At 35.7% G+C, this 119,421-nt stretch overlaps 1 protein-coding gene, 1 long non-coding RNA gene and 4 pseudogenes across 2 annotated transcripts; 4 read left to right on the plus strand and 2 right to left on the minus strand.

Moving 5' to 3' along the window:
* Positions 1-910: 910 nt before the first annotated feature.
* LOC122144573 lies at positions 911-7,059 on the minus strand (annotated as a pseudogene).
* A 5,928-nt stretch (positions 7,060-12,987) lies between these two features.
* On the plus strand, positions 12,988-27,988 carry LOC109107854 (XK-related protein 6-like). Its single transcript, XM_019121017.2, has 3 exons — positions 12,988-13,584; positions 24,005-24,201; positions 26,814-27,988. The coding sequence occupies exons 1-3, from the start codon at positions 13,001-13,003 to the stop codon at positions 27,779-27,781; spliced, it is 1,749 nt and encodes a 582-aa protein (XP_018976562.2). The 5' UTR covers positions 12,988-13,000; the 3' UTR covers positions 27,782-27,988.
* A 23,594-nt stretch (positions 27,989-51,582) lies between these two features.
* Positions 51,583-52,405, plus strand: LOC122144563 (annotated as a pseudogene).
* A 4,333-nt stretch (positions 52,406-56,738) lies between these two features.
* LOC109071432 lies at positions 56,739-61,094 on the plus strand (annotated as a pseudogene).
* Positions 61,095-74,669: 13,575 nt separating this feature from the next.
* On the minus strand, positions 74,670-108,377 carry LOC109106870 (annotated as a pseudogene).
* Positions 87,787-96,821, plus strand: LOC122144564. Its single transcript, XR_006159762.1, has 4 exons — positions 87,787-87,939; positions 88,184-88,269; positions 94,376-94,495; positions 96,298-96,821. It is a non-coding gene; the product is annotated as an uncharacterized LOC122144564 (long non-coding RNA).
* Positions 108,378-119,421: the final 11,044 nt, after the last annotated feature.

Genomic DNA, 119,421 nt, shown 5'->3' on the forward strand with positions numbered 1-119,421 from the left:
CTCAATGGGAATAAAATTAATGATGGAATCTTCTTTTTGACTCATAATTTCTACTGTAGGAGGAGGAAAAGTTGCTGTGCAGTTCTCTACAGTCACAGGGAGAAATTATAATGGACTCTGTGATGACAAGTCCATCTCACAGAGGATCTGTTGAGCCAGAAGTCTCAACTAGTACAAAGACACCTTACAACTGTAATGTCTTTACCTGGAAAGAAACTGTGTGGCAAACCCCACAAAGCAAAGAAGAGCATTTGAAATACAGTTCTATAAAGTGTTTATTTGAGATATTGCATGGAAATTAAAGATGATGCCTGCTTTATTTATATGTATGTGTTGTGTGTAGAGGCCACATCTATATTAGAGCTAATACGGTTGATTTCTATGAAACCGGTTGACTCATATTGACCAAATGGAGCGATAAATTAGGAGATTCACACACACATCCAAACAAATTCCTAAATATTTGCAGTGGCCACAGAAAAGCAGCAGCAGCTCTGGTTTTATTGACTGCATTTCATTAAGCATATGAACATTTTGGCAGTGATGCTTCACTACTTTTAAAATTGTTTATGTGCAATTTCTTCAGGCCAAAATCAAACCAAGCTTGTTTTATACAACTTTAAAGGGACAGTTTTCCAAAAGTGAGTTCTGAATTTCTAACCTGTATGTTTTTCTTTCTTCTGTGAAACACAAAAAATTATGTATTTTCCTCTATATAATTTTACATTACATTTTTCTTCTACACACACAATCTCATATTCAAAAGTTTGGAGTCTATAGGAGTTCAATGTTTCTGAAAGAAGCCTCTTCTGCTCACCAAGGTTACATTTATTTGATCAGAGATAAAGTAAAATGATGAAATGTTATTACGATTTAAAATGACTGTTTTCTATTGTAATATTTTTTTAAATGTTATTTATTCCTGTGATGCAAAGCTGAATTTTCAGCATCAAAAAGGTTTTCAGTTTTTTTTTTAAGAATAGAAAGTTCAATGGAACAGCATTTATTTGAAAAATGTCTTAACAGTTACTTCTGATCAATTAAAAGCATCTTTGCTGAATAAAACTATTAATTTCTTTCAAGAAAAAAAAAAATCTTTCTGACCCCAAACTTTTGAAAGCTAGTGGAAATTATTCTAGACGAATAAATATAACAATAAAAGAAAAATATAGTTCAGCAAATTCACTGATAAAAATAAAAGCAGATTATTTCACACTGCTTGCTACAGAACAAAGATTCCAGAAAACAAATTTAAGCTTAAATAAAATAAAATATATAATCAGGAAGACTATTAAATTACTAAGCTGATTGCGGAGAATAATTGAACCCTGTAAATCTTTGGTTTACTTTACCAGGAAGAAGTGTGCAAATACGTGCTACAGAAAGTTTGAATTTCAGTATGCTACATAGTATACTGCAGAGCCCAATTACCATCCATTCCATTAGGTCCCAAACATCTCAGCTAAACTCAAACACATGATGGCAGATGGTGCTTAGTTGGCTCGAGCCTTTCTGGAGTCTGAGCCAGTGAAGTTGAGCATTGTTTGAACCAGCTCTGGCAAACCATAGTTGTGTTTCCAGCCCCAGTCACTACAGGCACTGCTGTTATCCAAAACCATTGGCCAGCTGTCAGCTAGAAGAAATAACAGAGAAACTAATTGAAAGTGATAAAGAAAATGGGATAAAATTACATAATTGTGTTTTGTTTTTTTGCATTGCATTGCATGTCCACCAAAGATCATGCAGTGGATGATCAGAATACATTGCAATGCAATGCATTCCATCAATTGTTCAGCAAAGGATCCTCTGCAGTGAATGGGTGCCGTCAGAATGAGAGTCCAAACAGCTGATTAAAACATCACAATAATCCACAAGTAATCCACACCACTCCAGTCCATCAATTAATGTTTAATAAAGTGGAAAGCTGCATGTTTCCAATAAAAAACGAATTCATCATTAAGACATTTTAAAATTTAAAATCGATGTTTCTGGCTAAACTATGAGTCTATAATCCATAATAACGCTTCTACAAGTGAAAATGTCCATCTCCTGTTGTACTCTTATCAAAATCCACTTATATTTTAGCCGTAAACAACGGTTTGAAGTTAATAATGCCTTAATGATGGATTTGTTTCTTAGCTGTTTGGACTCTCATTCTGACGGCACCCATTCACTGCAGAGCATCCCTTGGTGAGTAAGTGATGCAGTGCTACATTTCTCCAAATCTGTTCCCATGAAGAAAGCAAACTCGTCTACATCATGGATGACCTAAGGGCGAATACATTTTCTGCAAAATGTAATTTTTGGGTGAACTATTCCTTAAAGAGATGTGGTGGATTTTGAATTGAGTTTGGATTATTTGTAGGAGATTTTCATCGAATGACAGACTCTCACCAATGGGCTGTCGAACTGGGTCAGTCTCATAGGTGACCTGCAGGTCTGGCAGGTGCCTCCTGATTTCTTGTACCAGCTCCTCTGGAGTGAAGCTCATGGCACTGATGTTGTATGTTTGCGAACCGAGTGTCTCAGCAGGAGCTCCCAGAACCTCCAGTGTGGCTCTCAGAACATTATTAATGAACATCATGGGGAGTCTCATGTCAGGCCTCAGATTGCACTCAAATTTACCCGTTTTCACAGCATCGTGGAAGATCTGAACAGCATAGTCTGATAGAAAAGTCAGAATAAATGGAAGCAAAAGGTTTACACATATGTATTACCACAGATATTTAAGTATCATTTACTATTATTATTAATATTTTGAATTAACTTTTATTTTTGTTTACATTTTTTATTTTAGTTAAAGTCATTTTAGTCATTTTGTTATGTGCTTCAACCTTGTCATTTTCTATTTCTATTTATTTTTATTTCAGTTAGTTGTCAAGGCAGCACTTTATTTTACGTTTTTTTTTTAAGTTTAGGTTTTTCATCTAATATTTGCTATTTATTTATTTCAATAGTTAATATTGTAATTTATTTCAGCTTTGTTTCAATTTTTTTTTAATATTTTTAGTTTACAATAACAACACATGGCAACTTTTCTAATTTTCTTTTACATTTTTTTAGTTTTTCATTGAATATTTCTATTTTATTTCAGCTTTATTTCAATTTGTTATATTTTATGTTTACAATAAAAACACACGACAACATTTCTAATTTTCCTTTAAGTATTTTAAGTTTAAGTTTTGCATCTAATATTTCTGCTTTATTTCAGTTTTATTTTCAATAGTTTTAGTTTACAATAAAAACACACAGCTACATTTCTGTTTTCTTTCAAGTTGTTACATTTTTCATCTAATATTTCTATTTTATTTCAACTTTAATAGCTTTGGGACCATTGTCTACCATTTTTTCTATATTATTTAAGCTTAATTTTATTTTAATTTTGACTGTTTAAATTTGAATTAAATTTGAATAGCTTTAAAGGCAACATTTTTAATTTTCTAATATTTCAATTTGATTTCAGGTTTATTTACATGCATAATAGTTCCAGTTTACAGTAAGAACACATCAACAATCTCTATTTAAGATTATTTATTTATTTAAATTTAAATTATTTTTTCAAGTTTTTTCATCTAATATTTCTTACCTGTAGTTCCTCCACCAGGTTGAGAGTCTGCAGAAGTAATTCCTGGGTATCTGAGACAGCGGAAATCAAGACCATACCTGTGATGGTAATGCTGTAATACACAATATAGTAACGTAACTGTACACAAGTAATGTAAAGAATTTAATAATGCATCACAGAGCTGATACACAGCAATCAATAAAAAACAGCTAGAAACCTCATGAAACAATTTTACATATTTGTTGATGTATTTCCTACTGCCTAAAGGTACATATCAGGCTGATACTCTCATTTGTTTTCATTTAATATAATGCTAAAACTAAAATCCCAGACAAAGTTCAGGATTTGCAGGTGTTCTCTCAGAAGTGTACTGACTTCTCCCATTAGCTCAGCATGAACCTTGGACACTCTGTAAATGGTTTGCAGTCGTTGGATGCACAGATCGGGGATGGGGTCATGAGGGGACGTGGGGCCAAAGGCACCAATAGTGCTGGGGATGAAGAACGGAGCCCATGTTCTGCGGCGATGTCAAGAACATTGTGCAACCCTAAAGATGAGGAAACAAGAAAAGAAACATCAGTGTACCTTACCACTGAAAAGTGAACGAAAATGCCTGACCTTGGTGACTAACCAGTGATGTTGACGTCACGAGCGAGGGACACATTGGCCTCTCCGACTGCACTCAGTAGGACGCTGTAGTGAATCAACCAGGAGATGCGGTTGTTTACAACAATCTCACGCAAGTTCTTGTAGTCCAAAATGTCCGAATATATAAAGGGACCTATGGAGAAGCTTAAATTAGTCCAAATTCAATATAAATTAAATGAATAAATAAATACAATTAAAAATAATAATATTCTTACCAATTATTAACATTAACATTTGTATTGTGTGTGTTTATTTGCATATATTAGTATAAAAATATTCTAAAGTAAAATACATACAAATTTTAAATATAGAACAATATATTCTATAACTATAATATTAAACTCATGTACATAGTTTCATATATACATGTACATACAACATTTTTGGAGAATTGTGACTAAAATGTCACACCACAATTGAATATAATAAATAAACATTTACAATTAAATGACAGAAATGTATTTAAATAATAAAAAAATTCAAATAATAAGTCATATAAATATTTGTACATATTTTAAGCATTTTTATTTATTTTTGTAATTTTATTATATATATATTAAATGTTAAATAGTAATTAACATACACATACGTTAATATGTATTTTAAGAGATTTTAAGAGCCAAAAATCAATACAAATAATTAAAAAAAATTAAAATATAAATCAATAAATTTAAAATACTGAAAGAGGCATATCAATATTTCTATATTATAAACATTCTTAATTTTTTATAATTTATTTTATTATATATTTTATTTCAATATTCACATTTTTAGAGACCTATAATATTCTAAATAGATTTAAATTCTTAATATAGATCAATCTATATTATTTTAATAAACTCTTTGAAACTGAAACATTTTAGTCATATATATAAACTCTACATGTCTACATGAGAAGAAATATGACTAAGTGTTTCAGTTTCAGTGATGCTGCCCACCATAGTGAATATATTGATACGCACCACTTTGTTAAACATGAGCTGCAGTTTCCTGTTCAGATAGAAGTACATATTATTTTCCAACTGCTTCCTGTATGAAAAGTGAAATAATAAATATATATGTTTTTTTAGAATGCTGTGCATAAAATATCCTAATAACCTGACAGATGTTACTTTGACAACCCTAGATTCTGTTTAGATTACACTTTCACATGGTGACATCTGGTTGGCTGAAATGTCACAGGGGGCGGGGTCCTCGTTGTGAAAAACAGACAGAAAATATTATTAATTCTCATCATCAGTGATGTGTTGCCATGGAGACTACATTTCATGCTTCAAGAATGTGGTAACCAGGGAAACGTGTCATCTAAAGTTTTATATAACATCCATTTAGGCCTCAAAGCTTTATCTAAAAGACAATCTTTAAAAATAGGATTACACAATATACGGTGCATCACAAAAACAATCTCTAGCCTCCTGCTCTCATACCATGGTAATGAGAACTCCGGGATGATCAGATTCAGAGAAGGACAGTGAGTGAAAACTGGCGCGGACAGACGGGTGCCAGACCTCTCACAGCTCTCACACAGGACATCTTCTACAACTGCCAACATAAAGAGATGAATAAATAACATCATAATCCACCCATTTTTAACGTAAGAGCGGCGCTGCCAAAAGTTAATTCTTAATCATAATCATAAACACACTGGTTGGTAGCGCAGATAGTTTTGTGGTTAGCTGCGGCGTGATTGTCAGTGGCTGTCAAGCAAGATCCTCACCTTGGAAATTATTTAAATCCCCCGACAGATTCTTCTTCTTTTCTTCACTTCCCAATTATTATTAATTAAATCAAGTGTAGCGTTTCTCCTTACAGCACTAAACTAACGCAGTGTGCAGTAAAAGTGCCTCATCACACTGATTTATTTAGCCATACACACCAGTACCTGCAAACAGCCTTCGCTGTAACACCACGCAGCCAGTGATGATTTCACTTTTGATTGCTAGATATGTATCGCTTCTGATTCTCAGTCTGATACAATGTGTCAGTTCTTGTGTCAGGGAATATCAAAGGCTCCGGATACACGCGCTGTTACAATGAAACACGTTCCTGCAGGATCTCACGTCATTCATGTTCTGTCAAATGATGACAACATAGATAAAATAATACTGATTTACTCACCGCCCAAATGTCTAGGATAAAAGGGGGAAAAAAGAGGTACAGTATGCTCTTACGGTATATTACTTATGCAACTACATAGGAGTTGAAGATGCATCAGTGCTGCATCAGCTACAGGTCTGTCGGAGAGTCGCTGTCTGCTGTGATTGGTCAGTCCACTCGAGACACGCCCACTTTAAATTGAAAACATTGATTACATTAGTAAATTGTCTTCGTTTTATTATTACACGGGCCTCGAAGCGTTTAAAGCCACACTCAAATGTAATTTTAAGATTAAAGAAAGAGATGGACCACATTTAGTTTCTTTGCAGCCTGAAATTAAGACATAGTTTTTGTTTCATTCAGCTGTATTTACTCAGTGCAATTTATAACATCCAAATTAAAAATATAACACCGACATATCAAAAAAAAAAAAAAAAAAAAAAAAAAAAAACTGGAGTTGGAAAAAGGATCCCTCCCTTGTGTCAGGATTTTTTGAACCACCTTTTGCTTTAATTACAGCCTTTAGTCTGTTGGGAGTTGTCTAACTCTGCACATCTACACTTCTTAAGTTCAGTTAAATTTGATGGTGTTTTTTTTTTTTTTTTTTTGGACTGCATCCCCGTTTCCTTCCGTCCTGACAAGTGCTATAAGACATATCATTTGGTGTTGAGGCCAAATAATTACATTTTACTCTCATCTACCTCAGAATCTTTGAGGTGCTTTTTCGCAAAGCTCAGTCGTGACTGCATGTGGCCTTTCTTGAGGCTTTTTTCTTGCAACCCTCCCATACAAGCCACATTTGTGGAGAATTTGTGATATTGTTGACACATGCACAGAATGCCCACTCTTTGTCATAAATTCCTGCAGCTGCTTCAGAGTTGCTGTCGGCCTCTTGGTCGCCTCTATGACCAGTTTCCTCCTGGTCTTTCACCCATTTGACGTCTTAATAATAGACTTCACTGTGCTTCTAGGCATTGATAAAGCCTTTCACTGACTCGCCTGTCCACAACTTTATCCCCGAGATCTTTTGACAGTGCTTTGCCACCTATGTTGATTTTTTATTTTTAAATTTGTTACTTGTTGGTTTTTTATCTTTCACTTGGATGTTATAAATTGTATTTATATAACTTTTATTTTGAGGATTGTAAAGCAAGAAAATATGATTATTTTAAGGGTGGTTATTTTAATTATTTTAACATTATAGCATTATAATGTAAACCAGAGCAATAATGAACGCAAATAATCTTCTTAATGAATGATTGATGATAGTATTTTGCCTCTCATCACACAGAAGACTCAGAGAAGCTGTTGTGCTCAGACCATTTATTTAGTCTACTCTAAAGTGAATCAATGCCATGTCTTTCACAAGGACCCAGTGGGAATTTCCTCTGTTTGTCTTGTAAGTAAACTAGCAGAAGTACTAGAATCTGGACATCTATTCTCATTAAAGGGTTTATTTATATAAAATGTTGAACTCAGTGAACTCATGAACATGGACTGTGTGTCACCGTGACATACTGGAAGAATCGTAGAGCTTGTCTCCAAAGGACTTTTCCCACACCTACATGACATTTAGCATCCAAATGGGCTTGCGGGAATTTTCGTGAGTCATATTCCTCGTTCTTTCCTCTCTCACTTGCAAAAGAGTAACATCCTTAAAACAAAAACCTCACCAAACATGAACCATCTTACACTGATATTAAATAATATATATTTACAATATATTTATATTAAATGAGGCATAAATGAAGAAATTATCATTACAATTTATATATATATATATATATTATATATATATATATATTATATATATATATATATATATATATATATATATATATATATATATATATCTATATATATGTATATACATACATATGGTGTGTGTGTGTGTGTGTGTGTGTGTGTGGTAATGTGTGTGTGTGTGTGTGTTGTGTGTGTGTGTGTGTGTGTATAAATATATATATATATATTTTGTAGCAATAGCCAAAAATGCATTGCATGGGTCAAAAATGCCAAAATCATTAGGATATTAAGTAAAGATCATGTTCCATGAAGATATTTTATAAATTTCCTACTGTAAATATATTAAAACATAATTTTTGATTAGTAATATGCATTGCTAAGAACCTCATCTGCACAACTTTAAAGGTCATTTTCTCAATATTTTATTTTTTTTGCACCCTTAGATTCCAGATTTTCAAATAGTTGTATCTCAGACAAATATTGTCTGATCCTAACAAACCATACATCAATGGAAAGATTATTTATTCAGCTTTCATATTTTTGAAAAACTGACCCTCATTACTGGTTTTGTGGTCCAATTTCTTAATGAATTTTAAAAGTGAATATCTTGCAATTTTCTAAAAAACTAATGGCAGATTTAAAACAGCACACCAAAAACAACAAATTGTTACGTTGATAAAATAATTTGTAATAAAACTGTAAATTATGAAATAATATGTTTAACAAATAATTTAAAATATATTTATATTAAATGAGGAAATAATGCATATGATATATATTTTATATAATAAGACTATGCATTTAATCATAATTTCTCATTCATTTTAAAAGTGAACTTTAAATGTGAATTGTTAGGCTGATAAAATTATTTGTAATAAAATAGTAAATTATTAAACAACATATTTAACAAATATTAATGTTATAAATGTTTTGTCCACCTCTCAAGAATCAGTGATTCCAGTCTTATGTCAGTGGCCATTTGTCTTGCGAATACTGAATCAATGGTGTGTCTTTCACGGCATGAGCATTTGTGTGCAGCAGTCATGCAAGAAATATACATTTATTGTCTGCTTCAATGTAAGCAGCACTTGAAAGCAGCCTTGAAACTCAAGGGATCTGCAGGCAATTATCTGACTTGTAGTATTCACTGCCCCTACAGTCACAACATTAGCTTTCATAAAAATGTCATGCCTTTGTGCTTTTGCATTTAGTAGCTGTTCTGTTTGGTTCAAACACGCTGCAGAGAACAGTCACTCTTCTGAACAGGGAAGCATATGTGCTTTTCAAATCATATTTTGTGTAAATGGGTTTGTTTTTGCGTTCAGGCAGAACGCTGCACTTGTCTGAACTGTTTTGTGTCTCTCATTTTTTTCTCTACCTTTTTCTCAATTTTACATTCATTTATTCCTTTGTGCAAAACATTTGAAATAAAATAGCCTAGTGCATGATGTCCACTAGTGTTACACCCAGACAGCACAGTATATCCTACAATGCAATGCTTTTGACTTGATCTTTCATTTCCAATGTGATGAATGAACTGGAACTAATTACAAATGCAAATCTCTTTTAAATTCATTATTTAATTTAATGCTAGTAAAGAAATTTTAATCAGAATATTTTTAAAGCAATTGTAGGCCTATGTATGTATGTATGTTTTTTTTTTTTTTTTTTAAATCTTGAAATATCAGTTTCAAAATCATTCTAATGGTACACAGACTTCTAATGGAGCGAAAGGCTTCTGCTTCTTTACAAACATCTTTTCTGGATGTTTGTTGAATGGGTACGAAATTCTATGAAAAGGCTGGATCGCTTTGCACAAATGCACAGTCAGAGATGGTTGGTCTGAATCCAGCCTGTCACAAAACTGTGACTTCTCTTATAAAGCAGAATTTGTGTCGGTATAAAAACTCTGAAAACAGATCCAAAAACGAATGCTTAATGGAAAACGATTGCCAAAATGCTGTCAAGTAGTTCATTCGGTGTGGTGAAGCTTCTCCTCCACTGATGACTGTGGTATATTTACGGCAGTGAATTCCACTCACTTAACTGTAGGGGCTCCAAAGTTGCAAAAATAAATACAAAAACTACATACAGTTGCTTTAAAACAATATTGTTTATTGTTTTATATTAAAAAAATTAAATAAAAAAGATGAAAAATACAAAAAAGTATTTTTTTTAACATTCACAGGGGATACACACACACACACACACACACACACACACACACACACACACATAAGTACACACACACACACACACGCATATATATATATATATATATATATATATATATATTAAAAAATCAAAAAACTTTGTGAATCAGATTGATGCAAATCAATAAAATGAATACACAACCAAAATACAAAACACATTTAGTACCTAAATAATAATAATAATAATAATAGTAATAATTACTAACTAATTAAAGAATAATTAGGAGGTTGCCTTTAAATCAAAGTCATTATTTTTTCCACCAGTACGGTTGTTTTAGCAGCTTTCTCATGGCCTAACGGTTAGAGTGTTGGACTTGCAACCCAAGGGTTGCAAGTTCAAGTCTCGGGCCAGCAGGAATTGTAGGTGGGGGGAGTGAATAAACAGCACTCTCTCCACCTTCAATACCACGACTGGGGTGCCCTTGAGCAAGGCACTGAACCTCCAGCTGCTCCCTGGGCGCCGCAGCATAAATGGCTGCCCACTCCTCTGGTTGTGTGTTCACTGCTGTGTGTGTGTGCACTTTGGATGGGTTAAATGCAGAGCACGAATTCCGAGTATGGGTCACCATGCTTGGCTGTATGTCACATCACTTATCACTTTTTTTTTTTACAGTTTTAACACATCATCCAGCTCCTTTGATCCTGATTCCCAAATCAAAAACATTCATTATTTCAAAACTAAAAAGTTTTTTTGTAAGCTGAGAAAACAAGCCAAGATATTTCTTTCCAAAAATCCTTTTGCATGATCACATTCAAAAAATAAGTGTGATATTGTTTCCAAATTAGAATTACAGAATGGGCATTGTGAAGAAACTTCCAACTTAAATTTAGAGAGTAAAGAATTACAAGGATAGTAAATATGAAGAATTTTTTATAATGAAGTTCTTTCATCTTGTTAGGTAACAGAAACTTTTTAATACTGGACCATTTTTAATAGTAGAGAGAAAAGGGTAATTTAATTTTCACTTATAAAATGCTTTAGGACGACAACTAAACTTCTTAGTAAGGGTTTTTCTAATACAAAAACCGTTACATTTAACATTAGAGAGCTCCAGACCTCAAAAAGATGATTTGGGCATTTCAGTTTTTGAAGAACTGTAACAATATGCACTAACCAAATAAAATTAATAACCCATTCATGCACTCTATAGTCTAGGTATCCAGTTCAAAGATAGTTGAATATTCCGAATAGAAGTTACCATCCATTTTTTAAAAATGTAGAGAACTCTGCAGGGCTCTGGCCCTCCAGGAAATTGAGCTTGACACCCCTGCATCAGAGGGTTAAACAGTCATGCTTCAACACGGGCACTTTTGAGCATTTTTTCCCTGTTACTGAAAATGAGGTTTCCACTACTCCTCTGGTTTGATCATGACAGTTTAATTAGCCCAGAGCGGTTAAGTCGCCCAGTATCTCTGTCAGATGTGGCACAGTCTCTGTTTGAAGATTTGGACTCTCTCCACTGGGACGGAACTAAAGACGGGGGCTTTTGTCATATTCCTGTGGCAGAGGGTTTTGCTTGTGCTCTGCTAATCTAGGAAATTCCCCATGTGCTGGAAGCAACTGCAATGGATTTTATGGAGCTCATAGATAGTGTTCAAGGAGGCTTCTTTTTCAGTGTTTTGCTTTTAACATAACTGGTTTAATTATGAATTGAGCAATACAATGCGTTTTAAACAGAATAGTAATAATAATGCACAGGAACTCTAAAATATGGTGACTCAAAATATGTATGCCTGCATCTGTTTTCAAATAAATATATAGAAATTAGATGATTTCTTTGTGTTTCATAAATGTTACTGTTTAAATTTTGCAGAAAACCCAATAACAATTTCAGATTTCCATTGTCATAAAAAGTCAACGTGTTAAACTGTATGTCTTTTCTTTGACAATAATGGTGGAAATTTTAATTATTTATTTAATTGATATTTACAAATATTTTTTAAATAAATATTATTAAACATTTAATCATTGTGAAATGTATTTATTTTGTAGTCAAAAAGGTTTGTGTGCAGAAACTGACTTTCAGAATGAAACCCACCTTCAGTGTATTCAGTGTTCATGAAAGGAAGATTTTTTCCTGGATAATAATGGTGGAAACATTTTATTTATGTATTTATTTGAAACCATGTGTGCAGAAAATTGGCTTTCAAAAAAAAAAACATGAAATATTAAATGTTTATAAATGTGTGGCAAATAAAGTGCATGTTTTTTTCCTGGACAATAATGGTTTATTTGTTTGTCAATTTAATTACTTGTTTGTTGTTTGTTTTGTCAAAAAAAAATATTCATAAAATTCATATTTTTACTTATTCATTTATATTCTCTCTCTCTGTCTCTCTCTCTCTACACACACACACACACACACACACACACACACACACACACACACACACACACACACACACACACACACACACACAAATATACTTTTTAAATAATTTTTAATATACAAAATATACTTCTATAGTATACTTATATTGTACAGTATATTGTACATGTTTGTGTATATTTGTCACTACACGACTATGATATTTCAGACTATTATTGTCTAACGTGAAAACTGTCATAATACAGGATGTGTCAAGACTTTTAACTGGTAAATTATTGACGAGCCCTACAATGAATTTTAAGTAGCATTGACTCACGCCCAAAATATACAGGTATAACGGAAGTGACGTCACGGAACACGGAAGGGGGGGGGGGGGGGGGTGAAGCGTTTCAGAGAGCAAGATGGCAGCAAAATCCGATGGCATGGGGGTCGTTACCGGTTTCGCCCAGCTGCACAACTTGGACGAGGCGGTCGGCGACGAGGATGCGCTGGACAGCGCGGCTATACACATCTGCCACTGCTGCAACTCGTCGTCGTGCTACTGGGGCTGCAGGAGCGCGTGTCTGCAGTCGCTGCTGGGCGACAGGGATGCTGGAGGATGCGAGCGGCCGCAGCATCAGCAGCAGCAGCGGGAGGAGCGCCTGTGGCTGGACTGCCTCTGGATCGTCCTCGCTCTGCTCGTCTTCTTCTGGGACGTCGGCACGGACTTGTGGCTGGCCTTGGACTACTACTCCAAACGGGACTATCTGTGGTTCGGGCTCACGCTGTTCTTCGTGCTGGTGCCGTCGGTGCTGGTCCAGATTCTGAGCTTCAGGTGGTTCGTCCAGGATTACACGGGCGGTGGTCTCGGGGCCGTGGAGGGGCTCAGCCGAAAATCTACGGCGGATCTGAGCTCGCGCATCTACGGCAGGGACAGGTGCTGTGTGATCTACATTTGGATCTGGCAAGCTTGCGTGCACATCCTTCAGATGGGACAAGTGTGGAGGTAAGATGCGGAATGTCACATTAGGATGATGCACATGATGTGCTTCTTTTGAATCCAGATGAATTGCACATTGAACATGCACACATGAACATGCGATTGCATGCAGATGCATCATATAATTTCTTCTCTATCCGTCAAGCCAAGCAGTCTAGCTCAGTTGAAACACTGTGTTTTCTTTCTCTTGCTTTATGGCTTGTTCACTGTCCTGTAACCATCTGTGTAACGATGCCAAACAGTTCATTTCAGCAGAATGACGGGCTCACTTCGGGCTGGAGAGTGTGAAATCGATAGAGCTGGTAATTAATTTACTTGAATGACCTCTGCAAGAGGAAAACAAACCTCAGTCTGGTTGGGTTGGTTTTGCTGCATCCAGCTTGGGCTTGATCTTTTAGGATGTTGCTCTCACTTTCAGTCTTTCTTCAGGATGTTGTCAATATTTAAGCCGTTCAAAGCTCATATTTCATGCTGATTGAAAAGCATGCATGTTCTGGTGAGGAGTAATTGATGTCTCTCAACTGTGAGAGAAACTTATTTTAGTATTACATATTTTTGTTTTGCATTTTGATATTATATATAATCTTTAATTTTTTTTTTACTCCAATATGATAATTTTTCATTACAGTCAATATAAAATAAATAAAATAGAACATGATTAAGTATTCTACAATTTTACTAATATATATATATATATATATATATATATATATATATATATATATATATATATATATATATATATATATATATATATATATATATATTGCTTTAAATTAATGAGAATGAAATTATTGTGGGATTTTGAGGAGGTAAAATGTGCTTAACTGACAGAATGTTGTTAATAATAATAATAAGACTTATTTAATTAGACTTTATTTAATGTTTTAGGAGAATTTATGATTTTACAAGTTTATAAAATGTCTAAAATTGTAAATGTTATAAATTCTTGTTTTTTTCTGCATTAAAATAATGCCAATTAAATTATTGTGGGGATTCTGGGGTTAAATTGTGCTTAATTGTCACTAAATTAATAATAACAACAACAACAATTATACAACACTTTATATATATATATATATGTGTGTGTGTGTGTGTGTGTGTGTGTGTGTGTGTGTGTGTGTGTGTGTGTGTGTGTCATTGTGCTTGTGTGTGTGTGTGTGTGTGTGTGTGTGTGTGTGTGTGTGTGTGTGTGTGTGTGTGTTTGTTTTTCTTCTTAATTTTTTTGAAATGTGGCACAAACATGTTGTTGACTGATTTTGTGTAATTCATCTAATTTCCTTTTGCTTTATTTACTGCCATAGTTTAGTCAGGTGAAAATGGTAAAGAATAACTCATATGAAGTTATATGTCGTATGAAGTGGAACATTCTTTTTAAATAGCATTTTCATAGAAACACTTAGATTAATGAAGGATAGGCTGCATGATTTTTCAGTCAATCCAGTTATCAGATTACAGCATTTCCAAGTAGTAAATCACAATTTTGTGCTCCGTTCTGTTCAGAATGTACAAACGCCTGTGATCAGCTCCATACAGTACCGTAACCTGTTTCCTGAGAGTTTCCAGTGATATGTAAGAATAGCTTGTTGTTGATGTTTGGCTTCATCAGCGGGGCGACAGGAAATGTAGTCAGTGTCTGCAGGCCTGAATAAGACAATTAGTTGACTGTCACGCCAGTTAAGATCATCTGTCGGGCTCAGGGGTGACCAGAAGCTGACAGGCGCAGGCAGAGAATTCGTTCCCCGTCGGCGGCGGCAGCGGCAGCACTCACACTCTCTGTCTGGATGCACATATGCTTCCCTTGGCAGAGATCTAACACTGATGAGGGCTGATTGTGGTGTTCAGAGTGTAAGACCCCAGCTTGACTCTGAGTTCCCACAGCGTGAGAATCCTTTCAGCCCTTCCATGCATTTAGTTTACACATGCAGATCATGTCCAGTTGTTATTCTGTTATGACGTTCTGATCGTTCACACCTTTGGACCCTAAAGTTAACATACGACTAGAATTAATCAACAAAGAAATGAATTAATCATTGCAAGATGGTGGCTTGTTAGTTTGTCAGTGTTTGTCCCTCGTCTGCTATTTAATTTTACTTAATATTCCATCTAATATTGTAATAATAATATTTAATATTCCATGCTTAATTGTATTTGGTTTTGTGTGCATGTTATTTTTGGCTGCATATCTTGGCCTGAATATTGCTGTAAAAGAGAGTTTTAATTTAAAGAGGATTTTTAGTTTTTCCCTGGTTAAACAAAAATAACAACAACAACAACAACAACAACAACAATAATAATAGTTTAAAGAAGTGTAATAGAGTTTTGGTGTTTTCATAGACAATTTAATTTGTGGTGCTTTGCACTGAAACATTTTTGTGAAACAATTTTCACTCAAAAATGCTAGTAAATTTCACAAATAATTACAAAAAAATAAAAATAAAAAAATGCCACATAGCACATTGAATTAAATGTGACATTTTGAAGTAAAAAGACTGAAATGGTATTTTCTTGTAAAACATGCTCCAACAGTTTTTGATTTATTTGTAACTTCGAAAAATCAATATATTTGAAGTTACTGATTTGAACAAACCATCAACCCTAAACTTGCACTGAAAAAAAAAGGTTTTCTAACTTTGTCTTGTTTTCCTGTACAAATATCTAAACAATATTAAATCAAGATACATTTCCTTGACGTAAAATTATTAAGTCTTCTTTTCTGAAAAAAAAGGGCACCAGAAAAAAATAAACTTTCAAAGAGAAAACTAGTTATTAAATTAAACTAGTATTTACCTTATTGGCAGATTTTGTTCTTGTTTTAAGGAAAAACATACTTATTTTTGATAAGTTTTTCAGAAAACAAGACGTAGTATCTTAAGTAATTTTTCCTCTGATATTTAGCTAGATATGGAGATTTTGCTTAAAATAAAAATGGGTGAAATCCCACAGACTTGCATTGAAGGAAAAAGCTGAGCTGTATCTAGACGACAATATCTCAAAGACTTGAGCATTGACTACAGGACCAGTAAGAAACCACCTACTGCAGCAACCTAATGTCATCCACCAATAGCAAGAAACACAAAAACCTAATCTGCATTCTAGGATCTGTTATTAACCCTCTGGACAGTGTCCTATTGAAGTGGGTGAGCTCTGGGTCCTTGTGGTCTTATGCAGGCATGAACTCTGGTCCAGCAGCTGAGATGTGGCTGTAGATGTTGGCACTGACACACTGACCTGAATTCTCCTGTATCTGTTCAGTGCACTTTCACTCACACTTTCAGCCCCAGTGCTCACACCTTTCAGTGTCCCATCACTGGGCTTTTACTGCCTCCACTTAACCACAGCACGAGCGGCTCCTGGGACGAGACAGACGCAGCTGCTCTACACACTTCACTGCTACACGGATCCCTCCACAAGCTGCTGCTTTCATGTTTTCTCGTCCACCCACTCATGCAACCTTTACCTTGTTTGATGTTCAGCACTTGTACATTGTTTATTTATTTAGCTTGAGCTCTTTCTGTCGAATGCCATGAGAAATACAACAGAAGGTCTCCAGTACCAGTTGCTCATAGTGTGAGACTTGCAGTTGATGTGTATATTAGGTTTTTGATGTTAAATTCTTTCTGCCATACAGTTTACAGTCATGCAAATAAGCAACCTGCCACAGTGCCAAACAACATTCGTAGTTCTTATAGTCTACAATGCAGCTTTATTAGAAAGCTAGATTAAGAAACAATGAAGAATGAATATTAATGCTTTTTTTTTTTTTTTCAAAATATGAAGAATTCGTTTAATACTCAGTAATGGTTATTTTAGTGTCACTGATATACTATTGTAGTTTTTTTTAATAACTTCTCAGTTTTATTTTGATGTTTTCCACTTTTATTTTAATTTGAAAGTTTTAGTAATTTTGTTGTGTTTTTTTGTCATTTTTATTATTTTCTATGTCTCTATAGTTTAAGTATTTTTTTTTTTTAGCACTACAAGTTAAACTAAAAAAATATTATTTTTCGGCAACTAACTGAAATAAATTATTTTATATTTTTATTTTTATTTCAGTTTCTATTTCATTTAACATTTATTTCATTTCCCTGGAAAGTTATTAAAATATTGATTTCTATTTGAATCAGCTATTTAATTGAATCTGTTATCTGTTATTATTCAGCAGATAAAGGTATGCATCAGGATTTTTATAGTTAACAAAAACGAAAATTAAAACCATAAAAAAAAAATTTGTTACTTGAAATAAACCTAAACCGAAATAAATATAAAATAAACTTGTTGCCAAGGCAACATTTCTCATTTTAATTTAGTTTAATTTAGTGTACTAAACTAGAATAAAAATGAATATAAAACTATTTAGACTTTTTAAAAGCTATTTAAAAATTATTTAAAAAATAGCAAAAACAATAAAATTATTAAAATGTAAAATAAATTTAAAATGAAATATAAAAAAAAAGAAAATTAGTTTCTATCTATCTATCTATCTATCTATCTATCTATCTATCTATCTATCTATCTATCTATCTATCTATCTATCTATCTATCTATCTATCTATCTATCTGTCTATCTGTCTGTCTGTCTGTCTGTCTGTCTGTCTATCTGTCTGTCTGTCTGTCTGTCTGTCTATCTATCTATTTATAAACACTTATAATAAATCTGGTATGAATGTAGAAATTCAGTTTGAAATGGTCAACATGCACAGGGATATTTCTGACTTAATAATGTGTTTAGCATCTAAACCGGAGTAGCTCTTACATCTACTTAGACATATCCTAATCCTCCATCATCCATCTAACCTTTCAGATAACGGCGAACCTAAACTATTATTTCTTTTTATCGGGGAATTAGATTTATTGGACTTTCAGAGAAGATTGCAGCTATAGTTTTAGCTTTTGCATGTATGAGTGTTCGTAAGGATTATGATTGTTGAATTCATCCTGCGGGTGCGACCAAAAATATCATACAGAATAGAATACAGAAAATAGAAAATGGGATTTGCTGGATAGTGAATAACTCTCAGGGATCCGACATTAGCTAGACTAAAAGTACTTTACTTTTGAGAATCTACTGTCCTTTTGAAGAGGTCATATCATGCATTTTCTTTTATATATCTATATATGATGTTTTTGTGTGCAAACTTTCATGGTGCATCAAGATTTACCTGACCTTTAGATGTTTTTATGATTGAGCCCCTTTAATAAATGCTCAGAAACATGTCTCAACAGCTGAAAAAGAGGTCTAAAAGTCTGTTTCCTCAGATTGTATTGCTAACTGCTCAACAGTTTGTTCAACTGTTAAACTTTTATGAACTAAACCATGACTATTTCCTTATAAAAGATTCTGCTGCGAGAAGATGAGTTGGTTTCGATAAATCATTGTTGTTGTTGTTTTGTTTTATTGTTTGTTGGAGGCATCTTTTGTGTTTTTTTGGTGGTAAAAGCATAAAGCCTGTGAAATGAATCTATCCTCCCTGCGGGAGTTTCAGTAACAGCTCTCCAGAAGAGAAAGAGAGAGAGTTTGCAGTGTCTCAGCAGGTTCTTTCTCTTAGTCATGATGCACTTGCTAGAAATAGCACCTGAATATTCATCTAGGGGTCAAATGAAGGAGCAAACGTGAAATTGTCTTGTTTCACAAAAATCTGGACAATTTACTGTAGACATGTATATCTTAAAGGAATAGTTCACCCAAAAATAAAAATGTTCTGAACATGTATTCACCCTCAGGCTATCCAAGATGTAAAAGAGTTTGTTTTTTCATCAGATTTGGAGAAATGTAGCATCACATCACTTGCTCAACAATGGATGCTCTGCAGTGAATGGGTGCCGTCAGAATGAGAGTCCAAACAGCTGATAAAAACATCACAATAATCCACAAGTAATCCACACCACTCCAGTCCATCAGTGAATGTCTTGAGAAGCAAAAAGCTGCATGTTTGTAAGAAAGAAATCCATCAAGGCGTTCTTTACTTCCAACTGTTGCTTCTCACAAAAAGTCCACTATCCATAATATTGCTTTTTCAAGTGAAAAAGTTTTCTCTGAATGAAGAGAAAAATCTACAAAGTGAAAACAGTAACCCATTCACTGAAGAAACAAACTCATCTACATTTTTTGATTGCCTGAAGGTGAGTTCCTTTTCAGCAAATTTTTCCTTTAAAATAATGCTCTGGAAGGCATCCAGGTTTAATGTTTGTTCAGTGTTAAAATACTTTTCTGTATGTCTCCCAGTTTAATGTGCAGAGACAAACTATAAGTTGCAGTTCTCTAGTTTTGCATTTTCTGGGATGCACTGGCGTTTTGGAAAAAGGCGCATGAAGGTTATTCCCTGACATTTAGAGACACTTGTCTCTGCATGTGGGAAAACTGCCAGCACACAGTACATCACTGAAATTTGATTCAAAACGTATTATTATTATTTTAAGATTTGGACTGCAACGTACTGTTTTAGAACTAAGAGACAAAATAAATTAATACCAAACAACAAAATGATCTTTAATTAACGTATAGCATATCATAACAGAAGAAACTGTCTGCTGGAATACATTTAAAAGCATTTTCGATTCTTGTGTTGAATTATGCAGGTCTCTGCTGAAATCTGTCACCATGCATTTGAATGTATTTGTTGTTTTGCAGTTGTCACAGTGTTTAGAGTGTTTTCTATCTGATATTTTATGCAAAATATGTAGCTAGGGCTAGAAAAGCATTTTTGTGTGTGCATTTTACATAAAGTCTCTGGGGCTGTTTTGTCTCTTTCAGTGGTAGTTTTGCATGATTTCTGACCCTCCTCACAGTGTTTGCTTTAGCTCTTTTTCTTGGCTGTAGTATGATTTTGATATCATTTTCATATTGTGGTGTTGATAAATGTGTGAGGGATAATGTACAGTTATGGTAATACATCTCATATCACCCTATAGGGGGTTGTTATGTGATTAATGACTAACTGTTTGTGTGTGTGTGTGTGTGTGTGTGTGTGTGTGTGTGTGTGTGTGTGTGTGTGTGTGTGTGTGTGTGTGTGAGAGAGTGTGTATAATATTTGTATAACTAGAATAGAGTTTGTTTCGAATTTATGGGTCATTTTACATCTAGCGCTATAGCATTCAGGTTCAGAATTCTCTTCCGTCCCTCTGCTTTACAAGTTTCTCATTTCTGCCTTGTTTGGAGTCATTTCAGCCATTTTCATTTGATGTCTTCTCGATCCCATAATTGTGTTGGAGTTTGGTTCTCGTGTGTTTCCCCTTCACCCCATTCTCATTTCATGACTCCATTATGTTCTGTTTGTTTCGCTTTAGTTTTCCTGATGGGCTGGTGATCTAGACAGAAGCAGTTTGGTTTGGGACAGGGAGGTTTACTCGCTCACAGAGAGGAAAAAAGAAAGAAAGAGGCTTCTGGAACAGAGCGAGATGATTGTAAGTCTACCTCTCTGTCTCTTTATTTTCCTTATTTTCTTTTCTGTTCTATTAAAGCAAAAGCATCTGTCATGTTTCACCACCTCTAACAACTTGTTTTACTTCAAAAATTTACGTGGCGCTCTGCAAAGTGAGACGGAAAGAGAAGAAATTTGGCATATCACATGCATGCATAATGTTCCTGATCATTTTCCCTTTGTCTCTCTCCATATGTTTGTTGGGTGATATGAAACAGTGGAAATCCCTTTTTCATAGTATTCCCCAGGAAGGATTTAGCAGGACAACTCCAGGATTTGACAGGCGTGCGAATCTTTCATCCGAGATGTCACAGTTTTAGATGGAGAGCAAATCTCTGTAATTCTGTTTGTCTGTATTTAGACTTTGGAAAAGTCTATTGTTTTATATGAACCCATGTGCTGGTGTGTTATTTTCATTCATAGTTTTGTTGCGTGCTTCACAGAGACTGAGAGATTTTAGATCAATATAGGTTGCATTAATATGACACATCTATATTCTCTCTTTTCTAGAGCTCTTGCTCTTTCACAGTTTTCCTAGTGTTTCTTTATTATAATGACTTCATCTTAAGTTCTTTATATTCAGTCATTGTTGTTTTTTTTTAAAGAAATTAATGCTTTTATTCAGCAAGAATGCATTAAATTGATCAAAAGTGACAGCAAATACATTTAGAATGTTAGAAAACTTTAAAATATTTCTACTCCATATAAAAACTTTTCAAAAAATCTTCAAAAATGTTACTGTTTTCAACATTGATAATAATAAGAAATTATTTCTGAGCAGCAAATCAGTATATTAGAATGATTTCTGAAGGATCATGCGACACTGAAGACTGGAGTAATGATGCTGAAAATTCAACTTTGATCACAGGAATAAATTACGTTTTACAATATATTCAGATAGAAAACAGTTATTTGAATTTGTAAAATGTTTCACAATGTTACTGTATTTTTTTATCAAATAAATACAGCCTTGTTGTGCATATGCTACTAAAACATTTAACTATATGTCACAGTACATCCTATGAATTTGTGGCTAAATTGATCAGCTTTCAAACAGAGTGATTTTAGTACATGCACTCCATGCTTTTAAGGGGGTATTGACTAACACGGGAAACAGCTTGGATGGTATGAAACCCAACATTACTGTAACCTGCCCCCATTCCCATCCCATCCGGGTCGATATCAGTGGCACAGCTGCGTATGGTGACTCATTCAGCTGGAAACATAAAGCAAATAAAAGCCGCTCACTGAGTGACTTCCTGTGGTACTATTAGAGAGATCTGAGATATAACTCTTTCTGTCTGGTGTTAGACTCATTCCTGAAGCCTGCCGGATCGCAGAGGTTATCCCGGTTCAGGCAGTGCAGTATCTACTGGCTATGTATCAGCACAAAGAGGTTGTCTGTTTGTTTGCATACAGTCACTATTGGGCATTAATCATTTTAGTGCAGAAACGTCCTTCAGTGACTGTAAATAAATGCAGTGTTAATATGGAAACTGTGAAATCGCTGAGATGCATATGTGATGCATATTTGATGCAATCTTTCTTGAAATAAAATATAAAAATGTATAATTATTTCAGGTAGTGGTCAAAGCTATTCAAAATATCACTGCCAAAAAAAAAAAAATCACTGGAGCGGCAATGCCTTCTTGTCACCTGTATATTGTTGCAATTTGAATATTGCCTAAATATTTGTCCTAAAATAGGTGTGTGGTATTCAGGTCCTCCAGGATCAGGATTGAGGAACACTGATGTAATAAGTCCCTTGATGGGAAACTCCTGCTGCCATGTGCTCGAGCTCATTTTATAGACATAAATAATTCACACTCACGTCCAGAGTTGCTGTGTTTCAAGCAGCCTGTGAAAATGATGGCCACCTGCGATCGCTTCAATTTATTGCACATTTAAATAAATAGCTACGTCAATGCTTTATTTATTTATTTATTTCCAAATACCGTATTTTTGAGGACCCTTGATGCTTTGTAACTGTGTCCATCTCTGGTAAAATGCATTGATGGGAAGTCAGATGGTGATGCCAAGTGTGCAGTTGGAGAAACAGATGCTAAATTGCTAGTTCTTGGATGCAACACCACATATACTGTAATGTAGATTTATTGGACCTTAACCTGCATTAAATGCTGACCTGAAAAAGTAAGGTGACCAGATTTCTGAAATAGAAACCAGAGATTTCCTAGTTCAGTGGTCAAAATATAATATTAATATTAATATACAATTATAATTGAAATCTCATGAATTATTCTCTATTAATTAAAAAAAAATCCTTAAAAAAAATCCTTAAGTAGTTAATGTAATTCACTAAAAATCGAACTATAAAAAATAGTTAATAACCATTGCAAATGGCAAACAGTATTATAACATAATTATGACTTTCCACAAATACATTACAAAAATAAAACATAAGATACAAGAGAACATAAGATAAATAAAACTGTATTTAACAAATATTTTCAGTTTTCTAATTGCATGAAATATTTTCATTTTCACATTGTGACTATTTTAATTACAACTTTTAACATTTTATTTTATGTTTGTGCTTTAAGAAATGGATCTCTACTATCTCTAAAATTAGGCTGATTCATTTACCTTTTAGTGTAATTTTGAGCACAAAGTATGTGCTTTCTGCAAGTATAATTGGAAATGTATTTTTATTTGTTTTATTTTTTATTATTATATCAAAGAGTACATTCACCCACGGTCTTATAAATAAGATGTGTGAGGGAATTTCTTTGTTGTGATAGCAGAACATCCGAGAACATTTAAAATTGTGTGCAAATAATGCTATTTATTGATGACAGATCGTTTTGTGCATATGTTGTGTGTTTCTCTGATTTCTGTGTAGCATGGGATCACAAGATTGAACTAAAAAAAGACCACTGCATATTTTTTTCATATGCAAAAAAACTGATTCTGTTTACAAGAACATTACTAATTTTGTCCAGAGATGCATGTGTTTATTAGCTGTGCATCTTTCGATCTCTGAACAGGTATATCCGTACAATGTACCTGGGCATCCAGAGTCGACGGCAGAAGGAACACAGGCGGCGCTTCTACTGGGCGATGATGTACGAGTATGCTGACGTCAACATGCTCCGGCTGCTGGAGACGTTTCTAGAGAGTGCCCCCCAACTGGTGCTACAACTCTGTATAATGATCCAGAAGAACCGGGCCGAGACGCTGCAGTGTAAGTGTGAACCGTACATTAGTGGAGTTAGTTCAGTCAACTACAGTTTTGAGCTTGCAATTGTAAACTTTAAGAATGCATGATAAATGCTAGCTAAACAGATCCCTCTATGTCACATAGACGTCTACAGAAGGGGACTACAGTGGTTTTTGGGGACATTATGAGGTAATCTCATCTACTCACTAGTCCGCTTTCACAGCCTCGTTGTGTTTACACATTTACATTACATTTAGTCATTTAGCAGATGGTTTTATCCAAATCAACTTTCAAATGAGGACAATAGAAGCAATCAACCAACAAAAGAGCAACAATATGTGAATGCTGTGACAAGTGCCCGTTAGTCTAACACAGTGCACATATAAAATAAATAAAAACAAAACAAGTAAATAGAATAGAAAAAGAATAGAGAGTGCTAGTGTTTGAGGTCAATTTGTTTAAGAAATAAAAAGGAAATAAGTAGACAGAATAGAAATGGAATCGAGAGTGCTAGTGTTAGAGGGTTATATTTTTAAAATAAAAAGAAAACAAGTAGATAGAATAGAAATAGAGAAGTGCAAGGTTTTTTTTTTAATAAATGAAAAGAAAACAGGTATAATAGTGCTAGTGTTAGAGGGTTAAGTGTTGATGGAAGAGATGAGTCTTTAGCCATTTCTTTAAGATGGCTAAAGACTCAGCTGCTTGGATTGAGCAGGTCGTTTCACCAGCAGGGAACAGTTAAGGTAAAGGTCCATGAAAGTGATTTTGTGCTTGTTTGGGATGGCACTATAATGCGCCGTTCACTTGCAGAAAGCTTTTAGAGGGCACATAAGTCTGAAGTAGTGAATTTAGGTAAAGGGATGCAGAGCCAGTGGTTGTTTTTGTAGACAAACATCAATGCCTTGAATTTTATGCAAGCAGCTATTGGTAACCGGTGCAAATTGATGAACAGATGTGTGACATGCACTCTTTTCGACTCATTAAAGACTAATTTTGTAGCCGCAGTCTGGATTAGTTGAAGAGATTTGAAAGAACTGGCTGGAAACCTGCCAGTATTACAATAGTCCAGACTGGACAGAACAAGAGCTTCTTAATGTTTTTATAAGGCAAATCTTCAGCTGATCATCAGTCACAACTCCAAGGTTCCTGGCTGTCCTGGAAGGTGTTTTGGTTGATGCACCTAGCTGGATGGAGAAATTGTGATGAAGTGATGTGTTGGCTGAAACCACAAGCAGTTCTGTCTTGGCAAGGTTGAGTTAAAGGTGATGGTCTTTCATCCAGCAAGAAATGTCTGTTAGGCAAGCTGAAATGTGAGCAGCTATCGTCGGATCATCAGGATGGAATAAGAGGTAGAGTTGAGTGTCATCAGCATAGCAGTGATGTGAAAAGCCATGTTTCTGAATGACAGAACCTAGTGATACCATGTACACAGAGAAGAGAAATGGTCTAAGAACTGAGCCCTGAGGCACCCCTGTAGCTAGATGTTACAACTTGGACACCTCACCCCTCCAAGATACTTTGAAGGACCTACTGTATCTGAGAGGTAAGACTCAAACCACTGGAGTGCGGTTCCTGAGATGCCCTTTGCCAAGAGGCAAATTCATGCACTTTTGCAAAGTATACTACCTTAATCTTTTCAACATTTAGATTTTAAATAATGATTGAAAGAGTTGTCGGACACTTGGTGTTGACGTTGAAGTCATGCGACTGTCATGCAAGCTAAGTTTAGTTTTTGTATTTAGGCTTCAACATTCATAAAAGTTGTGTTCATTTTTTTTTGATGAACAAAACATGTATGAATCGCAAACTTTTGTTGGTCACAGAGCTTATTTTCTGCAGTGAAAAAAGCCAATTTTTTCATTGGCTTTTGGATAAAAGGAAACCAGGGTGATGCTAACTTGTGTGCTGGCCTACAAACATGGCTCTTCCCTGCAGCACTCTGTTCAATGTGATTTAAGTGAAAGACATCACTTGAAGAGTATTTTTGCATCTGCAGTATTTTTTCAAAACATTTCTGGTCAATATTCAGAACATTTTTGTGATGCTTGTGATTTAAAATGTATGTTGTTAAAGCAATAAGTCACTCAAGTTGATTCCCCTTCAACCCGATCAAACACACATGAACCAGGTAATGAAGGTGTTCAAGGTTACTTGAAAATTAGAGGCAGGGGTGTTGGAGTAGGGTTGGAACTGAAGTCTACAGGAAGGTAGATCTCCAGGAAAAGGGTTGGAGACTCCTGGTCTAGATGAAATTCGAACACAAGTAGTCATAGAAGACGCATTTAAAAAGCATGTTAATACCAGGTGTAAACGGTAATGTGTCTTGGCTGACCACTTGTGATGGGGTCACTGAATACATATCTTATCAGGTGGATATTACAGTGGTTCTCAACCACATTCCTGGAGCCCCCCACACCGCACATTTTGCATGTCTCCTTTGTCTGGTACATCCATTGCAGGTCTAGGAGTTTCTACTAATACTAGCTGATGAACTTAATCAGGTTTTTTGATTAGTGAGACATGCACAATGTGCAGTGTTAGGTGGGGGGTGGGGGGGTCTCCAGGAATGTGGTTGAGAACCACTGGCCTATGATAAGTAAACTGAAGAATGTCTCTCATCATGAACACCTCCACAGGTGTCTCCTCCGTTGCCTCTCTACTCTCGCTGGCCTGGGTCCTGGCTTCATACCACAAGCTCCTGCGTGACTCCAGAGATGACAAAAAGAGCATGAGCTACAGAGGCGCACTGATCCACATCTTCTGGAGGCTTTTCACAATATCCTCACGGGTGCTCTCCTTCGCACTCTTCGCTTCCATCTTCCACATCTACTTCGGCATCTTCGTGGTCGTGCACTGGTGCGCCATGGCGTTCTGGATCGTGCACGGTGGCACGGATTTTTGCATGTCCAAATGGGAAGAGGTGCTCTTCAACATGGTGGTGGGCATCGTCTACATCTTCTGCTGGTTCAACGTGAAGGAGGGCCGAACCCGGTACCGCATGGTGATCTACTACTTCGTGGTGCTTGCCGAGAATACGGTGCTAACTTGCCTGTGGTACGCCTACAGAGACCCAGTCACCACTGACTCCTATGCAGTGCTGGTGCTCTGCGGGGTTTACTTAACCTTCGCCTCCGGGGTGGTTTTCATGGGCATCTACTACGGGTTCCTTCATCCGATGGGACCTAAAATAAGGGTGCTAGCTAGCTCCTGTTGTGCTGAGCTTCTTTGGGGACTTCCGTTTCCCCCGGAGGCTGAGCCCATGGCGCCCACCCCTGGGCCACGAGCGTCCCAACCTACTCCCTCCCGGGCTTCCATGGGGGCCTTTGGTCAGCAGGACGACGCCCTGGCAGACACCTGTCTGCCCGTGTTTCAGGTGCGCTCGCCCGAGCCCACCACTCCCTTGGGCCGCTACCGGCCGGAGGGACCTCTGATCAAGATCGACATGCCCAGGAAACGCTACCCAGCCTGGGACGCGCACTTTGTGGACAGGCGCTTGCGAAGGACGATAAACATCCTGCAGTTCATCACGCCCGCCACTGTCGGGATCAGGTACAGGGACGGACCGCTGCTATACGAGCTCCTGCAGTACGAGTCGTCCCTGTGATGTCTGACGTCCACATTTAGTTTCAGATCTGCCACGTTCCGCAAAATGCATGCCATTTTGGTTTGCGTATAAATGCGTATTTGTTTGTAAAAGAGTGTAAGCATCAAGCATTGCACATTTTTCTTTTACATCAAAAACCTCCAAAAGATGTGTATATATTTTGTATGTATATACTGTCTCTTTTTTACAATATCCATTTAAAAATGTGTCCCCATGAAGGGGATATGTATACGTCATAGTGTTTACAGCCGTAGAAACCATTACATTGGAAAAAATGGAGATTGGTTTGACCACATCAACACCGCCTTGAGTTCTTAACATCTTTTTTTTTATTAATCTATACTAGCTGATCTGATATTTCAGAGTTGTTTTCACACTTGTGTTGATTGATATGTTCAAGTTGTGGTTTACATTCAAGAAACACCTGCTTTAACCTAGATTTTCCATTTGTGATTTGCATTGACAATGCAATCAAAAGTCACTTATTTTCAGTAAGAGTTGTAGTTAGTTTTAAATAGGAACTTCTACTAGCAAACTACAGTAGAGGGATTTGGCCTCTAGTGAATTAATCGCTGTACGTGCCCCTTTACACTTACCTCTGCAGGTGAGAATCCACCTGTCAGACAAAATCCAAGTGGCATTCATTGTCTGTTTGCCTTAAAATCTATATTTAGTTTGTTAAAGTGTCTTGATTATTGTATTCTTTGGTTATTAAAGAAATACCTCATTGACTCTGTATAGCACAGTTCAAAATCCATTAAACCCTTTGCACAATAAGTATGGTTAATATTGCACTGAGAATCATGTTGGGTCTGTTTAGTGGGAATTTATATTAATAATTGAATAATAAAAGCACACAGCTGATGCGTGGTTCTGACAGGAACAGTTTTGTAAAGAGAATAGCACATTGAATTGATTTTATTAATATTATTATTATTTTCTCTCAGTTTTTAGGATGCTTTTGTTTCGTGGCTTTGTTCACACCGCAAGCCAAAATCCCTCATTCTAAATTTTCAGCTCCTTAAATGATGTATTATATATTTATTTCTATTTATTATTAATTCTAACTTAATATAATAGTTTATAATTCAGTTTTATTATTACAAATTTGAGAAGTATGTAATTTTAAATGATAGAATTTTTTTTTATAACTTGCATTTTTAGAAATGATATATTTATTAGTATTTACCAGGTTTAACATCATTCCACTGACCAAGTGTGAAAGTGTGCAATTATGACGAATGTCGAACTTGATTGGTTCACACATGTGAGTGGAAAACAAGTCAGATTTAGTCCAGATTCAGCTGCGGTGTGTACATAGCCCATGTTTTATCTCATCAGAAATAAGCACAGAAAACCCTCGGCAAGGTGGCGTTGTATGACTGGTCCTCTCCATTATTTCAACCTCTTTTTTCGAGCATTTAGACTGCATAGTGTGTATCCGGTTACTACTCTCATCTGTTTGTCTGGTCTCGTCATCCAAAATTCCAAGTAATAAAACTTGTGAGGTGCAGAAATGTGGCTGCGGTTCTCTGAGGAACCCCTGGCCCACATATTTTTTCCTATGTGCAATGACTTAATCGTCAGTTTTTTAACGTTTATTTTATTCTAAGGTGCAACAAGATGCTAAGCTAATGGCATTTGAAGTTATCTTTGCCTGAATATACCTGAGTGTATTTACACAAGTAACCTTGGCAGAGTCTCACCATAGGAGGGATTTGCGATCGTCTGAGAAGAGGATGATAATTGCCTCAACACACAGGGCTTGCTGCCACCTGCAGCGCGAAACAAAGCCAAATCACATCCTCTACTGTAAAAGTCTCTCTCTGCTATTGGTGCATCCAGCCACTGTCAAGGTCGTCCTCCTTGCTGATTGGTGCTTATAGTGAAGCATTTATTTCTTGCTATCTAAGCATGCAGTTTGTTTTTTTTGGTGCTACTCTGATTATTTTGCCATGTGAAAACGTGTGGGTTTATTAAAAGTGCACCAAGTATTTTATTTATTTTTTTTTAACTGTAAAGATTTTTACCCCTAAACAAATAACTATATTCTGAAAAGTGTTTAAAATGATGCAACATAAAAAAGCACTTCCTTCTCAAAATGCATGAGATGTCAAAATATTTTAGTAACTATTTTCACTCAAACATATGCAAGTAAATTTCACAAATAAATGCAAAAAATTTGAAGTAGAAAGATTTAAATATTATTTTCTTGTAAATTGTACTCTTTAAAGTATCTACTTTAAATATAAATATAAAGAGCTCCCACAAACAATGGGTAAAATAGTCTAAGTAGTTAAACGCTCTCTCCCTCTCTCTCTCTCTCTCTCTCTCTCTCTCTCTCTCTCTCTCTCTCTCTCTCTCTCTCTCTCTCTCTCTCTCTCTATATATTATATATATATATATATATATATATATATATATATAATGATATAATATAAATAAATGTTAAATATATTTTCAATCAGCATTTGCCAACTTTAATGCATTGCAGTGCATTATTGGTTGGGATGCATGTAATTTTGCCTTTGAATTCGGCAAAAAAAAGAAGTTCTTAGAAGGTAGCATGATTTGAGCAATATTTCATATTTCAATCCAATATTTAAATTACAATAAAACATTGTATCAGTACAAGTTTTTTTGGCTTCATTGGTCAGTGAAACAAACAAAAAATGACTTGGTGCACCTTTAACTTTGAATTGTCTCCAGTGTCATGGCCCTTGCTTTTCACATGAATTCATTGCCATTTTGAGTTTCCAGATAAGAGTGAACCTGAAGCAGCGCTGGCTTGGTGCACCACATAGAGAGGATCACATATGTCCTTGACTCCATTGTGCCTGCTTTGATCCCAACAAACAGATGCCATACGGGTGCATCCAGCAGGTGAAAAGGGTTCTTGCCAGGTTGGAAAAAGAGCTTAAGATTAATCACCAATTGGAACGTGTTTCACCTAAAATTGCTCTTTAACGCTGGGTCTCTCGACTCGGCTTCCTCCCTGGTTGCTGCTAGCCCTTCCCTCACATTAACATGTGGCTCAGGTGTATTCTGGTGCAGATATTCATTTTTTAGATTTCCCTGCAAATACAAATCTATAGTAATGCTATATAAATCTGTAGGTCATCCTGAGGACAGTGTTCATTTCAAGGCTGTGTGTGTGTGATTTCTGTGCATGTTTTGCTTTGATTTCACTCATCCACTGCATTCTGGATCACTGTTGTTTGCTGGAGAAACCTGCATCTTTCCATGCTATCATTTTGAGTTTTGCCAAAGTGTGTTGTTGTTGTTTTTTAATGTTTTTTTTATGTTTTTGATGCCTGCCAGATGTGCCGTACTATGTCCGCCGGTGCATCTTCACTCACGCACATCTGTGCTGTAAAAAAAAAAAAAAATATTAGGCACCTATTGAACCTCCTCCAGCCACTAATAACCCTGTGATTAGTTCTCTTTCTGACCAGGCAGTGGAGCATTCAAATGCATTCATTGCTTGTTGAGTATAAGGTCTAGAAACAAGCGTTCACTGCTGAGGACTGTATTATGAAATATAACCATGCTGAAAACACCTCAAACATTACTGTTGTCCTATTAGACAGTACTTGATATGATGAAGTCAAAAATATTTTTTTGTTTTCTCAGGCATTTTATTTTCCTCTGACAGACTTGAATATGTCAAACTGAAATGTTCATCAGCTACTGTCAGAGAATGCAAGGGCTTCCTTGATATGGACAGTATTAGAAAATATTGCAGCACTCAGTCATTAATATAAGTGTATGTTATAATTATGCATTTATTATTATACGTTATACAGAATAATGAAGCATTCAGCTACCCATTTTGGAAGCTTTATTTTTAAGACTGCGCTTGATTTTCAGACATTTTAAAGATGGCATTATTTATGATGTCACTATTAGGATGTGATGTCGATAGGAATTTTCATTTACCATTATTTCCATTTTTCACCATTTATTTTACCCTTTTGGTGCCTTATAACGTCGGTGCTTCTAACCGCCCAAGGCAACCAGTTCAGCAAACAACAATGCCCGTATATTCTATTTTCTTTTCTTTCAAATGTGCCAATGCAGTAAATGGAACTGTACATAAACACCTGTAACATAGCAACAACGACCAGACGATGATGTAAACATTCCAAAGTTGGCATGGTTATGTGACTGCATTGGAAATAGACGCTCCACAGACAGCGGCGGTGAAGCAATACTAGATATCGGCCCTTATTAAAAAACAGAAAAATGAGAGAATAAACATATTTATAGCCCATTATGACGTTGTGTTGCAAAGGGCTAAAGTTGATTTCTGTATGTGATGTCCAGTACTGCTTCACCAGTGATGAGAACAATATCTTCAAGGTGCTAAAACTGAACCATATTTTGTATATTCAGTTTTTAAATGTATAGATTGTTCTTGTAAAGCCTTACCTTGTACTGATCGATGTATCAGGATGTTCTCCCAAAAAAATTACAGAACAGAAATGTCTTGTATATAATGTACAGTTAGAAGTAGTGTTTCTGTTGTTATGTACAGACGAAAAATGTTTTTTATCTGTATTGTCTTTGTTTTTGTGATTCGGTGAGAACTGCTTGATGAATATGATGATAAAGACATTACAGTGTAACCCTGTAATGCTACATTAGCAGTTAGAATAGGGTGTCAAAATATGGTTTTATTATTTTTTTGTTTTGAACTCTCCTTGACACTGAAATATTAGAGGATGAGATTTTTTTTTTTCTGGTTAAAAACAACTGGTTTTTCAACTCATTGTAAGAACATTTTTATTGAAAATGGTTGTATTTGACCCTTTTTCGTTGTTGAATTTGCAATTCATGTTTCACAAAAATATGTTTTACTGAAATGGTAAACAGTGTGTAAATACGTTACTTTATGTTCAAGCAGGATTGTGAAAAGAACAGGTTCAGTGCTCATCAAATGGACAAAAAAACGGTGTGGTAAATGTTGTCACATACAAATTCAACAATCAAAAACGCAGCAGTTCTTTTTTTCCTCAATTCCAGCCTATGCAATTTCAAAAAAATATTTGAAGTTGATTTACTCTGATTTAACTTTGATTTATTTTAAAAGAATCTGTGGTTCTTTTAGTCAAAGCATGAAAAAATGGCTTTGCAGGCGAATTTTAAAGGTTTTTATCTCTTTAAGGTTGGAGTATAGTTACTGGTTTGTATGTGCCATTTTGTTTAGAAAATATGCTGGGCAGTGAGCCAAGAGCATTTTTGAAAAATGCTTGCTTTTTTATGGGTTTATTAGCACGAATGGTTGAACAGTAAACCGTTTAGAAGAACACACAATCTAAAGTTTTATTAGATTAATTAAGCATTTATATTTTAAGTATATATTTTTCCTTATTACCCGAGTCATTATTCTTGCTACAGTGAAACTATTCTGTGTAAAATGCAATGCAAGCTAGATGTCATTTAGTATATTCAGCTTCAGTCATAAGTTTGAACATTAATGCAGTGTGTGAAACTCCGCGTATAGTGTTATAAAGACCAGGCTATCACATCTTTTGGCAAAACCAAAGTTGTTTCAAAAATTACCCTTTCAGATTATAAAATACCTTTGTTGTAATATTTTCTACAGATTTCTTATCCTGTCAAACACGGGTGTATTCTTTGGTATCCAAACAGTACGAATACTGAAGTTGCTTTGAGACGGAATGTTACTTTTATTTATCCCACATATGATTTATTCACATAAAAATAGAAACTTGTTATACAATATAATATAAAATATATAAGGTACATAAGGTAATATATTTAAGACTGAAAAACATTATATTTACCACTCTGATAGTCTAAAGGAACCTCTCTTATTTGTATGTGTGCATATTTCGTTTATGATAAACTTTTTATGTTTGCTCATGTCTCAAAGGTAGGAATTGACGGTATAATGGAAACTGAATATTAGAGTTTGTCATGAAATGGATTCACTTCCAAAGTATAGAATGAACAAGATATTGTTAGGTGGGACAAAACAAAACAAAAAAGCATTTAAATAAAGAGGTGGTTGGAAAATACAGGCCCAGGAGCACACTGCACATGATCTTCTCACAATTACTGTTGCAATTGCTTAGATTTGGGTTGAAACCATCCTCTTGAGTAATGTGATTATTGATATATTGTATTTAGTTTTTTAAATGGTTTAATTGCCCCTGACCAACAGGAGTGTGATATAATGTAGTGCATGAACATTGCCCAATTTCATATGGGTTGGGATTTGCAGAACGCATATAGGGGTATTTGATAAAGCTAGAAACACTGTCAAGCCGACCCTACCCGTACTGTTTGGCTATTGAATATAACGATGGATTTAGCTCTATGGCCTCACAATGGATCGATTAGTCTTTGTGGTGAGCAGGGGATTGTGCAGTTTACTAGTTTTCTTGAGTATGATGAATCTCAACATACTGTACATCAGTCATTGTAATATAGGACGAAACTTATATTTCTGCAAACGTGTTATAACTCGCACAAATGTATGGTGTTTTTTGATTGTTGCCAAGCACAGGAGTCTGAAATGTCTAGTGGTTAAAAGACCATCTGTGTTGTATGTTTAAATGAATCCTATGCTTTTGCTATATGCAATCATGTGGGACAATGTTGACATTGAATGTTTGTGTGTATTGATGTATGCAGAGTCTGTAGGAAAAGTGACCAAAGCAACATGCTGAACTCCAAACCGGCTGGTTAAACAGCGAAGGGAATGTTAATCGATATAATCTGGCGTTGTTTTTTGTTTGTTGCTTTTGATTTGTAGTTACTATTAAAGTGACTTTCGGATCAATAATTAATTGAAGAGATAGTTCACATGTTGTTTTTTTTTTTTTCTTCTTTTTTTTTTAATTAATTTGCTGAAAATGTGTTCACCTTTAAGCCATCCAAGAGTGGGGTAGGATGAATTGGAATCAGATCTTTGGCAGAATTTGTTAAGCATTGTACTCACTTGCTCTTGCCAGGTGAATGGGTGCCGTCAGAATGAGAGTACAGACAACAGATGGCCTGATAAAAACCTCACAATAATCAACACCACTCCAGTACATCAGTTAAAGTCCTTGCGAAGTAAGAAAGCTGTGTTAGTTTGTTAGACGATAACAACTCCATCAATTAAGGTGTTTCTGGCCCAAATACAAGGTCCTGGTAATCCACAATAATAAACATTGAAAAAATCCATATCCTGTTGTGTCCCACATATATTTGTTTAGCGCTGTTTTGAAAACAATTTTCACTTGTAAACAGTGGAGATTATCTCTTGATTCGACGAGATGATTTTTGAACGGAGAACTGGTGGATTATTGTGATGTTTTTTATCAGCTGTTTGGACTCTCATTTGGAGGCACCCATTCACTGCAGATGCATCCATTGCTGGCGACACTGCAGCAATGCTACATTTCTCCAAATCTGATGAAAGAAGCAAAATCATTCTACATCGTTGACTATTAACTGAGGGTGAGTTAAATTGTCATGTTGATTTTCATTTTTTGGTGAGACTATTTCTTAAGTTACATATTTCTGTCAAATATAATCAAATGTTGTCAGGTTCAAAAACGAGTTAAAACTGACTTAGAAAGGATGTGAGCGCATGGTGGTCAATTACGGCCAGAACATGCTTTAAACTCATCTCTAGCATTTTTGTTATAAAACAATCAGTAATTTACAATAGAAAGTGCAGTGTAAGTGAATTAAAAACAAGAAATATGACGAAAATTTCCCTTTTTCGCAACCAGTTTCAGATTGTGTTTTAAGTTTACAGCCGACTGTAAAATCTTAATCATCATAAGCCAATGTAAACCTGTTCGAGGTTACGTCGCTTCACGTGGTCTATAATAATGAATTGTTGATTATAGCTTTGCATAACAGACAAAGAGCTTATTGAGCACGCTTTGCAGATAGTGGGGCTTTTGATTTATGTTTTATCCAAGTGCAAGATATGCCTCTAAGTCTATAGCACACGTTCCATTGTCAAGTGCAATTCTCTGTTAAATGATACGCGAACAATACTAATTAACTTTATGAAAACTGGATTCCTGACTGTTCTCTGAGCATTTTAAAGCATCCCGTTTGTAACTGTTTAAAAATAAGTTTTTCGTGGTTATAGTGATACGTCTAAAGACAACATTTAAGAAGAGCGTTCTATTTGAGAAGGGGCGACGGGAGAGCATAACAGAAGACCATCCGGCTAGGGTAATAACTGGGGATTTGCAAACAAGGTGTATGAAAATACAGAACAGTTCTACTAGAGAGAGCAAAATGCAGATTTTAAAGGTTCTCTAGCCGGTTAAATAGTTTCCAGAATTAAACATGTTTCAGAATACGTTCCATCAAATAAATTTTTGGGCAACGAAGAGAGAAGATCCACATAACGTTGAATGAAAGTTTTCTGTTGCCGTACAGGTTATACCATAAGCGAAGAGAACATGACCGAGGAACGTTTCCCATTGTCTAATGAATTTTCTGATGCAGGCAAAGTAGAACGTGTTTTGAACATGGAAAAAAACCTGCAAATGTAATGTTTGTGGGTTTTTTGTGCATAATTTCCAGTTTGTTTTATATATTTCTCACCCCTGGACATTATAATAATTACTAACGGAAGGACCATTTAGCACTCGTCTGTGAGGTACAAATATAATAGTGGACAGGAGCCCTTACTTATTTATTTATTACATGTGCAGGGCGACCCCAAGCAAACAAGTAACCTAATGAGCAGGAGTTGTACACCAAATTTGATTTCTCCGTAAGGGATGATTGTATTCAATAAATGTGTTTACGGTTTCTCTTACTGCAGGGTTTTAGTTTAGCGTAGTGTCTGGTCAGGGTTTATATTCTAAAGTATGTGTTTTAGAATGGTTTGGTAGTTTATGTTTTAGAGACAAGGCTGTTTATTTACTTGTCAAATTGATTATGTTTATTTGTGATGAGGGGGGGGGGGGGGGGGGGGGGGGGGGGGGATCTCATGGGATTGTATTAATGTTATTGCGTTTATTTGAATGTTAAAATGGATTCAAGAAATCTAGGTATACTTTGATGATTCTTTTACTTGTGTGTGACTGTTGTCTAAACATGTACGGAATCTGAAACATGTCTATTATTGCTGTAGATATCTGACTGTTTCGATTTTGGCTGTATCTTTGGATATGAAAAAATCGTCTGTGTGTTTCAGTGTCTTTTACGATTTTCATATTTAAAAAAAAAATAATAATAATTAGGAAGCCACAAAGTGCATATAAGAAGAAACAAAAAATCATCTGTGTAATTTTGCATGGGTGTGCAATAGTTGTTTGATTTATCAGCATTAACGGTATTCTGAAGATCCGCTTAAAAACCTATACACTATATATATGAGGTTATTTTTGTTATATTATTGCTTTATCTTCTTAATTTGTCAAATGTCTTATCAAATTCTCGTTGAACAGTTAGTTATAAACACGTAACCATGTTGTTTGGGTTTTATTTAAAATCGCAAATGTAACCCCTTTGTAATCGTTGAAAGGATCTGTAATTTAATTACATTACATTTTCCATAGTAACCAGTAACGGATACAAGGTACATTTATTTGTAATCAAATTGTATATAACGCAGGTTTGAAAAAGAATTATGGGTCCCAAGACAAACGGTATATATATGTGTTTGCACTATGCTATATTTCAGTCTAATGCATAATGTAGAGCTTAGGGAAACATCAGCCCCCCCAGCCGCTACACCACTGCGTGATTCTGTGTTATATAAGGTATATAATAGTAGACTGCAGTCATGTGTCTTGATTTTACTTCAAAAAAAAAAAAAACAAGGGGGGGGCCCTGTTCTATTGAAAGTCTTACAGTATAAAGGGTGTTTAGGGCAAATGTGACTTATTTTATTCTTTAAGTTGATTGCAAAGGGACTTCCCCCCCTGAACATAAGTTCAACTATCTGTCTCCGATCAGGGTCTTTTGTTTGAAATTCTTGGCAACATCTAAAGTTTTGTTATGAAAATAATAGAAAAGATTATGATGTAATGTATTAGATTCCATTAGATGAACAAGATACAAATTCTTACATGGCCACATGCTTAAATTTTCTTGTATCTGTGTTATTTTAATACAATAAATTTATGGGACTGAAAGAAAACCTTGTAAAATGCTTCATTTTCCCACATGTAGACCCATTTTATACTTCATATCTGCTACTTGAGCAATTAATTATTACATGAAACAAGTAGTATGAAATCTAGTCTAAAAACAGACGTGTTATAATGCCACAGTTTAAATGCAAGCGAAACCATCGTTAAATTTACAGATAATGAAATGAGCCAGCATTAATTTGCTTCAAAGATGGCCAACATTCTATCAGTCGTGGCCAAGACAGGTGAGAAGGTTACATAAATATTAGTTTTCAATGTTAAAGTTTGTAACAAACTGCTTTTAGTATGATGTGTTTCAGTTGTTCTGTGATGTAAGCTGAAATATAAGTTAACAAGCACTTCATAAAGTTTCAAAGTGCTTTATCGACATCATACAGTAGACAAATTGATGCAAAGAGTCAGTATTGCTTAGTGTCTGGCCCTTCTTTTCGGGAACTCGCAATTCGATGTTGCATGCTCTCAAATCAAATCTTCTGGGCCAAAGTATTGTCACGGACTGAATAGCAACCCATTCTTTCATAATAACTTGGAGTTATGTCCAGAATTAGTGGGTTAGTGTTGGTCTCTACCCGCCTCTGTATTAGTTGACCACAAGTTCTCAATGGAAACAGGATCTGGGGAGTTCCCAGGGCCATGGCCCAAATAATCAACATTTGGTCATTTTACGAGTGCACTTAGTTCCTCAACATTTTGCCGTATGGCATGAAGCTCCATCGTGCTGGAAATGTCATTTGTTCTTGCCAAGCACAATACTGTTGTTGGGTGTTGGAAGTGAGTTGGTCTGTTTGGAGGGGTTGTACTTGCCATACCCTTCTTCTATGTCACAGACTGAATTTTTTGAAGCATAACATATGAGAGAAAAGGACTTGTGGCATGTTACAAGACAGCACACAAAAACAAAGGGTTCATGTTTTTAGTAATGGCATGTAAAATACTGTAGTAAATATGCATTTTCAATACAATAACTTTGTACAGGAAGGTTTGTCTGAGCCTGAATCTATCGGTAAATCATCCGCAGTTGCAGCACGAGCAATGACTTTTTTGGTCCTCAGGTGGCTCTTTTTTTAATGGTGAAGCCCAACCGTTAACCCTGGCCAGTCATTTCAGGTGGGTTCTTTGCTGCCTTGCTGGAAGAGGTTATATAATACCTCTGGTCAAGGTCTCAAACGCCTTGCAGATGGCGTTAATGTTCTCTTTTGTAGGACACCTCAAGATAAGCCAGCACTGTTGAGGTTTTAGCCAGAAGCGTCTTCCTTCACTCTTCCTGACCTGTCGTTCCACGGCCAGATCACATTTGTGAACCACAAAGCACAAAGAACATCGGGTTAGGTTTCACATAGTCCAGGACTTTCCTGCTGCCAGCTGTTCACACGGTCAAATCGTCTGTCGCAATGTGAGACGTCAAGCATCAGGATGCAGCCCACAGGGTTCCTGCATGTAGACTTCTTTAAGGGACCTGCATGAAAAAAAAGAGGAACTGAGCAAGATTTCAAGCATCACCTCCTTTTAACATGTCAAGTCTGCCATTCTAACCCAATCAGCTGGACATAATGATCTCCAGCTTGTGCTGTCAACATACCTCACCGAGGTTAACAAGATTGATTACTGACAATGTGAAGTCTCAGCGGTCCTTTAATGACAGCAATGAATGCAGTGGAAAGTTTTTTTTTGGGATATAAGTAATTTTCATGGCAAAGAAGGACTATGCAATTCATCTGCATGGCAACTCTGTCTCACATTTCTGGATTAAGGCCAAATTGCTCTTATAAAAAACTTAAGCAGCAACTTTTCCAATTTCCAATATTTATGTAATTCTCAAAACTTTTGGCCACGACTGTACTCTAGCTGTAGAGCAGATCTGTATAGAGCAGTGTCTGAATTCTTGAGTATATAACGCCCTCTTGTGGGTGATTTATAGAAATACTGACAGTTTGGTTATTGGTACAAAATCTGTCCATCCATCCGTCTGTCAGCATCATTTTTGGCAACATCATTTCAAAATTTTTGGTTTAGTTAATTTTAAGAACTTTTGCTTCATTTCCATTTAAATAATGTCACAAAAAACTCAGGTGGTACAAAAATAGATCTATTTTTTACTTTTGTACTTTTTAAGGATGACTATATTTAAATTCAGCTTTGCATCTATAGAAATAATCTTATTTTTTAAAGAAATAATCTAAAAATGTAACCCGATTCCAAAAAGTTGGGACACTGTATTCAAGTGTGATATTTAAAGAATACATGCAATGATGTGGAAATTTCAAAAGATTCATATACATCCCCTCTTCTTTTTATAACAGTCTGCAAGCGTCTGGGGACTGAGGAGACAAGTTGCTCAAGTTTAGGAATAGGAATGTTGTCCCATTCTTGTCTAATACAGGCTTCTAGTTGCTCAACTGTCTTAGGTCTTCTTTTTGCGCATCTTCCTCTTTATGATGCACCAATTGTTTTCTATGGTGAAAGATCTGGACTGCAGGCTGGCCATTTTCAGTACCCGGATCCTTCTTCTACACAGCCAGCCACGATGTTGTAATTGATGCAGTATGTGGTCTGGCATTGTCATGTTGGAAAATGCAAGGTCTTCCCTGAAAGAGACGACGTCTGGATGGGAGCATATGTTGTTCTAGAACTTGGATATACCTTTCAGCATTGATGGTGCCTTTCCAGATGTGTAAGCTGCCCATGCCACACAAGCCACTCATGCAACCCCATACCATCAGAGATGCAGGCCTTCTGAACTGGCGCTGATAACAACTTGGGTTGTCCTTGTCCTCTTTAGTCCGGATGTCATGGCGTCCCAGTTTTCCAAAAAAGAACTTCAAATTTTGATTAGTCTGACCACAGAACAGTTTTCCACTTTGCCACAGTCCATTTTTAAATGAGCCTTGGCCCAGAGAAAACGCCTGGCGCTTCTGGATCATGTTTAGATATGGCTTCTTTTTTTTGACCTATAGAGCTTTAGCCGGCAACGGTGAATGGCACGGTGGATTGTGTTCACCGACAATGTTTTCTGGAAGTATTCCTGAGCCCATGTTGTGATTTCCATTACAGTAGCATTCCTGTATGTGATGCAGTGCCGTCTAAGGGCCGAAGATCATGGGCATCCAGTATGGTTTTCCTCGGCCTTGACCCTTACGCACAGAGATTGTTTCCAGATTCTCTGAATCTTTGGATGATATTATGCACTGTAGATGATGATAACTTCAAACTCTTTGCAATTTTTTCTCTGAGAATCTCCTTTCTGATATTGCTCCCACTATTTTTCGCCAGCAGCATTGGGGGAATTGGTGATCCTCTGCCCATCTTGACTTCTGAGAGAGACCTGCCACTCTGAGAGGCTCTTTTTATACCCAATCATGTTGCCAATTGACCTAATAAGTTGCAAATTGGTCCTCCCAGCTGTTCCTTATATGTACATTTAACTTTTCCGGCCTCTTATTGCTACCTGTCCCAACTTTTTTTTGGCATGTGTAGCTCTCATGAGATCAAAATGAGCCAATATTTGGCATGACATTTCAAAATGTCTCACTTTCAACATTTGATAAGTGAATCCCACATTCTTTTTTACTCTGGTATTGCTGATGTGTTTAACACTTTGGAATTGGGTTTGTATAAACCATTGTGCTCATTATTAACCAGCTTTTATTTTGCCAAAGATGCTGTTTTTTTTTCTTTGTTGCCGAACAGAATAAATGCATTGACCTTGATGAGGACGAAGAGGCTTCTTTAAAAAAATTTTGTGCAAGTCATATGATCCCAAACTCTTGAAGCGGCTGAGTATTTGAAAAATGGTGAAATATATGTATAATATTTAAATTAATAGTGAAATAAAGCATTAAAAGATCATCGAGACTGAATTTTAGTAACAAAAAAAGTTGAATAACTAAAATGACAACATTTAAGTGTGTAACTTGTGACCTGCCATTTATAAGACATGACCTTTGTCAGAGAGCAGTTCAAACCTTTGATTTCAAAAACCTAAACTGACTCTTGTCTTATCTATATGTAATTATAAAATCTAAATGCAGGTACTGAAGTTGAAGTTAGGAGGATAAATTCTACAAAAACTCATCCTAAATTTGAAACTTGAATTGGATTTTTAGAAAATCAGCCCAGGTATACATATGCCAGTAAGATTCATATCTATAGTCTGTGTTCACACTTCTATAATTTCATAATCTTCAGGTTTTGAATTCGCATAAACTTTCAAGAATATCACTCTCAAAAATAACATCAAAGTGTAAACTCATGTACAGTATATGATGATCTGTAACGGGTTTTCTTTGACAAACCTCCACTAAATCTCTCACGCGGCTGCAATTGTCCCATAAGAGCAGTTTGGTCATAACATCTGGGTCAAAGTCATGTTGTGCCTGCTGAAATCAATTCCAGCGGGGCAGTAAGAGTTCATCAAGCGATTCAGCCAGTGAGATGCCAGAAAGAGACATTTTCCCTGGCGGGGTCTCTGAGAATCACTATCTCCCGATCTGAAGTTCACAAACTGCCGCTTGCATCATGAGCGGCAGGAAGGATTCCGCAATCTCATGGTCAGTGTGTCTTAAGGAATGCGTGAAAAGCCTTTGCTATTGACGCCACTCTGGTGACTGAACAAACAGGTGCGATAGTGCAAAGAAGGGAGAGGTTTGCAGAATAATGATGAAACACCTCTTTCACATAATGGCAGCCACTGTGAAAATGGCATTGCAAACAGCAGGAGGTAGCACAATGAGAGAAGCGGTATATCTGTGAGGAAGAGGGATCCTGATAGTGTGCGCGTTCACTTTGTCCATCAAAATATCGTATGCCAGCGTGTTATCCAAAAGCATACTTATATCGCATTTTGAGGGGTTTTTGTATGTGATGAGTAATGTTGTGGGATATCATATGCAGCATTATTGTCAAAGCATATATGTCTGAAACAAAAATGCTGAAGGACAGTATTATAATTAATTAAGTATAATATTTGTGGCTGTTCCTGACCTTCTGGGAACTTTCTCCTCAGGCTCTGAGATCTCAAACAGAAACAGTCGCAGAAGAAAACCGTGTTTATCTTTGTGAAGTATTAAACTGTTGGCAGCTTTGCTTTGTTAAAATAGTTCAGGTGTTTTCCACTGATAGAATATGATAACAGTATGTTAGAAAGTTTCAATCATCCTAATATGCTCAGCAAGAGCTGAAAGGATCTTCGATAGAAATGCAGAGTAGTTCCACCTGCAAAAAATAAAATAAAAATATTCCTTTATCGTCGCAGTAGAAAATGCAGAAGGTAGTTTCACACTGCAAAAATAAAATAAAATATTTGCTATCCAACCAAAAAAAATCTATATTTGCTCAGTAAATTTCTTCTACAAAATAATCCGTTATTGTTTGTTTTTTTACAGACTCTAGGGAAGTTCAGTTGTATGAAACAAATATTCAGTTCATATGAGATAAAAGATAGATGGGAATAAAAACAGCTGATAAGAGGCCTATTAGATAAAGATTCGGAAGATAACAATTAAATTAAAGAAATAAATCACAAAACTGTTTAGAACATTTAAAATTGACGTTTTTTCACTTTTTGTTTCATACTGTATAATATCAATCACAAATTATATAGTACAGATGATTGTTAAGAGAAATAAGAAAGTTGTCTCGGCCTCTCCAGTTCAAACGTACTGCTCAGCGCCTGCATGATTCTCAGGTTGTTAATGTCACTGACGCGCGAGCCACTGGTCCTGCAAATGCATCTCTGCCTGAGACAGAAGGGAATAAAGAAGGTAAACCATTGCTAAAAAATGAATATCCTGTATATATAATGCATTAGAAGGTGGCATTTCTGCAGCACTCGTGGCAGTGAATGGATGTGTATGTAAAATAATTGTTTGTTTACAGGCATTTTCAGGCTTTTTTTTAGGAAAAATTTTGCCATTATTCAGAAAAAGGTTTGTATTTGGAGTTGTTTAAAACTAGTGGTGTGGATTTTTAATTCATGACTGTGAATCTTTTCATACAATTCACCACAATTTTTTTTCTTTCTGATTTGTTCTTTCAGTGGCCCTTTACATTGTTACACCAGAATGAGCCGTTAAATGTCTATGAATCAGTGATTCGTTCACTGAACTGTTTTGTTAAAAATGGTCAATATATAAAAATGCTGATCCAAATAAATAATGATTAAAAATATAGAATAAAATTAATAATAATAATAATTTATTGAAATTTGCCATATTTTTATTGGTTCAGTAAACAATTGGTGTAACAAAGTAAATGGCCACTGAAATAACAAATCTCAACAAAATAAATTGGTAAATTGTGTCTAACTAAATGTGAACAAATGAAATAAATAAATATTTTATTATTATTATTCTTATAATTTATTAAACTATAATAATAATAATAACAATAATAATAAAAAGGATTTTTTAAATTTATATAAATCAAAAATCTTAAGCATTGATTTTGTTTTACAGATGTATTTATTTATATATATATATATATATATATATATATATATATATATATATATATATATATATAAAAATAAATTACATCTGCTTTGTTGTCTTTATGGGTAAATACATATTAATATATAAAATATAATATAAAAAATTTGAAAATATTAAAAAAATAAAAATAAAATGTATATATAAAATAAATAATATATTTTTATGTATATAAGAATATTATAATTTTTATGTATTTCATTATATATATATTGTTTACTATGCATTTTACCCACAAATGACAACAAAGCAGATTTATATCATAATATTATAACGGCAGACCAACATCATATTGTTTGAGAAACAAGTGGATGCAAACCTGCAATTATCTTTTGTATTAGAGACCTTTATATCACACACATTAGTGATGATTCATTCCTGAAGATATAAAAACATACATTTTCTTTTCTTTTCTTTTTTCTTTTTCTTTTTTTTTTGCTGTCAGGGTTGTTGAACTTCTTTTGCAGTTTCTTCTTGCAGACAATGTTCCAGTTTTATGACTGTTGAAATAATGAGGCATCTGAAAATATAAAAGAAACAAAAATAACATCAAACTATGCAGGAATCAAATACTGAAATCTACTGTAGCCTATGTTTTGATGTGCTAAACTGTCTAATAATATAAAATACAAATCGTCTTGTAAAAGAAAACATACCTGTCTAGTTCTGGAAGGAGCAACACTTGTTTTGCTAGTTAGTCTTCTTTTCTAGCAAGCACTTCCTTGTAATTTTGTTCTTGTCTCATCGTTGACTCTTGTGAAATGACAAGCTGTAATCCTTGTGTATAACATATCAGAGAAAAACTGACATCAAGAATCTTGCTTACAAACATGCCCTGTGTTTTAGTTGCACTGGACACAGTGTTACTTTAGCATCATTAAGATACTTTTATAGTTTGTTGATATTTTATTAATTAGATTTTATTTTTACATTTTCTGTTTCTTATTTTGCTGCATGTGTTTTGTCTTGTTTAACATGTCTTTAATATGTCTTTATAGTTTTATGAAGTTTAATTTATTTAGTTTGTAGTTGTTTTAGTACTTAAAATTAAAATGAGAAATGTTGTCTTGGCAACATATATATTTAATATATATATATATATTTGTAGTTGTTTTGTGTCTGCTTTTTGCAAAGGTGATTTGTGCAACATATCATGCAATCAATTCATGACAGTCAGGACATGCCCATATACCTCTAACATGACAGTATCACTTAATAGCCAATTTTGAATTGGTTCCAGATTAGGATTATGAAATTCTATTAACATTCTTTTAAGAATTCTGACAAGCTGCAGTGTTCCTTCAAATGCATAAGTCCTATATATATGACCATGAAGCTTTTCTTATTTTCATATCATAATATATTTTATTATATCTTATCATAGCATCCGTAAGTTCTGTCCTGGTCCTTAAAGGGATAGTTTGGACAAAAATTTCTATAAATGCACTTATCCTCAGATCATCCAAGATGTAGATGAGTTTGGTTTCTTCATCAGTTTTGGGAAAATGTAGCATTGCATCACTTGCTCAGCAATGGACCCCTTCTGCAGGGGAATGGGTGCCTTCAGAATGAGAGTCCAACAGCGGGAAAAAAAACATCACAATAATCCACAAGTAACCCCACACCAGCCCAGTCCAAAAATTTAAATATCTTGTGTTTGTGTAAGAAAAAATCCATCTTTACTTTTATTCCAAAATCCGGTTCATAACCCAAAAAAAAAAGATTTGAACTGTTTTCACTAAAAGGGGGTTTTTTTGGGCCCCAAAAAAATTTTTTTTTTTCCTTTTGATTGGAAAAAAACTTTTTTTCCAAAAACTAGAAAAGAAAAAAGCAAATATTATGAAAATTTTTTTGGGGAATTTTTTAAAAAGAACGCTTTTTGAAGTTTAAAACTTGGGGATTTTTTTGAAAATCAGTTTTTCCAATTAAAAAAAAAAATTCGGGAAAAAAGGGGGCCCTTTAGAAAAAAAAAAAATTTTTGGGGTAACAAAAAATTTTTTTAAAAAAGGAGAAAGGTAAAAAATTTCCCGCGGGTTAATTTTTGAAAATGCCCGTTTTTAAAAAAAAAAATTCAGGAAAAAATGCTTTGGAAAGGAAAAACTAAAAAAAATTTGTTGGCAAAACCAAAAGAAGAGGGAAAATAATTTTGGAAAAGGGGTCAAAAATTTTCCCTGTGCCAATTTTCCAATTATTATAATTATTAATAAAAATTTTAAAAATATAAATAATTTTATATTTAAAATTTAAAAAAGAAAAATAGGGGAAAACCCGTCAAGAACATGTCTAGTGCACAATTCATCCCCCCCCCAAAAAACCTATATATATATATTAAAATACATACATGAATACAGAGTTTATAAGGTATATAGTGTGGCAGTGATATTTTCTTACTCTCTGACTGGTTCCTTGATCTTAACCAGGTGGAGAGAATAACTAACCTGCAACTGACCTGTTTGTGTTGTTTATTAATGTTAAGGACATTTCATGAAAGATCATTTAGGTCACTCAACAGCCTTAATTAATGCACAGATATCTCTAAAAACTAATACTCGTATTTTCTTAGACGAAATCAGCTTTGACGTCATTTCTACAAATACAGCCGAAAAACGTGCAAAATTATGGGAAACCCCTTTCAGTGAAAAGGGTTATGAACTGCATTTCAGTGACAGCGCTGGTGAATACTATGTAGAGATCCCTTTATTTGTTGTTATTGATTGATATGTTTGAATTTAGACACAAACCTTGAATAGCAAAACCCGCGAATTTAGACACAAACCCATTTACTTCATAAAATCGGTTTTATGCGCAAACCCATAGACAGCACAAACAAACCCCAATAATAAGGCGCCCCTGATTGGTCGACGCCGGTTCCTCCGTCCTCGGTTTTCGAACTTTCCGCTCAAACGCACCAGGGAAACTTTCATAGAAAAGGTTTTTTTTTTAACGATTGGAAAACAAAAGCATCCAAAAATTGTAAAAAATCACACAATTTTAGAGGGTCGAGTGTTGTTTTTTTTGTTTTTTAAAATTAAAAATTAATCAAAGTTAGAGGGTAAAAGGAAGACGGAAAAAATGCGTTTTTAGCATTTTCGAACCAACGTCGGTTGAGTTGGAAAGTTAAAAAAAAATTGTATTTTTTTCCTAATTATTTTTTATTTAATTGTAAAAAAATTATTTGTAGACCCGGGGGGCACCTGCGGGGGGGGACTTCCCTCGCTTTCGGCTGCTGCAGCTGTCAGCATTCTGTGACGCACTCGTATCGTTTTTTGGGGGCGCAAAAAACCCATCAAACCCAGAACATTTTTTTTTTAAATCGGATCGCACACCGAAGAGTTTAATGCTTTGCTTTAAAATAACACGCTTTCCGACGTCCCGAGCAGAAAGGTACGTTCATGTTTCGGCTTTTTCTGGAGTTCCTTAATGGCTAAGTTCGGCCAAACCCGTCATTGATCATCTATAATATCATAAACAATGCCCATCATAATAATTGATCGGGGCCTTGACTTATTGGGGAACTGTTTTTTTTTCTTTCGGGGTTTGGGGTTTTTTTGTAGTTTTTTGTGAACGTTCTGCTCCGAACGCCTTTTTTCTTTATAGAATTGGTTGTATTAAAAAGGGGGTTTTTTCAATCCGCTCTGTATTGATTATTGATCAGCTCCACTGAATGTGATTCAATATGTTTTGCACAATCCGCTCTGTATTGGATTTAGAAGGACGTTTTTGTCCCAGGTGCTCCCTTATCACTTTCCCTTTTACACAAAACATATTTTTACACAGTCGTTTTTCTTTTTATAAATATTGATATTCTAGTTATTGTCATTTATTTTTAAAAAGTTAAAATGGAAAGTGGACTTTTTTAGGTAAAAAACTTTTGGCTGTCCATATTGACTAAAAGCTGAATTCCGGTCATGGGGTTTAAAATTATAATGTGATTCTAATCGAAAACATTTGATTTTAAAATTTGAAAAGTTAACTTTTTTGAATAAATTTTTCCCGGAAAAAGTCTATTTGGCCCACCTTTAAAGTGTTTAAAATAGCCGTGATCAATAGACTTTTTCCCGACATATGCAACCTTCAATTTAATTTGAATGTATAAAAATAAAAATAAAATTGACTCTGAATTAAAAATTATTAAATAAAGTTTTTTATAACTAATATTTGCCACAGCCTTTATCATAAAACAACATTTAGCTTTTTATTATTTTGATTCGATTAAACGTGAAACAGATGGGAAAAAAAAAAAAGTTTTTCATTAAATAAAAAAAATTAAATTAAAAAAGAACACAAAAAGAATTTTCTTTTAGGCTTTACAATGAAACATTATTTCAATTAGATTGAAAAAAAATTAAAGAATAATTTTAGTTAATTTAGTAATTTTATTATTGTTTTTATAATAATATTAATAATTTTATTATATAACCTTTTGGGACTAATAAAAAAAATCTTTAAAAAAAGAAAAAAAAAAACTTTTTTAAATTTTGTCCCGGGAAAAAAGACTGATTATGCACTGACCTTAGAATGTTTAATATAGATCCGTAATCAATAGACTTTTAAAACGACGTATGTTACCCTTCAATTACTTTGAAAGTATAAAAAAAAATAAAATTGACCTGAAATTAAAAAATTTTGAAAAGTTTTTTATAACAATATTTACAAAAGCCCTTTTTCATAAAACAACAAATTTCTTTACTAAATTTATTATTTGATAAACTTATCATGAATCAGATGGGAAAAAATAAAAGTTTATTATAATAAAAAAATTTAAATTAAAATAAAACATTATCTTTGTATCTATGTACAAAGCAACTTTTTCAATTTTAAATTTAAAAATTAAGAATAGTAAATTTTGTAATTTTATTAGTTTTTTTTTATATATCCATTTTGGGATTTGATGAAATAAATCTTTTTTTAAAAAAGTTGTACATTCGTATATGTGGTCGTAAAGTTCGGGGGGGGTTGGTAAAGGGCACAATTAATTGATTTTATAAGTAGGGAAAGAGGGGAAAATTTATGACTTGTGGGAAAATTCTTTTGTTATGGGACTTAACAAGCTGTTGTGCTGTTTTTAAAAAACTTTCATATTTCACAGTGAAAAAAGTGGGCCCCAAGTGCCCTAGGTGCGGGGCGGTTTTTCGTTTTCGTCGCCTGTATTTATTTAAACCCCTTTTGTGCCGCCGGAAAAACCAAAAAGACTGGGCTCTGGGAATGATGGCCTCCTCCCTCCTGGTGTCGTTTGATGGTTTTTGTGCAGATCCCAAACAAACTTTTTTCCCCTTCGAGAGGTTCTTCTCCGGGGGCGTCTTGGGTGAGGACCAATGTGTTCACACAAAAACTTTCCCCCAATCATTACAGTTTCACGGGGCTGTCCGGAGACCCGGGGATACGGGCCTTTATTGCCCGGGTCGAAAAAAAATTCTCCTTTCAAATACAGCGCCCTTTTCCCTGGGGGAAACAAGCCACTCCTTTGGGGGGCCGTGGAGGGTTGGATACCCACCCCCGCAATGGGGCCGGGAAAAACCGATGTCAATATTAAAAAACCACACTTTTAAAATACCAATTGTACGACCCCAAAGGGTGACTTTCCAAAGAGCGGGGAAAACCCTCACACTGGATGACCCGGAAAATCTGTGATTTTTGCCGTCTGTTTTGGGAAGAGCCGACGGAGCGGACACATTTACCCCCGTAAACCACAGGAGGGCGGTTTTTTAAAAGGGAATGGAGGTCATTTTGGTTTCCCTGATGGAGCCCAAAAAAACGATTAGGGGGAAAAAAACGCTCACACTAGTGATCACGGAGGCCCAGTGTTTTCAAAGCTCTTATTAAGCTGGCCTGCTCAGGCAGGCGCTTGGGGGTTGGGTCTCACTCCCGTGGGTGCCATAATCCCCCTGGAAGGGATGTTTATATTATAAAGAAAATTTCTCCCCAGGAACTGTGTTTTGTGGTGTTTTATTTTAAAAAAAAATTTTCCCTTATCCCCAAATTTCTTTTTGGTTTCTTTAAAGGGTTTTTAAAGGGGATCTAAAATTTTAATATAATATGTGTGTGTGTGGGGGTGTGTGGTTTTTGTGGGGTAGACCCTGGAGGGGCCCAAAAACCTTCTTTAAATGCAATTTTTCAAAATTGGATTTAACTCATCGAAAGCGAAAAAATAAACTTTCCATTGTGTAGCTTTTTATAGGTTTTTTTTGTCTGAATACAAAATTTGAAAACCCGTAATTTGGGGGGCAAAAAAACTAATATTTAGAAAATCCTTTTAAAGTTGTCCAAGAAGTTCTTTGCATGCTAACTAAACAAAAAAGTTTTGATAATTTTCGGTAGAAAATTTATAAAATTCTTCATGGAAAAAGATCTTTTAATTTTTCCAATGATTTTGGCATAAATAAATCTAAATTTTTGACCCCCTACAATTTTTTGGCATTTTCTACAATATATCCGAGACTTAAGACTTGCCTTTTTTGGTCCAGGGGCCCCCAAACCCCATAATTATTATTTTTAATATAATTTTTAATTTGTGTTAAATATTTTTTTTTTTAAAATTTAATGCTTTTAAAAGGGTTTTAATTCACTAAACCCAAAAATGTTACTTGCAATAAAATTTCAATTTTTAAAAAACAAATAACTGAAATAAAACAATAAATAAATAAATAAACTAAAAAAAAAACTAAAACTATTAAAAAAACTAATAAACAAACGATTAAAAATAAAATAAAAAAAAACCTTTATTAGAAAACAAAAACTTTCTACAAAGATTCACAAAAGACAAAAAAAAACTAAATTACTAAAAATTGAACTAAAAATCAAAGTGAAAAAAAAATTAAAACGCAGTTAATATAGTAATTTTAAAAAATCATGTACAAAGTCCCCGTTCTATTAAAAAAATTACATTAAAAAATATTTAATCAGTTTTTAAATTAACAAATTTAAAAAACATTAATATAACATTAATACAAAATTTAAATTAACTCTTATTTTACACATTATTTAAAAAATGTTTTGGATTAATGCATAGTCCACAGACAAGGCTGTAGATATTGGTCTACGGTGCTGGTCTGTCATTATTAGTCTCAGCTAAATTCAATGCATTTTACCTCGTTTATATCCGTTCCTCAGAATCCCACGGTTTTCCTTCCAAAATCAGTCCACAGATTCCGTCTGGGCCTGCTAATAGGCATGTTTCATCATATTTCTTTTTTAATTTCATTCACAGGTAATTCGACTGTATACAAAAACCTGTCCAGTTGTCACCGTCACATGAAGGTGTACCTGAAGGACGACGTTCCCGATCGGCTGCACTATAAAAACAACGGAAGGATTCAGCCAATCCTTCTGGTGGCAGACGAAGGCTGGACGATTGTCAAAAATGGCAAACTCCCGCGCCGTAAGTGTTCTTTCACATTCGTCCTCTTGAAAGATTTACTATTTGAAATTCCTGTTAAATTTAATTTTTTAATGGTATTTGCAAAATGCATATTGTTTCTTGTTTTATGCAGTGGGCGATCATGGCTATGACAACACGTTTCCCAGCATGCACCCCTTCCTGGCCGCCCATGGGCCCGCATTTCGCAAAGGCTACAAGATGTCGAGCTTTAACAGTGTGGATCTCTACCCGCTCATGTGCCACCTCATGGGCGTCCCTCCGATGCCAACAACGGCAGCTTCGCTCACGTGCGCTGTGCGCTAGTTAACGAGCAGTGCGGGGGCTAGCGCTAGCGGTGGGCCTCGTCATCGGGGTTCTGATCATCCTGACCATCTTCACCTGTCTGTTCAAGCTGATGAAGAACAGAGATGTCTCGTCTTCACGTCCGTTCGCCCGCTTGGAGTTAGAGGAGGATGATGATGACGAGCCGCTGCTGGAATGGAGCGAGTTATTAGACGCTGGTTCTGTCTTGGATGGAGAGATCTGACTCCATACAAGCACGTGTTAAGGAATAGTTCATCTCAGTGATTCCTTTAAATGCTGAAATGGTGCAGAGATGACAATCACATTGAAACTGTAAGGGTAAAATTAATAATGATGAATCATCTTAGTCTAAACAACATGACAAAACATGTCCTCAACATTATCAGCAGCTGCTGAGATAGAAATACTTCATAAACGTTCAGGTTGAAAAAATTTTTTATAATCACCCCTCAGGTTTTCTTTCTCCTGTGAGCCTAAAAAAACGGTTTTTTAAGAAGTCGGTGAAACCCAAAAAGTTTTCTGGTTTACCCCTTGACTTGGAAAAAAAAACTGTGGGTTTAAAGGATCCCCGGGATTTGTTTGGCTTCCCGCATTCTTCAAAAATTATTCTGTTATGTATAACCCGGAAAGAAAGAAAAACCCCAAAAAGGTTTTGGGACAAATGGGGGTGAGGGAAAAATGACAGAAATTTTATTTTTGGTGAACTACCCCTTTTTTTCCTTTCCTTTTCCCGATATGGAAGCTTATTTCTGCACAGAAAAAAACCCTTAAAAAAAGGGAAATGCAAAGTTTTTTTTTGTTTTTTTTATTTTTACATATATTTCCAATTTTGACTTTTATCTGATTTCCTAGAGTTTTGGATGTTTAAAATGGGGGAAAAAGGAACATGTGAAATTTTTTAAATTTTGATGAAAAAAGGGGGCCCAAGGGGATTTTTTTTTTTGCATTTGGGAATTTTAAAAAATAAAGGTATTTTCACTTTTTAACTCACAATTTGACTTTTTATCTCGCAGTTCCGATTTATTTCCCCCCGAACTAAAAGATTAAACTTTGAAAATTTTGGAAAATAAATTGTTTAATTTTAAAAAAAAAAAAATCAGAACTGAAAATTAAAAAGTCATCATTTGAGGAAAAAATTTCAAAACTTGTTTCCCCCAATAATAAAGAATAAAAAAGGGTAATCGAACCTTTCAGCTCAATTTTTTTTAATCCTTTGCTGTTTTTTCCCCCAGAAATTTCCGATATAAAAATTTAAAAAAGCAAGAAAAAAATCAAAAATTCTGAAGGAAAAATTCCCAAAAAAAGGGTTTTTTTTGTAACTTTTCTTTTGTAATAAGTTTTTTGTCCTCAGAAATGCAAGAAAAACTCCCAAAATCAGAATTGGCAAATAAACTAATTTTTGTGGAAAAAAAAAAAAAATCAGGGGTTGGGAAGTTATAACTCGTTTAATTTTCGAGGGAAAAAATCAAAACTTTTTTCTGTCACAGATAAAAAAAAAAAAAATAAAAAGGGGGGTTTTGACTTTTATCTCACAATTTTGAGTTTTTATCTCACAAATTCAGACTTTTCTTCCAAAACCCAGTTTTAAAATTTTTTCTTTAAAAGTTTATATCAAAATTTTTCCCCAAAGAAAAAAAAGCCGAATTGGGAAGAAATTCGCCAAATTTTTATTTTTTTTGGCAGAAATAAGTTTTCCCTTTCCCTGGGCAACAAAAAATACCCAAAAAAAAAAAAGGCTGAAAATATTTTGATTTTTGGGTTTGTCATTTCCCCGAAAAATTCCCACGCACAAAACATGCTGTTTAGTACATTTTCCCCAAAAATTTTTCCCAAGGATAAAATCTTGCTATTCCCGTAATGGGTTTTTTTTGCATTACAATGGAAAATAAATATGCCTTTAAAATCTATGCATATGATTTATCAGTCAGGGTTTTGATGTATTCCCTGCTTTTGCTCTTTTAAAATGCTGTGGGATTTTCCCCCCAAAAACTCGTAAATTTAAGTAAAACCAAAAAAAAATTGATGGGCAAAAGGTTTCTACTTGGTAGCAAAGCTTTTTTGGGGAAAAGCAAACTAAGCAATAACAAATTTTTAAAAAGTTTTTTCAGTGAAAAACAGGATTTTCTGAGGGTAAATTGAAAATGCCCGTACTGATTTTTCCTGTAGTGAAATTTTATTTATTAAGTCACATGTTTTATCTGCTTTCACTGCCAGAGAATACACAGCCAGTTAAATATGAATATTTATTTCTTTTTTTAAGAGGTTGCTTGGTCTTTTCAGAAAAGGTTTATTTAGATCAAACCAACTAAAGAAATGCTAAATCTCACAATTTTCTTCTTGAACCCCTACTGAGGAATATTTCTGGGGTTTAGGGTTTATGAGGGCTTTTACCTGAATGTTTCTGTGTAGTTGAACGATCGAGGTTGAATATTTCTCAGAGATTGTTGTATGTGTGAATGCACTGTAAAGCTTTTGTAATCTGTAGCTTCAGATTTGGGGGAAAGGGAAATGTTACTGTTTTTGACATGAGGAATTTTTATTCATGCTTTAAAATGTTTGTATAACAGGGATTTTTTTTTTTTATTTAATAGCAGTTGTTCTTTTTAAAATGATATGCTAATTTTATTAGGAAATAAGTTGTTTTTGACTTGGTAAGCTGTGGTTTTTTTTTTTTGACTGTTTAGAGAAAGACATTTGAAAAGCTGTGTAAAATGTTTTTTTGACTTTTAGCCATTACTTGTCATTCTATAAGTATTTCTTGCAGTGTTGTCTGAACGTTTAGCATGGTCAATATTTATTTCGCATCAATCTTTAGTTACTGAAGCACAGGAAATCACCCGTCTTTTGCAGTATTTGTATTAAATGTTCGTCTCGTATGTTCACAGCTTTTTGAATTTCATGAAAAATATGCAAAGCAATAACTCTATGGAACCTTTTGTCACTCTGAAATAAAATATCTTTTTCAGATATTTACAGTTTATGTGTGTTTTTTGTGTGTCTTTTGGCCACTAGAGGTCTCACTTTGTTATTGTAAACATGCAGGTGAACTACAGCATGTTACTGTATATCATGACACTGTTGTGAGGACACTCAGTTGTGACTTTTATTAAGTCATCTCTCATTCTATAGAACAAGTGAGAAATATGATATGTAATGTTCTTTTTTTATGTATATAATTGATTTTAATTTAGGAGAAATTGACTTCTTGGCTGATAGTGTATGTTCATATCTGCCACTCAGGCGCATTAATTTACTTAATTAAAAAAAAAGAGTGATATTGTCAGATATGATTACAATTCAAAAAGTCTGTTTTCTATTTGGATATATTTTAAAATGTAATTTATTGCTGTGGTCAAAAATGAATTTTCGCATCATTACTCCAGTCTTCAGTGACTGTCACATGCTCCTTCAAAAATCATTCAAATTTGCTTATTATCAATTCTTAAATATTGCAATTTCTTATCATTATCAATGTGTGAAAACAGTTGGCATAATATTTTTGATAAAACCATTATTCATTTTTTTTTTTTCTGTTGGGTTTTTTAATGAGAGTATAAAGTCAAACATTCATTTAAAATAAAATTTCAAAAAGATTTTATTGTCAATTTAATTCAGTTTAAATTTAAGTTTGCTAAATAAAATAATAAATTTTTAAACAAAATACATATAATGGACTTATATGGTCATGTGTTTAGTCTTATTAAATTATTTGAAATAATAATAATAAAAAAATGTATTTACTGTCACTTTTGATTGAGATAATGCATCCTTGCTAAATAAAAGTGTTAATTTCCTTTAAAATAAAAAAATAAATAAATACATTTAATGGCAATCTAAACTTTTTAGATATTTTTTGTGTATAAATAAATCTTATTACATCTTTTCAGTGTGCTTAATCTAATGTGGCGTACCACAAATGCTTACCTGCTTAGCTGTTGTTCAATACAGAGCTTAGCGGTTTAGTGTGTATTGTTACTGTACAGTCCTGAGGTCAGTAATCATGTGTAAGTGAGTGTTCAGGGGAATCTACGGCTCTATATTTAGAGAGAACTTGCAGGAATAGTTTACCCATAACCCTCCCAAACTGAACCACCAGCTGATTATGAACTGGGGCAGAGACAGTGGCCCCATTAAATGTGTGCTTACTGTCGCCCACATCTGTATTGCTTCTGAATACGTTGAAGGTAATGAGAAAAAAATGGGTAAGGGTTAGTAAGGAAAATAATGTTTTGCATAACTTCTAAGCCCAGTTTTGGATTTTCGCACCAGTGCTGTGAGGAGGTCAGTGATTCGGCTCAGGTTTTGACAGGAAGAAGGAGTGAAATATGATTCATCACGTTTCTATAAAGGACCCGAGCGACACTGAGCTGGTATGATTGACGAACTCCTCCCTTTTGCTCCTGCGCTACGCGGAGGCTATTTTTGGCCCTCCTGCTGACCCCAGTCAGAGCGGCTCTCACTGACAGCTGACCACGAGGGGCCAAATCAAAACAAGCACCGCACCTCCACCGACCTGTTGGCAAGCGCTGAGACCCTCACAACACCCCCGCCGACCGGACGCATAAAAGACTCCAAACATCCAAGGAGTGCTAAGCCACAAATTCATAATTCTCCCATCAGCTTCTTGAATTTGAGTGAGTTTAAGCGATATGACCTCAAATGAGGAGGACAAAGACTGATATCGACGCTTTTGTGAAGGTAAGCATGACGATAAGCTTTACTGGCCCTCGCGGGTCTAAACTCAATGGCTGTGTTTGCATGTTGCACATTTAATCAACAGTCAGGGGTCAGTGTTGGTATTACTTTGAAAAGCTTTCTGGACAGTTCTAGCAGTTTGGTTTGAGGTTAAGATGGGCCGGGACACTTTTGTCCAAAGCAGAAACTTTGGGCTGCTTTTGAATTATTTCTTCCTTTCGATCAACACCTCATGCTCTAATTCCTCTGTGTTCTAAGTGTCTAATTTCTTCTGCTGCTTTCTGTGGTTCCTTTGCATTGGGGTTTTTAGATGTGGTGGATGTTTGGATACCGTTACCAGCTGAAACTGGTGAAAGAATGAGGTGAAATGTTGATAGAAGACAATATAAAACCTTTCTATAAATCAAAAAGAACTGTCATAATCACAGAAGGGTTAGACACTGTCTGTCTTTGCCCCTCCAGTAGCATCCTTCCGTTCCCTTCCTGGCCGGCTTCCTCGTGACAGTCCCTTAGTGCCCGGGGTTGACAAAATCGTGTTCTCCTTGTTCCCCTATTATATGACCTCCTCTGCGTTGCTTAAAAATTCGCTTTCGTGCTTTGCCCGCCCCTCCCTTTTAGTCTTTCCATTTTTGCCTGCTGTGTCTGCTTCCTTTTACGCACCCTTGTCTGCGTTTCTTTTTCTTCTGTTGCCCCCACCCCGCCGCTCTTGTTGCTCGCCGGTTACCGAATCACCTGTTGACTTAACAGCAGTCTTCCCCCAATCTCTTTCTTGTCCTCTCCAGCCGCGGCCCCCCCCCCTCTGTTTCCCAGTCCCTGCCGCCAGAAAGGCTAGTTTGGGGTCCTCCGTCCCCTTTTCCGTCCCCCATGTTTTCTCAGTGTCCCCGAATATTTTTAACCCTCTTTTTCCCCTATCAGGCACTTTTGGTCGTGCCGTGGCCCGGTTCTCTGGCCTTGTTCCGGGTTCTTTGTGGCCCAACCCCGGCTTTCGCCCCCCGAGACAACTGTGCCTCAGTTCTGCATGGCCCCCCCTCCAGCCCTCCCCCGGTGCCCCGGGGAGCGTCCTACACTCACATGCTGTGCCCATTCTGTTTAAGCCTCACGCCCTCATTTCCCTACTCCACTCCTCTTGTAGTCCTTGCCCCCTTGGCCCCCTTCTTCATGGGAATGTGGCTTTAGTAGTGTCCTCCCCGTCTTCCTGTGTCCCATCCGCAATAATTCAGACATTCGGTCACTGCGCCCCTCACGGGCCCTTCACCTCCTTTGCACCCCCCCCCCTCTCTGGCCCTTTTTATCCCTCCCCTGTTAAATTACTCGCTCCCCCTAATGTTGGTGGCGGCCGCGGATGATGGACTCACTCATCGTTGTGTGCACCCGTTTACCGTATGCCGCCACACCCCTTTGCTGTGGGCTTCCTGGGGCAGGTCCTGGAAATGTACCCGGCATAATCGCTCCCGCTGCGCGAAATCTGATATCGGGCTCGGTTTCTGGCCCGTCCAAGGATGCTATTGGTAGCTGGCATGGCTCAATTTCTCAGATCTGGACCTTGGGCACTAAACTCCTCTTGGTTCTTTTTGTTGTGTGTACTATTGTATCAAAGAGCTTGCACTTCATGCACGGCCTGGGGGCTGCACTGTCTTTCAGGGGTATAATACATCTCACATTTGGCCTAATGATACATTTTTAATCATCTTGCAAAACATCTTGCCTGCACTAAATTAAACATTTTCTATACATTTTTATGTATAAAATGAATAAATTTTTATACATAAAAATGCAAAATGAAATAAAATGTGTATTATATGGCTTTAGGTCATAATTCATTGCATGAATTTTTACATTGCTGATACAGTTAATTCATTTTCGCGATTTTTCAAGATGTTGTCTGGTGTCTGGTGATATCATAGTAATGTTCCTGTGGCTCAGTGGTAGAGCATTGTGTTAGCAACACAAAAGCCAGGGGTTCAATCCCCAATGAACACACATTTGGATAAAAAATGTATAACCTGAATGCACTGTAAGTAGCTTTGGATAAAAAGCTTCTGCCCCTAAATGCATAAATGTAAATGTACTTCTATGATGCTGATGCATTGAGTCTGGTATACTGATTTATCAGTTTGTGTTCCTCAGGCTGGCAGTGATGGAGAAAGCATATCTGAAACTGTCCTTTTTTCTCAAAGGCTTTTTATGATCTTGTGGCTGAAGGGAGTCGTGTGGTTCAATGGCCACCACTGTCGAAGAGCCCTGAAAAGGTAATAAAATTGTATTTAAAAATCTGCTTTAAGGGCAAGAGAGTTATGCTGTTAGAAAATGTTGTGGCTTTTAGTTAATGTCTGTGTGTTAGCTTTAGATAGATATGTCCCACCCAAAAGTCCTGTCCTGTTTCCATCGAGAATACATAAACACACAGCAAAGAAATCTGTGTTTATCAAGCATTTTCATTGCCTGTGTTATGCGTAAATGGATCAAAAATCAGATGTGAACGCAGTATCATTAAAAATCAGGAAATCTTTCCATATTTCTTTCAAGGAAACCAGCTGATCTTCATAATCTGATACTTTCTGGTACTCCTCCACCATTCCTTACCTTCATGTGGCTAAGTGAACAGACGTTAACAAAATCGAGGAATTCTTGGAAGAGATGCTAGCGCCTCCCAAAGTAGGTTGACAGGATGTTCACAGAATGGATAAATTGTTTATGTAATTGTAAACAGCATATTTTTCATTTACGTCCAAAGGTATCCAAAAACTGGCTGCGAAGAACAAGGAGTCCAACACGGCGGAAATGACATCTTTGCAAAGTTCTCAGCCTACATCAAGAACACAAATCCAGGAGCCAACGCAAGTGAGTTTAGTGTCTGCTTCATGACTTATTAGACAGGTTCAGAGGATATCTACAGCTCTTTATGGATGCTCATGTCAACGGCGAAATATGGAGCCACATGTTATCCAGAGCTCATCTACATTCCGCTAAGCCTTTACAGGGAATTGTCTTGAATTAAAGCCACTGTATTTCTTCAAAATAAAACATTCAGCACAAGCACATATCAAACTTTTGGCTGTGCAGGTCTGGAGAAGGGAGCTACTATGAAAGCTCTGAAGCTGAAACTGGACAACTTCCTGAACTCCCCTCTGCGGACGAGATTGATGCCGATAGTACGGGGGAGGAGGAAGAAAATGCGCCGACCGCAAGTACTTGGACGGCAATGAATTAACGCTCGCAGACTGCAACCTCCTCCCCTAAACTGCACGTAGTGAAGGTGACGTACCGCTGTAGAATCTGCAGTAATTGATCATTTAGTGCAAAATAAAACAGTGTTAATTGCTGAAAAGTTCCAAAAATATTTGCTTTTTCATTGCTGAAATATGTTCCTTTGTATTGCAGTGAATGTTTCTCGTGGGTGGGTTTACTTTATAAAATCAGTTTCTGCACAGATACACACTTTAAAGTCTTTTTGAACATTCCCACCATTTTTGAGCAGGAAAAAAACAGCAGGTCATGTTGTTGTCACACCTAACATATGGGGTTAGTTGCCACAATGGGATCCTGCAGTTTATTGACATCGATTTGAGAATAATACCTTTTTCCGAATATATGAAATACTACCTAAAAGTAAAAGAAAAAGTCATTTACCGGGCATCTGTAATATCTTCATTTCAAAAATGTATTAAAGCCTAATTAATGGATAAATTAAAAGCGGTAAAAACAATTCAGGAAACAGTAAAAAAATTTAAAAGTAACAAGCAAATATCTTACAAATTGCAGTATCTGTTATGAAACGATCTTTATTGTATAAAGCACTACAAAAATGAAGGTCACAATGGCTTTTTACATTGTTGCTGTTTCATGAATAGCAATTTGCAATTGATGCATTGCAACATGGCTATAAATACATGTGACAACTTGCCCCAACTTGACATTTATTAAAATCCTTATAGGATGATTTGTTTGGATCTTAAACTAGCAGTGTCTCATTTGATTATTTTTTTCTTCCCACATTCAGGTGGTTTCTAAGAAATACCGTAACTTCGAGATCCCATCAAGAGTTCAGTGGAGTTTGGAGCAAGTACCTGCAGAAGCGCTTCGCCCGGGATGAATTCACCAACACCTGTCGCGGCAGACAGAGAGATTGAACTGGCCTATCAGGGCGTGGCCAAGCGGCTGGGCAAAATGAACTACGCTCTAATCAGTGACTTTAATAATCATATGCAAAACTGCTAAAGTGGTGACCTTTCTCTTTGTGAAAGAATGTCTCCTTCTGAATTTTTCCTTCAGCAGTTATTGAGCAGAATTTGCCTTCAGGACATTGACTTGGTCCTGTAATTCTCCTGTCACGCTTGTGTGTGTACTTCCCATAGGCTACTATTGCCATTATGTTTACTGTCTGTAAGTGACATAAACTCCTCTATTAGTGTAAGCTATCTGTGACGGTCTGTGCCACTGTTTTTCTCTATCAATTTTCAGGGTTGGATGATGATTCTCTTCATGTAAAGTCCAACTCATGTTGCATAAACCTTTCAAATTTTGCATTGTATAAATTATTTTTGCTAGCTTGTGAAACAGTGATATAATTTTGTGTTTTATTTAAGAGTATGGTATTTAACCTTAGTATTGTGGTTAATGTGTGTAAATCTCCACAGGAGAGAGAGAGAGAGAGAGAGAGAGAGAAAAAAAAAGGTGAGCATGAAAGAATGTAATTTCTTTAGAATTGGCTTGAGAAGAATTCTATTTAGGCACACAGCCCCACCTAGTGGAGAAAATAATAATAAAGCTGAGCTATTTAAATTAGCCTCGTTCTGCAGCTGATATACATTGTGGGACAAAACCTTTCATCAACGTTGTCTCCTAAAACCTAAACAAATGCGTTTGATGAAACTTGATGAACTTTTTTGACTTCAAACGTGTACTTACTTTTTACTGATCAACCAAAAATATTATACATATATATTTAGATTATAATTATTGTTTCTAAGCCATAACCACAAGATAGGCACATGTTTAGGTCGTCAGGTATCTGCAAAGCCCTGTCTGGAATGTTAATATATTGAACTGAACCACCAATATTAATTGTCTTATTATTAATACAATATCTTGTTTCAAAAAGCTTGTGATGTTTTCAGTTTTGTCTTCAATTCACGTGTCATAATGCGCAGATCAAACTTTCAAGACCTGCTAAAAACACTCAATCCTCGATTTACCCACAGACATGTCGACCCCTACACCTCAGCCACCGCTCTGATGTAGTGGTGTATGGAGTATGGTGTCCCATACTCAGAATTTGTGCTCTGCATTGAACCCCGTCCACGTGAAACACACACAACGTGAACACACAAACCTGACAGGAGGCCAGGACTGCCCCAGAGGCTGGCCCGTATGGGCTGGGTACTACCGAAAATCATGCTGAGTTGCAGCACCACCAACAAATGGATACAGTATGAGACACTTAAGATAAAACTAAAATTTCACAAAAAAAAACAAATGGGCACCATCTATCAAACTGGTCAAATTTGTGTGAAAAAAAATCTGGCGATTCCCTCTGATTTCCAGCCACATGTGATGTCTGTCTGTCAAGTTTAAGCTGGCAGAGGAAATGAAGATTGATTCAGTATCACACGAGCATGGAGATCAGGCCGAAAAACAGGAGAGGTTTTCCTCCAGTAGCTCAGGCCTGCCTCGGCCCTCATGGGGTTGTAATTACCATACTTCATGCTGAGGGAAGCCCTTGTCATCATCTCTGAGCCGGCCAACACATTTCTTTCACTCTAAACTCAAACAAGCTGCATTATATCTGCAACTCTTTATTTGGGCAGTGGTGGCAACAGGGTCCTGTTTAAACAAGCACTTGGCTCGCTCCTTGATTGTTTCAGAAAGTCTTGCACCGTTCTGAATGAAATATCCTGCAGCCTCAAGCACATGGAAGAGCCAGTTGATTCACTCACACCCCACACATCAACTCACCAAACACACAGTCATCCGTCTTCAGATGGAAATCCTTCTCCAGCACCCTCTTCCTGTTGCTCCAAAACAGTGAGGAATCTCCCAATGCAGGCATAATTTACTGAAAAAATCTGTGTTGTTTTCCCATTGTGCATTGACTGGAGTGTGATCAGAATATGGATTTTATTTCACTTATTCACACTTCATGTAACCCAGTTTGATCGTGATTTCTTTCAACGAGGTATCCTATTTCCATACTAAACTTGGCTATATACAGATATAAAAAATGTATCCGTGATGATGCTAATCCCTGGGCATAATCAAGACCTGACTGATCAAAAGTGTTGCACTGTTTTGAAAAAAAAAAACAAATGTTAGCTGTTCTGTATGAATGTTGGAGCTTGTTGCAGTTGCTTCATCTAGATATCTAATTCATATTGACTCGCTTATGTAGATTACAGGGCTTCCAAATGTCTGACATTTTAAATGTATTTCCATTGGGAAGAGTAACATTGTACATATGTGTGGCCTCTAACAACCAATATGCCATAACAGTAAGTCTTGACTGAGTTGCTTCTTGTATTGTACATTGGAGGGCATTTGCACGTGGTCCAGGTCTAGATTAGATGCCTGAATTGTTAAAAACGCATGAAACTAGCTCCCATTGAGACTCTAAGGTGTCTTTTTTTTTTTTGCCTTGGGCCACGAAGGGCAACCGCATTGCAAAGTGCTGAAAACCCCCCCACTTCAGAACATCATTGCTACTGCATTGCAAAGAAAAAGAGATGCTTTGGCATCATAGAGGTAAGTTTTGCACTCATAATTTCTTCAGGAAATGTAAAAATACATTTTAAAAATGATTTTACATTATTTACAATAACTAGAGTGTCTTTTATTTTGACAGAAACTGGTAACACTGTTTGGATGGAAGAAAGCAATAATTATACCATCACAGTACTGGAAAAAACCACATTATATATCTTGAAAAACTGGCAATACGTGTGAGGAAAATGAGTCTTTTCCTGAATGCTTCTACCTTTCTGAAGGGTGTCCAAGCAGTGGTAAGCCTATGACTTCACCTGATTTAACTTATGCGTGAAGTAGCAATTGCATTTTCATAGCTCAAAACCAAAGGTAATCTAAAGCAGAGCCCACTCCGCGGACACTGCCAAAGCACCACCGCAAAGGCATGCGATTCCTCCACAACTCGGCTCGGATCACCAACATCAGAGGATTTCAAGGCAGTAAAGTCAAGGCAACCTGTAGTTCACTCCGACCGTTTTATTAAAACAAGCATTTGCTGGAGTCTTATAATTATAGGTTAACGCCAAAGAGTTGGATTCAAGCATTGCTGCGCAGTAATATCCTTTGAGATCTTGCTGGATTTGTGTCTGTGGATCGGTTGTGCATCAGTGACATCGCCTGGGCTCTAAATGAATACCAAATGATGTTGAAGTTCGCCCCTGTTTCAACCAGGGTAATTGTGGGTATGCATCAGTCAGATCTTGATTTAGACTTCAGTGCTGTCTGTCTGCACCTCATGAAGAGATCCAAGAGGTTTCACATTTTATGCTGGAAAATTAAAAGTCTTCATGCTGAGAGTGTACGAAATGGCATTTGGTATTGTTTGCTTTGGTAGGAATGTTTTATTTTGTCCATCGCCAACTTGCCTTTTGGGATTTCGGGATACACTCTTTTATCTACTTAAAATTTCCATCTCGCTGTACATGTATGTTATGCTTTCATGTGTTCCCCATCTGTCCATCTTAGCGTTTAGATCTGCATCACAATATAATGTGTTTTTCCTTTTGTTTCAGGGAAAAGCCTAAAGGAATAGTTCACTCTAAAATTCAGATTTACTCATCAACATTTACTCACCCTCGTGTCGAGCCAAACATATGACTTTCTAGGAACTCAAAAGGAGATTATTTTGAGAAGAAAAGAGCCTCTATTGTCTGTATCAGGGTTATTATAGTTAAAAAAAAAAAACTAAAAGCATAAAAAAAAATTGTTATTTGAATCAAAATGTTAACTGAAATAATATAGTATGTTAATAATAATATGTAAAACTGGGGACATTCCTTGCCATGGCGACATTTCTAATTTTCATCTTAATGTATCTTGATGTACTAAAATAAAGTAAAATTGAAATAAACAAAATAATGAAAAACTATATTTAAAAAAAAAACTTAAAAAAATGACACAAATGTAACAAAATGACAACGAAATTTAAGTAGAATAAAATGAAAGTGGAGAAAAGTGGAAATATATATATAAATCTAATTTTAAATAATATAAAAACTCACACATGACACAAAGATAACACTTGTTATAGTGTTATTTTTGTTTAACACTAAAAACTAAAAGCATATAGTGAACAGGGGGCTATCAAACTTCAAAAAGGCAAAAAAAAAAAGCTAACAGTTGTTTATACCATTTGTGTGCTATATTTCAAATGAATGAATGGAATATTCTATATTCTATATTCTAAATATAAGTGAAATATGAGGTAAATTTCTTTGTGGAATCAGACTGGAAATGAAGTGTAAAAACATGATGCTTTTCATGTCCTTTTTGGAGCTTGATAAATGGGAATGGAGTTTGAAAACATGAGACAAAAGCATGGAGCTTGACAAAAAAAAAAAAAAAAAAAAAAAAAAAAAAAAAAAATAAAAAAAAAAAAACACTCATGGGTTTTGGACTCAACATGTGAGTGATTATGTGATGACTATTATTTTATGGTTGAACTATGTATCTGATTTTATATGTAAAACCAAATGTTTTATCAAAAAGCTTGTGATGTCATCTTAACACCTCGACATGGGTCAAATCTCCAAAGATCTGTGAAAACAAATCTTCAGTCAATATAAGCAGCTGCTACCTACTGTCACCGTATCAACTCTACAGAGCGTGGAATGAATCTTCTGCGGGTCGTTATATGAGCCGTCCTGCTCTGTGTGCAGGGTTCCAGCGGTGTCAGGCCCCGCTGCATGCTGGGAAGATAGAGAGGGTGAGAGTGATGGGGTGGAAACCGTGTCACTCTCATCACACGTGTGTTTGTTTAGGCTTCCAGCGAGGTGTCAGAACTGCCCTCACTGCTGTTTCACACGTCCTTCTTCTGAAACTAGAGCGCATGTCATACAGGGCTGCAAAATAATGATGAAAGCGTCGCTGCAAGTCTTTACGTTTAGTGTGGTCATGATATCAAACATTAGTCAAAACCAGTGGCAGTGTACACACACACACACACACACACACACACACACACACACACACACACACACACACACACACACACACACATCAAATTCTGATAGGAAATGTAATTTTGTCATAAACCTGTTGCTTTATAAATTGGCTAGATTTGTTTTTGGCAGAATTAAGCAAAGTTCATATTGAGATCTTGCTTTTGCTGACCCTTCTTCAGAGGAATAGTTAAGCTATTGGATTAAGTGTGTCTTCACCCACCCGTTGGTATGTCTGTTTAGATGCTCTCCACTCAACAAAACTACAAGTGACCATGAAAAATTGACTCTATTCCCAACGCAACTGGGACTTAGAAAGCAACGTATGATTTGTGATTAGAGGACGTTCATAATCAGACTCAGTTTAAGATTTTCTGCTTGGCATCACGAAAATCGCTTTTTATGGTTGCTTAACAGGCTGCCTGCTCACCGGCCCTGACTCTTAATAGTATGAATGGAGACTGAATGACTGATCTTTGGCTCCCTGCTCTCATATCTCCTCCTCACCTCCTCTATCCATCCTCACTTCTCCTTAGCTATAGAAAGAATACCAAGTTTACCACGGTTGTATGTTGTACCCCCCTGTTTTCCCTCAAACATATAGTGTGGGGGGGTGGACCCAACAAAAAAGACACGTTTGTTTTCCTTGCAAAATGTATATCAACATCCAGTTTCTATCAAGCTTCTTAGGCCCTATTGTTGTTCAAGCATCGTTGTATTGGTAATTTGTGTTAGTAGCTCATAATTTTATAAATAATAAAAAATTGCTGCAAACATGCTGTTAAAACTGAATTTTCTAAGAGAGTGTTTCATTTGTATTCATTAAGTGTTTTTTTGTGTGTTTTTGTTTGCAGGCACCAGCTTTGGTTTAAGACGTAGTCGGTAGTTGGGCAAAGTTTGACCACACGGAGGGCAGTGTTTCTTACAATTGTGCCCCAGTTCGGCACACAACGGACATGTGAAGCAGAACAGGGGAATGAGGTGATGATGCATTTGAGGTCTTACATTCATTCACACACGGTTTTGCACCTTTCTCAATGGTAAAAAAAAAAAAATAAAAAAAAACCCTACAAAACTGCTCCTACAACTACTTCTTTCTTCTGCTCTCAAAGGCTGCATTTATTTGATGAAAAATACAGTAAAATCAGTAATATTGTGAAATAAATTCACCCTTCCTCTCCTAATGAATATATTGTTTAAAATAACTGTGATCCGCAGGTTTCTGTTTAAAATCATTTACTGTTTTTCATGTCACACTCCAGTCTTCAATAATGCTGTGTCACAAACATGATCCTTCTTAATATTTTTATTAATACCATGAAGTTTGGGCAAAGTAAGATTTTAAAAAAGGAAGAGGAAAATAAATTAATACTTTTATTTAGCAAGGATGCATTAAGTTAATCAAAAGTGACAGTAAAACTAATTAAAAAAATTAATTCTGTTCTTTTGAATCCTGAAAAAATTTATAATTTCCACAAAAATATTTAGCTGTTAAAAAAAATGTGCATGGTTGTTACACTTCATAAATACGTATATTAAGTTAGAAAAAAAAGAATTTTAAATCATCATAATATTATTATTATTAAACAATATTACTATTAATATTAAATGATGATAGTAATATATTAATATTAAACAATATTACTGTTTTACTGTTAATTCAATCAAATAAATGCAGCCTTGGTGAGCAGAAGAGCATTAGAAAATTTTAATTATTCCCAAACCTTTGACTGCATGTGAAAGTGTCATGTGTGCTATATACTCCTGACACTCCATCATGTTATCCACTCAATTTTTTCTATGATGAAAATCATTTTGGGTTAGAGTTATGTGGTTAATTGTTAAACAAGGACAAACAAACGCTTGATCCAGGAGCATGTCCTTCTTGACAACTTTTAGTCACTTTTTTTGAGCAAGAGGATGATTTGTGAGCTTACAGGGCGATCAGCTTTAGATAACACCTCTAATGCAATTACTCTTCCACACCCCTCTTGAAAAGTGTCCCCATTTTACTGCCGGAGTGCTGGAGGTGTTAAGGAGATGCGGGTCCCGCCGCCTCCATACTCCCGTGAGCTTCACACATCATTTGTTTCCGGAAACCTCCCAGCAGGCAGCAAAATACTGTCACACGAGCGCTGCCAGCCAGTAAAAAACCAAAAATCATCAGGGACCGGCAAGCCCGTCTGCAACCTTCAGTACAGCTGTGGGACACTAAGGGTCTCTATTTGCAGATGTCCCCCCGGTTAAAAGGGTTGCACCCTGTCCTTGGCAAACGGGTGTGGCAAAAAAACGGGACAGCACTATGCAGATTTGATTGCCTTGTGAAGTGATTTGGAGCAATCAGGGGCTTAACTGTGTGAGAAATGACTGAACCCTCACAACACGCTGTGAAACCAGAAAAAGCCTCCTATTTCCACCCGGAGACAACGATAGGAAGTGATGCGTAAATCAGTGTCCCTCAAAGAAAAGACACTGAGGTGTTCGGAGGGGGAGAAAGGAGGGAGAGAGAGAGGGGAAAGAGACTTCTGTTCAGTTCTTGCACTCAAAAAATTAATAAATGTATAAATAAAAAAATAAAAAGGTTCCAATTAATTAATTAAATTAAATTGAGGAAAACTTTCTAGCAATTAAATTATGGATTTTCCAAAGAAGAAATTATTTTAACAGGTTTGTTATAGTCTTCAATGAACAAAGTTAAAAGTTTTACAACCCTACCTAAATGAAATTGAAATGCAGATTCATTCATTCGTTTCATTTCATATTTTTTTTTTTTTTTTGCCAAAAGACTTGATTTATTTTAAGATTTATAGTACAATAGTAGTATTTATAAGTATGTTTAGTAAACAAAAAATAGTTACAAGAATCACAGAAAATAACTATTTTATATTTTTTGTTTATTACACTTTTTATTCTATTTTTAAAATTAAGTAATATAAAAAAAGTGGTAAGTAGATAGTTAGTTTGAGGGTTTTTTTCATTCATGCAAGGAATTGATGACATAAAATAAATGAATCAAAATACAGTGGGTATAGAAAAGAATCAACCCTTTTAAAATAACCACATTTTTGTCACTTTGCAGCCCGGAAATGAAGACAGACACAGTTTTTGTTTTATCCAGCTATATTTTTAAAAACTCATTCCAACTTATAACATCCAAGTAAAAGATAAAACATCAACATGTCAGAAAAAACAAGCACGGCAACAAGAAATCATAAGATCTATTTATCAGTAATCGCGCTCTGAGTTTTACCAAACAATTGGTCGTTTAAAAAGACACACAGAGATGCTGTTCCTAAATTCTTAGATCGTCTCAGTGTTTTCTGTTTGATACGGAAAGACCATCATTAGTTTTTTTCCTTCTCTATCTCACGTTACTTGTTTATATTTTCACTTAAAAACCGTCCGGCAACGTGCCGACCCACGAATCTGAAAACAGAAAATCTGCGAATTTTTTAAAAACATTAGTCCCTGATAAAGGGGACAAGTTTCACAAAAGGAAACACACATGTTTTGGTCTTAAAACAATGTAATAGTGTTGACTCCCTCGGCGCTCTAAAGTAGCGCTAAATAAGGCCCATTTTTGAGTTCCGTTTCCTGGGCTGAGGTGATCCAAACCAAAACATTGATCCAAGCTGAACTTATGGATGTTTGTGTTCATTGATGGGACCGTTTTTAAAGACCCTCAGTGCAGGTTTAGACAAACAGAGTTGGCAATGTTTTTGAAAACAGCTCACAGCATTAACCGATCCGTTCTAATCTGACACATTAACAGCGATTAATCATCACACATGCTGCATAATGGAGCATATTGTCAGTCGTTGAGTGTATGTTAGTGAAAAGTCTTCGGTGGAAATTCAGAATAGGTAGTCGGGAAAAGTGACAGGAAATCATTATAAAACCTCATGGAGATTTGAGCCTACATATTCTGGCAAGATATGCAACAGATAAGGCCCCGTTCATATAAACTTGACTCGAGGAAGTTTAAACATCGCTATGGCGCTTCAAGTTAAAGAAACTGTTGCACATTGTAAACCACTTCTGAAAAGCTCTCTATCTCAGATTTTAATCAGAGCTGATCAGAAAAGCCCTATTTATTTTCAGCGTGTATGACGGGGAGTGTAATGTAAAAGGCAGAACAGCTATATCTTTCATTCTTTTTGAAAGATTAAGAAGTGCAAACTCATAAAAGGCAGACAGACAGCAGCAGCACAGCTTTAGTTCTGTTCATTATAATTCAGTTTAGGTTCAGTTTTTAGATCAATTTAGTTTAACAGAAGCTGCTGGCAAATGTCATTTTGGAATGTAGCAGATGTTTTCATGTTTTTCATTTCCAGTCAGTTCAAGCTATGTGAAGTCAATTTTGTTCTTTCAGTTTAAATTCACTTCAGTTCACTTAGTTCGGCTTAGTTGCGTTTAATTTTTTAACTGTCAATTCAGTTCAATAAAATACTGTGTGCATGGTCCCCGTTCAAGTTAAATTCAGCTCAGTTTACTTCAGTTCGGCTCAGTTCAGTTCAGTTCAATTTAGTGCCAATTCAGTTCATTAATATACTGATGACATTGTTCAGTTCAGTTTGATCCAAGCTGAACTTATGGATGTTTGTGTTTATTGATAGGGCCGGTTTTTTTTTTTTAAAGAACCCTCAGTGCAGGTTTAGTAACAGCTCACAGCATTAACCCATCCGTTTCATCCGACGGTTCATTTAACTATTACACTCTCCGAAATAAAGGTACAAAAGCTGTCACTGTGGTGGTACCTTTTCAAAAGGTACTCTTTTGTTCCTATTAGGTTCTAGGGTACAAACATGTACCTTGCTCGAAGGGGGTCTCGTGGTTCAGTTACAGTTTAGTGGTCAATTCAGTTCAGAAAAATCAGCATTCCCTCAGAGATGGATGGATAGATAGATATTTTTTGTGCTATGGATTTATTCATATATAGTCCAAAAATTGATTTATTATATTTAATATGTTAATAGCTATGTTCAGGGGGGTTAAAAATCAGTTTGGTTCACTATTTCATTTTAATTCAGCTAATTTTCAATTAGACTAGAGTTTCAGTGAAACAGCAGTGAAAGTAGAAAAGGGAAAGTAAATTACAGATATAACTATTTGTACACTTGTATAATATATGGCTTATATCATTAACACTTTTATGCATAATGTTTCTAGAATAGAACAAATTCATGTTTTTATTAAACTTTTTTACACAGTTCTGATTTTTTTTGATTATTGTTTCTAGAATAGAACAAATTCATGTTTTTATTAAACTTTTTTACACAGTTCTGATTGTTTTTGACGGTATCAAACCGGCTTATTGACATACAACATAACCTCATCATCATATATTTTCCCTCATTAATGAAATGAAAAACAAACAAACAAAAGGAAAGCGGTGAGTTATAACAAAAAGCCATTTTTATTCTCAAAGACAAATGATACAATCATCAGAAACGCTCAAAAATCTCACAAATTTTTACTGGATTGTTAGTCCCATACAAACAGGTCTAAGTTTCACAGAACTTTATGGATGAAACAAGACGAAAGATTGTCGAAACTGAAACATCTGTACAGTATGTGCAAGGGAAGTAATGTGCTCGACACATGAGATTCTCCCCATCGTTTACAAACCAAGCATTTGTGATGAATCAAAATGATGCATATTTCTATACCAGGGTTTCCAGGGTTTCAAACACAAAACACTTTAGTTAAAAGTACAGAAACAAACAATAATGGAGCGCAGCATTTGGTTTTTCCTTCATGTTTAATTTGACCTTGCGTACTGGCAATGTAAATGAAATTTGCAAATAGAATATTCAAGGAGAAGCCCAAAACTCTCTGTATGTCTGTGATAATGACAGAACGTACTGTATGCAAATGAAATCTCCATGCTTTTTTTTTTTTTTTTTTTTTTTTTTTAATGTTAAGAGAATCTCTGCTACTGACCCATAAAAAACTGACTCTTGCAAGGGTACTAACATAAAAAAGGGTCAATGAAAAACACAGTCCAAAGCCCAAAAGCATATAAATATTTGGCCCCTGTGACATGTTTTTGATTAAGACAGACCAATGTTGTTCTCGTGTTATTCAGGCATATTGAAGCAATTAAACACGGATTCATACCAAAGTTAACAGTGCAGAGGTTCTTTACATTTGCAGTTACCTGCTTGCAGCTTTTAGTAAACATTCTGTAAACATAAACGCTCTCCTCAACCAGAAGACACCACGGTAAAAGAAAAGGCTAGATCAAATAGTGGGGCAGTAAAAGAAGCAGTGTAAGTGTTGTTTTTGTACTCGAAGAAATGGAGTTTAATACTGTACAGAAGAAATTAGAGGGGTAACAAACACGCAGTTTAGTAGTTGTTTCTGCAGATCTGTATGAAACACAATCTGCCATGAACTTTGACCACAAATAAAGATGCAGTTCAGATTGCTAGTTTTTAGGTGAATATCCAAAAAAAGAGCATGTTCAGGTTAAATCTTATCACATGCACATTTTGCATGAAGTTTAGAACCACGTTTAAGACTTTTTGCATTGCAATCATTTTCAGAATTATTAATCACTTTGTAAGGTCGAAAAAAAAATGCTTATTTTTATTTATTAAAAAGTATTTATATGCCATTGGACTGAATTTAATTGATGCTAATTTTTTTTCATTTAAATGCATTAAAAAATACAAAATTTTCTTAATTTTCTTCATGCAAATGTAACTTCTTGAGTAAAATATAACCCGGAATAAATAAAGGTGACTTTGTATCTGGCATTTAGGCTTTTTTGTTTTACATCCCTTTAAAAAGAAGTGCTTTGTTCTACACAAAAATAGAAATAAAAAGACAAGTGACATTTGTTTTAGAAGGGCGCTGCCAGCAGCCTATTAACTTACATTTGGACAAACATTCTGTCAAGTACCCACTTGTTGTTGAATCCAGAAACATATACGTTATTTCTTCAAAGACCACACTACAAAGTGTAAAGAAAATTGCATTATTACAAATATAACTGTTTTCAAAATATTTGGCAGGAGTTCCCTGCCAGTGATAATTTCATCCCAACTCAATATGGTTTGTTGACCAATAAATAAATTCTAGAAATAGAGATGATGAACTTTTCTGGTAAACATCCACTGTGTAATTTAGGCTCAATTTGATTGTCTGTTCAGTATAATGTTTGCTTGTAAAATGTCTTGCAGCAAAGATTGCCAAATATTCTGTTGTCTAACATGCCAGGAATATCAAAGTACTTGAATATATATTGTACCTCAAGAACATTAGCACACAGCAAAGAGACATTTCTGAGTTTGATTGTTTGCATAGTGTTTAACTAACCTACAAAGTTGCAGTTAACCATCCAGTTATCGAACAGAAGGCTGATGATCATAATGATTTTATATCTGCACAAGAGACGGAAACTGTTGTTTTTTTATTGCAAGTGCATGCGTGAGATTTGATTATGGCTGTATCTGGAGATGCAAAGATTTAGGCCACTGCTGCAAGAGTTTGGTCGTTCTTGTAGTCACCGAAAAACATTAAAATAAAACATTTATCTAAAATTAAATTAACTAGATAAGCATTGGATACCAAAGTCAAACAAGTGGAGAGTGCAGCACGTCACCTCTCGTAACATATCTTTGTACATTTTATTGATTGTTTGTGTTAAAGATGTTACTTACTCAGATTAACTAATTTCTGAATGCTTCAGATTGAGATTTTATTCTGAGAAGAATCCATAATTGTGGATATAGTCTTACAATGAAATATCCTTCCTTCATTGCTTACATATCATTTGAGTTTCTTTTTGGTTGCTTTACAATAACAATAATAATAACAAAACATTTAAATTACAAAATGAGTAAATATTTCATTAAGTTTTAATAGATGTCGCAAAAAATAATATTCAAAACATCTTAAATTTTGTCCCTCTAAACACATTGCATAATTTAAAGTGTATATGGCTTCTATTGCTTCTCGAATCAGTACCGTTTGCTACCATTTCATACATAAATTAAATAATCAGAGGGAATTAGCCAGAAAATAGCTGACTTCCAGCACGCATAAATAAAAAAACAATTGCTTTCAGTGTTAAGAAATGCTAAATTATACAGAGTTAGTATAAAAATATTCGGCGCCAATAGGGTGAATGCATTCCTATTGCAATGAAAGTTTACTCAAGGACAGGTAAAGGTATAGTTCATCCAAAAATGAACGTTCTGGCATCATTTACTCTTAAATATAGGTCTGTTTATTATACAAAGCTATTGAATGGCTTAAGAAGACCTAGCGCACAAGTCATATGGACCACTTTTTGGTGCTTTTTGTGGTTTAAGGATCCATCTTAAAGAGGAATTTCAGAGCTTTGACAGTGACAGGTTATGCTTTCGTTGTATTCAAATGTGCAGCATCAACATTGTGCTAAAAGTCTCCTTATGTGTTCTGCAGAAGAAAGAAAGTCATTCGGGTTTGGAACGACATGAAGGCGAGTATATTTTCATTTCTGGCTGAACTATTCCTTTGAATTCAATGTTATATCACTGATGAAGTGGAATGTCAGATGAATTAGAGTAAAGGTGCGTTCACATTTACAGTTGCTATGTGAAATTTCCGCTGAAATATTGCTAATGTGAAAGCACCTTAATGCCGTAAATCATTCCCTGTAAGGGTCATCTGTTTTATAGAATAAAAAAAAACGTCAGTGTCTGTCCTAAAAATACACTGCAACCATTCAATATTGTACCTTAGTACCAAGGAGTACCAATGAGTTTGTGCTTCAAATCCGATGATTCTTTCATGCAACTATCTCTCGCACTCTGTCTTTAAGGCTAACAGTGCTGCGTTGAGGTCTCGTTCGACCAGACCGTCTCAATATGGTCTCCAAACGGACTCGTCCATCCTGCCGCTGGAGTTGAGAACGGTTTTGGCGAGCTGCTGTGGCTGCCGTCCGCATCGCCTCCGTCCGTCCTGATTGGGCAGGTTGGGGTTGATGAGGGTGCTGCCGGTGGATGCGCTAGTGCAAGGCGGCAGCATCCTGGAGGGGGATCGATCTCCGCCCGGCACCATTGAGAACTGGTACGACCCGGATGAGGCTCCGTAGTAGAGGTACGGCGTGCTGCTGGTCTGGAAGGGGCCCGCTTTGGTTCGGGTGGATCCGGGGTACGGCGGAGGCAGGTAGGTGTGGTAGTGGGTGGTGCTGGACATGCCCAGAGACATGCCCGAGGTGACCGGCGTAGGGGTGTATGTGAACGTCGCAGGATAGTGCATTCTGGGACTGGGGAAGCGGGTATCTGTGAGGGAGGACAGACCGGGAAATTGACGTTCAAACTGCCGCGGGTCGGCCGAGAACGGACTGAGATCTGACGTGCCTGGTGGAGAGAAAAGAGCAGTGATATTTAAATCAAGAAAAGGTTTTGAGCATGTCTTCTTTCAGTGTGGTCCAAAAATTAGGGTGCACTAGTGAAAATGCCTTTTTTGTGCATATTTTTTAATTGCTATACACTTTTCAGTACAATTTCTGTTATATAATTTATTTACATAACCAGAGCATTTATATGGTATGAAAACAATCAGTAACATTAAGTTAAAAAAGTACAACGATGATTATTAAAATACATTATGTTAATTTTACTCATTTTATCTCCATTTTGCTCATTTTTTTTTTACCAGATAAATTCTCTGATTATATAAATCAATGATATAATCTGATATTTAAAGATACGTTTTCCATCAACGTTTCCATTGTATTCATTTGTTATAAACAATTGTGCATTTTCAACTTTATTTTTACTTATCTATCATGTAGAAAAAGTGCAGAATCTAACATATTTTCATTTTAAATTCTAAATTTTCTTATTGTATTTATTTTTGAATCGTAAAAAAATACATAATATATTTATTAATGTATTGTCAAGAGACTTTGGGCTCCCATTGCATTTAAAATTCAAATGTCATTTCTATTCATATTAGCAGTTCATGAAAATAAATGTATTTCAGTCTCTGTGCATAAATTTTTTATATTTTCATGTGTTTTGTAATTAAATATTTAGTTGCACTAAAATGCTGTTGGGTCACTTTAACTCTTTTTTTTTTTTTAACTTATTTTATTTATTAGCTCGCCTGTGAGACCCTATTTGAGGTCATCATTGTTTTTGTATTAGATAAATGCTTTGATTATGAAAATAATGACTCTTGATTGTAACTACTTTACATTATGAGTAGCTTGAGTTTCAAAGTAGCTTCATCCACACCAAATGAGACTGAAATGAATAAAGGGACATTGTTAAATCAGACAGAAGAGGGCGCTGTCAAACTTAATTTGCATACAGCTCAAACTAACACAAAACCCACCTTTATAAACCGAAAAGAAGGATGTAGAGCATGCAACTTTATCTGCATTTCTCTTTCAAATAATGAATGTGAAAAATAATGGAGGTAAATATGAGAGAGGCTTCTCCCAAACAATTTGATTAAAGTGAAAACTATCTTGTCTTTGTTATTGTCAGAGTCAGTGTTTGAAATATCCCAAGCCATGAAAGCGTCAGAATGACATTTCAAAGTGCAAGAAAAAAGTTCATATTGTTGCGCATTGATCCAGAAGTTCCTGTTGTGACTCCACATGAACAGATTCTCTTTACAAGCCCAGTCTTAGGATTTTTAATCAGGGAAAATGCAATAAATTTTAACCAACCGACAAGAGAAACTGGCTCATCTTGCATGTCAGCGTTTAATTTAAATATTTATTTGCAACCTGAATTATGCAATACCTTGGGTTGATTCGAGGTCAAGATGAAGACTAACGCTGCAAAAAATGTCACTGGGCCTTAAAGATCAATATGCAAACTAACTGTCAAACGGCGCTGACGTGCTGCTGAAAGATTGTGAGTTTGGCTTCTGGCTGTTTGCTTCTTCAGCGGCGTTTGTTGAAGGTTGTCCGGGGGTTTGTATGCGAATGCATCATGTGCGTTCACACTCACATGCACAAACACGCATCCTCACATTTATATGAATATCAAAGAGAAATGTCGGAATAAACTGAGAGCGCACATGGAAACGCTTAGAGGAAAAAACAGTTTCCACAGGATGCATAATGAGCAGTCTCAGATGTGGTGGCATGTCTGCGATTAGCCAAAGAGAAGGGCCGATCTTCTCTCTTAGAACCACAAGATGTTTTTAAATTATAAACCACTAATGGGCTGTGACTCCCAGAACCCCAGGAGAGAGAATCCCAGAGGAACGTCTTATCATCTCCACATCTGTCTATTCATCATGATCTGCTTTTCAAATGGAGCCGCCTGCTAAATTAAAGGCTATAAACAAACAATCCCATCTCTTCTCCTCTTTTCCTTTCCATTCCATTTCCCCTTTCTTTTCCTTTCCTTTCGAACAAACAAACCCGAACCCTTTTCTTTTCCTTTCTATTTCCCCTTTCCTGACCTTTCCTATTTCAGTTTTTCCCCCCCTTCTCTTTCCTTTACTTTCAAAAGAAAGTAAAATCATTTCCCATTTTCTTCCTCTTACCTTTCATTTTCCATTTCCTCTTTCATACAAACCCAAATGATTTTCCTTTCTTCTTCCCCTTTCTTGAGGTTTCCCATTTTCCCAAACCAGAATCTACTTTTGGGGACATTTATCTGTTCTTTACCTTACTATTTCCCCTTTTCTTTCCTTGATTTAATCAAGTCTTTTCCTTTCTGTTTCCCCTTTTGTGTCCATTTTCCATATTTCCTTTTCATTTACTTTAAACCAAAACTGCTATCCTTTCCATTATGATCTGCTTTCCTTTTCATTTATCTTTTCTTTTCTGTTTTGTTTTTTCTTTTTTTCTTTTCTTTAATCAAAACCAAAATTCTATTTCCTGACCTTTTCCCCTTTTCTTTCCTTTTTATTTCCCCTTTCCTGACCATTCCCAGGTTATTTGACCCCTTTCTTCCCTTTAATTTAAACAAACTAAGGTCTTTTCCTTCACATTTTCTTATTATTCTAGTTCACTTGTGCTTTCTCATGTCCTCTTTTATTTATTTATTACCCCAGATGAACCAAAATCTTTTTTGTTTCCCCTTTCACCTTTTCTTTACTTGGAGCAAACCAGAATAATTTCCTTTTCCTTTTTCCCTTTCCCATTTCTATTTCCATTTTTTCTTTAACTTCAAACCAGTTACTGTCCCTTTCTTTCCATTTCCCCTTTCCTGACCTTTCCCCACATCAGTTTCCCCTTTTCTTTCCCTTTTCTTCAAACAAACCAAAACCCCTTTCCTTCTGTTTTCCTGTTGCTTACCTTACTGTTTCCTCCCATTTCCATTCTCCATTTTTTTCCCCTTAACTTCAAACAAACCAAAAATCTTTTCTTTTCTGTTTCCCCTTTTTCATGTCCATTTCTCCTTTCCTTCACTTCAAACAAACTCTCCGAGCTAACCTCATCTCGATCTTACGTCTGTTCCTCTCTCCCCGTTGCTGAGGTAAAGTACTGTTTTATGATGATAAATCCCGTCAGCTTGTCTGCTGGTTTAGGAGCGGTCGCGTGTCATCCATGAGTGCTGCTTTATGAGTGAGAGTTCAGCACACTTTACAGAACATGTGGGGCCAATTATGAGCAGATTGTCTCTCCACATTATCAACTCTTGACATTTCAAACCAAACAAAAAAGACACTTCAGGGAGACCCTTGAAGAAGAGAGGAGACTCAAGTCACATTTCCAAAACAATGACAGAAATTCACATATACAACCTTCAATCACCATTAAACATCGCTCCCTGCTGCAGACATTCACGAGAATGAACCCATCATGCTATCAGTGCTTGCCAGACCCTTTTTGGCTGAACTTAATGCAACATCAATCACTTTGTAATACAGGGATGGTGTGGTCGAGTAGCCGAAGCTCTAGGCTCGAAACCAAGAGGATCATGATGGCTCAAGCTGTGACCTATCATCAGTGTGATCTTGCGACCTCTGACCTCAGGTTGCTTTAGGGTTACAAGACTGCCTGCTTACTTTAAGAGCACATTAAGAGGTACGGAAGCCACTAACAAAGACATATCATGGTGTTTTGTATGTTTTGCTGCATGTATACTACTGTTTAAATTTTTGGGGTTAGTAGGATTTTTTTTTAAGAAACTTTGTTCATCAACATATCACAGTTTCACCAAAATATGAAGCAGCGCAACTGTTTTCAACATTGATGATAATCAGAAATGTTTCTTGAGCAGACTGAAGACTGGAGTAATGATGCTGAAAATTCAGCTTTGATCACAGGAATAAATTACATTGTAATAGTTATTCAAATAGAAAACAGTTATTTGAATTTGTAATAATATTTCACAATTTTACTGTATTTTACTAAATTTGTGATCAAATAAAGGAAGTCTTGATGAGCAGAAGAGACTTCATGCTAAAGTAGGCTACTTTTTTGCAAGGCTAATCATTCGGTACCATGGTACAGTATATATCAAGGTACCATGTTTTGTGGACATGTACCATGGTATTCTCTGAAGAATTTACATTTACTCATTTGGCAGATGTCTTAATCCAAAGCCACTTTTAATCAAGGTATTCATTTGATCTGTACATGCATTCTGTGTTATTGCATATACTGTATCAAAGTACTGAGGAATTGTACCACCAAACATGCTTTTAAACCATCCTCCTGAAACAGACTTCACTAACGGGAAAATCAAAGTTCTTTACAGTCCTCCAGTGTCCTGTGATCCCACTCTCTGTGTAATATTATGCATGCCTTCATCTGCATCCTTATCAGTCACCAGGTCTCTGGCTGAAAGGTGTAACACAAGCCCACGGTGGAGAAGAATAGCCACGCAAGCAGCTGCAGAGGGTGCGATGCATTCGGGACGCGTCTTCTCAAGGCCGAGCCATTCAGCGGTGCTCCGAGGAAGAATAGGGGGCGTTAGGACCAAGAGGTGCGTGTGTCTCTTTGAGGAAAGAACAAAGGCTGACATCTCCAAGATGAAAGCCGGGTGAAATCTAAACTAATCAAACCCAACCAGGCAGCTGGCCGGGGTTCAAAAAGCAGCCACACCAAGAAGTCATTTAAACTTTCACATTCGCTCCAGGCTCAAAGAAAACAGTTAGGGTGGGGAGCCAGGAGAAAGAAAAAAAAAAGTTCAAAAACCAACCTGGCGGAGAGTCAAACAGGTGCATTAAAGAAAATGTCCACACTGTGTGTTTGTTTCAAAATAAATCCCAAAGGGCGGGTGGACCACAATCTGGTGCCTATTTCATTAATAAAGGCACAGCAAACTCTTCCGAAGGTCTGGACCCGAGAGCTTTTAGGAAGTTGATGAGAATTGCTTTTGGAAAGCCCATCCAAAGCTATTTTTAAAACCCCATCTAAAACTATTTTAAACAACATTCTTTTGTAATTATTGGTCATGCAACCTCATGTGAATTTAAGTGCTATGTGGAATATTTGTTTGTTCTAAAAATGCATTGGTCACATTAATAAAACTACACATAAAATACATGATAAATTAACGTGCACCCAAAATGTAAATTATATATATATATATATATATGTGTGTATATATATATATATATATATATATGTGTGTGTATATATATATATATATATATATATATACATATATGTGTGTGTGTATATATATATATATATATATATATATAATATATATATATATATTAAATGTAGTATATTGTACATATATAGTATTAATAAAATAACATAAAAGAAAAAAAAGAAATGGTGAGCAGTTACAGAAGTTATGACGTACACTTTCCCTGCATTCAAATAAATTCATAAATCATAAAATCCCATGAACATGTTATGCATCAACTACCTGTGTACCCAAGGTTTGTGAGTCAGAAACTCTAGTCTGTTTTATTGTTCCTTTTCAAGGCCTTTCAAAAGAGAGTTGAATTCAAAGACTCCATTGGAGAGGACGGGGGTTAGGGGAGGTATTCTTTCAATTGCTCTCTATTTTTAAAGGTGCTATTGCTTGGAAGACATTTGCCCACTGGCGATGTAACAAACGCTTACAAAGCAGAAAGTTAACGCTGGCAAAAATGCTTTGATTTGACTTCAGCGGGGAAATAAGCGAAGTGTTTGGACAAATGTTCACGGCTAACACGATCAGCTAAGAAAGTAAATACAGGATGAGTGTTGAGACACTCCATTTCTCACATTTCTGAAATGAGTGCTTGGCAGAGAAAGAGATATGGGCCAGAGGAGAATTTAATTGCTCAGAGGTTGCCCTTTTATAACGCAGTTGTGATTCATGTGGAGTCAACAAGTAAAAAAAAAAAACTCACTTTACTTCTGTAATCTGATATCTGTCTGAGTGAAACCGGATATTCAATGCATAGAAGGTAAGGCGGGGCTTGATTTTATCCATCTAAAATTGATTGGATAATAAAAATGAGTCTCTATATGAAAGATGGTTGCTAAAACAGCCTGAAAAAAAATATCAGAAGGTAATATATATATATATATATATATATATATATATATAGTATAAAAAGATTTATATTTAAAGTAAATGCTGTTATTTTGAATTTTCTAGTCATCAAATGATCCAAAACAAAAATTAAAAGCTGTTTCCAGCATTACTAATTATAAGAACCATTATTAATAACTAAGTGCTAACGATTGTAATTGAGCAGTAAATCAGCATATTAGAATGATTTCTGAAGATCATGTGACACTGATGACTGGAGTAATGATGCTGAAAAACCAGCTTTGATCACAGAAAAAATTAAATGTTAAAATAGATTACAATAGATTATCGTTTTAAATTTCAAAAATATTTCACAATATTACTGTTTTTATTTTAATTAAATAAATGCAGTCTTGGTGAGAAGAAACCTTTTTTAAAAACATTTTTAAAAAAATCAAATTTTGGACCAGTAGTGCATAAAATCAATGTAGATATGATCTTGGGAGAACTTGTTGAGAGTTTCTTAAGGTTATTTTGAGACTTTTTGGCAAATCTGAGCACAGTTTGTAACATTGTCTAAGTCTCGTTGCTGTCTGAAGAAACATACGAGATAACAGAGCTCTTATTTGTGATCTGTCTTTTCTATAAGGTGTTAGTTTACCTGAGAGGCGTCTTGGCACGTCGCTGATGGAGGGCAGGCCCGTGGCGCGGGTGGAGGACAGCGGGGTGGTGGAGTGGATGGATGGAGATGTCATTTGGCTCAGGTAAGGAGTGTAGGGCTGCTCGTAGGACCAGGGCGGAGAGGACTGCGCCTGCCGTAGATCTGTGAGCATGATAAATGAGACGACTCCAGTCAACATCTGCACAACAGAATCCTCAAAGATATGTTTGGGTGTGATTGTAGTCTCTTCTTTCAGGACCACAGCAGTGTTTTTATAGCTTAGTGACGTTTACAACAGTGACCTCAAAAATGAACGCTATCACACACCACCACAAAAAAGAGGCAATCTTGTGAAAGCTGTCAAGAACATGGCTATATATATATATAGTAAATATTTATATTGCCTTTAATGTGCTATTGGATTTTTGCAGGTTAAATAAAGGTAAAATAAAGTAATAATAATAAATAGAATAAAATGACACAATTGAAAACAATTTAAATAAATAAATAATAAAAATAAATAAATATATGTTTAATTGCCTTTAATGTTCTATTGCATTTTTGCTGATTAAATAAATGTATAAATAATATGTAAAGAAAGCACAAAATAATACAATTAATGAGAATCGTCATTTAAAACAACTGAATTAAAATAAATGAATTTTGTATAAATTAATAATAATAGTAATAATAATAATAATAATAATAATAAATAGAATAAAATGACACAATTGAAAACAATTTAAATAAATGAATAATATGAATAAATAAATATGTTTAATTGCCTTTAATGTGCTATTGCATTTTTGCTGATTAAATAAATGTATAAATAAAATAATATATACCGAAAGCACAAAATAATACAATAATGAGAATCATCATTTAAAACAACTGAATTAAAATAAATAAAATTTATATAAATTTAAAAAAAAATTGATTTCAGGGAGAGGGTGAGTTTTGTTTAATTGTCATGAAAATAATGTGACATTGCAAAAAATCATTAAGTTCCTGTAATAGACTAGTCTTTATGCACAACATAATATGTATATACATTTTTTTATTTATTTTATTCATTTATTTTTTGGGTAACCGGGACATGTTTTTGAGATTCACCCTCAGTAGAGTCCTATCTAGTGAGCCAGATCTAAAGACTCATTGTGCACACAAAGTGGGTGACCTTTCTTTTTATAATATGGAGACCGAGACCGAGCAGACTAGTACAAAAGGCTGTGGTATGTAAATAGCTTAATCACATTCAGAGCCAAGAACGGTTTCCTGTTTGCTTTCTACAGTATTCTAGTAAACACAGCGTCCACTCTGACAGGAGAAGGACTGGACAGAGACGCTCCAAGAGAAACTTTAAGCTGAGCTCATATGAGACAAAAAAAATATATATATATAAAATAAAAATTTGCCCACTCTCCAAAATGCCAAAAGTGAAAACGGAACTAATGAAAATATTTGGACAAATGTAATGGAATTAAAGCAGTAGTTCACCCAGAAATAAAAATCTGTCATTATTTACTCACTCTCATGTCGTTCCAAACCCGTAAGCTGTTTTTTTTTTTTTTTTTTTTTTTTTTTCGTGGAACAAAAAAAGGGGAATCTTCATCAGTCTTCATCAGAACCTGGTCTGCACCATTCTGAATGAGATTTGAGAGCTATGACGATATCTGTGTCTGTTCCTCACTTAAAACTATCAGAGGGTTTCTGAGTCTTCTAAAGGGACTTCTTTTATGGTGCTTTCTTGTCCTTTACAGACGTGGTTTGAAGATGAAGAGAAGCACAAAGATTCATCAGAACATCTTTTGTCCTCCATGGAAGAAAGAAACTCAGGTTTGGATTGAAAGGAGGGTGAGAAAACAATGAGTTTTCATTTTCGGGAGAACTATCCCTTTAAGGTGATGTAAGCAGCCAAAGCCAAACAAAGATAAAGCCTCATTCCCGTAAAAAGCACGTACTGCCAGATTTGGCACGTCCATCGTATCTCCTGTTTAAATCTGATTGACGCTGTCGAATTCACCATTTCTATTTCTTGCATCATTCTCACCCACTCTACTTTATCTTCGCAGATTTCTCTTCAGCAAATCAGTCCTCTTAAATAAACCTACCTGTTCTCCAAACACTGATGTTTGTACAGTACATAAACCACAGCGATTCTTCATTAAAGGTCATGGCTGATGGCCAGACGGTCTGAAACAGTTGCGTTGAAGGGCCGGTTTACCTGAGATCTGAGTTTGCCCCTGCGGATTGAAGGAGTTCGGCGTGGCGTTGAGAGACGGCCCGGGGACTCTGGGTTTGCACGGCAACTCTCATGGTGGTCTGGCGCAAACGCTCTAAACTCGCTCAGGCGCTCGGAGAACAGCGGCGGTTTAGGGGGGTCTTCCAGTTTCTGTCTGTGTCCTACCGAACAATATTAGACAGAAATTGCAGTTAATACACCTACTGCTTGATCCTGACCAACTTTAAAGGGATATAGTTCACTCAAAAATGAACATTCTGGCATCATTTGCACACCCTTGTGTTGTTGCAAACCTGTGTTTTATCTTTCTTCTGAGAAACTCAAAAAGAGACATCATGCAAACTGTTCAAGCTGCTCTTTCTATACAATGAAAGTGAATGGGAAAGTAGCATAAGAAAGCACTGTAAGTGTGTCAAGTCTTCAAGTCTTTTGAAGTCAAATGATTGTTTTGTGGGGCAAATTATATCAAAGAATAACACAAATCTATTGTATGGTCTTAGAACGTTTGCAAATACAGCAGAAAAGTCATATGGGCATCATTTCTTACAGTGACATTAGAGTGAATAAATGATGACAGAACTGTCATTTTTAGGCAAATTTAATTCTTTTAAAGGGATAGTGTGCCAAATAAAGAACAAATTAAGGCATCATTTGCACACCCTTGTGTTGTTGCAAACCTGTTTTTTCTTCCGAGAAACTCAAAAGCAGATATTACGCGAAATGTTCAAGTTGCTCTTTCTATCCAATGAAAGTGAATGGGAAAGTAGCATTAAAAGCTCTGTAAAAATGACCCATTGTCTGTTTTTTTTTTTAAAGTCACATTATTGTTTTGTGTGATGAATAGATGCAAATGAGACAAATCTATTGTATGTGGTCTCAGAAGGCTTGCAAATAAAGCAGAAAATTATTTTTCATGACACATTTATAGTGTTTTTGTCATTTTTGGTCAGTGTTTACTTTCGTCAGTTTGTAGATTCCCAAAATTTCTTAAAATTACATTAGAGTGAATAAATGACTACAGAAGTGTCATTTTGGGCAAATTTCACTCTTTTAAAGGGAAAGTTCACCAAATAATGAACATTTTAGCATCATTTACACATCCTCATGTAGTATCATTTACACATCCTCAAAAAACCTGTCTGTTTTTTCATTCTTCCGAGAAACTTAAAAGCAGATGTAATGCAAAATGTACAAGCTGCTCTTTGTATACAGTGAAAGTGAATGGGAAAGTAGCATAAAAAGCACTGTAAAACTATCATAAATATTATGACAGAAGTGTCATTTTGGGGTGAATTTACTCTCCTTGTTGTTTTAAACCTGTATGATTTTCTTTTTTCCAGGTAACACAAAAAGAGATATTACTCGAAATTTTCATGCTGCTCTTTTCAGTTCAATGAAAGTGAATGAACGATGCCAAGCTCCATTTGCATATTTACACTCTATGTTTCAAGTCTTTTGAAGTCATATGACAGCTTTGTGTGATGAAGAGATGCAAATGAGCCAGTGAACTTTCAGAGCTCAAATAACTTAAATTTGAAAACAAAGCAATTGCATGGCTTCATGACAAGTCATATAGACTATGTTCATAGTACTTTAATGGTGTTTTTGTTATGTTGCTCACTGTTTACTTTCATTGTATGGAACATATCAGTTTGTAGATTCCCCAAAATATCCTAAAATGACATCAGAGTGAACTTAGGGGGGGGGGGGGGGGGGGGGGTGAACTACACTCTTAAAGGGACAGTTCAGCAAATAATGAACATTCAGGCATCATCTACACACCTTCAAGGTTGGTTGAAACATGATAGTTTTGTGAGAGAAACAGACCACAGTTAATTAAAATAGTCATTATTTATTGAAGTGTAAGTGAGATTTGAGATCTACAGCCGAAGGCAAGATTAAAATTAAAGCCTGTTCAACCCAAAAAGCTATTGTATGACATGAAATATAGCACACATGTTGTATAAAATACTTTTATGAAGCCATTATCAAAAATATTATGGTACATCCACAGAAACCAAAGTTTCTTATTTGGGCACACTGTCCCTTTAATGGACAACCAAACAATTAAACCTCATTATTTACCAAACAACACGGCAAAACAAATGAGCGGATCGGTGTGTGGGTGAGATGCATCAGCGATTAGAGATCTCAGTTTTCACAATAGCAACTGGCGCACAAAAGAAGGGGAAGTAAATCGACTTTCTACCTGCCCGTACATGCCGTTGTTTTACACCGTGGCATGAATCCAAAAGAATTCGCAGTCAAATTACACAACTGCTTTATTTCCCTATTATACCTATCATGCTTGAAACTATGTCTGTGAGTCACGACAAAAACATGACCTGCCAATGTTTATTCATTCATTTCCCATAAAAGAGGACAGACTCAATCCTCTATCCTGCAATAAAGAGTACGAGTCACGCCATGCCCCCACGTCCACCCCCTTCCCCATCACGTGAAACACCTTTTCCAGTCCATACGTAGCTCAACATCTCCACTAAAGAACCCGATTTAAATGGAACAGCACTGTTGTGTCAATACAAGAAGAATATGTGTTAAAGAGGGACTTTGTGAGTCTTTTTTCCGGGCTTGTCTGTCTCGCCCCGGTCGGTTGCTCTGAATAGCTGTAAAGTAAATATCACACAGAAGAAAAGAGAAAACTCCTGCAAAAGCTTGGCCGCTCTCCAGTCGGTTCGAGCCAGAGCTACCTCCAATCTCGCAAAACCTGATTGTGCTCTGGAGTTCGCTTGAGCAAACATAGCTGCTCATTCACAGGCCAATGTCGAGCACTTTGCATTGAGAGCGTGAGTAATTCCCTGAAAGTATACCCTCTCACTATACGCTATTGAAGAAACACAATCATTACTGCAGCTGCTGAAAAAGGGAACTGGTTTAATTTAGTTTAAGATGAATATGGCCCCTCTGTCTGTGTGTGTGTGTGTGTGTGTGTGTGTGTGTGTGTGTGTGTGTGTGTGTGTGTGTGTGTGTGTGTGTGTGTGTGTGTGTGTGTGCATGGAGGTGAGCGGCTCATAAATGATCTGCCACGTTACAAGTGACGTGAAACAGAATCTGTCAATATTTTCATCAAATGTAATTTTATGAAAGATATAAATATGGAAGTTTGTTTCCAACATGGTATAAAAAAAGCTAACTGCAACTTTTTTTCTCGCAATTTGAAGTTTATATCTCACAATTCAGATTATTTTTCTTGAAATTCTGAGAAAAAGTCAGAATTACACGATATAAACTCAGATATAGACTTTTTTAAGATATAAAAACAAGAAATAAACTTTTTTTTTAATTGCATGTAATTCTGACATTTTTCCTCTGAATAAATGTACATTTTGCAATTCAGGTTTTTTTCCGCCATATGTTGTTTTATTAACAAGGTTCGGGAGGAGCACGATCAGATAATCAATCAGTCTGGCCCAGCTGGAGCTCGTCAGCTGATCTCCTTAACAAGCACAATACAGGTATATATATACAGCCAACTTATCTCCCTTCCACGACAGTTTTCCAGCATCCCGCCTCCACCCCAACACCTCACTCTTAATCGAATTTCATCCCATTCTTGGGATGGGGGGGTTTCTCTGGGTTCGGGCTCTATCCTGAGCTCGGAGCCCTTCCTCCGGACAGCATGCCAAATATGCTACTAATTGCTCTACCATATTATATGTAAGTGCGAACTCTTGAAGTAAATAATAATAAAATAGTAATAAATAATAATAATAATAATAATAATAAAGTAATAAAAAAAAAAAAAAATTGTGACTTTTAATTTGTTTTTAATTTCTTGCTGCAGCTGTAAATATCAGCATGGGTTACATAAGGCAAACCGCTGATGTGAATACGTGAATACATAATGTAAAGGTCATTGCGAGTCTGTGGACTCAGAGTGTATTGCTCTTTAATTGCTCAGGAGACATAAAGGAGATCATTAAAGTATCAGCAGATGTTTCCTTGGGAAAGCAGATGAATTGAGACAACAGTTGCCAAACAGAAAAGGTATAGAGCTTTTTTAAATTTGATGATATTTCTGACCTTTGATTGTGGATTTTGGTGTTTCTGAATCTCTGAAGAGATAACACATATGGAAATATTTCGTAACCCTAATATTTACATTTATAGCATTTAGCAGATGCATTTGTCCCGAGTGACTTACACAAGTGCATATCATGTTTATCACTGTCATGTATTGTATGTCTTAAGAACATGTTTTGAGCACCGCTGGAGAGTATGGGTCTTTTTTTAAGAGAATTTTGTTTGAAACTCCGGACAGGAAACATGTACAGAAATGTTTGGTTAGCCCTATTATTTACATACAGTTATTGCATTTAGCAGATGATTTTATCCTGAGAGACTTTGATATCACGTTTAACACTGTCATGTGTGTCTTATGAACACGTTCTGAGCACTGCTGGAGAGGATAGAAGCAAATGACTTTTGGATTTGAAGACTAAATTTCCAGAATGAAAAAAAAGGCATGCGAATGATTCAGCACGTACGAAAGGAAAATCCCTAATGCTCATCCTATGAGACATGGAGAAGTGCTCTTACGTTTACATCAGTGCCAAAAACATCTCTCAGTGCTAGAACTCAAATACTCAAATGGACACGTCTCCAATAAAGTAAAAAGATCCTGTTACAGCAAAAAATTTTGGATTATTAGTTTAAGGCTGAAGAACAAAACTTTGCTTTGGGTGGGGGGAAAGAAAGTAGTCTTTACAAAAGTTGCTGGCACAATGCTGGAATGTTATGGATGGTTGCCAGGGTGTTGTTATGTGGTTGTTCTTATAATGTTGTAGACTCTTCTGCTCACCAAAGCTGCATTTATTTGACCAAAAATACAGTAAAATTTGGAAATATTTTAACAATTTAAAATAACTGATTTCTTTTTGAATATACTGTAAACTGTAATTTATTCCTTTGATGCAAAGCTGAATTTTCAGCATCATTACTCCAGTATTCAGTGTCCTTCAGAAATCATTCTAATATGCTGATTTGCTCCTTATGAAACATTCTTACTATTACCAATGTTGAAAACAGTTGTGTTGCTTTTTATTTTTATTTTTAGGAATTCTTTGATAAATAGACAGTTCCAAAGAACAGCATTTATTCGAAATCTAAAACTTTTGCAACATTATAAATGTCTTTACTGTCACTTTTGATCAATTTAATGCATCCTTGTTGCATAAAAGTATTAATTTCTTATAACAATATTTTAATACTTACAGTTAGAGGTTTGTTTATATTTCTCAAAAGGAAGCTTTTCATGCAAAAATGCCTAATGATGAAAAATAATATGTGCGTGTAAACACTGTGTGGCCGTGTTGTTGACGAAACCTCCGCCTGCATGTTAAATTGCCATATGATAGTGGCATGACCCGCAATAACACCCTGTGCTCGTTAAACACCAGCACGCTTTCAACATCAAATATCAGCCAGAGCCGTCAGAGCGCATCAATCACGCCGCAGCGACACGGGGAATAAAACGCATGGAAGAAGAAAGGGAAACATACATCTGTCTAGATTTCATTTCTCTAATTGCCGTGCCGCGGAGGGCCGACTCCTCTGAAGAGTCAAACAATGGATTATTTCACATGGCAGCTCCCGCGAAATTAGTGAAGGGGGGAAGAAAGCTTTTTAAGGACAGGACGAGGCCGAACGCCCGCTCAGTCTGAGGATCAGAAGTAGACGGAGAGGGGGAGAGAAATGGAGAAAGCTGACGGCAGCCAAGCAGCGCTGGAGGTTCGCCAGTCGCCTGTGTGGTCCGTGTGTTCAGAGCTTCAGGAAGTCAACTACGCCAAGAAGGGGCACACATGCTACTAGAGCTTTATAAATCAGACACCATGCAAGCGTATGACTCCAACAAGCAAACTCTTATTTCAGGGCCAACGTGTATTTGTTTGAGGGGTGATCTGGGGCCAGACCGACTCTGTGCCGTAGGGTAATTCACGGCAAACTGACAAAAAATCGGCTATTTTCCCCATGCGAGTCGTAAATATAACATGCACAGCAGGGCTATATGTGTCTCCACAGGCCAGAAAGGCCAGAATCCTGAAAAACGAAGATGATCTATGTATCGATCTAGTTGGAATAGTTGCAATGGTCCCTAAAAATCACATATTTTAGAGGAGGTCATATTGCTTCTGTTTTGTAGTAATGACACAATTGGGGTTAATGCACAATAGTCAGTGCACAAACACTTCTGTTGAAAAGTTTGAGCTCAGTATGTTTTTTTTTTCTTTTTGATAAAAAAAGGCATTTACAAAATTACAGAATATTTCCATTTAAAATAAGTGCCATTCTTTTGAACTTTCAAAAGCTCTAATGAGCTGATTATCTGAATCAGGTGTGTTAACAAAGAGAGACATAACAAATGTGCAGAGCAGGTGGTCGCGAGGACTGGAATTGAGAACCGCTGGACTAAAGCTTACTGACTTTGCTCACACAGGATAAAACAACTTACCAAAATTTGTTTGGTCATTTTTGTACTTTTTGGCGATTTTTTACACTTGTGGTGATCCCAGTCAAAAATGACTGGCCTACAATTAATGGCTTATAAATTTCTTGTTATGCCATATTATTACCAAATATCAGATTAAATACTTTTATCAACTTATTTTCTTTCAGTTAGCACAGCTTTTGTATTTTGTAGCTTATGCACCTCAGTTTTCGAGCTAATATTGCCAAAATGATCCACAAATAATGCTTTTTCAATCATAAACAGAGGTGCATGAACTGAGATCAATGACCAGTCAGTCCAATAAGATAATCAAAACCTGTGCTAATTGAAATAAAACAAGACTGAATCCAGTATGGTGATAATGTAGCATAATGAGAGATTTGCAAGCAATTTTTTAAAGGCCAGCCATTAATACAAACCATTAGTATTAAGTATAAATAATATATAAGCATGCAGTGTTTCCAAAACAGCTAAATATAAACCACTTCACCTGGGCAATATACTGTATTGGTGTATTTCTAGTCATGTGTAACCCGGTGTTGTTGATTGAAGCCATCAGGTTTCTCTGCCAAAAGTTGCATACTTTTCTTACATTCACGTCTCACATGGGGAAAGTACGAGAAGATCTTTCTTATGTGAGCCATCCTGCATTAGCTTTATTTTCAGTGGCCTGCATTGACTTTTGTCTGAAGGCCTACTGTACGTGTTTTGTGTGCGTCTACCTGTCTGGACACGCAGAGCCACGTTCAAAGAGAGAGAAACATCACAGTTTCACGGCTAATGCTCATTTCAGCTTTGAGCAATTAGAGCGGCTCCGCACAAACCGCAGCGTAAACAATCGAACTTCAATAGAAGATCTTATGTGCAACATATTGATTGTCAGAAGCTGTTATGCAAACAATACTCTGAAACATGTAGTGGCACAACACTGAAGCCGCAGAAGAAAGATTAATTCATTCCTTTAGCCTGAGAAAGCATTAAAGATTTTTTGAGGTAGAGGACAACAGGGCTAATACGAAAATAGAAATATATTTATTTAATAAAACAAAATTCTAATGAAAAATGTGTATTATATATATATATATATATATATATATATATATATATTATATATATATATATATATATATATATATATATAATATGGGAAAAAATCCTCAAAATTGCATGCAAATTTTACAATTTTATTGCACAAGCAGGTGATTGCAATATTAATGTGGTGTTTTTTGATATTTAGTATTTTTATTTATTTAGTATTTAGCAATTTATTTTATTTAAAAAACTTAATTTATACATATATATTTCTATATATATATATAGATATATATTTATTTATTTAAAAACTTAATTTATACATATGTATTTATATATATATATATATATATTAGTAAGAAATATGTTATGTTTTTATATGTTTTTTGTATTGTTTTATTGTGGTAATTTTTTTTTGAAAAAAATGGTAAATTAAGTTAGCATGAACAGGTGATTGCAATATTAATGTGGTGTTTTTTGTTATGATTTTATTTATTTATTTACAAATATTTTTTGTAAATAATAATAATAATAATAATCTTGTAAAAATTTATTTTTATATATATAAAAAACTAACATTTTCTGGTGGAAAATATATTTATTTTTATTTAGTATTAATTGAGTAACATTATTTGTGTAAAAAGAAATGGTAAAATAATTGTGCTTTGATTCAACCTAAAAATTGCATTTAAATTTAGAATTTTATATTTTATATTTTATATTTTGTCTGGTTTATTTGTTGTTTATTGCTTTTGTTATTTTGTATTTTATTTATTTATTTTTAAAAATCTGGTGTAAAAAATATAGTAATGTATGTGATTTATTTTATTTTTCGTATATTTAAAAACTAACATTTGCTGGTGAAAATATATTTATTTTTATTTAGCATTGATTGAGTAACATAATTTGTCTAAAAATTTAATAGCACAAGCAAATGATTATGATATTAATGCAGTGTTTGTTGTTATTTTGTGTTTTGTGAGTAAAAATACAATCAGTGCCTTTTACCCCAGGGTCCTTTAGCCTCGACGTACCCTACTGTCTCAAACCTAATGAGAAGTAAACAAGAATGAACGTAAGAGATAAAATCAAAAAGAAGTGTGCGAATTTGATAATGGTGGAAAAACTTTTACACCATTTACCGTATTGCTCTCTCTATGAAATGTGTTTGGCTGAGGTCTGCATGAGACAATAGCTCTTTTCCAGCCGTCTTCATGGCAGTCAAAACACAGCGTCACGGATAATCTTGGCAAATACTTTTTTAAAAACAAGCCATGTTTTCCATCTCCCCTATGTGATGTGGCATTAATTAACAGAGCCAACACGGGCAAAGCAAGAGACTCCAGTGTGCACTCTTCACATAGGTTTACCTTAATTAGTCTAGATTGTGCACAAAACTTGTGCTTAAAATGCTTGTTTTATTTTCAGTGATGCCATATCACAGCACTGGAGCAGAAGATCTACAGTACAGTCCAGTTAAGAACGGTTCTGTATAATTGAAGAAACCTATTTTAAAATTGATCAGTTTGTTATTTATGGTCCATCAGGTGAAAATGGTGCATCTTATCACTAAGTAAAGAAACGGCACACTTAACACTTTTTCACAACAAGACACACACATGCACACAAAAAAACCCTAAGACCTTAAAAAATTGCATTACTTGAATTAAAATAAATATAAACTGACATAAAGTAATATATATATATATATATATATATATATTTTACTTTACGTCAGTTTATGTTTATTCTTCCTCTATGAAACGTGTTTGACTGAGGTCTGCATGAGACAATAGCTCTTTTCCAGCCGTCTTCATGGCAGTCAAAACACAGCATCACGGATAATCTTGGCAAATACCTTAAGTTTTTAAATTATTTAACTTATTACATCAGCTAGTTGCCAAGCAGGTTAGTTATAGTTAACTAAAACGGAAACTAAAATTAAAAGCATAAACATTTTGAAATTAATAAAAAGTAATTTTGAACAAATTAATAAAATATACATTTAATTAGTTTTACTCAAAATATTAATAAAAATAAAATTAACATTTTAGTGATGTGAAACTAAAATAAGACTGTTGCCAAAAAACATTTCTCATTTTCATTTGGTTTAACTTAATGTACTAAAATAACTTGTAACTGAAACTGTAAAAAAAAAAAATAATAATAAATAAAATAATTAATAATTTTAAATTTTAAAAAATCAACAAAAAGGGAAAAAAACTAATACAATTACAAAAACACATTTAAAAAAAACTTTAAAATTAAAATGAATATGGAAAATACAAACAAATAAAAAATATTTATAAAAACTATATTAGTATCTCAATGAATACTAAAATAACACTGCATAGCACAAACCCTGCAAGATTACTTGCATTCAAAATTTTTATATTTAGGCTATTAAGTGCAATATTAAAAATGATGCTACCCTCTTTATATCTATGATTCTTAAAGTGAAGCAAACTTTCCATAAACAGTCCAAATGCATTTTGTGTGCTGCTGTATCTGTCTTTTTTAAAGTGCCACCTTCTCTAATAAATGGTTTTACATGACATTATAAGAATCAATTGGCGTGACTGTATATTGATTTTGTTCTTTTCCCTCTTCTAGGCTTATAGAGGCTGTCTTTCACTTGTCAAGCCCACCAACAAACCAGCGCTAAAGGATCAGATATCGACTTAAGAATGGCGCTATTATGATGGTTTGCGAGGAACACTGGCAGTCATGGTGGTAAGAGTAACACAGGCCCTTCTCTGAAACGCCTGAGCCGCTCCTCCCAGTCTATTAGTCCAAATTACTCTTAATAACCACAGTTACACGAGAGCCGCCAAATGATTACAGCAGTGTGCGCTTCACACTCACAGCCCTGTGCGACCAGACCTACCACCAACACCATCCAACCCTCAGTCTGATCACTCGCTAAAGAACAGCGCAACAAGCTTTGGTTTGAGTAACACGCTGAAGTTCAATAGCTGAAGCAATAATAGTGATGCTTGTCTTGTTGTGTGTCTTGGCTCCCATTGGCTGAATATAATTGGATCAGTCTCCAGTTGAATCTCATAAGTGATATTTTCTTTACAAATGAGTAGGCGTTGTTGGGGAATTTCATGCTAGACAAAATATATCTGCACTTTCTCAATAGCTTAAACAGTGTGGACCACCTTAGTAACAATGAAAACATACACACTATGCAGGTTAATCAAGCAGTCTTACTATAGTGACACTCGGCTATGTAGATGTGAGATGCTGTTTTTCTCCTGAAGTTAGGGTTGAGATCTCAGTCAGGGTTATTATAATCAACTAAAACCATAAAAAAAACATTGTTACTTGAATTAAAGTAAATGTTATCTGAAATAAAATAAAATATGAAAACTTACTTTGTTTCAGCTAGTTGCTGAGAAAATATTTCTCATAGAACACAAAATAGACAATAAATAAATAAATCAATAAATAAATAAAATGATAATGACAAATACACGCAACAAAATTGCTAAAATGTTTAAATAAATTAAAAATGGAAAAATATTAAAACTAATTTTAATTATTAATTTAAATTAATAATATGTTATAATACTATACTAAACAAAACATTATCTGAAATACAATATTAAAAATGTAATGTACTAAAATAGCTAAAACTGAAATACAATATTTTATAAAATAGACATTAAAGACATGCTAAAAACTAAAATTAGAATGCAACTAATTCAAGGTATTAATAATTATTAATACTCTCAGGATACTGAAATAAAATCAATAAAAAACTATAAAAGTATAAATAATACTATATAATTATAGAAATAAAAAATTTTAACTATTAATAATGATTATAAATATTCTCAATGATACTAACATAAAAAAAAACAATATAGACAAAAAATAAAGATAACAAAAACACAACAAAATTACTATCACTAAAATTAAAATAAAAATGAGAAATATAAAAATCTAAAATAAGTCAAACTATTAATGAAATATCTCTCTCGATGATACTAAAGTAACACTGATCTGAATAGTTTCTCCTCCCTGATGTAAAATCCACTTTTAGCTGCTAGCTGTGTTTTGGAACATGGTATCTGTTGACTAGCTGGTCTAAGCTGGTCTGGTTGTTTGTTGGTGGTTTAAGATGGTCTACCAGCAAAACAACTACCAAGTGCTGGATTTTCCAGCAGAGCAAATCCAGTCTCCTGCATCTCATATGTTTCTCCTATATGAAAATGACCCCAGAAATCTCACATGTCTCCTCTGGCATTTTCTCCAGATTCATTTTATACTGCTGCTCTGTGCTCTTACTACCCTGTATGTCAACAATTATCTCACTTGAGTTGGAATTTCAGGAGAAGCTTGACAATTTGATACATAAACAGAGAACGCGATTAAATCTCCCACATGAGCAATGAAAGAGCAACCTCTGAGCAAATGAAAGAAGTGAATGACGCTGAAGCTTAATTAAAGGTCTGAATGTCTGTCTGTCTCTCTCTGAATGCGAGTTTTTGTGTGCGTCTCTCTCTGTTTTTCTCTCTTAAGCGCAGGAGGAATGTGTAAACAGGCAGAGGCAGAGGCAGCTACACGACACACTCACAGGACGTTGCACAACTCGAAATGCCTCTGAATGTGTCATTTCCTGCCTGGCCACCTGGCTTCCGCTTAGAAACAGCAGCATGCGCATGAGAAATAGACTTTGGGATAGATAGTGTGGGATCGAAGGAGAGCAGATCGACCTGAAACATCTTCTGCTCAAAAATCAAAGCTATTAAATTACATGAAAGACCTCAGCAAACCTCAGACGAGGCTATTGTGTTCTTATTCTCTGTTAAGTAAAGGTACTTTATTGGCATTAATGAAGAATCCATGAAGAATCTTTAACATCCATAGAATCTTTCCATTGCACAAAAGGTTTTAAAATCTTTCCATTGCACAAAAGGTATTAAAAATAGGATCTTTTATGAAATGTTTACCAAAATTCTTTTGGAAACCCCCCTTTGGAAACTATTAAAATGTATCTTGTTCATTTGAATTTTCCTGGTCTCATTTGAGATTCATTGTTGCATGTTATTCCAAAGGAAAATAGTTTGTAATCTTGCTCTGTCTCTGAAATGATTTTCCTTTTCAGATGATGTCACTCTTATTTCTCTCATACAGGTTGGCCTTTTTTTTAGACCCCATAGACTTCCATTATATGGGAAAAAAAACTATATCTTCTTTTGTACTCCACAGCAGAAAGAAAGTCATACATGTTTGGAAAAACACAAAGGTGAGCGAATATATTTTGAGTAAATTTTAGTTGAATTTATATGTTTATACCAGTGTTATTTTAGTATCATTAATATACAATAATGTAAAAAAAATAAAATAAAAATTGCTGGAATTTTATGGGATTTTATTTAATTTTTTTTTTTATTTTTTTTTTTTTTACAGTGTACAATTATGTATTTTTTTGCTTATAATTTGAATTAGTTTTTTTATATATATTTTTGTTTTTCATTTTTATTTTAGTTAAAGTTTTAGTAATTTAGATTTTGTTATGTTGTAATTTTATTAGTTTCTTTTTTAAATGTCTGTATGGTTTCTATTAACTTAAAAAAATGTTGTAGACAATATGCTAAAACGTTTGTGTTTACACCAACAGAAGCAATGTTTGGTAGTCATGACTGTTATTTTCCTTGAAAAATGCATACACACAAAGTCAGAAAAACTGAAGATGAATGAGCTGTGTGAGATGAAAGGCCGTCACATCAGAGATGCCCGAGGGTCTTATTAATCCGTAATGAATGAAGATCACAAGTGCCTCCAAAACCAGATGTGTTAATTGAGACGAGGAGGAAAAGAAGGAAGAAAACAAGAAGCGATATTGTTGGTTTTGTCGCCAGAAGGTTATCTCTGAATACGATATATATATGAGGGATACAGTGTAACAGTCAGGTTCCATAAAAATAAAAAAATAAAAATCCATTCAAGTTCTCCTTTTTGAAATAGATATTTAGTGATAACCCTTTAACTCTCACGTTGGGTTCATTGCAGTCATAAAATGCTAGTGAGCACTGAGCAGTAGGGTATAACAACTTCCCCAAAAAAGCTGATAATTTTAGTTCTTTTTCGAGGGTATTTTTCCAACTCGTGGTGTTCCCGGTCAAAATATTGCTTATAAATTTCACATAATGCAAAACCTGGATTTAATATTTTCATCAACTTGTTTTCTTTGCGTTAGCACAGGTTTTGTATTATGTAGTTTAAACATCTCAGGTTTTGAGTGAACATTGTCAAAATTATCCACAAATATTTCTTCTATCATTAAAAAACTGAGGTGCGTAAGCTCAGTTCAGTGAGGCCTACGACCAATCTGTTTCAAAACTACAAAACCTGTGCTAACTCAAAGAAAACAAGTTGACAAAAAGAATGAGTCAAAGATTTGTTAAAGGATTTAAGAAGGGTTAAAGACAAAAACACTGTAATGTCAGAGATTGTTAATTGTTCATATTTGCTATTTTCGAAGCTATTATTTCAACTTATTTTTTAAAGAATCATGTTGGACTGTGGAATTTGTGGGTTAAAACTACATTACCGTTGATTCTGTGAAGAAAATTCCACCAATCACAGAATAGCAGCGAGCTCTGCTTTTAAATTCCTCCAATCAGAGAGCTGCGGTGAGCTCAGCTTTTAAATTCCATCATAATTTTTTATGTCATTCGAAATGCTTCATGGTAGTTCTTTCCCTCATTAAAGCTGTTCAAATTTCAGAGTCTTGTACTGTCTTTTTGTCAAATATTATTTTGAATCAAATCAAAGTTTGTAATGTGATTCTCCTTGTAGCTGGATGGTTTGGTTGTTGGCTTTTTAAAATAATCCACAACAGAAAAATGAATAATAAAAAAAAAAACTTCTGAAACCAATGCCACGGAAAAAGTGGGCGGGCACGTTGCTATGTGGTTGCTTACCAGCACAAGTCAGTTTTATGATATTCTGGTCCCTCCTTGAAAGTTAATCTGTTTTTTTTTTTTTTCTGTGCGCAATCATTTAGAAACGTACACTAACAGCATATTTAAAGCCTGCTGTCATATCACGAAAGCTTTGAGTAATTTCACCACCGAAAGCAAAACGGTTTGCATAAAACGTATGTGTAAAGAAACATCTGTCAGTCACCATTAACAGCTGACAGAATGTGATGTACTTTTATTAGATTATCCCGCCACAAAAGGTTGTCTTTTTAAGAACTTTGTCCATAATGTCAGACTGCAACAGACTTGAATATAAACACGTACTAAAGACAAGTCAAGCACGGCGTGCTCCTGGTTCTATTCTCTGCCACATGAAAGTAATTCATGACAGCTTGTGTGTATTTACTGGTCCTGGGGCTCAGTGTGAAAACTGAAATTTGGCAGCGTCTTCTAACAGGTTTTTTTTTTTTTCAGGTAGTAAGAGCAACTGAGAAGTTGAAGCAAATGGTGCGCAGGACTTACAAGTCCAGACATCAACTCAAATGAAGCAGCTTTTTCATAATTGAAGGATAACTGGAGCTTTTTGCCAGATCAGGTTCCTCTGAGAGAGAAAACACTGGGCTGTTTCTCTTTTCCGTGACAAGTCTCTGTTCAATGTATCGGTAAAACTTTAAAGCGTTTCTTTTTTGTCTGAGAAATATCTCAGTGGTTTTTATAAATCTAGCTGATCACATAATGACCCAATACTGATGTACAAAATGGATTTTGTCTGGAAATATATCCTGAATTCTTTGTAATCCAACCATAGGATGGATTATTCCTTCAACGCGTAATGTACAGCACAAAGAGCGTGGCTGTATTCAAAATAGTATACTAGCATACTATTCTTAATGTGCAAAGTATGTGAATTTTCTGTATGCATGGAATATCATGGAATATGTGTGGAATACTAGAACACTAACACTTGATGGCTGCGATGTCAATTCTTCGTCATCAGTTAGGAACCTAGGTGTGCTATTTGATAGCAATCTTTCCTTTGAAAATCATGTTTCTAGCATTTGTAAAACCACACATTTTCCATATTAAGAATCTATCTAAATATGCTCTAAATGTCAAATGCAGAAATGTTAATTCATGCGTTCATGACCTCGGGGTTAGATTATTGTAATGCTTTATTGGGTGGTTGTTCTGCATGCTTAATAAACAAACTCCAGCTGATCCAAACTAGAACCAGGAAGTATGAGCATATTAGCCCGGTTCTGTCAACTGGTGCACTACACTGACTCTCTATTGAACAACGAATACATTTTAAAATCTTTCTAATTACTTATAAAGCCCTGAATAGTTTAGCTCCTCAATACTTGAGCGAGCTCATATCGCATTATTGTCCTTCACGTCCACTGCGATCTCAAAACTCTGACAATTTGATAATACCTAGAATATCAAAATCAACTGCGGGCAGCAGATCCTTTTCTTATTTAGTGTCCAAACTCCAAACTTTAACCTGGCTTACACATAACACACTAACACATTTCAAATATTCAAATCTGTTAAAGTGAAAGTGAAGTGAAAGTCGTGACATTTGTCAAGTATGGTAACCCATACTCGGAATTGGTGCTCTGCATTTAACCCATCCAAGTGCACACACACAGCAGTGAGTAGTGAACACACACCCAGAAGCACAAAGTGGGCAGCTATGGGTCCAGGCGCCCAGGGAGCAACTGGGGGTTCAGTGCCTTGCTCAAGGGCACTTCAGCCATGGGTATTAAGGGTGGGTGGAGAGAGAGCGCTGTTCGGGGCTTCACAATCCTCTCCACCTACAACTCCTGCCAGCACCGAGACTGGAACCTGCGACCTTCTGGTTACAAGTCCAATTCTCTAACCTGTTAGGCCACAGCTGCCCCCTAAAGGATTGTTAGGCTGCATTAATTAGGTAAACCGGGAACACTTCCAATAACACACAATGTACTTGCTACATCGTTAAAAGAATGGCATCTACGCTAATATTAGTCTGTTTCATTCTTATTCGGAGTTCACTGTAGCCACCAGATCCAGTCTGTATCCAGATCAGATGGTCACTGTAGCCACCAGATCCAGTCCAGATGGTGGATCAGTACGTAGAGAAGAAGTGTAGAGCCTTTAATGTCATGAGATGTCATTTGAGATAGGTGCGTCTAGGTGAGAGGTAGAGTGAGGATTCCTCATCACCTCGACGACCATCAGCACAAAACCATGGGAACCAGACAAGTCCTCTGCACAATCTGACCTGTGTTGCAGCCTGGAATTAAAGCACACCATGCTGGTTTCATCTGGTCAGAGGAGAACTGGCCCCCCAACTGAGCCTCCCAAGATTTTTTCTCCATTTCTGTCACCCATCAGAGTTTTGGTTCCTTGCTGCTGTCACCTTTGGCTTGCTTAGTTGGGGACACCATTTCTGGCAACATAGCTGACTTGACTGCACATCCCACACAAATATAAGTTAATTCCACAAATAATTACAAATAAACAGCAAGTAATGCATTGAACTGAACATGAAATTTAGAAGTAGAAAAAATTGAAGAAGTATAATTACAATTTAAAACATATTCCAATAATCTTTGTTTTACTTACAACAGGCGGCACATTCTGAATGAATATTAACATAATCAGGTCATGTGACGTAAAATACAGTTTAAAATGTTTTTCATGAAATAATGCACTATACTATTTAAACTATTTAAAAAAAGTAAGAAGATAGTATGCATCTTGCCATAATAATTTTAAACTAGTGTATTTCACTTGTTTCATTCAGAATGTGGTTAAAAAAAAGATTTTTCCAAGTAGTAAATAAAGATACTATTTCAGTTTTTCTACTTCAAAATTTTTACGTTTAATTCAATGTGTTACTTGCTGTTTCTTTGTAATTTGTTGTGAAATTTACAAGCAATTCCTGAGTGCAATTTTTTTTAATTACATTTTTGTGAATGTGATAATGTAAAAATGTATAGTCACAAAATGTATGTATATTAATTTTCTATATATTTATTATTGTTTATTATTATAATTGAGCGGGTTTAAATACAGCACAGTATGCAGTACGCTAATATTCTATTGAGAACACAGCCAGAGTGCAGGTCAGAGGTCGAGGGGTTTGTACAGGCGCTCGCTCTTAAGAGCACGTTGACAGACAGACACAAGAGGCCAATACAGTAAACATTTTCACAAGTCGAGTGGCCTCAACAGCACGTGTTTGTATTTGCCTCTCGCTGAACACGCCTGCTGCTCCTCAAAGGCCGTCTTTGTGCATTGAGGCGTGCAGAATACATTTTTAAAACAGTAATGTAACACAATCTATGCAGCATTTATTGTTTTATGGGTGTGCGGGGAGGGGGCTGTGTGACAACGCTGCACAACATCATTCATCTCGTTTTGCGTGTGCTAGTCACATGATGTGTGATATTTGGGGTGGTACTCACTTCGCGGCTCCCGCGGTCCGTCCACTGTGACCTTTATGGCTCGGTGGTAAGTAGCCACTTGCGGTGGGTTCGTGAATACTGTGATTGTCAGCGTGAAGCTCTTTCCTGCAAAACACAAAAAGGTTCAAACCCGATTAATCCACCGGACAATGTGTGGCATTCATGGCCACCCGTCATTTGCATTTCTCTGCTGGTGACGGTGGGATTTTAACTGCGAGGAACTTGGCCGATTGAAAAGGCCTGGGCGCAACAGAATAATGGAATTAGTTTGGAAAGTGACCCTTGCTGAGCATTGAATTTGTAATTATCAGTTGTTGGACATGACAAATCAAAAATGCATAAAACAGACCATGTTAGAATTCATAAAGCATTCATCCAAGTGGAATAAACCATACAACAGTGACTTTATAACATTAGTTATAAATAATATTATTATGTAAATATTAAAGCATATGTGAATCATGAAAATATTTTTTAATGTTTTGTAAATATATTTAAATGTATTTCATTGAAAGATTTTTTGGATTAATAAATATATATATATATATATTTTTTTATAAATTTAATATTTTTTTATTCATATGTATCAATCTATTGATATTTAAGAGATTTTATACTGCTAAAAAAGTAATGCATACACTATTATTGGTGGATCTCTCTTCAGGATTTTTTAAATTAAAAGTTTACTTTTGGAGCACTACTATATAAATGTAAAAGATTATACATTAACATTACATATAAATAATATTATAAAGCAACAGTACTTTTCATGCACTGGCATTTGGGTTTCCTTTTTTAAAGCAGCCAAGAATATACATCCGCAGCTGTGCTGTTATAAGTCGTTATTCTTTTATGTGTGAACATTAGAGGGTTGGGTGTGAAGGTGGGGTCCTGCGGTCACAGATTTTCATCTTATGTGACCTTTTACTGACTAACATTTTTCAGATGAAAAGTTCATAAATGTGCGCACTCGTAGTGTTTAGAAAACTTCCAATTAACTTCAACACGAGATATTGTTACACTAAAGAGGTGACGCTTTCTGTCAGTAGCACACAGGAAATACTAAGATACTTCTAATGAGGCAAACTCAGCAGTAATGTGCAAAGCATGCTGTGAAGTCAGGCATGACACATTCTCAGAGCGCGATCTGCTATAAGACAGGAAGAAGTGGGTGGAAAGGACTGACACAATACGACAGGCAGCTACACTTGGCTTGAGGGCTTCTTACTGTAGATTATCCATCAGGCTGAACTGGGGATAATTGACTAACTCTAACTCCTTGAGTTTTTGGCTTCATTAGCTATTGCATTTCTCATGTGCATATGTGTTTTCTAGAACTGCACCATTTTTGATTTACCAACATTCTTGTTAACATTATGCAATAAATCTTTCTAAAGCTCTTTCTAACATAAATTGAACATAGAATTAATTAAATACCATTTTATAGTATAAACACTCCCACATTTTTGATTTCCTGATATTCTTGTATATGCTATGCAATAAGTTTTGCTGAAGTAATTAGTTTTCTTTTCTCCCACAGGAATCCGTCCATAAGCCCTCAAAAGCACGTTCACAGACCCACCCGAGCCCGTCCCAGCGAGCTGATACCAAACACACGCGGCTGCGTGGTCCTGCTCCAGCTCTAAACCAACCCTGGCATCTGCCATCCATCCAACGGTATTGGTGTCCAGCAACTAAAAATAACCTAAATGCTGGCTCATTCAGAAGGGGTTTTCTTTTCGAAATGATTTCCTAAACAGAACGAGACAGACTGCATCTGAAATGCATAAAGTCCTGATCAACAACAAACATCCCGTCCTGTCCTAACCGAACCAGTATATCCAAATCCATTCATAAATAATGCCGCAGTACTTCTGAAAACACAAAAGTGTTTCCGCATAAATCAAGGGTTTTGTCTCAGAAAATGCAGTTGTTTTTAGTAATTTGAGGCGGGTTATTCTTTCTGCTGTCATTGTTTGATTGTGGTCGATCTTATTTCTAATCTTCCACATTGCGCCTCGTATCGTTTTCCATATCTAATTTCCTTATGCTGTGCTATCTCCTCCCTGACTTCCTCTTCCAGATAGAAGAAACCTAAGCCTGTGAAGGTGTGGGTCTCCATGCGGGCCAAGGCCCTGTTGACTGTGACAGCTGTGAGGAGATAACACGGATGCACACAACACCGCACACTGATAGCGTGTTGAGGGGTGTGTGAGGACATGCATTGGTGCAGGAATGCGCTGAGGACCAAGAAACCACCGCGTTATACACGGCCAATTGTCCACTCGGACTCATAACAGATACATCAGCAAATGAAACCACAGAGTTGCAATCTACATGATTTATGGACCAAATTATTGGCAAATTCATGTCCACAAGGCCGATTTAACAGTTTTTTTTCCCCATATTTGTTCCAAAATCTATCAGCAGTAAAAAATCTCTTTTTATCAAATATATTTCATGCATTTAGTGTAAATGTTGTGTGAAGTAGTGGTTAACTGATATTTTTGTTTCTTTTTAATTGTCCAAAAGCTCATCAGCAATATAACAATATCTTGATGGCTGATGACCAATGTAATATAAAATCTATATAAATAAATAAACATGTAAATAAAATGTTCTAAATTAATATCTAGAATGTATTATTTAACCATATCATATATATATATATATCTATATATATATAGTATATATGTATATATATATATATAAATATTGCATGTGTCTCATTTAATATTGTAATTAATTAAAAGCTAACACGTTTTACATTAGCACAATATTTACGGATATTCATTATTACAATATTTTGATAGTTTTATCTATCTATCATCTATCTATCTATCTATCTATCTATCTATCTATCCTATCTATCTATCTATCTATCTATCTATCTATCTATCTATCTAATCTATCTTTCTATCTATCTATCTATCTAATATTACAAATTGATTGTCCAATGCAGTTAGTTTAATAAATGTATATAATAAATGATAGAAAAATACAATGCATAAAAAATGTGAATTAAAATTAACACTGTTTTACACTTTATTTACTCACTCAAGAATGCATATTTTTATATATTTTATATCTTTTCAGATTTTGGAATTAACACTGGCAGAATGACCACTTCTGTATATACTGATAAACCTGAAAATAACCAAATATCAGACAACATTGATGTTTATCACATTATACATACTGTATCAGCCATTGAGCAGCCCATAGGTCGACCGCACTTCCCCAAACACCTGGAGCTGTTTTCGAGTGTTCGTTTGTGGGTGCTGTGCGAGGGATTCCCTGCTGCACACGTCCGTGCCTCACATTAATTGCCCGTGTGGGATTAAGTAGGGCAAGTCTACCAGACCGCACGCCCGCCCGAGATACGCAGCCTCCAGCGGCAGACAGACCGCCTCCTCTGATCTCACTGGCCTGGTCCTGCGGGACACTTCAAGGCCTGCGCGCTCTCAATGCCTTCTCCCTTCCGACAGGACTCGCCTCACAAGAGTGTGGATTTTGTCTTTGACTGACCCATAATTGCAAGCATATCAAAAGCAGCATGCAGCCACACATAACATAAGGTGATCTGTTTGAGCTTTGGTTCTGCGTTTTAGTGTTTTTTTTTTTTTTTTTTTTTGTGGTGTGGATGTAACAACAAAAGTATTAGATTAGGAAATGCCAGTGAAATGATTGGAAGCACTTGTACAGTTTTTATTTTTGGCAACGGTTACAGCCTACTACTCTTTTTTTTGTGCATTAGGCTTTGGGAATACTTAAAGGACAGTCTGTTTTTTGGAACAAGCATCCTTATTCTCAACATGGAAGTACTCAAACTGTTGATGCTGTGGTGGGCACCAATCTCTCATAATAAGCCTTATTTTTTGTGGTTCCATTCCCCCAGCACCCTCTTTCTGCAGCTCTTTTTTTAATATTCTTTAAGTGAGGAATCTTGGAAAGTGTCCTATTTGTGTTCATGTAAAACATGCAGTGCATAATTTGCATAATTGTTTTAAAGGCTACACAGAAAGGCAATCTATGCACTGCATCAATCCATTTTTTAATCGACTGTTTGCAGTAAAACTTGACTTTCAGTCCAATTTGGACTGTTGCACCGCATGCCCGAAATGTTTTATTTCCAACCTGTCGCACATTATGTTAAATGAAATGTCTTGGCGTGATTTTACACTTTTTTATGATTCAGCCAAAAGCAAACGAAGCAGCCAGTGGAAGAATAAATAAAATTAAAGTGGGAAGTACCAACCTCTTCCACTCCTGCCAACAAATCTCAGGTCGTTGATGAAACGCGCCCAGCCTGATTCTTCATGAAGCAGCGAGGCGTTTCGCAGCTCGGGGGCCGAGTAGTTCTCGTCATTTCCTGCCAGAACTGTCACAACAGTCGTCCCAAAGCAGAAACATCGCTCCCAGATGCGACCACCTGAACAGAAAACGGACACACTGTGACTGTCTCTCTGTAATTTACCCTGCATTTCACTGGCAGTCCTGACTGTTTTATTCATATTCTGATGAAAACAAGGCTTGATCCTGAATTAGAAGGGACATTATGAAGTGAGACTGCTGGCCTCAGAGGGTTAATAACACCATAAATCTATTAAAACCTGAAAATATATCACTACACAGATTTTAATGTGACCTTAAAAATTATTGTGTATGTAAGAAATTCCACTTTAATTGGTCAGAAACATCTGGTGAAGTCAGCATAACTAAAACACACCAATACTTTAATTCTGTTAACATTATAGGCCTACTTTTGTTTTCTTTCTAAAATGCACAAAGGTTAATGTGCCACTTTTTTTTTTTTTTTTTTCTTTTTCAAAACTGGGATTTTGCTAGTACAAGTGAAAATTATACAAGCAGCTAAATCTTTTTTGAGACCAGCTCGCAAAACACCAACTTGCAAAATGAGGTTTAATTCAGGGGAATGTTTTGATGCTCAGTGTGAGCAGGGAGGGCTCAGAGTTTACAAGCTCAAATAACGACGAACAAAAATGTTAACAGAATAAGCCCCGAGCGCAAATGATTCCTGCTACAGATACTGATCTGCTGTCTGTTCGTATGAAACACTCTATCTTTAGTGAAAGTATAATAGTTGTGTGTAATTGAGGCGGTGTGATTAAACATGCATTGTGTTTGTATCTATGAATAGCTTCAAAATCTCTCAGATTTCACTTCTCTCTCTCCATGCACTGCAGATTCCTCATTTCAAACATCTGTAACTCCCATAAATTAACATCTGATCTGAACATATAATAATAATGATAAAAAATACTATTAAATCCGTTAAAGCAAACGAAAACACTGATAAAACATAAATAATTTTAAGTCATTACAATAGTAAAAACCTGCAGATTTATTATCATTATTATATATTTTTTTATTTTTTTATTTATTTATTTTTTTTTGTTAAAAGTGTTAATAAGTAGTTGAACGTGATAAAAGTTTGATTACATATGAGATCTAAATAAACCTTTTATATATATATTATATATATATATATATATATATATATATATATATATATAGATAGGCTATACTTACAAACTGATGATTGTGTTTTTTCTTTCCTACTCATATTAACGTGTGTTTTATGTAATGTAGTGCATTTTTAAATGCGGTCTGGATCTTGTCAAGGTCTCGTAAAAGAGATTCTTCAAATCTGATTGGGACCAATAATTCCCTGGTTTAAAATTAATAATAAAAATTAATTCGTTATATGACACGAAAATTAATTAGTATATGAACGAAAAAGGTGTATGATCTACATGTCAAGAAATGAATAGATCACTAGTTATTGTGCATGATAAAGTTTAACCATATGCAAATGCTGGTTCTGTTAAAAATCATATGATGTTTGTAAAAAAAAATAAATAAATAATAATAATAATAATAATCACATCTTATTAAACCGTCTTTCTAACCTTGAACGCCACCGGGAGAGTTTTGTTGCACCTCCAGTGAGACGGCAGCACTGAGCACAGAACGGTTTGGGTTCCGTCCGTCCGCACTGTGGCTCGGCGGGGGTGGGTCCCGCGATTCCCCATCTCCGGTCCATCGTCCGGTTGTCGTTTTTGCTGTCGGAGTCATCTCGGCAGCGCCGCGTTCGGCTCCTCTGCGCACTCGCTCATCTTCCCCCGCCCACCGTGGCTGAAGGCTGCTGGACGGCGGACTGAACTGCGGCTGGTGCTCGGATTCTACCGGAATGCGCATCACAACAATGTCCGCAAAGGTAAGGGGCACTTCCAACACTTCGCACCAAGTCAGAGTTTTCGGGGGATAAAAACAAACAGATGGGGTCTAGTATAGAAAGTCCGTTAGGCGCTTTCCAGAAGGTTAGGATTAGGATAGGGCTTTACGCGCGCGAGCTCCTCCTACAGGTGAATCTCGTGAAAATAAACGCGCGGGAGCTCCTGGTTATGCTCTGAAGAACCACCGTACATGATTTTTACGAGGCGATCTCTGCTTTTCTCCTTTGCAGTAATCAAACGTCCAAAATCGCTGAAGTAATCAAGCTAGTCACTTCGCATTACGCATGGCACTTCGCTCGGAAGAGTTCACTTCAGCGTGCGCTCCAAAATAAAAAACTGTCCCACCCCCACCATATCAAGAAGTGGAAAAAAAAACGAAAGTTTAGTAAGTTGCAAAAGTCCTTAAGGGACCTTTCTTTCTCCATACATGAGTCTTTGTGAAAGGGTTTTTAAAAGGTGAATTCCAAAGGGTTGTGGTTAGAAAGATGAAGGGCGCTGGAAAGCCGCCAGATGTTTTGTCTCGTTGTGTGGTTTGCCTTAGGGAGGCAGGGACTTGGGTGAGCCTCAGGTTTTTGTGGTTTATATATAAATGCAGAAGCAGGAGGATTATTATGCTGATAGAGTCCTTGAGCACGTCATGTCTCCCAAGCACCATTTCAATGGCATCAAAATAAATGGGCAGTTCAGTGGTTTTTTGATATTGTCTTCTCTTACCAAAGCAATGCAGCAAATATACACAGAGACACTATGCACATTTGTGACTGAATAGGCTATCTTAAAATGTCGAGATCAAGCAAATACGTTCCAAGTTCAATGAGGATATAAAAGACCAACTTTAAACATACATTAAACCAAATATTCAACAATATGCTTTATTATGGCAACAGGGTGAAGCCGAGGTTTCTTTCACTGTTCGCGAATACTGAGAGACATAAAGGCTCCTAAAGAGACATAAACACAACTCATTCAAACCAGACAGAAACCAAACAAGCGACAAGAGAAGAGAAGTGACTCATTTCCTATTTCTAAAGGGACAGAATAAAGAGTCCGAGCTCAAGTTAATATTTATACAAGATCAGACAACAACAACAGCACAGAAGTCACGACAACAGCATCAAGTACATAGAGACTAAATTATGAAACCCTTTATTGACCCTTCTAAATTATGAATCCTCTATAGAAAGTCAGGCAATAGCACGATGAAAAACGATCATAATATTAATACAACTAATAACGTACAAAATCATAATTTAAGTCATACCTCTCATATTTTCCTAGTTTTTTTTTTTTGAAAATGTAGCTAATACCCAATTAAGTTGATGTTAATATTTTTAGAGTGTTAGTACGTGTTTATATTATTATAATATATTTTTACGTTTTGTTTTTACCGTATGAATCTCACAAAGCTCTCTGTTGTGGCGCCTCTTTACACGTTTAAATGCGTCTTTTATTATGCGACGCGGGCAAACGCAGAACTATCAGCAGTGTCTCCGCTATGCCACCGCAAGGCTATCAGCGTTTATATAACCGTTTTTTTTTAACAACTCCATACCCTACAATCCTTGGCAGCACCGCGTGACGCCAAATAGGACACGCGCTGGCCGGTGTTGTTACATCAGAGGACAAGTGGCCTCGGCAGTTTGAAAGAGCAAATGGTGGAGGGATTGAATAATTCATAACATAAGGTAAAACTGTTCAGGTACCGTACGTGAACGTTTGCGGTTAAGAATTCAGTTCTGGCCATCTTGTTTTTTCAGTCTGAACGTTCAACCGAAAGCGAGATGGAAAAGCTTCTGTTTGTTCCGGTTCCAGCGTCCCTGTGTTAAATTACATTTCATAAGTGTGTTTAAACAAACACCATTATTGCCTTATAAGGTGAAACATCTTTTTTGAAATTAATTTGAAACTGTTTGGAATCTTTGAAATGAAGTTGTTAGTTATATTAAATAGTTTTTGACAGCGTATGAGGACGGTAATGTAACGTTATAACAGCAGCGCTCAAAGAAAGCCAATTAAGTCTATCTGTTAGCTCATTATCAATTGTTTTGTCAAAATCACCATTAGATGGAAAAAATCGCAAGATTTCTTATTCTTAAGTGCCTCGTTGTTGCCTGCATTAGCTTAGGTTTCATGCTCTCTTTCTCGTTCCTCCACAGACAATTCCTGTGTTTTATTCTGGGGGCAAAAAAAGTGAAAAAATCACATCTCCTCTCCAACTCTTGTGTCTATCCGCCTGACTTTCCCTCATGTTGTATTGTTTGTAAAACCTTGGCTGTTATGAAAGACTGTAGGAAGAGTGATGGTCAGCACTGACCCATGAAGTCTGAGTCCTGTGGAAACTTACACACACACACACACACACACACACACACACACACACACACACAACACACACACAGATGATGGAGATTGTGAACGTGCTTGTGAGCCATTTCTCCTCATTCCTGTCCAAGGACAGTCCCCAAGAGCCTTTTAATCTGCACGTTTCGGTGTGAGAGAAATGGAGTTCGGCAATGAGTGCAGGTCTTGTGCAGACGCAGGCAGGCGCTGCCCGTGTGTGCGAGGATGTCGGAGGGAAAAATAAAACATCCAATGGCTCTGAAATCGCATGTGCCCACTTCATTAGGGCCTCGAGAGAACGACGCCACTTATTACGTTGACATTTTCTCTTTCTTCGGTGACTGCGAGCCCAAATATTGTTTTCTGATTTTCCCCCCCTGGTTATGATGGCAAAGGATCGAGTTTGAAATTTATGAGGACAGCTGAGTTGGGGTTTAATTGTAATTAATGAAAAATATAGCTGAATAGATATTGAAAACAGCATGTTGGCGGAAGGTCGGAGTTGGATGTCTTGGATAAAGAAGAAATAACTATGTTGGAGGTCTTTGAAAGCTGATATTTGTGGGCTTGTAGTAAAAGGGACTCCTTTCCTCAAATAATTTTTATGTCACTGAGATTTCTCCGTCTTTACACGCTGTAGGACTACTGCTCTTGGCAAGAATCGCAAAGACACAAATTCTTCGTGCCCGCGACTAAATTGGAGTAAATTAAAATATGGCGTCTGTTAGAAACAGCCAAAAAAAAGGTTTGACGTGGAAGCTACATAAAAGTCCTGACTATTTAATTACACAGAGGAAAATGCAATAAATAGAAAGGCTCCCTTTTCTGTTCTTTCAAAGCCTTTTTGCCTGTTGAAAGTAATCTTGATGGCATTTGCCACATCTGAATGCGTTTTGCCCTGGTAATGGCGACCATCTGCCTTCACGAGCTCAAAGCAAAAGGCTTTATCTTTCTCCAACAGATGGTGGGCGAAAACAGAAGGAAAATTTTACGCCGGGATGTGTTTTATGAAAGAAAAGGGCCCTCGCTTTTGCTTTGGTGACACTTTGGAACATTTTAGAGTCTCATGTCGCTCCGGACAGAATAAGATTATAATTGGCTCTGATTAAAGGAGAGCTTCGCTGAAAAATTGACAGCCGTTCGGCCTTGCGTTTATTAACCTTCATGTCGTTCCAAACCCAAATGCTGTTGTTATTCTTGTGGGACTGAAAAAATAAATTTTGAAAAATTTCCTGGGTGCTCTTGGGGAAGCCATTTGGGACGTATGATGTCAAACTCCAAAATGATGAAAGGTTGTCCGTATGATTTGTTCTGTATTTCCGAGTCTTCTGAAACGCCGTATGAACAAGACCTAAATCTGCCATTGCTGTAAGCTTTAGAAATCTCATTCTCCATATTCAACATTACAACATGAGCATTATTGAGATTCGAGAGCTGTATTTCACATTTTTATAACTTGTCAATAAATGAATATACTGCAATTTGAACCGAAAATTCTCAAAGTTTAAATATGTTTATATTATTATTATTGTGAATGTGAAGTATAAATTGATTGTTTATTAATTATACTACAAAAGTATAATAGTAATACTCAATTATTATTATGTATTAGTAGGAATATTATTTTAAATAATGTCATTGTGTTATTTTTTTTGAAAGTACAAATATTTGGGATTAGCTGTAATTGTTTAATTGATTTTTTTTTTTAATTATGCGTGTACAATTTACAGCAATTTATGCAGTAAAACGGTAAGTCACATACAAAAGTATACATAAAAGTTTAAATATTTGATATTATATTGATATATTATATTATTTTACATAATAATATAATATAGCTGTTACTTTTTAGAGCATTGTGTGTATAATGTTTAAACTGAATTAAATAATATAGAGTTTTTCCCAGAAAAGTCATTACTTTTTCATGTTATTTTGGTCTTTTGTGAATTATGATTGTAAATTTTATGTAATTCGAAAAATTCCAGTAATGATATATTTAATATTATTATTATTGTTTTTTTATAATGAGTGGCCATTGTACAATGCAATTTATACTAATAATGCACAAAACGTATCACACATTTGATATTAAAAATGTTAATATGATTTGTACTTTATTTTGAGTCTTCTAAATCTGTATGAACAATCCTAAAATCGTTTTTGTGTGTTATCTTAGATTTTTAAATTCTGCGTATTCAAACTGGTGTCACTTTTGGTTTAACCATCGATTTATTTAAGTTAATAGGAGCGCTGAATGCAGAATTTGAGAGCTCGCAGCAGAGGTTTCTTCTCGTGATTAACAGCTTAAATTTCATCCTTGTTTGATAGTGAGGTTGAGCAAACGATGCGATAGAACTCTTCTTCTTACTGATCAGTTGCTCATAAGTAGGGCTTGAATAGGGAGTTTAAGCTTCATCTACGTGAGAAAAGGGACCGTCCTCCTGTGAGATTTGATAGTCCTGTTGCCCGTCGGAAGGCTGTGGTTTCTGAGAGTCTCTTTCCCTTTCAAAAAACGCCAGCTTTCAGGTTCAAACAGACCACGGGTTTTGTTCAAATAAAGCTGGTGGTCCCTTGACGACTCACCCCTGCCCGTGATTCCAAAATGGAAATCGTCTGCACACACATTTGAATTTGACAAGCTAGCCCGCTTTCTGTTTTGGTGGTCAGCCATCCTGTTAATTTGGTTTTCCTTGTTGTGTCTGGAAGTGGCCTAAGTCTAAGACTGCAAACTGTCAGAAGCTGTGTTGATGATGTGTTCTAACTGCTCGTCAACATGCTCAGATAGTTCAGTAAAGTCAGATGATGAGCAAATAATAGGTAATATATGAAATATATATGCTGATCTCCATACTTGCAATAATATTAAACTGATTAATCAACCCGATCCTTCCAATTTCTAACAAACAGTCCTGATCACTAGATAGAGCTCATATTGGGTTTTCAAATAGTATTATTACTGTTATTTATTTATTCTTATAATATATATATTTTTGTGAGTAATCTGTATACTCCTGTTTTTTCGACAGAAAATGAACACAAAGAAGAATTCTTTGGTATTTTATTAGTAATTATTATTATTAGTATTTTTATTTATTTTGTGTAAGATGGTTGATATCAATCCATATAATTTATTATTTTATAAAAAAAATCATATTATTCAATATTTTGTAAATTATGTCCGTAAAATTTATATAATTATTTATACTTGAAATTCACCAAAATGTATACAACATATTACTATTATTATTATTAAATTATTTTATTTATATTATTTTTAATATATAAGTTTTGAGGCCACTGTGGAAATATGGGATTCAAAGTTACTGTTTTTTTAAACTTAAAATTGTAGGATATAGTTTTAAGATTTAAAAAAACTATGGAATTTTGGACATATTATATATTATTTGTAGCTCATCAGTTTTCAACTAAAATGGCCTTCAGAATTTTAAAGGAAAGGAATACTACCACCCCAAAAAAAGGGAAAGGTTTGTCCATTAATCCCGTACACCCATGTACGTTACAATCCTGGTAAAAGCTCAAGTTCTCTTCGGAACACAATTTAAGAGATTTGTCGTGAAAACCGGGAGGCTTGTTACTGTCCCATAGGACTTGCCACATAAAATAAACAGTGTCACGGTCCAGACAAGGTATGGAGCAGCCCCAAATCCTCACAGAAGTCCATTTGCCCATCAGATGGTCGACCGTAATGTTTAAAGTGACGAGAATACTTTATTGTATTCAACGAAAAAAACAAACACAAAATAACAACTTATTCAACCGTGTGTCTCCTCTGTGTCTCTCCCGCATCACCGAAGCTGAAATTGTGGAGGACTATGAGCTGGAAATGCAGGTAGCTTACCCGTCTTTCTGTGTACGTTGACCTGGACACTGTTATTTATTTTGGCAGTTTTTTGGATACTCACAGGCCTCCCGGTTTTCATCCAAAAGATTTAAATGTGTTTTGTAGAATACGACAAAGCTTTTTCGGGTTTGAAAAAAACCACATTGAGGTAAGTGATTAATGACAAAATTTCCTTTGTAGGGTGAGTCTCCCTTTGAAATACATATTGGTCGAACTATTACTGTAATTGCTTTTAGTGGGTTAATTTGCTATATTGACCACGATCTATGTAAATGTATTATAAATGCATTTTAATAAGTTATTGGTGCAGTTTGAGTTCAGCAATCATTGCACAAATTTTATTTTATTTTTTATTCTTTTTTTTTCCGAATCATTGCTAAACGTTAAGTATATTCCGTCTTGATCATGCCATGTAGTGCATGGTGAGACATCAAACATTTGGTTAACTACTAGACCAACACGAACTTTTATAATCGTCTGCTGGTTCCCTTTGAAACTAAAAAATCATTTATCAGGTCATTTGCTTACAGGTAGTTATCCCACCCTTGCTTTGTTCATTACAAATTAATTCAGGCAGGTCTCGCCCTGTTTTAAAAAGCTAAACCTCTCTCATCTCCTGAGCGGCGTTTGTCATTGATTTCCGGTTGAACGTGTCCGGCTCGGAACATTTGTCGTTTTTCCCGTCCGGTCGATGGACGAATCAGGAAGCGTTGTGCGTGTGCAGTGGCTTTCTAATTGCTTAGGCTTTGAGTTGTGTGTTGTGTGTGTGGTTACATGATGAGCAACAGTGCTGCGAGCCCATATGCGGCAGCCAGCAGCAGCAGCACCTGCGGACCGACGCACATCCCTGAAAGACCACCAGCTTCTTCCCTGAGCTCCAGAGCATGATGTAAGGGTCTAAAGTCCAGTCAGAAAACTCTGATGTGTTCAAGCACTAACATCAAGTTTCCTGTTGGTACTATACGGATATAACATGTTCCATATGTCATTTACACTATGCTCTAATGTAATTCAGAGAAGAATTGGGCTAGAACATTGCCTTTCCATCTGTTAACACATTTAAAACCTCCATGTCTCAAGTAGATTTCCACGGGAGGATAAGCAGACGAAGCTCAGCGAAATTCAGTCATAAAATGGAATTTTACTGTATAAAACTTAATGTCACTGATGTTGGTGTAAAAAATCAAAAGTAGGACGTACACTAATCAAATTGTGATATTGTCTATGTCCGGGAATATAACCCAAAAGGCCTTGTAAAATATGAATCCTCTGCAAATTTCTGTTGATAAAAATCATCATATGATCCGCCACAGAAACTCATAGATTCCAACCCATACCAAAATACAACGAGATCTCGGTTAACGTAGACAGAAATTGTCCCAGAGAGATTACATTACACGTGCTGTACCGTAGAATGTACTTCCCGAAGTCATAATAATAATTATTAATAAAACTTTAAGGATATCATACAATTTTTCCTACATGTTTTAATTTTAACTGTAAACGTGCTGTAGTGCAGCGCTTTTTTTTTTTTTTTTTTGTGCTTTAAGTTGATTATTACTGTTTTTGATTATTCATTTTCTAGTTAAACATCTTAATTAAGAACAAAGTGAAAATAGGCAACACAATAACTTCTGGAAAACAAAAACACCATGTTCAAAGGGGTCTCTTATTGTAAAACAATTAATAAAATTAAGCTGTTAAAGTTTTAAAGTTTCAATTGACTTATACATGGGTTTTTGATGAGTAAATTTATTTTTTTAAAAAAAATACCATTAAATAGTGGGAATTTCTGGAAAACGAAAATACCAGAAGGGACGAGAATTAAAAAACAGTAACATGGAAATTGTCCAGCATAAATTCAACATATTTCAATAGAGCCCTAATATTTTCTTGAACTTTAATAAAATGTTGTTAATTGGTGTACAAGTTCATAGATTTTATTTAATACGACTTTTCTTTTGAGTATTAAAAATTTAACAAAATAAGTACTTAACAAAATATAGGCCAGAAACTGCGACAGTAAAAAAATATCATAGTGAAAAAATGGAATTTTAATGAATGTAGAACAATGGGGAAAGGGAAAGATTAAAAAAAAAGGAGCAAAAACACTTAAGTAAAATAAGCGGGCACTTAATAGGGCCCAAAACAGTCTTTTTTGGTTCCACAATTTTAATAAATATTTGTTTAGTTGATTATATTTTTTGATCTCGTTTAATAAGGACATGCATTTGGATCACTTCTAAAATTTATGGTGAAAAACCTTTAAAACCATAGGGCCCTTACTCAAGTTATCGCTACAAAACCTTCAGCTGTAGCATTAATCATTTTTCTAAAGCTAGCACGGACGATGCAGGTCTGAGATTTGACATCATCAGCTTGAGACCACTTTACTAATTTGCTAAGTAGCATCTTATTATTGCCTCTTTCACGAAATATAGGAGGAGTTTGCCCTCCACATGGATAACAAGCGCATGGGTCCATTGATTGCGGGTTCTGTCTGAAGGTACTTCGGCACGGACGACCGTTATTTTGGTCCAGAAACACCGTTTTTCCGTTTTCAAAACCCGTCTTAGGGGTAGTTGATCTTGGACAGTTGAACAATATTGAGATCAATCTATAAACGCGCGCATCCATGATCTACACACCGAAGCGCTTCACTTGAAAGCACAAACAAAAGGAGTTATCGAAAGTACAAGTTTACCATGACGCATCCATTGGCCTTCCTTCATATTAACTGATCGTTTGCCGGTTTGACCTAGTGAGAGATCATTCTTTGGAAAGCCACAGTGAAAGTCATCATGTCGGTTAGGTTTGAAAGCCACCTCTGAGGAGGGAGACCTTCAACTTCCTGCAACATCAACTACTAACACTGTTTACCTGTGTGTTTACATCGTGTGTGTGTGATTGCTACCTGAAATTACACGCCCAGCTTTTGTTAGGAAAAATAAAAGGCCTCTCTCTTTTTGTTTTAGCCTGAAGAGGGACGCATATAAAAAGTAAAAGGTCATCCTCTACTCAAACCAGCTGGGCAGTATGACGGTTTTATCAATGGATGTTTTTGCTGCTTTACAAGTATTACTTGCTAAGGAAGATATCTTGTTTTTGTAACAGCTTATTTGGCACTGTTACAGCAGCCTAAAATGATGGGCCATCTCTCTTAATATCTGCCCATGGGCTGATTAATTTTTTTTGTTGTTGTTGTTGTTTTGAATCATAAATCTTAAATGCATCGTGCCCGTTGAATCTCATATCTTTAATTGCAAACACGCGTGTTCTTTGGCGCGAAAAAGATGAATAGCCTGGAGACCCCTGCCAAACTCCAAAAAGCAGGCTCCGTAAGGGTATGCAGTCTACTATTTTTTCGATAAGACATTTATATATAGGCTTGCAGTCAATAGGGCATTTAGGTTCGATGGGAGACGAAACTGCCTCCACCATGGCAAAGATTTTCGTCCGTCTGTGGCAGGCGCAGCGGTTACTCGCTATGCAGTGGGGAGATGATATGGCGATATGATATTTACCAGGCGTTAACAATCTGTTGCATTCATCGTGTTCAAACTGCACGCTTGTTGTCAACGACGTGCGCTTTAGTGATTTGCAGCCAGCTGAAATTGAGGTTTTCGTTAAAAATCGCAGGCACGCCTAATTACGCAAGAAGAATACATAAAAAACAGGTTTGAACTCAAACGTCCAGCGTCGGGCATCTGTGAATTTGCGTACTATAAAACAGGACTCGTTGTTGACTCTGTATTGCTCTGGGCCCACACCCAAAAACGCCGGCGGGTCTGGAAAAGTGAGGGAGGAAAAATGTAAAGACAGTTTCCTCTGCCGCCTCTGCCGTGACTGTCTGCCGCCCCGTGCCTTCAGCGGAGGTCTCTAATTGAGATCACTTGTACTTATAAATGGTAGGGAGAGTTTTTTTTAATGTGGTTTCAATGTACTGAGGAGCCATTTAGAAGCGTAGCTGTGTGCCTCTTAAAAATTAAAACGACGCTACCGTTTAACTTTCTTAATCAGCTAAATGCGTTCTCTCATGAGTGTTTTCAATTTTTCTGCTCTTTTCATCTTAATAGAGTAGTTTTTAATAGTGGCAGACCCAATATGGGGGTTTTCGAGTGGCAGATCCTGAATGTCTTAAAAGAGCAGGCTGAGGGGTGGCATTATTGCTACCTGAAAGTTACAAGTAAAGCACTTTTTAATGAAGGCACACAGAATTGCACACATGTAAATAAAAAACTTGAAAAAAAAAGCTGCATATTCGCTTGCGTTCGGATTAGGTTGTTAGACACTGGCCAAAATATCATTTACTAGTTGGACCTAAGTACATGTTATGCCCATTTGGCCGTTTAAACTATTTTTATTGGCTAACTAAGATAATATGGGAGTAGATTATACATGCCTCCGAACAGTCTGTTATGACAATTAAGCCACATGGTTATCCTGAATTTTCTATAGTACTACAATTGCAGAAAATGTTTTCTCTTTTAGTATACATTATTCTAGTTTTTATTTCAATCCGTTTGATGAATTGGTTTGATATTTTTATATTCTCAGTTTTCAGTTTTCATTTTTATTTTGCTGTAGTGTTTGTTTTGTATTTTGTCCAATTTTAATTTTTTTTTTTTTAGTTTGTGTTTATCTTTTTAATGGTAGTATTTAGTACTCTCGAGTTAAACTAAATGAAAATGAGAAATGTTGCCTTGCCTCTTAAAATTAAATAAGGTTACCATTTAGATTTCTTAATAAGCTAAATGCATTTCTCTCAAGGCATGACTCTGCTTTTACATCTTAGCAGAGTCTT

The sequence above is a fragment of the Cyprinus carpio genome, unplaced genomic scaffold, assembly GCF_018340385.1.
Source record: "Cyprinus carpio isolate SPL01 unplaced genomic scaffold, ASM1834038v1 S000006726, whole genome shotgun sequence".
Classification (NCBI taxonomy): domain Eukaryota; kingdom Metazoa; phylum Chordata; class Actinopteri; order Cypriniformes; family Cyprinidae; genus Cyprinus; species Cyprinus carpio.

Excerpts from the sequence above, each read along its gene's own strand:
- LOC109107854 (XM_019121017.2), top strand. The coding sequence starts at position 13,001 with ATGGCAGCAAAATCCGATGGCATGGGGGTCGTTACCGGTTTCGCCCAG. Across the intron at positions 13,585-24,004 it reads CAGATGGGACAAGTGTGGAG|GTATATCCGTACAATGTACC; the intron begins GTAAGATGCGGA and ends ATCTCTGAACAG. Across the intron at positions 24,202-26,813 it reads CCGGGCCGAGACGCTGCAGT|GTGTCTCCTCCGTTGCCTCT; the intron begins GTAAGTGTGAAC and ends ACACCTCCACAG.